The 144,179-nt window shown below is 46.3% G+C and overlaps 1 protein-coding gene across 2 annotated transcripts; it reads left to right on the top strand.

Annotated features, from left to right (window-relative positions):
• Nucleotides 1-58,741: 58,741 nt before the first annotated feature.
• On the top strand, nucleotides 58,742-140,410 carry LOC139233861 (anion exchange protein 2-like). Of its 2 annotated transcripts, XM_070864459.1 has the most exons (23): nucleotides 58,742-58,987; nucleotides 70,368-70,481; nucleotides 74,625-74,808; nucleotides 76,563-76,642; nucleotides 82,055-82,134; nucleotides 83,699-83,781; nucleotides 86,182-86,243; nucleotides 89,694-89,874; nucleotides 90,048-90,183; nucleotides 92,701-92,779; nucleotides 97,342-97,420; nucleotides 99,917-100,101; nucleotides 103,903-104,116; nucleotides 108,655-108,861; nucleotides 114,989-115,137; nucleotides 115,834-116,028; nucleotides 118,918-119,088; nucleotides 120,149-120,238; nucleotides 120,845-121,002; nucleotides 129,292-129,545; nucleotides 131,450-131,619; nucleotides 133,518-133,691; nucleotides 137,916-140,410. In XM_070864459.1, exons 2-23 carry the CDS (start codon nucleotides 70,449-70,451, stop codon nucleotides 137,994-137,996), a joined length of 3,045 nt encoding a protein of 1,014 aa, XP_070720560.1. In that variant the 5' UTR covers nucleotides 58,742-58,987; nucleotides 70,368-70,448; the 3' UTR covers nucleotides 137,997-140,410. The 2 variants fall into 2 exon arrangements, with proteins under 2 accessions (XP_070720560.1, XP_070720561.1); XM_070864460.1 differs by lacking the exons at nucleotides 74,625-74,808; nucleotides 76,563-76,642 and having other exon boundaries at nucleotides 58,744-58,987.
• The last annotated feature ends 3,769 nt before the right edge of the window (nucleotides 140,411-144,179 follow it).

Here is a 144,179-nt window from a genome sequence, read left to right as displayed (position 1 = left end):
ACGGGAACCTATGCAGGGAGGCAGAGGGAAATAAAAGGGAAACAGAGGCAAAAGATAGAAAGGAGAATAGTAAAAGTGGAGGGCAGGGAATCCCAAGGCAAAAAACAAAAAGGGCCACATTACAGCAAAATTCTAAAGGGGCAAGGTATGTTAAAAAGACAAGCCTGAAGGCTCTGTGTCTCAGTGCGAGGAATTTTCGGAATAAGGTGGACGAATTAACTGCGCAGATAGCAGTTAATGGATATGATGTAATTGGCATCACAGAGACATGGCTCCAGGGTGACCAAGGCTGGGAACTCAATGTCCTAGGGTATTCAACATTTAGGAAGGATAGATAGCGAGGAAAAGGAGGCGGGGTGGCGTTGCTGGTTAAAGAGGAAATTAATGCAATAGTAAGGAAGGACATTAGCCTGGTTGATGTGGAATCTGTATGGGTGGAGCTGCGGAATACCAAAGGGCAGAAAATGCTGGTGGGAGTTGTGTACAGGCCACCAAACAGTAGTAGTGAGGTTGGGGACAGCATCAAACAAGAAATAAGGGATGTGTGCAATAAAGGTACAGCAGTTATCATGGGCGACTTTAATTTACATATAGATTGGGCTAACCAAACTGGAAGCAATGCAGTAGAGGAGGATTTCCTGGAGTGTATTAGGGATGGTTTTCTAGACCAATAAGTCGAGGAACCAACTAGAGAGCTGGCCATCCTAGACTGGGTGATGTGTAATGAGAAGGGACTAATTATCAATCTTGTTGTGCGAGGCCCCTTGGGGAAGAGGGACCATAATATAGTAGAATTCTTTATTAAGATGGAGAGTGACACAGTTAATTCAGAAATTAGGGTCCTAAACTTAAGGAAAGCTAACTTCGACGACATGAGCCTTGAATTGGCTAGAATAGACTGGCGAGTGATATTTAAAGGGTTGACGGTGGATAGGCAATGGCAAACATTTATAGATCACATGGATGAACTTCAACAGTTGTACATCCCTGTCTGGAGTAAAAATAAAACAGGGAAGGTGGCTCAACCGTGGCTAACAAGGGAAATTAAGGATAGTGTTAGATCCAAGGAAGAGGCATATAAATTGGCCAGAAAAAGCAGCAAACCTGAGGACTGGGAGAAATTTAGAATTCAGCAGAGGAGGACAAAGGGTTTAATTAAGAGGGGGAAAATAGAGTACGAGAGGAAACTTGCCGGGAACATAAAAACTGACTGCAAAAGCTTCTATAGATATGTGAAGAGAAAAAGATTAGTGAAGACAAACGTAGGTCCCTTGCAGTCGGACTCAGATGAATTTATAATGGGGAACAAAGAAATGGCAGACCAATTGAACAAATACTTTGGTTCTGTCTTCACGAAGGAAGACACAAATGACCTTCCGGATGTACTAGGGGACCGAGGATCTAGTGAGAAGGAGGAACTGAAGGATATCCTTATTAGGCAGGAAATTGTGTTAGGGAAATTGATGGGATTGAAGGCCGACAAATCCCCGGGGCCTGATTGTCTGCATCCCAGAGTACTTAAGGAAGTGGCCCTAGAAATAGTGGATGCATTGGTGATCATTTTCCAACAGTCTATCGACTCTGGATCAGTTCCTATGGACTGGAGGGTAGCTAATGTAACACCACTTTTTAAAAAAGAAGGGAGAGAGAAAACGGGAAATTATAGACCAGTTAGACTGACATCAGTAGTGGGGAAAATGTTGGAATCAATTATTAAGGATGAAATAGCAGCACATTTGGAAAGCAGTGACAAGATCGGTCCAAGTCAGCATGGATTTATGAAAGGGAAATCATGCTTGACAAATCTGGAATTTTTTGAGGATGTAACTAATAGAGTGGACAAGGGAGAACCAGTGGATGTGGTGTATTTGGACTTTCAAACGGCCTTTGACAAGGTCCCACACAAGAGATTGGTGTGCAAAATCAAAGCACATGGTATTGGGGGTAATGTCCTGGCGTGGATAGAGAATTGGTTGGCAGACAGGAAGCAAAGAGTCGGAATAAACGGGTCCTTTTCAGAATGGGAGGCAGTGACTAGTGGAGTGCCACAGGGCTCAGTGCTGGGACCCCAGCTCTTTACAATATACATTAATGAGTTGGATGCAGGAATTAAGGGTAATATCTCCAAGTTTGCAGATGACACTAAACTGGGTGGCGGTGTGAGCTGTGAGGAGGATGCTAAGAGGCTGCAGAGTGATTTGGACAGGTTAGGTGAGTGAGCAAATACATGGCAGATGCAGTATAATGTGGATAAATGTGAGGTTATCCACTTTGGTGGCAAAAACACGAAGGCAGAATATTATCTGAATGGCGGCTGATTAGGAAAAGGGGAGGTGCAACGAGGCCTGGGTGTCATGGTTCATCAGTCATTGAAAGTTGGCATGCAGGTACAGCAGGCGGTGAAGAAGGCAAATGGTATGTTGGCCTTCATAGCTAGGGGTTTTGCGTATAGGAGCAGGGAGGTCTTACTGCAGTTGTTCAGGGCCTTGGTGAGGCCTCACCTGGAATATTGTGTTCAGTTTTGGTCTCCTAATCTGAGGAAGGACGTGCTTGCTATTGAGGGAGTGCAGCGAAGGTTCACCAGACTGATTCCAGGGATGGCTGGACTGACATATGAGGAGAGACTGGATCAACTGGGCCTTTATACACTGGAGTTTCGAAGGATGAGAGGGGATCTCATAGAAACGTATAAGATTCTGACGGGACGCGGTGCGGGAAGAATGTTCCCGATGTTGGGGAAGTCCAGAACCAGGGGACACAGTCTTAGGATAAGGGGTAGGCATTTAGGACTGAGATGAGGAGAAACTTCTTCACTCAGAGAGTTGTTAACCTGTGTAATTCCCTGCCGCAGAGAGTTGTTGATGCCAGTTCATTGGATATATTCAAGAGGGAGTTAGATATGGCCCTTACGGCTAAAGGGGTCAAGGGGTATGGAGAGAAAGCGGGAAAGGGGTACTGAGGTGAATGATCAGCCATGATCTTATTGAATGGTGGTGCAGGCTCGAAGGGCCGAATGGCCTACTCCTGCACCTATTTTCTATGTTTCTATGTTTCTATTTTAAAGTGCACCCCTTTCTGCCTGTGTCGTCTGTGCATCTAAATGGCAGCTGCATCTGGGTTGCGTTTGTGTCACAAGAGCTTGAACATTTTGCCCAGCAGAAACTGGCCAACAAGCCCCAACCTGCATTGACAGTCATTTTTGCACTTCTCTAACGGTTAATGAGCTGGTTAGTTGTCATTTTTTTTTCTGAACAAGCCATAAAGACAGCAATGCCATGAGGAAATTGGAATGTTCAAACAATGGCTGGGAAGGAAGGGGAGGGAAGGGAAGGGGTGGGGAGTGGGAGGGGAAGGGAAGGGGAGGGGAGGGAAGAAGAGGGAATGGAAGGGAGGGAAGGGGAGGGGAAGTGGAGGGGAGGGGAGGAAGGGAGAGGAGGGAAGGGGAGGGAGAGGAGGGAAGGGAGGAAGGGGTGGGGGAGGGGAGGGAAGGAGAGGGAATGGAAGGGAACGGGAGGGGAGGGAAGGAAAGAGGAGGTCAGGAGAGGGGAGGGGAGGAAAGAAAAAGAAAAAGAGAGAGAAAGAAAGTAAAGAAAGGAAGGAAGGAAGGAAGGCATGGAGGAAGGGAGGGAGGAAGGGAGGGAGGAAGGGCAGGAGGCAGGGACCGACCCGCGGATGACCAAGATCAAGTTCAGGCTCCCTGGATGTGGGCCTTGGGAACGGAGAGGCCTGGAGGGAAGTTAGGAAGAGATACCATGGGCTGTAATTTCCACATCCTGCTGCCCATTTACCGCCCGGAAACAGTTTACCGCCCAAATTTGAAAACTACTGCCCATTTGCCGACCAAGTATCGCCAGTGGCAGTTTCGGCACTCAATTACCGCCGGCGATGAACGAAACCGCCCGCTTCACATGTACCGCCCAAATACCATCCAAAATTAGTGCCGGCGGTAAATTCAGCAAACCGCCCATTTTTACCGCCGGCAAAAATTACTGCCCAGAAATCACATCACTTACCTGATCTTATCCCAGTGGTATGGACGCCATTCTTAAAATCGGTGATTCTTAAAGAAAAGGCTGTGTGAAGTTGCTAGCAGCCGAAAAGTGATTTGTGAATGGTTTATATGGGTTTTGAATATATTGGAGATTATAAGAGCATCGAGTTAAATTCAAACTAAATGTTTGAATGTTTTGTGAACATCTGAATATTATTGAGGACATTTTAGGACATAAAAAGGAATAGTGCCTGTACTTTCAGTCTCAATATTGCTAACTACTTTCATGCTGCAGAATAGAGCTGGAAGAAGATTTGCTGAAGAGCATTATGTTCCCAATCAAAGAGATTGCAGACTCTTGAGGAGGAGGAGGCCTTACCCCCAAAGAACTGACAGGGAGCAGCACTCGTACCTGTACCTGACCAATACACAGTGCGTTAGAAGGTTGCGCTTCCGAAAAGAGGTCATCACTGAGATATACCAGCTCATTAAGGCAGACGTGCAACCTACTAGCACAATCAGGACTGCACTGCCTGTCGAGGTGGAGGTGACTGCTGCACTTTCCTTCTATGTATCCGGCTCATTTCAGGCATCAACTGCAACATGCGGAATCACTCAGCACGCCACACATCGCTGCATTCATCAGGTAACTGAAGTGCTTTACGCACACAGGATGGACTTTATTAACTTTCCAATGACCAGGGAGGCACAGAGTGAGAGGGCTTTGGGTTTTTCGAGAATAGCAAACTTCCTCAAGGTCTAGGGTGCCATAGACTGTACGCACATCACCCTGCGAGCACCTTTAGAGGAACCGGAGGTTTACCAAACCGAAAGGGATTCCACTCCTTGAACGTGCCGCTTGTCATCGACAACACGCAACACATCATGGCAGTGAATGCCAATTTTCCAGGGAGCATTATTCCCTTATCATTCAAGAAACTGACTATTTCTGTCTTAAATTTATTCAGTGTCCCAGCTTCCACAGCTCTCTGAGGCAGCAAATTCCACAGATCCACAACCCTCTGAGAGAAGAAATTTCTCCTCATCTCTGTTTTAAATGGGCGGCCCCTTATTCTAAGATTATGCCCCCTAGTTCTAGTCTCCACTATCAGCGGATACATCCTCTCTGCATCCACCTTGTCAAGCCCCCTCATAATCTTATATGTTTCGATAAGATCGCATCTCATTCTTCTGAATTCCAATGAGTAGAGGCCCAACCTACTCAACCTTTCCTCATAAGTCAACCCCTCATCTCTGGAATCAACCTTGTGAACCTTCTCTGAACTGCCTCCAAAGCAAGTATATCCTTTCGTAAATATGGAAACCAAAACTGTACGCAGTATTCCAGTTGTGGCCTCATCAATACTCTGTACAACTGTAGCAAGACTTTCCTGCTTTTATACTCCATCCCCTTTGCAATGAAGGCCAAGATTCCATTGGCTTTCCTGATCAATTGCTGTATCTGCATACTAACCTTTTGTGTTTCATGCACAAGTACCCCCAGGTCCCGTTGTACTGCAGCACTTTGCATCCATGATGAATATTATATATGTATACTTGTACTTACTCTGTACAGCCACCAGTGGGCTCATCCCCTGGAGTCCCAAGGGATCCCATAATCCCTTGGGAGCACAGGTATTTAAGGAGGCTTCACAGGTTGGAGAGGCACTCTGGAGACCTGCAATAAAAGACTAAGGTCACACTGTACTCTGAGCTCACAGTGTTCAGTCTGACTCTTTCTCCATACACAACAACTGGCGACGAGATACAGATAGCGAACCCAAAGATGCAGAGAACAGTGGGCATCCTGGTGAAATTCTCGGAGGGAGAAGATTGGGAAACTTTTGTGGAGCAACTCGACCAATACTTCGTGGCCAACGAGCTAGATGGGGAAGAGAGCGCTGCCAAACGAAGGGCGATCCTCCTCACCGTCTGTGGGGCACCAACGTATGGCCTCATGAAGAATCTGCTCACTCCAGCGAAACCCACGGAGAAATCATACGATGATTTGTGCACACTGCTCCGAGAGCATTTGAACCCGAAGGAAAGCGTTCTGATGGCGAGGTACCAGTTCTACACCTACAAAAGCTCTGAAGGCCAGGAAGTGGCGAGTTATGTCGCCGAGCTAAGACGCCTTGCAGGAGATTGTGAATTTGAAGGACAGTTGGACCACATGCTCAGAGACTTTTTCGTACTTAGCATTGACTACAAAACCATACACCGCAAACTTTTGACTATAGAGACCCCAACCTTGATTAAGGCCATAGTGATAGCCCAGGCGTTCATTGCCACCAGTGACAATACAAAGCAAATCTCGCAGCACACAAGTGCTGCTACAAGTACTGTGAACAAACTGATGTTGTTTTCGAATCATAACGTACAGGGCAGGTCACACATACCTGCAGCTACACGTCCGCAGATGTCTCAGAGTCCATCATCAAGGGTGATGAATGCAAGGCCATTAACACCTTGTTGGTGCTGCAGGGGTGATCATCGTTTCCATTCATGCTGATACAAAGAGTACGTTTGCAAGGGCTGTGGAACAATGGGACAACTCCAACAAGTGTGCAGGCAATCTGCAAAGCCTGTTAAACCTGTAAACCACCATGTTGCAGAGGAGGACAGATCCACGGATGAACCAGAGCCTCAGATCGAGGAGGCAGAGGTACATTGGGTGCACACATTCACCACGAATTGTCCCCCGATAATGCTGAATGTTGAACTAAATGTACACCTGGTGTCAATGGAGCTGGACACTGGCGTGAGCCAGTCCATCATGGGCAAAAAGACTTTCGAAAGGTTGTGGTGCAACAAGGTCTCAAAGCCAGTCTTAACTCCAGTTTGCACGAAACTAAGAACTTACACGAAAGAACTGATTCCTGTAATCGGCAGTGCTACCATAAAGGTCTCCTATGATGGAGCGGTGCACAAGCTACCACTATGGGTGGTACCGGGCGATGGTCCCACGCTGCTCGGCAGGAGCTGGCTGGGAAAGATACGCTGGAACTGGGACGACGTCCGAGCTCTATCGCCCGCTGACGACACTTCGTGTGCCCAGGTCTTAAACAAATTTCCTTCTCTGATCGAACCATCGGGAAATTCCAAGGAGCAAATGTGCAGATCCACCTAATTACGGGGCGCAACCCATCCTTCACAAGGTGAGAGCAGTACCGTACATAATGAGAGAAAGGGTAGAGATCGAGCTAGACCGGCTGCAAAGAGAGGGCATCATTTCCCCAATCGAGTTCAACGAGCGGGCCAGTCCTATCATCCCAGTCCTCAAGGGAGACAGCACCGTCAGAATCTGTGGCGATTACAAAGTAACTATCAATCGTTTCTCCCTGCAGGACCAATATCCACTACCAAAGGCCGAAGACCTCTTTGCAATGGTGGCGGGAGGAAAGATGCTCACGAAGCTGGATCTGACTTCAGCCTACATAACGCAGGAACTGGAGGAATCATCGAAGGCTCTCACCTGCATCAACACGCACAAAGGTCTTTTTGTTTATAACAGATGCCCGTTTGGAATCCGATCGACGGCGGCGATATTCCAGAGAAACATGGAAAGTTTACTGAAATCGGTCCCGCTCACCGTGGTCTTCCAGCACGACATCTTGGTCACAGGTCGGAACACAGTCGAGCATCTGCAGAACCTGGAGGAGGTTCTTAGTCGACTCAACCGCGTGGGGCTCAGGTTAAAATGCTTGAAGTGTGTTTTCCTGGTGCCTGAAGTGGAGCTCCTGGGTAGGAGGATTGCGGCGGACGGCATCAGGCCCACCAATGCAAAGACGGAGGCAATCGAGAATGCACCGAGTCCATACGAAGCTGCGGTCGTTTCTGGGACTCCTGAACTACTTTGGTAACTTCTTACCAGGTCTCAGCAAACTGTTAGAACTACTGCATGTTCTTAGTACGAAAAGGGGACGAATGGGGTTTGGGGCAAAAGCCAAGAAAATGCCTTTGTAAAGTGAGAAAATTGTTATGCTCAAACAAATTGCTTGTGTTGTATGATCTTTTTAAGCATTTGGTAGTAGTATGTGATGCGTTGTCATATGGCGTCGAATGTGTATTGCAACAAGCTAATGATTTCAGGAAAGTGCAACCAGTTGCTTATGCATCCAGGAGTCTGTCTAAGGCTGAGAGAGCCTACAACATGATTGAGAAAGAAGCGTTAGCGTGTGTCTATGGGGTAAAGAAAATGCATCAAAACCTGTTTAGGCTAAAATTCGAATTGCAAACTGACTTATATCCCTGTTCTCCGAGAGTAAAGGGATCAATACCAATGCATTGGCCCGCATCCAGAGATGGGCACTCACATTGTCCGCATACAACTACGCCATCCACCACAGGTCAGGCACAGAAAACTGCACCGATGCTCTCAATAGGCTGCCATTGACCACCAGGGGGTTGGAAATAGCACAGCCCGCAGATCTAGCCATGCTTATTTACGCATTTGAGAGTGAGCAATCACCTGTCACTGCCCGGCAGATCAAAACCTGGACAAGCCAGGAACCCTTATTATCTCTAGTCAAAAGCTGTGTGCTTCACAGGTCCAGTGTCCCAGTGGAAATGCAGGAAGAGATAAAGCCGTTCCAGCGGCACAAAGATGAAATGCCTATACAGGCAGACTGCCTTCTGTGGGACAATTGAGTAGTGGTCCCCAAGAAGGGCAGAGATACCTTCATCAATGACCTCCACAGTACTCACCCAGGCATCGTAATACTGAAAGCGATAGCCAGATCCCACGTGTGGTGGCCCGTTATCGATGCGATCTTAGAGTCCTGCATTCACAGATGTAATACATGCTCGCAGTTAAGCAATGTACCCAGGGAGGTGCTGCTAAGTTTATGGTGTTGGCTCTCCAAACCGTGGTCTAGGGTACATGTCGACTATGCAGGCCCGTTCTTGGGTAAAATGTTCCTTGTGGTTGTAGACGCGTACTCCAAGTGGATTGAATGTGAGATAATGTCGGCTAGCACGTCCGCTGCCACTACTGAAAGCCTGTGGGCCATGTTTGCCACACACATCCTACCCGATGTCCTGGTGAGCGACAACGGGCCATGTTTTACCAGTGTTGAGTTCAAAGAATTCATGACCTGTAACGGGATCAAACATGTCACATCTGCCCCGTTTAAACCAGAGTCCAATGGTCAGGCAGAGAGAGCAATGCAAACCATCAAGCAAGGCTTGAAGAGGTTAACTGAAGGCTCACTGCAGACTCACCTATCCCGAGTCCTGCTTAGCTACTGCACGAGACCCCACTCACTCACTGGGATCCCACCTACTGAACTGCTCATGAAAAGAGCAATTAAGACAAGGCTCTCGTTAGTTCACCCTGACCTACATGAACAGGTAGAAAGCAGGTAGCTTCAACAAAGTGCATATCATGACCACGCAAATGTGTCACGCGAGATTGAAATCATGATCCTGTATTTGTATTAAATTATAGACAAGATCCCAAGTGGCTTCCCGGCACTGTCATGGCCAAAGAGGGGAGCAGGGTGTTTCGGGTCAAACTTTCAAATGGACTCATTCACCGGAAACACTTGGACCAAATCAAACTCAGATTCACGGACTATCCTGAGCAACCCACCTTGGACCCTACCTTTTTTGATCCCCCAACATACACACCAGTGGCAACCGGCACCACGGTTGACCACGAAACGGAACCCATCATCCACAGCAGTCCAGCAGGGCCCAACACAACAGGCAGCCCAGCAAGGCCAGCTGCACAGCAGCCCAGCGAGGGCCCAACAAATGATTCAACAACACCAGCTTTCACACCGAGACGATCAACCAGGGCAAGAAGGGCCCCAGATTGACTCACATTGTAATAGTTATACTATTGACTTTGGGCGGGGGAGTGTTGTTATATATGTATACTTGCATTTACTCTGTACAGCCACCAGAGTGCTCATTCCCCGGAGTCCCAAGGTATTTAAGAAGGCTTCACAGGTTGGAGAGGCACTCTGGAGACCTTTACTAAGGTCACACTTTACTTTGAGCTCACAGTGTTCAATCTGACTCTTTTTCCATACATAACAATGCATACATACATCTTGCATGAGAGCACTGTCTCTGACCTGTTTAAGAGTCAGTCACAAGGTTGCTGGGGGATAAAGGATACAGCCTTGCCACATGGTTCATGACCGCCCTGCAAAAGACTCAGTCAGAAGCCGAGAAGCGCTACAACGAAAACCATATAGTGTAACGGGGGGGGGCGGCGGAGGGTACGGTGTTTGGGGGTGTGTTGTGGTCTCTATGAGGGGGTCAGGTTCCATTCTGACCAAATTGAGTGGTTTCGAATCGCTCCCCCTCCCTTGAGTTCTGTACTCTGGATTTATTTGGGGGTGTGACAAAAGTGCAGAGGACACTGGTTTGATGCAAAGAACTTGGTTTTATTACAGTCAAAGTAATACAGGCTTATTACTCTCGTAAGAAAATACACGGCCAAACTTACAATCACTCTAATAAAGAACAAGACAACGAAAGGTACAAGGTCAATCTTATAATCACTCTAATAAAGTACCATACACTACACATTCAAAGGGGGTTGCAGTAAAATGATACCTCCCATCTCCTAATACTTAATTCTAGCTACGTTAGACTCCAGGGCGGCAGAGATTTATGCTTACCAATCCTTTGTATAATTTTGGCGGGCTTGGTTCTTCTTTGTAATATTTTGTCGGGCTTGTTAAAGTTGATATGTCTTGGGTGGGTTGATCTTCGAAAAACTGTTTCCTGATGGAAAAATTGGTTTGGTAATTGCAATGTCCTTTTGTGCTTAGTCTTTCGCATTCAGGCTGCATTGGGCCTCTTTGTGATGTATATGCTGAAAATGGTTTATCCAGACCCATGTTAATGGGGAGCTATCTCTGGGTGATACTGTGATGGTAATGTCTCTTGTGGAGGAAGATTTCCAAAGACTCATTCTTCCAGACAGGTTAAGTCCGTCCTCACACCCAGACAGTTCCAATAATCAAGTGGGATTCTTTTGTTCCCTAGGTCCGCCCACAGGCTTGAATTTGTCTTGTAAAAGACCATAATTCTATTAAAGTTTGTAGTTTCTTCCATAAGCACTTCAGAGTTCCAAACTTTTTGGTAGATAGCCCCAAATTAAATTTCCTTTCGAATGAGCCCAAACACAGGGGTGCTTCTGGTGAATTTTGCTCTCTGCAGTCCCCGCTGTTGACACTCTACACTCCTTGAGTGTCAAACAAAGTAAGCAAAATTCCTGCTCCCAAGAGTCAACCTTCCCTGCATTTATACTCGCTAAACATTACCCTGCATCTCCCGTTGAAATGCAATGCAAACCCAGGCGAACACAGTCATTACAATTCGGTTATAGCATAGAGGGGGTATGATGGCCCTCTTTTACTCGGTTTCCACAGTAAAATGACGCTATACAGTCATACACAAGTTTAAGTAAAGTCAAATAAAAACACATAGTAACACATTCTCAAAAAGATCCATAGTCAAACACGTTTTAAGTTCAGTAAAATAAAGGTACATGGTCAAAACATTTAAGTAACACTCTTACAACGCTCGCGATGTTGCGGTTTACAGCAGTAAAATCAAACACAAATTAAACATGGTAGTATCCTGTCACACCTCCCTGCGCGATTCCCAAGTTCGGTCAAGGAGCCTGACCTGACGGCCTCTGCGTTTCACTCAGCAAGTGAGACACCATAATTAAAGTATAATTGCGAGTTGACAAATAACTAAAGTGTGGGAAGCGATTCGGATCCAGACTGGGACCTCTATATTTCTGAAAAGGTCCCACCAAGGCAGAATGGTGATCTCAAGAATCATTTTCCCTATCTCAATGGTTTTCTGTTCTAGAGTATAGAAGTGTTTTTGTGCGATAATTACGGCTTTTAGCAGAGCGGTAAGATGTTCGGGTACAGAGGGAATTGCATAGCCAAAATGTACAACATAATCCTGCAGGTTTGTAATGTTTTCCTTCACAGTGAGATGGACAGTGGAGGGTTCCGGAATGGGGACAATCTGTTCCTGGGCCACTTGAGCTGATGCCTCAGGTTTGAAGCAAAGACTGCTGTCACTTACCGGACACCAGAGGTGTCCATGTTGGTAGTGGGGCGCACTGGTGGTGACACAATATGTCCCACCCCCTATGTATGCTCCCTGTGGAGGGACATGGTCTTGTGTCATTACTTCCATGGTGCAGTTAATGGGCTGTGCGCCAGCAGCTTTAAACCCACACTGTGACTTAGAATGGGCACTCAAGTACTGGGGACACAGTATTACGTGTGCACCCCGGCTCCGGCACCGGGAGAGGTCAGTACCCGTTACAGCGTGCTCCCACTTTATGACATAGGGTGGGACCGCTGCGAAACGAATTGTGTGCACCTCCCTGAATAACTCCAAAGTTCTCCACCCGGTATACCGGTGCGGGTCGGGCTGTCCCACCCATGACCGGTATCCTTAATACTATTCCCATAATAGTGTGGTTAGATTTCCCACAGTCTACTGGGACAGGGTAGGCTTCAGAGGCTAGCCAGAGCTGGCACGGGCTTAGTGAATTGCTGTACGGGTGGAGGGCTGCGAGGTGCTTGTTCCTGATCCAAGAGGGGACTACAACTTGTTTTAAATCCTCCAGGCTGTTGTGGCCCTCGCCCAACAACCATGCCCCATATAGTACGCACACCTCATTCTGTGCAGCCTGGTCAGAAGTGTTTCTATCCTCCCGTATAAGTGCATTCACTGTCTGTGCATGTTTTTCCAGCTCAGCCACTATTTCTTTTACATGGACAGTCATAGCCTGGTCCTCGTGTCGTTCTGATCCTACTACGGTGTTCTCCTGTTTCAGGATTTTTCTCAATTGGGTCTTTAAACTGTTTATCTGTGTTTGCAGTTCCATGTCATCTCGGCTATTTATTACAGAGGATGCTGTATTGTAGGTAGTGAAAACGTCGTTTATGATTCCCCTTCTAGGTCTCCCTGAGCCCATGGTGTCCCTAGCGTTTAGGGTGTATAGGTCTGCTTTGTCTACATTTCCAAAGTCTAACTCATAAAATTTCTTGAACATGTCTCTAAGTAGGGTCTGGTATAGCAGCTCTGTTTCCTTCGGACACCATGCAGGCAGGTGTACCTCGGTAAGGTTTAATATTACTGAAGCTACTGCATAATGTACCCCCTGATATAACACCTTTTCGGTCAGTACCAATACTAATCCGTTCCCAGGTCCCTTGCTGGTGGTAGGACACCTTTCTATTACTGTGCGTATTGGCGGGGTTGTGGGCAGGGTTTCTTAATGTGTGCTCTTAGTTCAGTGGCGTTAATTGGGAGTGGGGCGTGTGGGACCGCATACCCGTGTAGGCTAGAATCCCACCCCATCCCTTCCCCTTCATCTTGCCATTGCCGGCGAAGGCGATCGATATGCCTGCGGGACAAATACTCTCTGATCCCCACATGCAAACATAAATTCCTTGTTCGGATTCCCACCATTTGTCCCAACACACTTTTACTCCTCCCCGTGTCCCCGTGATGGTGCGGTACGTATCATTACCGAGTCTTTCCCAGTCCGATTCCTGATCCCGTGCGTCCTTGCTGAGTTTTCTGAGCCACCACCATCTTCCCAGGGGAATATTTCCTTTGCAAGTCAAACACACAGGCTTTCCCTCTGTAACACTGACTCGGGCAGCGATGATCCGCATCCGGGGGCCTGGAAGTGAGGCCTCCCCATAGGTAAAACCTTCCTGGCTGGAGTAGCGGGCAGAATTAGATCCCAGCCACCCTGGCCATCTTCCCTCGTGGGCGTAAACGGCGAGTTCTTTCACATCTCGGGGGCCACTCCCGGCGGTTACGATCGGTGCTCTTCCTCATGAACACCCGTAGATGAGGGATTCTTCCACGTCTCCTCGGTCGCTGCTGTTCATCCTTATCAGGGCAAGCAGGAACAGGATCCTTCTCATTCTGCTCTCTTTCCTGTAGGGGCACATGAAACAGAATGTCTAGCCCTGAGGAAGCTCTCTGGCTTGACAAAAGTGACTGAGTTCCAAGTTGGGCTCATAGTCTTTAATTGACTGGCTGTCTTATTCAGTTTCTTGTGGACTGATTGCTTTTAACTTTATCTCACAGTCGTTCTGCTTGTTATCTTACCGGTGCTTCCTTAATAGCCATACCGGTAGATTCTTCTTACTCCCGGGTATTACTCGGCCTGTGCTGCGTTTAACAGTTGCACAGGTAGATTCTTTGCCTTACCCCAGTTAACTAATACATATGTACTTATCATTACACAGATAAATCTTATACTATTCTAAACGTAATCACTAAACACACTTAAATTCATATTGCTAAACATCCTTAAATTCACATAGCTATATATGTACATCTGCCACCCGTCTCCAGGTGGCCAGGTTAATTCCTGCCATCTCTTTTTCTTCTTCTCCTGCTGGGTATCTAGCGAGGTAGGTGATAGATCAGTCTACACCATCTAACCCTAAGTACCCTGACCGGATGTGGGCTTGAGTCCCACACTATCGGGGGAATGTCCCCTCCGGTGCTGCAGCACACCGCTATCTCTTCTGGGGGTCCCTTGTTGCCCGAGGCTACCGGCTGGGTGTCCCTGCTCGCGGGCTGGTCTCTGACCTTAGGTGCCCTTTTGCGGCTGGTCCCTCTCCCGGGGCTGAACCATTTAAATTGGGGCGCTGGTGACCACGGTGTCTTTGGCCGTGGTGTGCAGGGAGTCCTTCTTAAGGCTCTGGCTGCTGGGGGTGTGTCCGAGTCCCAAATGATTGGGGGGACAGCTCCTCCAGTAACACAGTCCACCGCCCCTCTAGGTACAGTCTGTGGGTCTGCCACGTCCCCTGTGGGATCTTCACAGTCGGGGGCCGCTGGCTAGGGGTCCCTGTTTTTAGTACGGTTCACAGTTTTTGGCTGTCCCTTATGTTTAGCTGCTGCCCCTGGGTTGAAAAGTTTGCACTGATTTATGTGGAACCACTTTGTTCGGCGGGGCAATTTTATGGCATAGACCATGGGGCTTGCCTTGTCGACAATGTGGTACGGTCCCATGTACAGTGCCTCAAAGACCCCTACTCTAGCGTAGCTTCTCACCATAACCTGGTCCCCTATCTCCCACTCATGGTGTTTGCGGGGCTCTAGCAGCAGTCGGTTGCTCTGATGCTGTTTTCCCATGTTGTTAGCGGCCTGCCAGTGAATCTGTTTAAGGTGTTCAAACAGATTCTTGACAAAGCTGCCCGGCTCGCTTCCCTAAATTGACCTTCCGTGAGTACCGGGGCTAACACATGGGTGGGGGTTCGCATGGCTCTGCCGGTTATGAGCTCGTATGGGGAGTACCCCGTGCTCTTTGACTGGCTGGCCCGGATCCCCATGAGGACTAGTGTTAGGACCTCTACACACCCTTTGGGTGAGTCCCCTGTCTCTTTGCGCAGCCTTTCTTTGATGGTACGGTTTAAACGCTCCACAGGCCCGGATGACTGCGGGTTGTGGGCGACACGCCATTTCCCTTTGATGCCGAGTACCTTAAGGGTCTCCTGCATCACCTGCCCGGTGAAGTGACTCCCTTGGTCGGACTGCACATATTGTGGTAGTTCCCATCGAGAGAACACTTCTCTGACCAGGATCCTAGCTGTTCCCAGGGCAGTGGCTGTTCGGCATGGGAAGGCTTCCACCCATTTGGTGAATACATCCACTAATACTAGGCAGTACTTGGAGCCTTCCTGGGCAGTGGGTAGGGGCCCGATGTAGTCGATTTACCCTCCTGATATGTCCCATAGACACCTTTCTTTTCTGGGGGTCGGGGTTGTTGGTCGCGTACACCAGACAGCTAGCACAGAACTCGCGGACATCTTCCCTGAGTCCTGGCCACAACTCTGCCTGTTCCACTCGTTGCCAAGTGATCTCAGGTCCGGGGTGTCTTGCTCCTGGACCCTCGTGGGCCAGCTGAAGGAATTCTTTCCGGTGCTGTTGCGGTACTACCCATTGCTCCCCCTGAACAGCATGCCTTCTTTAATGGCAGTTGCTGCGGTGCCGTACGGGCTGTCTATCCTTTCCCCTTTCGCTAGCGTGTTCAGGACAGTTTTGAGGACAGGGTCTTGGGTCTGAACCGTTTTTAGGTCTGGAGGCAAAGCTATCCCTGCCTTCCCTGCCGTCCCTATCCTGCCCCTGACTGCTGCTATGGGTCCTGAGTTGTACGGATCCCAGAGCTTGCCCGTGCGGGCCCCCTGCTTGGCTAAAATGTTAGCCTGCTGGTTTCCCTTGCTACGGGGTTCAGTGGTGGAATGTGCCTTCATTTTATGTATGTAGATATTCCCTTCCTCCCCTACGGTTGTCATGATCTTTTCCAGTAAGGGCTTAATTGCCAGGGGTCTCCCATCTGTGGATGTGTATCTGCGGCAGGACCAGATAGCCAGGTACTCCATACACAAATTGCAGGTGAACATACTGTCCAAGCAAATCATGTATGGGGTGGGGAATTCTTCAGGGTGTGTGACTACATACACCACCGCAGACAGTTCAGCGTGCTGAGCCTCATAGCACTGGGGAGTTTAATCGCGAGAGCAATGCCTGCCTCAGGGTCATAAACTCCACAGCCTGTGAGTCGTTCACCTGCAGATACCGTGCTTGAACCGTCCACATAGATCTATCGGCCTGTGGGGTGTAACCCAGCCCGAAAGCCTATGTTAATTTCCCATACCCCTTCTATGGAACACCGGTGGGCTGCGCCTGGATAAATCATGTTGGCTGCGAGTCTTGGCTCGCAGAGACCCTTTACCCTTCGGTCCATTTGAGAGAGGAGCAGGGTCCAGCGAGCAATGCGGGCACTGCTCACTGTCCCGTCCTTAATTCTCCCGTCCAGAAACATTTGGGTGGGTGTATGGTGGGTGATAGGGGACTCCTGTGAAGATCAGTGATCTTTTCACAGCCCAGTGAGTGGCTAGGAGGTGCCACTCACAATTGGAGTATCCCTTCTCCACATCCGTGAGTATCCTGGAGGAGTAGACCACTGGTCTAAGCCGGCCGTGCCGCTCTTGGAGCAGTACTGCACTCAGGCTGTCCCCACTGGCTGCTACCTCCAGGAAAAACTCTTTAACCCCATCGATGGCCCCTAGAGCTGGCGTGGTCTGCAAGTCTTTCTTGAATTGGATAAATGCTGCCTCGCAACCTTCGTCCCATTCCCACTCCACTCCCTTGTGTAGGAGTCGAAGCAGAGGGGCTGCTGTGGCTGCATAACCCTCAATGAAGTCTCTGCAGTACCCGGTTAGCCCTAGAAAAGATCTTACTCCTGTTACTGTGTTGGGGGCGGGTAACTTCTGCACTGCTTCCCTTCTAGCTTTGTCAATGGCTCTCTCCCCAACACGCACAGCCAGGCCCAGGAATTTTACTTCCTTCAGGCCGATCTGTGCCTTCTTGGGATTTACTTTAAATCCTTCTTCTTTCAGCAGTTCCAGCAGCTCAGCCAGCAGTGGGCCATGCTCCTCCCCCTCATCGGTGAACAGGAGCAGGTCATCCGCATACTGTACTAATTGTTGGGGTCTGCTGAAACTCTTTAAACAGTTGGCCATACACTGGTGGAAAATACTGGGGCTGTTGTTGAAGCCCTGAGGGAGACAGTTCCAAGTATATTGCTGTCCTTTAAAGGTAAACGCAAACTTCTTAAAGGTATGGACCAGAACCCGTTGGAAATATCCAGCACTGTGAAGGTGTCACGGAGGCTGGGATACTTCCAATGAGGTCGACAACAGCAGCAACAGTGGGTGCACAGGCGGGGATGTTACCGTTGAGTACGCGATAGTCCACCGTGGCTCTCCAGGAGTTGTCCTGTTTCTTAACCAGCCACAATGGAGAGTTCACATGGGTAGCTATTGGTCTCAATACCCTCTGTTTAACCAGCGAACCCAAGGCTGTTTCCATGTCTACCTCTACCTCCCTGGGGAAGTTGTACTGTTTCTGTGGTCGGGTCATGGGGTCCCCAACTATGCTAACCTCGACCCCATTTATTCTCCCACTGTCGTGTTTGTGAGTGGCAAAAGCTGCAAGGTTTTTCCTCACATACTCTTGATATTCTACAGGGGTGTTACTGACCAGTGATTCAAGGTCGTTACCCTCCTTTGCTTTCATGGTGCACACCGTCCCTTTTCCCTGTTTTCCCGGGATAACCATCACCTCACTCTCCTGTCCCATACAGACTGACCCCTAAAGTGATTTCTTAAATCCACTAGGATCCCGTGGCTTGGGATGAAGTCAGCCCCCAGGATCCCTCTCCCTTCCTGCTCCCACTTCATCAGGACACGTCCACTAAGTGTGGAATGTACCTAAATGAATGGAGAGTGGAACGGAGAATGAGCCAGTCTGTTCAGTGCCTGTTAAACCCACCAAGCTGTAGGGGACCCCATTAGAAAGAGGTGAGGCGGCAGGGTTAGCTGCATAGACAAGGGTGCTTGAGGCACCGGTGTCCAGCAGGTAAGTCCCTTTCACCTTTTCCACTTCCATCTGTACGGTCAGTCTCCCCCACGTGTCATACTTGAGGGCACACAGGTGGACAGGCTGTGTCTGTCCTAGTCACGGTTTTGGTTGGGTTAGGGCAGATGGGATTTCGGTACTGGTAGCGGTGGCTACCTTTCCAGGGCCATCTAACATGGCTCGGAGCGCAGTTAAAAAGATCTCAAATGATTGGGGAGGGACTGGCTTATCTGTCTCGGTCTTTTGGGCAGGGGCTGGAGAATTCTTTCCTGCGCTATTCTTCCAAGGATTTTTACAATCCTTTCTCCAGTGCCACTCTTTCCGCACCCGAAGCAGGTACGTTTTGTATCGGAGGGGTTGCCCCCCTCGTGGAACCATTTCCTCTTGTTTTGGTTAGGTCGGATTTCGTGAACCCTTCCCTTTGGTGGGTGCTCTTCTGTCCCTCTGCCGTTTCTGTAAACTAGGGTCAGTTGCCTAAGCACTCCCTGTTCTGTGACTTGGGGATCTCTGGGGTCGAACCAGACCTCAGCCTTGGTTCTTATTCTGGGTAAACTGTTAGCTACTAGGCTTCGGAGCCAGTGTGCTAATTCGTCCGGGTTTAAGTGATCTCTGTCTATGTCCCCACTACAGGCGCTTTTGTACACCGGCCACAGTCGGTCTGCGAAAGCCTGTGGGGTTTCACCTGTGAGCTGCACCGTTTTCTCTAAAATGTCTTTCTGGATGGCAGCAAGTGTTTTCTGTCCTCTTTTGCTCTCAGTAGAGAGGGACTGGTACAGTTTGCTGTCTGGAGATAGGAGAAGCATCTTTGCCATTTCTGCATCATCGCACCCATTAATATCCCCTGCCTGTTCCACTTCCACAAAGTGAACCGAGGGGTCTCCCTTTGGAGTTAGCTTTCCCAGGTGGCTTATCATAGCCCTAAGCTGGTGGGGAGTGTGGGGGACCACAAACTGACTTTCCAGGGGCCCTGGACCCCCGCTAAGGGTGGGCGGGCCAAACTTCTGTTGCCGGACCGGGCACAATGGCCCTGGTTCTGGCTCTCCCTGTTCTGGCTCGCCTCCCTCTCTTCACTGCGGCCAAGCCGAGCTGAAACTCGGTGCTACAGGTGGTGGTGGTTCACTATCCCTGTCCGCCCCACAACTGATTTGCCCCTCCTGCTGCTGCACCAGTGTAGTCTTTTGCCTTTTGCCTTGGACAGAGCAAGTTTTAAACTTTTAATTTGTTGCTGGCAGGGACCGTGGTCTCCCAATTCAAACCCATTAGTGCTAGCTACTTTATACGCTGCTTGCACATCTTTTAATCTTTCCTGGAGCTCTTTCACTTGCAGGGTGAGGTGAGTGCTTTCCTCCCTCAGTGACTTTTCATTACTTTTGGCCTCGGTAACCTGACATCGAAAATAGTCCTGACTGTTTTTAAACCTTTCCATTATTTGGGTCCTTTCCTGTTTTAGCTTACGGAGTTCTCCTGATAATCTTTCTTCTGACATAAACCCTTTCCTGGTCGTCCTCTGCGCATTCCCATAACTCTGCCTGTAATGTTTCATTCATTCTGTCTAACAGTTGGACCTGTCGCTGTAGACAGACCAACCAAATTGCTTTCTCTGCTGCTTCTTTGTGATCTTTACTTGCTGTCCACTGGGCTGCAGCATTAGCCGGACGCACAGCGCGCAATAGACTAAGCACCCATTCCTTAGTTACATTCACTTTCTTATACACATAGGAGGAAATCCTCTCTTCTATTTTGGTTCTTTGCCCCAAACCAGCACTCTCTACGTCACACCCCATGTGCGAGAGTCCTGCCGCGGTCACCATTTTGCAAGGGGGGGTTGTTTGGGGTGTGTTGTGGTCTCTATGAGGGGGTCAGGTTCCCTTCTGACCAACTTGAGTGGTTTCGAATCGCTCCCCCTCCCTTGGGTTCTATACTCTGGATTTATTTGGGGGGGGGGGTGTGACAAAAGTGCAAAGGACACTGGTTTGATGCAAAGAACATTGATTTTATTACAGTCAAAGTAATACAGGCTTATTACTCTAGTGAGAAAATACACGGCCAAACTTACAATCACTCTAATAAAGAACAAGACAATGAAAGGTACAAGGTCAAACTTATAATCATTCTAATAAAGTACAATACAAGGAAAGGTACAAGGTCAAACTTCTAATCACTCTAATAAAGTACAATACAAGGAAAGGTACAAGGTCAAACTTATAATCATTCTAATAAAGTACAATACAAGGAAAGGTACAAGGTCAAACTTATAATCATTCTAATAAAGAACAAGACAATGAAAGGTACAAGGTCAAACTTATAATCATTCTAATAAAGTACAATACAAGGAAAGGTACAAGGTCAAACTTATAATCATTCTAATAAAGTACAATACAAGGAAAGGTACAAGGTCAAACTTCTAATCACTCTAATAAAGTACCATACACTACACATTCAAAGGGGGTTGCAGTAAAATGATACCTCCCACCTCCCAATACCTAATTCTAGCAGGGATTTATGCTTACCAATCCTTTGTATAATTTTGGCGGCTTGGTTCTTCTTTGTAATATTTTGTCGGGCTCATTAAAGTTGATATGTCTTGGGTGGGTTGATCTTCGAAAAACTGTTTCCTGATGGAAAAATTGGTTTGGTAATTGCAAAGTCCTTTTGTGCTTAGTCTTTCGCATACAGACTGGATTGGGCCTCTTTGTGATGTATATGCTGAAAATGGTTTGTCCAGACCCATGTTGATGGGGAGCTATCTCTGGGTGATACTGTGATGGTAATGTCTCTTGTGGAGGAAGATTTCCAAATACTCATTCTTCCAGACAGGTTAACTCCGTCCTCACACCCAGACAGTTCCAATAATCAAGTGGGCTTCTTTTGTTCCCTAGGTCCGCCCACAGGCTTGAATTTGTCTTGTAAAAGATCATAATTCCATTAAAGTTCGTAGTTTCTTCCATAAGCACTTTAGAGTTTCAAACTTTTCTGTAGATAGTCCCAAATTAAATTTACTTTCGAATGAGCCCAAACACAGGAGGGGGGTTCTGGTGAATTTTGCTCTCTGCAATAGCCACATGCAAAATCGTCGAAAAGACAATTAGAGTGCTGAAGCTACGCTTCCGATGTCTGGACCATTCCGGAGGCATACAATACCACCCTGACCAGGTCGCTGAGTTAATTGTGGTGTGCTGCATGTTGCACAGCTTAGCCATCATGAGAGGACAGGAATTGCCACATGGGACTGCAGGACCACCTCAAGAGAGAGGGTTGGAGGAAGAAGAGGAGGAGGAGGAGGTGGACAAGGACATCATGGAGGACGGGGAGCCTGACGATGAACTCAAGCCGCCAACCCCCACGACAGCACAGGGGAAGCCTCGTGGTGCTTTAGCAACTGCATAACTGATACGTCAGCAGCTCATAAATGAATGCTTTGCTTGAATGGTGAGAGTTAGGTTTCATCCTTGCCTGGCCATTGTATGCAAACCTTATAATGATCGTTAGCCCTCATTTGTAAAAGTGAGTGAGACACTGCACAAGAATGGTTTACTTGAATAAAACAATTTTATAAAATATTAAATTTGTCAAAATGTCAAATTAAATACAAAAATTCAAACATTAAAAACATTACAAATGGCAACACAATAAACAAACCATATAAAACTGCAAACACCCCCCAACAATCAACAAATCTTTAATAAAATATACAAAATCAATCCCCCCTCCCCCACTATCCAAGGATTCTACCCGCGACCACCTTTCCCAACGCCTCCCTCCCCTCCCCCACAGCCCCCCCACCCTTGGCCCTGCCCTCGTCCTCTCGTTATCACTACCCCTGGCCCTGCCCGCGTTGATACGAAGATGTCGTGCAGTGGGGCACCTCGAGCGCAGCTGCTGATGGGGGGGGGGGGTGCGACAATGGCAGTGCTGTGTGTGGGGGCTCTGGAGAAGCTGAGCGTGTTGAGGACCCATCTTCAGAGCCGGAAGAAATTACTTCCTCCCGCGATCAAGTGCTGTCGCCAATGGGCGTATGCCACCTTGGGATGCAGTGCCATATCCTAAAACCATCAATTGCCGCACCGCATTGACGGGCTTGGTGTTTTCCCTCACCGTTGCAATCAGCCCCACCGTGTCCTCCGATTGACGGACTGATCATGCGGCGATGTTGTCGGACCACCCACCAATGGCCTGGAAGAGCTCTGTCCAGGTCAACGTCTGCCTGTCGTGGAGCGTACATGCCTTGCCGGATCAGCCGCCGCGGATTCAGCACGGAGGCTGGAACACTCGATGTGCACCACTGCACACCGCTTGGTCCCACCTCTTCGGATCGGAATCCGGGGAAATTGGATTCTGACGAGGAAGCGGTGGCCACAGGTAGAGTGGACCTTCAAAATCCCCCTCCTCCTCCCCACCCCCCCCCCCCCCCCCGCAGCCCTCCTCCACCGCCACCGCCGGTGTCAACATGATGAATGTCCTCCTCCTCCATCTGCTTCTCCTCCTCTGTGAATTCCACTACTGCAGCTCTCATGGGAGGGGTAGCTGGTGCAGACTCCTGCTGCTGCTCCTGCTCCTGTGCAACTGTAAAAATAATATTAGTGGTTAGCAGCAGGTGGCGGGGAGAGGCAGTGGGGGGATCAGGGGTGACACGAGTCCGCTCACGATGCGCGGGCTTACGTAGAGCAGTAACACCGCTGCATCATATATTGCCGAGAATCATTACAGAGTAGACAGAAACTGCGAGACATAACATTTCGTGTTCCCAGCATTACATTGCAATTTCGACATGATATTGACACAACATTGGATTACATGGCCCCAGCACAGCCCGGGGATTATGCAGGATTTGCCCTCCCCGAGCACCGGTTCAGCACCACCACGCGTGGCGAACGATCACACGGGCCCACCAGGGCTGCAGCGCGCTCCGCCAGGGCGGTCAGGTCAACAGTCTGCGGTGGACCTCCGCCCGTCCCGCGGAGCTCCGCCCGTCCCGTGGAGCTCCACCCTATTGCTGACTGATTTTCTCTGCAAAGGTGACAAAATCAATCTGTAAACTAATTTCACAGCTACTATTACGGAACACATGGATAGACATTCCCAATTCACCATCAATGGACCATTTAAACATTATGACGCAAGTGATGCATAATGAACACATCTAGGTACAAAACCAGCGCAATGAGATCGTTGATGGGAAACATAAGAACATAAGAAATAGGAACAGGAGTAGGCCATATGGCCCCTCAAACCTGCTCCACCATTCAATAAGATCATGGCTGATCTGATCATGAACTCAGTTCCACTTCCCCACCCACTCCCCATAACCCCTTATTCCCTTATTGTTTAAGATACTGTTTATTTCTGTCTTACATTTATTCAATGTCCCAGCTTCCACAGCTCTCTGAGGCAGCGAATTCCTCAGATTTACAACCCTCTGAGAGAAGAAATTTCTCCTCATCTCTGTTTCAAATGGGCGGCCCCTTATTCTAAGACCATGCCCTCTAGTTCTAGTCTCCCCCGTCAGTGGAAACACCTTGTCAAGCCCCCTCATTGTAAAGTCCTTACGCTACAGCATGAAACCACACGAGGCACATTCCAGGGACAAGGCCACTCAGTGACCTTAACTCTTTATTACCGCACTCCAGACGTGATGACCCTGCGTGGGACCTCCCTTTATATACCTGAGTGATCAGGTAAGGAGTGTCTCCCACAAATTCACCCCCATGTGGTCAAGGTATGCATCTGTGTTGAGTGTATACAGTAATACAGTGGTGTTACATTGTGGTTACAAACATGACATCACCTTCCCCCCCCGAAAATCTTATTGGGATCATCGGTTTAGTCTTTCAGGTGGTCTACGCTCCCTCATGGAGCGCTGCAGTTGGGGTTCTGGTTGTTGGACACTGACGTGAGTGTCTGTCACCTGTGGTGATTCCGGCCTGTCCGGGATGACCTCAGGAACTGTGCATTCCTCTGATTGCTTTTGTTGCACTTTCACTGGCGGTAGTGTGAGCTCCATCTCATGGTCTTCTTCAGGTTCCTCCGTGTCATTGCTGAACCTTTTTTTTACTTGGTCCAGAGGCTTACGGGCATATCTGGCCATTGTTGAGTTTTACCACAATGACCCTATTCCCTTCTTTGTCAATTACAGTACCCTCGAGCCATTTGGACCCCATGGCATGATTGAGGATGAATACAGGATCATTTATTTCTATACATCTCCCCTTCGAGTTACGGTCATGGTACTCGTTTTGTGACTTGCGCTTGCCCTCAACTATGTCGGTCAGGACTGGGTGGATGAGGGACAACCGAGTTTTGAGCATCCATTTCATGAGTAGTTCTGCGGGCGGGACCCCCGTAAGCGAGGGCAGGCGGGATCTATAAGCCAGCAGGAGGCGCGATAGGCAGCATTGTAGGAAGGGTCCTTGAATCCTGAGCATCGCTTGCTTAACGATTTGGACTGCACATTCTGCCTGGCCATTGGAGACCGGCTGGAACGGTGCAGTCCTGACGTGGTTGATGCCATTGCCTGACATAAACTCCCGGAATTCATAGCTCGTGAAACACGGGCCATTATCACTAACCAGGATGTCTGGCAAGCCATGGATTGCGAAGATCGCACGTAGGCTTTCCACGGTGGTGGATGACGTGCATGAATTCAGGATGATGCACTCGATCCATTTCGAGTACACATCTACAACGATAAGGAACATCTTCCCCATGAACGGGCCCGCATAGTCAACATGAATGCGTGACCATGGCTTCGTGGGTCAGGGCCATGGGCTGAGCAGGGCCTCCCTGGGGGCATTGCCCAGCTGGGCACATGTCGTGCACCTGCGAACACAGTGTTCCAGGTCTGAGTCAATTCTGGGTCACCAAACGTGTGACCGGGCAATGGCCTTCATCATCACAGTGCCTGGGTGCTCGCTGTGGAGTTCCCTGATGAACGCCTCCCTGCCTTTCTGGGGCATGACTACCCGGCTGTCCCATAGTAGGCAGTCAGCTTGGATGGAGAGCTCATCCATCCGTCTGTGGAATAGTCTGACCTCTTCAGGTCATGTTCCGTATGCGGGCACCCAATCCCCAATCAGGACACAATTCTTAATCAGGGATAGGAGGGGATCCCTGTTTGTCCAGATTTTGATCTGGCAGGCTGTGATAGGGGAGCCTGCGCTAACGAAGGCATCGACAGCCATGACCATCTCAGCGCTTTGCTCAGCTGCCCCCTCAGTGGTGGCCAGTGGGAGCCTGCTGAGCGCGTCAGCGCAATTTTCAGTGCCGGGCCGGTGCCGGAGGGAGTAGTCATAAGCCGCTAGCATGAGAGCCCATCGCTGTATGCGAGCTGATGCGCTGGCATTGACAGCCTTGCTGTCTGACAACAGGGATGTGAGTGGCGTATGGTCCGTCTCTAATTCAAACTTCCTACCAAAGAGGTACTGGTGTATTTTCTTTACACCATCGACACATGCAAGCGCTTCTTTCTCAACCATCCCATAGCCCCGTTCTGCTTGAAAGAGCGACCTGGAGGCATAAGCTACAGGTTGTAGCTGACTCTCAGCATGACCCTGCACCGAACCCCATAGGACGATTTGCATCACATGTTAGAACTAAACTTTTGCAAGGGTCGTACAGGGTCAACAGCTTGTTTGAACACAGTAGGTTTCGCGCCTGATCAAAAGCCCATTCCTGACAGTCCCCCCAAAACCAATCACAACCCTTACGCAGGAGCACATGTAGCGGCTCCAATAACGTGCTCAAGTTCGGCAGAAAGTTCCCGAAATAGTTCAACAGTCCCAGGAATGAACGCAGCTCCGATGTGTTGCGGGGCCTGCGTGCTCGTCGAATTGCCTCTGTTGGGATTCGGTGGGCCGAATCCCATCTGCAGCAACCCTCCTGCCCAGAAACTCAACCTCGGGAGCTAAGAACATGCATTTAGACATCTTGAGTCGCAGGCCTACCCGTCCAGTTGGCGTAGCACCTCCTCCAGGTTGTGGAGATGTTCCTCGGTGTCTCGACCCGTGATGAGGATGTCGTCCTGGAATACGATCGTTCCAGGGATGGATTTAAGCAGGCTTTCCATGTTGCGTTGAAAAATCACGGCTGCTGATCGAATGCCAAACAGGCACCTGTTATACACAAACAGTCCCTTGTGCGTGGTGATGGTGGTCAATAGTTTGGATACGTCGGCCAGTTCCTGGGTCATATAGGCTGAAGTGAGGTCCAACTTGGTGAACAGCTTGCCGCCTGCCAGCGTGGCGAAGAGGTCCTCCGCTCTTGGGAGCGGGTATTGGTCTTGTAGGGACACCTGATTGATGGTGGCCTTGTAGTCGCCACAGATCCTGACAGAGCCATCCGCTTTAAGAACAGGAACGATGGGGCTCGCCCAGTTGCTGAATTCAACAGGTGAGATAATGCCCTCTCGCAATAGCCGGTCCAATTCGCTCTCGATTTTCTCCCGCATCACATACGGCACCGCTCTGGCTTTGTGGTGCATTGGCCTGGCGTCCGGGGTGATGTGTATCACTACTTTAGTGCCTTTGAAAGTCCCGACGCCCAGTTGGAAAAGTGACTCGAATTATTGTAGGACTTGTGAGCACGAACTTCGCTCCACCGAGGACATTGCGTGAACGTTCCCCCATTTCCGGTTCATCTCGGCTAACCAGCTCCTCCCCAACAGTGCGGGACTATTGCCCGGGACAATACAGAGCAGCAGCCGATTCACTAAGCCATCGTGCGTGGCAGCCATCATTGCACTGCCTAGCACCGGAATGATTTCTTTGGTGTAAGTCCTTAATTGTGGCTTGATACGTTCTAATTTGGGTCTACTGGCTTTGAGTGGCCATAGCTTCTCGAATTGTTGAACGCCAATGAGTGACTGGCTGGCTCCCGTGTCCAGCTCCATGCGTACTGGGATACCATTCAATAAAACCTTCATCATCATTGGTGGCGTTTTGGTGTATGAACTGTGAATATTCGCCGCATGGACCCGCTGAACCTCGGCGTCCATCGATTTGCCCCAAAATTCATCCTGCCTCACAGAACCCTCTTCTGGTCCATCTGCCTCATATATTAATCTGGTTGCATTCTTTCTGCACACACGAGCTAAATGGCCACTGAGGTTGCAGTTTCTGCAGACAAACTGTTGGAATCCGCAAGATCTGGCTGAGTGTTTTCCCCCACACCTCCAGCACGAGTTAAAGTTTCCATTGTTGGGGACAAAAGGGCTGTGGCCAGGAATTCCACGGTGACTGTCCCTCTGACTGCTCTTAAGTACCCTATTAGTGGGAGTCAATGGCCCCATCCCGGGCCGCATTGTCCACTGTGATGGCGTGAATGTCCGTTCAGCCTGCCATTGTCTCTGTTGAGGTCCTACTCTGGGGTCTATTACTGCCTGCTGAATGTTGGACTGCCCCTGCCTGCCCGCGGGGCTCTGAGTAGCATTGAGGACATTGACTCCCTGATCCATCGCCGCGTTGGAGGCAGAATTGCGCGCATAAATCATTTTCGTCTCTTCCTCCCCCGCCATGAAAGTCTGAGCCAACAACGCCGCCGCTTCCAAGGTCAAGTCCTTGGTCTCAATTAACTTGCGAAAAATTCCCGCATGACCGATACCCTTGATAAAGAAGTCCCTTAGCATCTCTCCCCTGCAGGCGTCTGTGAACTTACAGAGGCTGGCCAAGCGCCTGAGGTCCGCTACAAAGTCCGGTATGCTCTGTCCTTCACGACGTCGGTGGGTATAGAATCTGTGTCGAGCCATGTTTATGCTGCTCGCCGGCTTGAGGTGCTCCCCAATCAACTTGCTAAGCTCTTCAAAGGTTTTGTCCGGTGACTTTTTGGGTGCCAGTAAGTCCTTCATGAGCGCATAAGTCTTTGGCCTGCAGCTGGTCAAAAGCTGATCCCGACGCTTGTCGGCCGCTGCATCCCCCAACCAGTCTTTCGTGACAAAGTTTTGCTGAAACCTCTCAACAAAATCATCCCAGTCTTCCTCAACACAGTACCGTTCATCTGTGCTACCGGTGGCCATTCTCGTGGGTCGTGAATTCCCATTTCTCGTCACCAATGTAAAGTCCTTACTCTACAGCATGAAACCACACGAGGCACATTCCAGGGACAAGGCCACTCAGTGACCTTAACTCTTTATTACCGCACTCCAGAAGTGATGACCCTGCATGGGACCTCCCTTTATATACCTGAGTGATCAGGTAAGGAGTGTCTCCCACAAGGTCACCCCCTGTGGTCAAGGTGTGCATCTGAGTTGAGTGTATACAGTAATACAGTGGTGTTACATTGTAGTTACAAACATGACACTCATAATCTTATACGTTTCGATAAGATCACCTGAATTCCAATGAGTAGAGGCCCAACCTACTCAACCTTTGCTCATGTCAACCCCTTCATCCCCGGAATCAACCTAGTGAACCTTCTCTGAACTGCCTCCAAAGCAAGTATATCCTTTCGTAAATATGGAAACCAAAACTGCACACAGTACTCCAGTTGTGGCCTCACCAATACCTTATATAGCTGTAGCAAGACTTCCCTGCTTTTATACTCCATCCCCTTTGCAATAAAGGCCAAGAATCCATTGGCCTTCCTGATCACTTGCTGTACCAGCATATTATCCTTTTGTGTTTCATGCACAAGTACCCCCAGGTCCCGCTGCACTGCAGCACTTTGCAATCTTTCTCCATTTAAATAATAACTTGCATGACGCCACACTTTACAAGATCTACATTCAGAGTAATTAGTCAGTGAATGATAAAAGTTATTACTCTCGCTGAATCTACCATTTCGTTCCACTGCTTGCAGTACTGATTTGCCCCCCGCAGTACTAGCGCCACAGATGACACTGCCTCCGCGATCTCACTCCAAATTCGCTGCTATGTAGCAGGGTCAGGTTTTCCGCGCCCACCCCAGGTCAATTGTCCCCATCGAGCCTTGACCTCATGGAGTATGCTTCCAGGGCCTCCTCCGAGAAGCGCACAGCCCTCCTCGTCCCCCATCTCTTTCTCCGACTGCACCTCATCTTCTCCTCCTTGCATCTTCCTCGGTAGAGAGGTTCTGTTATTTTCTTATATAAACATATTACATATTATATATATATATATATATATATATAAATTAATTTTATTCTTTATAATATTATTATATTTTATTATATTATATATATATATGATATTGGCTCCTCTCTTCTGTCTTGAAACAAAATGACTTCTCCTGTCTGTCTCTCCCTCTCACTCTGCACAGGTGACCCCTGACCCCCAAAATCGCAGGAAAAAATATCTCGAAGAAAAAAAAAATTGCGCATGCACATCAGCCCATTACAAGGGACGCCCAGCCTTACTCCACTATGAGAACCGCCACCACCCACTGAATACCGTCCCGTGAATACCACCACCGCCCAGTGAATATCGTCACCGTCCCGTGAATACCGTCCCATGAATACCACCACCGCCCAGTGAATATCATCACCGCTCAGTGAATATCGTCACCGTCCCGTGAATATCATCCCATGAATACCACCACCGCCCAGTGAATATCGTCACCGCCCAGTGAATATCGTCACCGTCCCGTGAATATCGTCCCGTGAATACCACCACCGCCCAGTGAATATCGTCACCGCCCAGTGAATATCGTCCAGTGAATACCACCACCGCCCAGTGAATATCGTCACCGCCCAGTGAATATCATCCCGTGAATACCACCACCGCCCAGTGAATATCGTCACCGCCCAGTGAATATCATCCCGTGAATACCACCACCGCCCAGTGAATATCGTCACCGCCCAGTGAATATCATCCCGTGAATACCACCACCGCCCAGTGAATATCGTCACCGCCCAGTGAATATCATCCCGTGAATACCACCACCGCTCAGTGAATATCGTCACCGCTCAGTGAATATCGTCACCGTCCCGTGAATATCGTCCCGTGAATACCACCACCGCCCAGTGAATATCGTCACCGTCCCGTGAATATCGTCCCATGAATACCGTCCCGTGAATACCACCACCGCCCAGTGAATATCGTCACCGTCCCGTGAATATCGTCCCATGAATACCATCCCGTGAATATCGTCACCGCCCAGTGAATATCGTCACCGCCCAGTGAATATCGTCACCGCCCTGTGAATATTGTCACCATCCCGTGAATACCGCCCCGTGAATATCGTCCCGTGAATACCACCACCGCCCAGTGAATATCGTCACCGTCCCGTGAATATCGTCCCGTGAATACCGTCCCGTGAATACCAGCACCGCCCAGTGAATATCGTCACCACCCAGTGAATATCATCCCATGAATACCGTCCCGTGAATATCGTCACCGCCTTGTGAATATCGTCACCGCCCTGTGAATATCGTCACCGCCCTGTGAATATTGTCACCATCCCGTGAATACCGCCCCGTGAATATCGCCACCACCCAATGAATACCGTCACTGCTCACTGAATACCAATACAGCCCAGTGAGTATCGTCACCGCCCTGTGAATACCGCCCAGTGAATATCGCCCCGTGAATATCATCACCGCCCAGTGAATATCATCACCGCCCAGTGAATACCGCCCCGTGAATATCGCCGCGTGAATATCATCACCGTCCAGTGAATATCATCACCGCCCAGTGAATACCGCTACCACCACCGCTGAAACTAGCGGCTTCGGGTCTTAGCAGTATTCTGGTGGTTCGAAAAAGCTGAACAGCAATTACCGCAGGAATACCGCAGAGATATGGGCGGTGGCGGTAAAAATGGAAATTTTAGCCCCATGACTTGAGGATAGCCACCAATGTAATGCAGGAATGGAAATGCTACAGCCTTTCCTACGTATTATATATATATTTAAATGTGGCAGCTTGTATTTCAGATTTTGTCATTGAAAGCCATGCTTAATCTTGTATCAGTCGGTGTGCTTCTTCAGGTGGGAAGCTGGGCACAATAGGTGGTATGTACCAAGCTGATTCCATCTTTTCTTGATTTCCATAACAATAACATGCACTGACCTAAACTCTCGCACTGAGAACAAAGATTTTGTAGCTCATTACATTTAAGTGTAATAGTGAATTGGAGAATTATGCTAGCCACTTGTATATAGAACATAAGAAATAGGAGCAGGAATAGGTCATTCGGCCCCTCGATCCTGATCTGCCATTCAATAGGATCAAGGCTGATCTTCGACCTCAACTCCACTTCCCTGCACTATCCCCATATCCTTTGATTCCCTTAAAGTTCAAAACTCTTTCAATCTCTGTCTTGAATACAGCCCTCTGGGATAGAGAATTCCAAAGATTCACCACCATCTCAGTCCTAAATGACCGACCCCTTATCCTGAGACTGGTTCTAGACTCCCCAGCCAGAGGAAACATCCTCGCTGCATCTACCCTGTCAAGACCTGTAAGAATTGAATATGTTCCAGTGAGATCACCTCTCGTTCTTTTAAAATCTAGATTACCTTCTGCTCTCTTTCAAGATGGCAGTGCAGGAACTAATAGCTCATACAGACACCAGGACTGCCCTTACACAACAGCACCCGGAATCACCATGTATATTGACATGATGTGCCAGCTCAGACACTAGAATGTCAGGCTTCACAGAGAGTGCGAGGCAGCTCTCGGTGTTGCACAGCAATGAAGGGAAAGGAACAAAAGATCGGAAGGTTGATCGGGGCCCAGCAGATGTACGATGGGGAGCCATCAGTCCTGCTGTCCCTTCAATCCGGGGAGTTAAGCAATGCCTCCATTTAAAAATTCACATCCTGTTTTCAGATCCCTCCATGGCCTCGACCCTCCCTATCTCTGTAATCTCCTTCAGCCCCATTGTCATGTATCTTACATTATTATATATAACTGTATCCTAACATGCTATACATGACTGTAATAAGATATGACCTGTAACCACCAGCATACCTTACCACCAGGGGTGCACTTGCAAGAGACAGGTATATAAGGACAGGTCTCAGGCAAGTGTGGCATTCCAAAGCTGTGAAATAAAGGTGCAGGTCCAGAGTGACCTTGACTTCACTACATGCCTCGTGTGAATCTGCACTGAGGGGACAGGACTTTACACCCACAACCACCTGAGATAACTTTGCTCCTCTAATTCTGCCTTCTTAAGCATTTCTGATTATAATCGCTCAACCATTGGTGGCCGTGCTTTCTGTTGCCTTGGCCCCAAGCTCTGGAATTCCCTGCTAAACCTCTCCACCTCTCTACCTCTCTCTCCTCCTTTTAGACGCTCATTAAAACCTACCTCTTTGACCAAGCTTTTGGTCATCTGCCCTAATTTCTCCTTCTGTGGCACGGTGTCAAATTTTTTGTCTTATAACACTCCTGTGAAGCGCCTCGGGACATTTTACAACATTAAAAGTGCTATATAAATACATTGTTGTTGTTGTTGTTATTCAGCACATATTACAAAATATTGAAGTGAGGTGTTTATTTAGATTGCATGCTCATGTCTCTGGAGTGGGAGTTGAATCCACACCCTTGGACTCCGAGGCGAGAGTGCTACCCACTGAGCCAGGTCTGAAGGAAACATAGAAAGAGAGACGTAATAATATTCTGAAAACAATATCCCTTGGTTTACATTGCATCTTGCAGCCTAGGGGTTAGCCACAATATTCAGATAACTTTTGAAATTGCATCAAAGCCTGCTAAGGTATTCAGCATTGTGATCCAAACCTGTTTGAATTGGAGCCATCAGCTCCAGATCATCAGCATGGCTTTTTGTACAAGTTTTGAATCTAAGTATCAGACTTTAGTGTCATGAGTGGCAAACAGAACCTATTTAATTAGCATGTCAAAAATGATCTATTGTCCTTTCTACTTGACAGGCACCTTGATGTTAAAGCTTGATCATTCACAACTTTAAAAAGTCTCTCAGAAAGCAAAGCACGATTTAAAAAAAAGATAAAGTTCAGGATTAAGATAATTAGATTTTAAGTTACAGCCCAAAAGGTACACGGCGTGAGAGAAGCAAGTTTGTTACTGACCGATGGCAGGTTGTTAAGCAACATGTTATAATGTCCTTTGTTTTACTAGGATTGTCAGCGGGCTGGAGGAATTAAGAGATGTCCTTCCGAACATCCGAACAATGATGGACAGGTAAAGACCCTCTGGTCCATCGAGCCTGTCCCACACAATTGCAAAACCTTGTGCACCACAACACATACACTCCACCCCACCCAAATCATGTGATCTCCTGGGAGAGGCAAAAACACAGATAAAAAACCCAGACCAATTTGGGAAAAAAAATATGGGAAATTCCTCTCCGACCCATCTAGGCGATCGAAACTTGTCCAAGAGATTTCTCCGGCCTTGAATTCCCTGCAGTAACTACTGTCATGTATCTCACACTACTGTACATAACTGTATCTTACCATGCTGTACATGACTGTAACCAGATATGACCTGTAACCACAAGCTTACCTTACCACCAGGGGTGCATTTGCAGGAGACACTGGATATACCTGTTCCACACAGGTATATAAAGACAGGTCTCAGGCAAGTGTGCCATTCGAGAGCTGTGTAATAAAGGTGCAGGTCCTGAGTGACCTTGACTTCAGCATGTGCCTTGTGTGAGTTTGTACTGCAGGGACAGGACTTTACAGTGGCAACGAGTTACGGGATTACAGAATCCACAGAATGGCGACCAACAGCTCAGATGAAAAATACAATGCTGGAGATAATTGGAAAGGCTCCAGCAAAGCTTCGTAACCAAAGACTGGTTAGGCGACGATAAGCAGACAAGAGAAGAGCCCATCGCTTGACCAGCTGTGGCTCGAAAATATACGCCTTAATGAAGGACCTGCTGGCACCCGAGAAATAAGCAAGCAAGTCATTTGAAGAGTTGAGCACACTAGTAAGAGACCACCTGAAGCCAGCGAGCAGCCTACACATGGCCAGACACAGGTTCTACAGACGCTGTGTGGGCCAGAGCATACCCGACTTCGTGGCGGAACTTCGGAGGTTGGCCAGCTTATGTGAGTTCTCCGATGAACTAAGGAGAGAAGTACTGAGAGACTTTTTTATTGAGGGAATAGGCCACGCAGGCATATTCCAAAAGCTCATAGAGACCAAGAACTTGACGCTAGAGGCAGCAGCACTGGTTGCACAGGCATTCTTGGCAGGAGAAGAAGAAACGAGGTTGATCTACACTGCGGGTACGACAACTAACGAAACATCGGAACAAGAGGTTCACAGCGTGAAACAAGCCGCTACCCCCACACACAGACAAAGGCAGGTGGGCAGGCCCTCAACAGCAGGCAGTGGCGCCAGAAGACATCAAGGGCCACAGGAACGGCCATTCACACCTTATCAACCCACAATGCGAGCAATCAACTACAGACTGAGAGAAGCTCAAGAGAGATCAGCCAGACACAGCTCATCCTTTGGAAACAATGGAAGCGGTCTGTGCTGGAGATGTGGAGGAAGGCACTCATCAAGACAGTGTCGATTTCAACATGCCGTTTGCAGAAACTGCAACTATACAGGGCATCTGGCCCGCATGTGCAGAAAAACGGCAACTTGGCTGGTATACGAATCGGAGGGGTCGGAAAGCGGACCAGAAGACAGTGGGGACAGTACCCGGGACACCGAGGTACAGCAGGTCAACACGATCAAAGGCCACTGCTCTTACAACAAGATGCCTCCAATAATGATGAGGGTCCTACTCAACGGGATACCCGTCAACATGGAGCTGGATACAGGAGCGAGTCAATCTCTCATGAGCGCTCAACAATTTGAACAGCTGTGGCCGCACAAAAGAGACAGACTAAAGCTCACAAGGGTCGACACCAAACTAAGGACCTACACCAAAGAAACCGTCCCAGTCCTTGGCAGCGCCATGCTCTCAGTCACACACAAAGGGACAGTGAACCGACTTCCCCTGTGGATTGTCCCCGGAGATCTCCCAGCACTGCTGGGGAGAAGCTGGCTGGCAAAACTAAATTGGAAATGGGATGATGTTCACGCCATGTCGTCAGAGGAACGGATCTCCTGCTCAACAGTTCTAAGTCGATTTGAACATCTCTTTCAGCCAGGTGTGGGCACCTTCAAAGGGGCTAAAGTCAAAATCTACATCACACAGGATGCTAGACCGGTCCATCACAAGGCTAGAACTGTGCCCTATGTGATTAGAGAAAAGATTGAACAAGAACTGGACAGGCTTCTGCGGGAAGGCATTATCTCACCCGTGGAATTTAGCTACTGGGCAAGTCCCATCGTCCCAGTCATGAAGCCTGATGGATCCGTACGAATCTCCCTACAGGACCAATACCCGCTACCCAGAGCGGAAAACCTATTTGCCACATTGGCTGGAGGAAAACGTTTCTCAAAACTAGATCTCACATCTGCGTATAGAAACATAGAAACACAGAAACATAGAAAATAGGTGCAGGAGCAGGCCATTCAGCCCTTCTAGCCTGCACCGCCATTCAATGAGTTCATGGCTGAACATGAAACTTCAGTACCCCCTTCCTGCTTTCTCGCCATAACCCTTGATCCCCCGAGTAGTAAGGACTTCATCTAACTCCCTTTTGAATATATTTAGTGAATTGGCCTCAACTACTTTCTGTGGTAGAGAATTCCACAGGTTCACCACTCTCTGGGTGAAGAAGTTTCTCCTCATCTCGGTCCTAAATGGCTTACTCCTTATCCTCAGACTGTGACCCCTGGTTCTGGACTTCCCCAACATTGGGAACATTCTTTCTGCATCTAACCTGTCTAAACCCGTCAGAATTTTAAACGTTTCTATGAGGTCCCCTCTCATTCTTCTGAACTCCAGTGAATATATGACGCAAGAACTGACCGAAGAGTCTAAGCTACTCACTACCATCAACACACATCGAGGCCTTTTCATGTATAATCATTGCCCATTCGGTATCAGGTCGGCAGCTGCTATATTCCAGCGCAACATGGAGAGTCTGCTCAAGTCCATCCCGGGGACGGTTGTATTTCAAGACGACATACTTATCACAGGCAGGGACACCGACTCCCATCTCCGCAATTTGGAGGAAGGCCTAAGAGTTAAGAAATCCAAGTGCCTGTTTCTCGCACCTGAGGTTGAATTTTTGGGCAGAAGGATTGCCGCTGATGGAATCCGCCCAACAGAGTCCAAAACCGAAGCAATTCGTCTGGCACCCAGGCCCCGGAATATCTCAGAACTGCGCGCCTTTCTCGGGCTACTCAATTACTTTGGGAACTTTATGCAGAACTTAAGCACACTGCTGAAGCTTCTCCACGTGCTACTCAGAAAGGGGTGCAATTGGTTTTGGGGGGACGCCCAGGAACGCGCCTTCAATAAGGCACGCAACCTTCTGTGTTCCAACAGTGTTTTGACTTTCTTTGATCCAGGTAAAAAGCTAGTTCTCACATGTGATGGGTCAGCGTATGGGGTCGGGTGCGTTTTACAACATGTCAATGGTGTCCGTAAATTACAACATATAGCTAATGCCTCCAGGTCACTTTCGCGGGTGGAGCGCGGGCACGGAATGGTGGAGAAGGAGGTGCTCGCGTGCGTGTACGGTGTCAAAAAGATGCACCAATACCTTTTCGGGGCCAAGTTCACGTTAGAAACCGACCACAAGCCCCTCACATCCCTACTATCTGAGAGCAAGGCAATAAACGGCAACGCCTCGGCACGCATTCAGTGGTGGGCACTCATGCTGGCGTCTTACGACTATACCATAAGGCACAGACCAGGCATAGACAACTGTGCCGACGTGCTTAGCAGGCTACCCCTGGCGACCATGGAAGGGTCTGACGAACAGGACTGTGAGATGGCCATGGCAATCAATGCCTTTGAGTCCACAGGTTCGCCCATGACGGCTCGCCAAATCAGAGCCTGGACGACCAGCGACCCCACGTTATCTTTAGTAAAAAGATGTGTCTTAACTGGTGAACGGGCAGAGGCTTGCGATGCCTGCCCCGAGGAGATCAAACCTTTCCATAGGAGCATGCATGAGCTATCCCTACAAGCAGACTGCCTGATGTGAGGCAGCCGAGTAGTCATGCCTCTGCGAGGCAGAGAGGCATTTGTCCGGGAGCTCCACTGCGAGCACCCGGGGATCATTCTCATGAAGGCCATAGCCAGATCCCATGTCTGGTGGCCTGGTATTAATGCGGACTTGGAGCTCTGCGTCCGACAGTGCACCATTTGTGCCCAACTCAGTAATGTCCCAGGGAGGCCCCACTGAGCCCCTGGCCCTGGCCCACGAAACCGTGGTCGCGGATGCACGTAGACTATGCAGGCCCATTCATGGGCAAAATGTTCCTCGTAGTTGTAGATGCATTTTCAAAGTGGATCAAATGCACCATTTTAAACTCGAGCACCACCTTCACCAATGTGGAGAGCCTTGGAGCTATTTTTGCAACGCACGGAATTCCTGACATATTGGTCAGTGATACTGGTCCATGCTTCACCAGTGCAGAATTCCAAGATTTCATAAGTGACCACAGCATAAATCACGTCAAGACGGCACCGTTCAAGCCGGCCTCCAATGGCCAGGCGGAGAGAGCAGTGCAAATCATTAAACAAGGCATGCTCAAAGTCAAAGGTCCCACGCTGCTGCTGGCATACAGATCTCGTCCACATTCGTTGACTGGAGACCCCCCCGTGCAACTATTGATGAAACGGACGTTAAAGAGAAGTCTCTCATTAATCCTCCCAGACATGCATGAAATCGTTGAGGCAAAACGCCGTAAGCAAACTGAGTACCATGACTGAAATTCGAGGGGGAGGGGGAATGAGATAGGGGACAAAGTGTTTGTGCTAAACTACAGCAGGGGTCCCAAATGGCTTGCAGGGGCAGTAATAGGAAAGGAAGGAAACAGGCTACTGATGGTACAAATAAACAATGGCCAAACCTGCCGGAGGCATGTAGACCAAGTCAAAAGTAGATTCACCAACAACACTGCTGAACCAGAAGCAGACTACAATGTGGAACTCACACCACATCTGGTGGACAGACAGAAGGAACAACCTGAGGAAAGGGCAATCCCAATAGACAGCCCAGGCGAGACACCAACAATCATATTGAACGAAACAGACAGCCCAGGCGAGACACCAACAATCATATTGAACGAAACAGACAGCCCAGGTGAGATACCAGCAATCACACCAAGGAAAAACAGGCACCAAGGCAAACAACTGAACCACAACCAAGACGCTCCACACAAGAGCGTAGACCACCTGAGAGACTGAACCTATAAAGACAATAATACCTTGGGGGTGGGTGATGTCATGTATCTCACACTACTGTATATAACTGTATCTTACCATGTTATACATGACTGTAACCAGATATGACCTGTAACCACAAGCTTACCTTACCACCAGGGGTGCACTTGCAGGAGACACTGGATATACCTGTTCCACACAGGTATAGAAAGACAGGTCTCAGACAAGTGTGCCATTCGAGAGCTGTGTAATAATGGTGCAGGTCCTGAGTGACCTTGACTTCAGCATGTGCCTCGTGTGAGTTTGTACTGCAGGGACAGGACTTTACACCTACCTTCTGTAAGAGATGATCTCGCCGCAGACAGAAACAAATCCAGCTTTCGTTTGAAGGAATTCAGCGAGTCTGCATCCACCACATGAAATGGCAGCTTGTTCCAGAGGTCTACTATTCTCTGGGAAAAGAACCACCTCCTGACATCTAACCTAGATCTAGCCCTGTACAACTTAAATTTGTGTCCTTGTGAAATATCCTGCCCCAGGTGTGAAGTTCTCCCAGAATACCTGCCTGTCTCTGAGGTTTGGATGTGCTTACCTGCAAGCAATTGCTTCATTATCTGGTGAATGGCTGCCAGATTGTGACTGTGGATGAATTATCAGTAGCAAACTGGAAAGATGGATTTCATTAAATGATTTTGGACTATCTACGAACTGGAGATATTTTTACAGCTAGTCTTTCAAGAAGTAAACACTCAAGTCCTTCATGTACAGCAAATGATTAGGGGCACAGAACATTATGCATTGGATTTGCAAACATTTACTACCAAAAATAAAATAAATAATTGTAATGTATGCACCGGTGAGTATACTCACGGGTTTGTGGAGCTGTTGAGTTGGGAGTGGCTTAGCCAGTCATGTGATGTTCACAAGACTCAATAAAACCCCAGCCAGTTGGGTTCAGGGGATCCACGATGAGGCAGGTGGTTGTGAGCCTGGTGGATGAACTGATAATGTGCAGTGTGATTGTTAAACCTTTGCGGATAAACCAATTAGTTCTTATTAACAATATGTTGCCATGAATTCTTAAGCAAAGAACCCATGAAGCAAATACATTACAATTATGAAAGTTGCTATGATTATTCTTACTTATTAATAAACATCTACCAGAATCTGAAAAGTTGGAAGTGTTTGCCCAGAATATTATGCAAACTGGTGACCTTTTTTCTGCCAGTTAGCCTTTTCGTTTGAGGGGAGCTGAGGAACAGCAACATGTCACCATCGTTAGTCATTTTTTTTATCGTGTTAATTTTGTTTAATACATTCATAATCTTGGCTCTTTTATTCTGAAGTTCTCTACATTATGTTTTTTGTTCATTTATTTTTGGGATGTGGATAGCACTGAAACGGCAGCATCGATTGTCCATTCCTAGTTGCCCTGCGGACGTTAACAATCAAACATGTGCTGTGGGACTGGAGTGTGTAGGGCAGACCCAGTAGGGGTGGCAGGATTCCCTTCCCTTAGTGAACCAGTTGGGTTTTTAACCACATTCTTCCTGGCACTAACCCATTATATTGCCAGATTTCTAGAATTCAATTTCATTCTTTTTATGTGGCTGATCGATATAGCCATTTTCCTTTTGAGCAAAAATATATATCCTTATTCAATATATCCTTTGCCTAGAATGTGTCCCTAAGATGTGTTCTAAGAAGTCTATTGATCTTAGTAGATAGATTTTTGGACTCTAGGACAATTAAGGGATATGAAGATCGGGTGGGAAAGTGGAATTGAGGTCGAAGATCAGCCATGATCTTATTGAATGGTGGAGCAGGCTCGAGGAGCCATGTGGTTCATTCTTGCTCCTAATTCTTATGTTCTAAGTAGCTATTTTATGTCTTATTGTCCAAGTGTGATATGTGAGAGTCATTTGCAAAGGTCAAGTGGTTCTTTTCTCATTGTTTTCTTTCCCAGTTTCCCCTCTTTTCTATCCCCCTCTCTTGATGTACTAACCCATGGTTCCACAAGGAGAAGCAGGCCTCTAGTACTACTGAATTTGCTACCTCCATCCTTTCGCAGTGCATTCCAGATTGTAATTGTTATGTATGCAACACCTTGTAACCAGCATTCTACCGCCACCAGAGGGTGCATCTGTTGGAGTCCCAAGGGATCCCAGCATCCCTTGGGAGCACTGCATCTAAGCAGGTCTCCCATGCTGTGCCGGCACTCTGGAGTCAGAATAAAGAGACTAAGGTCACACTTACTCAAGTCTACAGTACTCAGTCACATTGCTTTATTTGAGACATAACAGCAATAACTCGTTACATTTTTGCCAGCAGCTATTCAATTGTGGAAGGTAATAAAATTGCATCCAATATGGTTCTCAGCCAGCACACGGCCAGTTTCCAGCAGGGGTTAGTGACGAGCAATGAGGATTGGGACCCTGGCTGATTTTTGCCCTCTCTAGCGTAGGGACACCGAGGCCATTTGTATCGCCCGAAGCTGTTCCGGGTGATTATAGGCCAACTCAGCAGGGAACTTTAGATCGTCTGCTGCCTGTGGCTAAGTGCTCCACCAAATGGGGGCTTTACTGGCTAGGGTGTTGAGAAGGTCTCTGTTCTGGTTACTGAAGCGATAATGTGGAATAGTTCCAAATGCTCATGGAGAAGCTTAATTTACAGCTGGCAGTAGGTTAAGAAGCACAAATTTGGAAAATATTGGGGTAGATTTTTAACTTGCCACATGGGCCTAAAACTGGCTTTGTGGATTGGTCACCAATTATAGCAATTACCCGATGCTCCTTTCTTTTCCGTTCAATGGTGCTAGGTTGAAAACCTACCCAAATATCTTCCACTTTATTGCTTCTTAAGCTACACCAATATATTAGTGGTTCATCAGTTATACCACATTCCATTCCTAAGCTGAACCCAAAGAGTGGGGAACAGCATAACTAGAGGCCATCAATATGAGATAGTCACCAAGAAATCCAATAGGGAATTTAGAAAATTCTTTACCCAGAGAGTGGTGAGAATGTGGAACTCGCTAACACAGGGAGTGAATGAAGCAAATAGTATCGATGCATTTAAGGGGAGACTAGACAAGCATATGAGGGAGAAGGGAATAGAGGGTTATGCTGATAGAGTTAGATGAGGAAAGACGGGAGCAGGCTCGAGTGGTGCATAAACACCGGCATGGACTGGTTGGGCAGAATGGCCTGTTTCTGTGGTGTATATCCTGTGTAATTCTCTGTAGTATTTGCTTCACCTCTGAGTATGTTGCCCTCACTTGCGAACTACATCTCCAGGGAATACACTGGGGATACTTGGTATCGGAACACACTTAATAGAATATTTTGTGTAAGCACATTCAGGATTCAAGATTCAGGATTATCAACACTGCACATGTGGATGCTTGGGATGGATTCTCCTCCCATTGGTAGGTTTGTCACAGGATGGTGCTAACAACTACATAAGAACATAAGAAACATAAGACATAGGAGCAGGGGTAGGCCGTTTGGCCCCTCGAGCCTGATCCGCCATTCAATAAGATCATGGCTGATCTCATCTTGGCCTCAGCGTCACTTCCCTGCCCACTTCCCATAACCCTTGACTCCCTTATCGTTCAAAGATCTTTCTATCTCCACCTTAAATATATTCAATGACCCAGCCTCCACAGCTCTCCAGAGAATTCCAAAGGTTCACAACCCTCTGAGAGAAGAAATTCCTCCTCCTTTCTGTTTTAAATGGGCGACCCCTTATTCTGAAACTATGCCCCCCCCTAGTTCTAGATTCCCCCACGAGGGGAAACATCCTCTCTGCACCTACCCTGTCAAGCCCCCTCAGGATCTTATACATTTCAATAAGATCACCTCTCATTCTTCTAAACTCCATTGAGTATAAGAACATAAGAACATAAGAAATAGGAACGGGAGTAGGCCATATGGCCCCTCGAGCCTGCTCCGCCATTCAATAAGATCATGGCTGATCCAATCATGGACTCAGCTCCACTTCCCTGCCCGCTCCCCATAACCCCTTATCCACTTATCGGTTAAGAAACTGTCTATTTCTGTCTTAAATTTATTCAATGTCCCAGCTTCCACAGCTCTCTGAGGCAGCGAATTCCACAGATTCATAATCCTCTGAGAGAAGAAATTTCTCCTCATCTCTGTTTTAAATGGGCGGCCTCTTATTCTAAGACCGTGCCCTCTGGTTCTAGTCTCCCCCATCAGCGGAAACATCCTCTCTGCATGCACCCTGTCAAGCCCCAACCTGCTCAACCTTTCTTTATATGACAACCCCTTCCTTCTTTGTACTGCTTCCAATGCAAGAATATCCCTCCTTAAATAAGGAGACCAAAACTGTACGCAGTACTCCAGGTGTGGTCTCACCCCTACTGTTATACTCCATACCCCTTGCCATAAAGGCTAGGAATTACTTAGTGAATCAGAAGAGTTGTTGTCACTGGGTAAGACATTAATGAGACTGAGGACCTGGGAGTGGAGGAAAAGGAGAGAGATGGAGGAGAGACGGAGGAGCCAAGGGACCTAGATATCAGGGACCCAGACTTCAAAAAAACAATGATTAGCGAGCAGAGCTATCCTGTGGAGGCAGTGAAGACAATTTCCAGACATACGATCGAGATGATGGTTAAGTGGGAAGGGTATACTTCCTGCATCCTCAATCCATTGCAGGAAGTATCTCCTGACCTGTGGAATGTCCTGGAGACAGTGCCAGCCTGGGAGATAGCTGTTGACATATTTCCCCAATAGCCTCTGGGGGATTGCACAGCTCTCTGAGCTGTGAAGGCTCAGTCGTTGAGTATATACAAGACAAAGAGCGATAGATTTTTGAATATTAAGGGAATCAAGGAATATGGGGATAGTGCAGGAAAGTGGAGTTGAGGTAGAAGATCAGCCATTGATTAGCCAATAAGATCTTATTGCATGGCGGAGCAGGCTCGAGGGACCAAATGGCCTACTCCTGCTCCTAATGCTTATGCTCATATGTTATTTGAGGCACTGACACTCCCAGAAGTCTAAGTAAGACCTTATTGGTCTCTAAACACTGGTGAATGTGTGTAGGGAGGAGGCACATTGGGTCGGATTTTGCTGGAGTGGGGTAACTCTCACCATGCCCCGTTGGTTAGACCTGTTCGTGCATGTTTAGGTTTTAACATGTTTTACCAAAAAGTTGCTGGAAATGCGCGCTGATAACGGTGCAGCGAGGGCAACAGGGCCTCCGGGACCCTGGTGCACAATGGGACAAACCATGTAACTCCTGAACCAATGAGATTCAAAGATTGAGAAATAAACAGAGAAGGACTGAAAAGGAGGGTGAATTAGAGAGGGTGAATTCAATGTCAAATCAGGTACAGATAAAGAAATAAAGCGAGGGAAAGAAAGATTGGATTGAGAGAGAGAGAGAGAGAAAGAGACAAAGCAAAAGTAAAAAAAATTTAAAAGATATAAAATTTGACATTTTTAAAATCTCCGAAAACAATTCACAACCTGAAGGAATGAGACTCCACACTTAAAAGTGTTTACTTTCTGGGCAAGTGAAGCTGATTGACAATTATCACATCATTAACAATCATCACATCATTAAAAGGGTACTTAAACTATTAATTACTAGACATAACTTTCTGTGGCGAGCTTAATGGGCAAATAATGTGCAAATGCAGCAACTACAGGCAACTCTCGATTATCCGGGTCGCTCGGGGATCGGAACATTCCGGGTAAACAATTTTGCCGCTAGGGCGAGAGCACGTCTCAGAGCTGAAATTTGACATTGATAGAACCAACCACGAAGACTTAGTTTGTGTTATCACGGCGTGAAGTTAATGACAATGGATTCATTTTGTCTCGAAATTATTTTATTATGTTAAAAGAGTTAAAAATGTTAAAACTTAGCTTGATTTTTAAAAAAGCGATCTTATATCTGCTCGTTTAAATGAATTCATTTTCTTCTTTATTAAAGTGTTGTGGATGATATGAGTTTGCAGAACCTCGTGAGAAGTGAAATGAGAATTCTCCTCAAAGAAACCTACGCCATATTTCATTGCCTCTTCAGCACGTGCCCAAGTTTTCCTTTCTTTTACTTCAATCTCAGTGTCTGAATCGCTCATCTCTTCATCAGATTTGTCTTTATTGGTGACTATGCCGATAAGCTGCTCGTCGATATAAGATTATGCTACAGCTGTGTCGATGTTGTAAGGGGTTTTCTCAGGGGGAGTGTTGTTGTGCCTTGGGTGTCTCTCTCTGGGCTTCTGTCCTCACAGCTTATGCCTGGCCTGTGAGGTACCCTGAGTGCTGCAAGAGCACCCCTGGAGAGACTGTGTCCACAGCTTATGAAGGGGGTTTTGAGACTCGTGCGTCCCCACAGCTTATGCCTAGCCTGTGAGGCACCTGTGAGTGTCAAACACTCCTAACCCCTTCTTCCCTAGCCTGTGACACACAGTTGAGCATTTTCGAGGCGCTCCTAGCTTCCCTTACAATGTTCTGACATAAGATTCACGATCAGCAGATGTAATACAATAGAACTGAGACAAGGTGATTCCAAGAGGAGCTTAGGCTTCTAATTTATTTGACAAGGTGTATCTCAACAAACAGCAATACACCAACAAAACAATCCCCCTAAATCCCACTAAACGGACACAACGAAAATCTTTACACAAATTTAGCAGTACAATGTCCAACCTCCCACCTTTCCTGGCCTAACTGAGTTGGGAGTTCTGGGGACCAGAGGTTATACTCACTACTGTGCCTTCTGCAGTCTAGTGGTTTGTTTCTTCTATCTTCGGTGTCTTCGGACACTGATTTTCCTTCAGTGTCGAGAGTCTTGTGGTTGTTGGATGACGAGGGCAGGGAACCACCCACACTACGTCAGAAACCCCTTTGTACAGCCAGATTATCCAGTCTGCCTCTCCTGCTGAAGTCGATTCTTCTCATTGGTGGACTTTGTGATTTTGAAAAATGCAGCAGTTTTAGATTATTGCGGGTTTTTTTTTACATTGATGTTAACCTACTCAAGGTTTGAGTGGGTGTTGATTGCATTGGCCTCCTGTAGCCATTGTGTAGGCCCTTGGATTGTTTTGGGTTCCCTCGTTTCTAAAGGTCTGCATAATTTTCCTTCAATTCAGTTTTTCTAACCTACTCAAGGCTTGAATAGGTGCTAGTTGGGTTGGCCTCCTGTAGCCATTGTGTAGGTCCTTGGTTTGTTTTGGGTTCCCTAGTTTTCTGAAGATCTGCATAATTTCCTTCCATAGTGTAAACATGGGGAAGACAATAGTCCGATAATGGCGATGAGTCAGTCCCAGTTTTCGAGCAAGTGCTCTCCCATTGGCTTGAAAGCCCCATGCTTCGGGCTGACTCTGTCTCACCATTGGCCCTCCGGTGTCCTCCCCCCGTCCAATCACTGCTCTGCCAAGGTCAAACCGTCTCAGTTTCAATTCACAGCACAGACTGATCCCACAGCCCTTTTCCTTCTGGGTAAAATGAGGGGGTTTTCGTCCTCCCCTACATAATCCCCCATCTGACGCAGTCAGACACCACTCGAGTGTGTCAAAGTTCAGGGTGCTGAGAAAACCCTCGGTCTCCCAAATTGCTCAACTTTCCCCAGTTTAACTCTAAACTGATCCCGTCGATATATATCGTAATTCCTTTTTAACGCGGTACAAAACACAGAATCCAACCGGTTACAATATACGACAGCAATATACATATATGTACTTAAGGTTACAGCAGCAATTGTGCATTGAGTCTCATTTCAGTCTTAACCGTAAAACAAAGAAACCTGCCCTGCAAACTCCCCAGGGGCCATGTATGAAAACACAGTCATCCCTGGGAATAACAAAGCTGCCTAAGTGTCACGGTCAAGCTTTGTTTACACGCCTTGAGTGTTTAGCAATGGCTCTCCTGTCTGTGTAGTAGCCTGAGGAACTGCTTTCTTTTTCTTTTTCTCCTGACCTTACAGCTTGTAACTAGCAGATAAGCTACAATCAGGAGTTGGCCGATTACTAAGGCATGCGATCCCACCCGGATCCATGCAGGTATATCTGCCCGTATTCCCAAATCCCACCATGCTGGGGGTTTAATCTGGGCAATCTCCCCTGCTAGAATTTCAGTTTTCTGCTCCATGGTGTAAAAATGTTTTTGAGACAAATCCACTGCCTGGAGGAGGGCTGTAAGTTTCTCAGGTAGTGGGGCAATGGGATAGCCAAACTGGTCAACATATTGTTGTAGATGGCTGAGGTTGTTTTGTACCGTGAGGTGAATCGTGGAAGGTTCAGGGATGGGTGTGATTCTGGTGTGTGCCACTTGAACCTCTGCCCTGGGTTTAAAGCAAAAGCTGCTGTACGGCATTGGACACCACCTTCCAGGTCCGTGTTCATACCGTTGGGCACTTGTGGTGACACAATATGTCCCACCGCCTACATATGCTACCTGTGGAGACATGTGGTTAGGGGCCATTACCTCCATTGTGCAATTGATAGGCTCTGCCCCAGCAGTGCTGAACCCGCATTGTGGCCTTGCAAAAACGTTCAAATGCTGGGGGCACAGGATTACCTGTGCTCACCTGCTCCGACAACCCGAGAGGTCTGTACCTGTCACGGTGTGCTCCCACATTGTGACATAAGGTGGGACCTCTTGGAATCGAACATGCACCCCTCCACGAATGACTCCCACATTCTCCACTCGGTACAGGGGTGCTGGTCGTAGGGTCGCCCCCATCACGGGCATCCTGACCACCACACCCATGATGGTATGATTTGACTTTCCACAGTCCACCGGTACCGGGTAGGCTTCCGACGCTACACGAAGTTGGCAAGGACTCAATACATTATCATAAGGGTGTAGTGCTGCTAAGTGCTGGTTGCTGATCCAGGAGGGGACCTGTCCCTGTCTCAGATCCTCGAGGTTACTCCGTCCCTCTCCCAGCAACCAGGCCCCATAGAGCACGCACACCTCATTTTGGGCGGCTTGATCGGAGGCATTTCTATCCTCCTGAATCAAGGCGTTTACAGCCCTGGCCTGTGCCTCCAATTGAGAGATAACTTCCTTTGTGTGAATCATCATTCCCACCTCTTCGTGGAGCGCGGATCCCACTACGGTATTCTCGTCCCCCAGGATTTTGCGCAGCTGATTCTTTAACCCATTTATCTGGAGGGCCAGCTGCATGTTATCGAAACTGTTTATGGCGGACGCCCCGGTGTTAAACCCCGTGAAAATGTCATTTAAAGTGCCACGCCTCTGCCTGCCCGGTTCGGCCCTATCCCACTGTTTATACAAGTCTGCCACTCTCACTCTGGAAGTGGCCACAGTGATCTCCGGACAGGGGATGGAGGCCTCTCCATAGGTAAAGTCCTTATGGTTGGAGTACTTGGTGGAGTTCGATCCCAACCACCCAGGCCATCTCCCCTCGTGGGAATAGGTGCCCCGGCCATCTCCCCGCCAGAGTCCCTTCTCCTGTGGTCACTGTTGGTGCTCTGCCCCCGAAGCATCCGAAAACCAGGGAGTCCTCGATGTCCCCTCGGTGCCCGGTGCAGATCCTTAGCGATACCAGCATCACTAACGTCCAGTAGGGAGGTGTTGACATCTGAAAGGCAAGAAGAACATGGCCTTGCCTTATGAGACCTCTCCAGGCTCGGCCCACTTAACATGTTCCAAACACAAAAATGCTGTACCCAACCGTCACTGCCTTACCTAAACATATATACACACAACACAAAGTAACAAAACAGAAAGGGAAAATATATACACCGCCACCCGTCCCCGGGTGGCCAGACTATATCCTGTCACTGTACAGGCGTCGTCGACCACTCGGCTGACCGTACCCTGGGGACCAGGATGCCCTCCGCTGAGGAGCTCGTATAGTCCCCCTTAATGAGTCTGGTGCTGCCCTCTAAGGCCCTCCCGAGCCCCGGATAATCGGTGGGAGACCCTTGCTAGCGCAACAGAGCACCCTTCCTGTTGTCTTTCGCCTTCTCGGTCTGGGGCGGGGAGCTAAGTAAACAGGGGACCACGGCGCCCTGGGCTGTGGCACTCTGTTACGCCTCCTTACTGTCGGTGCAGAGTCCCAAGTTATGGGTTGCAATGCTATCTCCTCCACCTCTTGGGCTAGCCCCAGCTGATCCACCATGGGAGGTTCAGCTTCCCCTTGGACCTTGCTAATGGTAGAGCCTTTCTCCCTATTTCTGTTAGTGGGCTGGGAACCTCTACCCAGTGGTGGGATAGCCTTACAGGAGCAGTGAACCAGCCCTGGCTGTAGAGCTTCAGGGCCCGCTGCCTCCTCCGGAGCCTCCAAATCTACCGGGGCCTGTTCTTCCCCCAGTGCCTGATTCCCTTCCCTTGCTCGTCCCCTCTGTTTTTTTACCTCTTTTGGGGTCAAACAATTCACACTGATTAATGTGATACCACTTCACCCGGCGAGGCAGTCGAACCGCATAGACCATAGGGCTAGCCTTGTCGACTATGCTGTATGGTCCCATATACAGTGGTTCAAATACCCCGACCCGGGTGAAGCTTCTCACCATCACCTGGTAGCCCACCTCCCAATCATGGTGACTACGGGGTTCCAGCAACAGCCGATTGGCACACTGCTGTTTACCCATGTTGTTGGCCGTCTGCCAGTGAATCTGTTCAAACAAATTCCTGACGAAGCGGTCCCGGTTCACCTCTCGAAGCTGCCCTTCGGTGAGAACCGGCGCCAACACATGCACTGGGGTTCTCATGATCCGGCCCGTCATCAGCTCATGGGGTGAGTACCCTGTGCTCTTTGACTGACTGGCCTGGATTCCCATGAGGACCAATGGTAAGACCTCCACCCATTTGTTCGGTGAGTCTCCCGTCTCCTTGCGCAGCCTTTCCTTTAGGGTCCGGTTCAGGCGTTCTACGGGGTCTGAGGACTGAGGGTTGTAGGCGACATGCCATTTGGCTCTTATCCCCAGCACCTTTAGGGTGGCCTGCATCACCTGGCCGGTGAAGTGGCTTCCCCGGTCGGACTCCACGATTTGAGGTAGACCCCACCGAGAGAACACCTCCCTCACCAGGATTTTTGCAGTCCCCACCGTGGTAGCTGTTCGGCAAGGGAAAGCTTCCACCCACTTGGAAAACACATCCACCAGGACGAGGCAGTATTTATAACCTCCCTGGGCAGCCGATAGGGGTCCGATGTAGTCGATCTGGATCGACTGCCATGGTCCCTCTACCCGCCTGACGTGTCCCATAGACACCTTCCTTTTCTGAGGGTCTGGATTGTTTGCAGCACAAACCAGACAGCCTGCACAGAAGTCGCGGACGTCTTCCCGGAGGCCTGGCCACCACCCTGCCTTTTCTACCCGTTGCCAGGTAGATTCCGGCCCAGGGTGTCCCGCACCTGGACCCTCATGGGCCAGCTGAAGGAATTCCCTCCGGTGTTATGGTGGCACTACCCATTTGTCCCCTTTAAACAACATGCCTTCCCGCACAGCAATATCTGCAGCACTGTATGGGCCCTCCGCCTTTTCCCCCCTTTTGATAGCAGCCAAGGCAGCCTTCAGGATCGGATCCTGCATCTGGACTACTTTAAGGTCCAGAGCTGCAGCCGCCCCTACTCTCCCTTGTGCCCCTGACTTGCATCTTGCTGCTGCTATCCTGCCTGCCTCGTATGGGTCCCATGGGCGACCTGTACGAGCACCTTCCCTTGCCAGCAGGTCTGCCTGCTGGTTACCTTCCCCCCGTGGCTCAGTTTTGGAGTGGGCCTTTACCTTATGGATATATACATCCCCAGTTTCTCCCACTGCAGCCACGATCTTTCCTAGCAGGGGTTTGGTCACAAGGGGCTTCCCATCCGCAGAGGTGTACCCCCGGCGTGACCAAATCGCCAAATACTCTGTACACGAATTGCAAGTGAACATGCTGTCTGAGCAAATCGTGTATGGGGTAGGGAATTCCTCGGGGTGTGTGACCATATACATCACCGCCGAGAGTTCCACCTGCTGGGCGCTCAGGGTGCATGGGAGTTTAAGAGCCAAGGCAATTCCTGCCTTGGGATCCCAAACTCCACAGCCCGTGAGTCTTGTACCCGCGAACACTGAACTGGAGCCATCAACGTAGATCTCGCGGCCTGTGGGGTGTATCCCTGCCCGAAATCCAAAGTTAATGTCCCATACTCCCTCCACAGAGCATCGATGCGGCTGCCCTGGATAGATTAAATTTGCTGCGCGCCTGGGCTCGCAGAGGCCCTTGACCTTTAAAGTCATTTGGGAGAGGAGGAGGGTCCAGCGAGTGATTTTAGCACTGCTCACTGTCCAGTCCTTAATCCTCCCGTCCAACAGCATCTGTGTCGGGGTATGATGGGTGAGGAGTGTAATGGGGAATATTCCAGTAAAGATCTGAGCTCTCTTTACTGCCCAGTGGATGGCAAGCAAGTGCCTCTCACAATTGGAGTATCCCTTTTCTACCTCCGTGAGGACCCTGGAGGAGTACACCACTGGTCTCAGCTGACCGTTTCGCCCCTGGAGCAACACTGCACTTAAGCTGTCGCCACTGGCTGCCACCTCCAGGAAGAATTCCTCCCCCCCATCAATTGCCCCTGGGGCTGGTGCTACCTGCAGGTCTCTCTTAAGACGGACAAATGCTGCCTCACAGCCCTCGTCCCATTCCCACTCGACCCCCTTATGTAGGAGTCTGAGCAGAGGGGCGGCAGTGGCTGCATAGTCCTCGATGAAGTCCCTACAGTAGCCAGTGATTCCCAGGAAAGACCTCACCCCTGACACATCCCTAGGGTCAGGGAGTTCCTGCACTGCCTTTCTTCTAGTCTCATCAATGGCCCTTTCTCCTGCCCTTATCATCAGGCCCAGGAATTTTACCTCTCCTAGACCTATCTGGGCTTTCTTGGGGTTAACTTTAAAACCCCTTCCTTCAGTAAGATCAGCAGTTCGGCCAGCAGTGGACCGTGTTCCTCACTGCTTTCTGTAAACAACAACAGGTCGTCCACATACTGGACCAGCTGGTGTAGTTGGCTGAAGCCTTTTAAGCAGTTCGCCATGCATTGGTGAAAGATGCTGGGACTATTATGAAAGCCCTGTGGGAGGCAGCTCCATGTATACTGCTGTTCCCGGAAGGTGAAGGCAAACTTGTACTGGTCTTCCCTCCGTACAGGGATAGACCAGAACCCGTTGGATATGTCCAACACTGTGAACGTGGTTGCGGATGCAGGGATTTCCCCTATCAGATCCGCAACCACCGCTACTGTGGGGGCACAAGCTGGGATGTTTTTATTGAGCACCCTATAATCCACCGTAGCCCTCCAAGAATTGTCCGGTTTCCTAACCGGCCAAAGCGGGGAGTTGACATGGGTGGCTATGGGTCTCAAAACACCCTGCTCGACAAGCGAGCTTAAAGCTGTCTCCAAGTCTGCTTCTGCCTCTCAGGGAAAGCCATACTGCTTTTGCGGGCGGGACATGGGATCCCCATCTATTCTAACCTCCACTCCTGTGACTCTCCTACAATCGTGTTTATGGGTGGCAAATGCTGCAAGATTTGCTTGCACATAGGCCCGGTACTCGGCCGGGGTGTTACCGATCAGAACCTCCAGGTCGTAACCCACTTTTGGCTTCATTGTACACAGAGTCCCTTTTCCCTGTTTCTTATCAATAACCATGACTTCTCCCTCTGCTCCCGTGCCCACTGTGCCCCATAGACAGTGATTCCTCAAGTCTACTAGGATCTGGAGAGCGATGATGAAATCAGCCCCCAAGATCCCTTTTCTCACCTGCTCCCAGTTCATCAGGACGCACTTCCATTGTGTTTGGAGTGCTCCTAAACAAACTGCGAGTGGGACTGAGAAAAACCCAGCCTTCTCATTACCTGTGAACCCAACTAGTTGATACGGCACCCCGTTTGATAGAGGTGAGGTTGCGGGGTCCTCCGAATGGACTATCGTGCTGGAAGCACCAGTGTCCAAAAGGTAAGTACCCAATACACCCTCAACCTCCATCTTGACCCAGGGTTGTCCCCAGGGGTCGTATTCTAGTGGGCACAGGTATGCAGGCTGGGTCTGGGCTAGTCACGGCCTCTGTACGGCAGGGTTGCTGGTGCTTCCCTGCCTGTTGCTGTGGCTAGCTTCCCAGTCCCCTCCAGCGCTGTCCTCACTGCAGCTACTATCTCATCAAGGGATGGTGAGGAGCTCCCTCTACTTCCCCCACTCTGGGCGGCTCCTAAAGAACTTCTCCCCCCATATCTCTTTACTGGGCTCCTGCAATCCCTTTTAAAATGCCCAGCTTTCCCGCACCCGTAGCACACTCCCTCCTTATCAGACGAGCGGCCACCCTCCTGGTGCCATTCCCTTTTGGGAATCGAGTTGGGTTTTACTGCATTTACCCGACCTTTGGAGGTTTTCTCCTCCTCCCCTCCTCCATTCCGTTGGACCAGTGCCAGTTGCCTGACCACTGCTTCCTCGGTGAGGTTGGGGTCCCGGGAATCGAACCACAGTTCTGCCCTGGCCTTGAGCCGGGGCAAGCAGTTTGCCACCAGCATCCTCAGCCAGCGGCCAGTCTGTACCGCGGCCAGTCTGTACGCCCGGTCGAGGAGCTCCCCACAGGCTGCGTGGTATACCACCCACAGCCTGTCCGCAAACGCCTGCGGGGTTTCCCCTGCGAGCTGCCTTGTCCTTTCGACCCGTTCGAAAGGAATGCCGTCATCGAAGCCCATAGCCTCAAGGACGGCCCTCTGGACCTCAGTAAATGTACACTGTCCCCTCCGGCATTCTGCCGGTAGGGCCTGGTACAATTTGCTGTCCAGAGAGAAGAGCAGCAGCTTGGCTGTCTCTTCCTCGTCGCACCCATCAATTTCCCCTGCCTGCATCACCTCCATGAAGTGGATAGACGGGTCCCCGCTGCGAGTGAGTTTGGCCAAATGGGCCACCATGGCCCTGAGTGATTGAACTCCATGGAGAATAATAAAGTCGCTCTCCAGCGCTCCCCGACTTTGGCCACCTCCCTGTGGAGGACCGTACTTGCGCTGCTTGACCGGGCACATCCGCCCTGGTCCAGGATCTTTCTGCGCTGGTCCCTCTAACTCCGGCTGTCCCACCATACCCGGTGCAGCAGACAGTGCCTGGTCGCCTGATCCAGCCCTTAACTGACCCTCGGCTGGAGTCTCACATCCCTGCTGCCGAGCGGGACACATTGGTCCTGCCCCCAGCCCTGGGTATGCTACTACCTGCGTGCCCCGCTCCTCCTGGTACCCCACCAGACAAACCACCGGTGTCTCAGGAGGTGGTCGGGCGTCTCTTGCCTTTGGATTCTCCTCTACCCACCAATACTCTCCTTTGTCCCCTATGGACCCTCCGGGTCCTATCAGGGCAACCATCCCCTTTGCCTGGGATAGAGCGTGGGTGAGAGTTTTAATCCTCCCCTGGCAGGGACCGTTATCTGCAAACTCACTGCTACTGGCCACTTTATAGGCTGCCTGTACATCTTTTAATTTATTCTCTAGTTCCCAAATTTTCTGGGTGTACCGAGAGTTCTGTTCCCGGAGGGACCCCTCACTACCCTTGGCCTCAGTGACCTGACACTGAAGATAGTCCCGGCTATTTCGAAAGGTCTCCTCCAACTGTCGGTTCCCTTGCTGCTCCCCAGCTAATTCGGCCAGCAGGTTGTCACCAACCACAGCCCGGGTAGCAGAGAGCTCCTCTGATTTCTGAAGACTCTGTTCCAAGTCCTTCACCCGCTGGTCGAGCTTTCGGACTTGGCGGGTGAGGCAGATAAGCCAGATGGCCTTTTCCACCCTGTGATTGTGGTCTTTCCCTGCTGTCCACTGGGCAGCAGCATCCACTGGGCGCTCTGCCCGAGTGAGGTCTTGCACCCAAGGTTTGGTGAGGTTCACCTTGCCAAAAATGTATGAGGAAATTCTCTCCTCCATTTTAGTTTCCTCTCTTATCACCTCATCTGTTATATTAACATCTCCTGTTTGCTTATGTCCTGCCGCGGTCACCATGTTCTGTAAGGGGTTTTCTCAGGGGGAGTGTTGTTGTGCCTTGGGTGTCTCTCTCTGGGCTTCTGTCCTCACAGCTTATGCCTGGCCTGTGAGGTACCCTGAGTGCTGCAAGAGCACCCCTGGAGAGACTGTGTCCACAGCTTATGAAGGGGGTTTTGAGACTCGTGCGTCCCCACAGCTTATGCCTAGCCTGTGAGGCACCTGTGAGTGTCAAACACTCCTAACCCCTTCTTCCCTAGCCTGTGACACACAGTTGAGCATTTTCGAGGCACTCCTAGCTTCCCTTACAATGTTCTGACATAAGACTCACGATCAGGAGATGTAATACAATAGAACTGAGACAAGGTGATTCCAAGAGGAACTTAGGCTTCTAATTTATTTGACAAGGTGTAACTCAACAAACAGCAATATACCAAGAAAACAATCCCCCTAAATCCCACTAAAATGGACACAACGAAAATCTTTACACAAATTTAGCAGTACAATGTCCAACCTCCCACCTTTCCTGGCCTAACTGAGTTGGGAGTTCCGGGGACCAGAGGTTATACTCACTACTGTGCCTTCTGCAGTCTAGTGGTTTGTTTCTTCTATCTTCGGTGTCTTCGGATACTGGTTTTCCTTCAGTGTCGAGAGTCTTGCTGGTTGTGGTCGTTGGATGACGAGGGCAGGGAACCACCCACACTACGTCAGAAACCCCTTTGTATAGCCAGATTATCCAGTCCGCCTCTCCTGCTGAAGTCGATTCTTCTCATTGGTGGACTTTGTGATTTTGAAAAATGCAGCAGTTTTAGATTATTGTGGGGGGTTTTTTTTACACTGATGTTAACCTACTCAAGGTTTGAGTGGGTGTTGATTGCATTGGCCTCCTGTCGCCATTGTGTAGGCCCTTGGGTTGTTTTGCGTTTCCTAGTTTTCTGAAGATCTGCATAATTTCCTTCCATAGTGTAAACATGGGGAAGACAATAGTCCGAAAATGGCGATGAGTCAGTCCCAGTTTTCGAGCAAGTGCTCTCCCATTGGCTTGAAAGCCCCATGCTTCGGGCTGACTCTGTCTCACCATTGGCCCTCCGGTGTCCTCCCCCGTCCAATCACTGCTCTGCCAAGGTCAAACTGTTATCGGTTTCAATTCACAGCACAGACTGATCCCACAGCCCTTTTCCTTCTGGGTAAAATGAGGGCGTTTTCGTCCTCCCCTACAGTGTCAATATGTATCCACTCAGCAATCTCCTCCTCTGCTGGAGATTTAAATGCGTTTGTATCGTGAGCACTGTTGACAATCTCCACAATTTCTTTGACAGCCTCTTCTGTATAGCCCCAGCGTAGAAACCTTCGAATTCTTCGTCTTCAGAAGCACTGTCTCCAATTATGACATTGGGCCACAACTTGCGCCAACATCTCATCAGTGTAACGTTTTTTTACTTCTCTCCATGCCAGAGAGCATGCATAGATGGATTATTTAATAATGTACGCTCTCTGGAATTCAATGATTGATAGATCGCTATTAATCAACCTGCGTATGAAGTTGTTCCCATAGTGGCACTTGAAATCTTGTATGACACCCTGATCCATAGGTTGAATGAGCGAGGTCACATTGGGGGGCAGACAGCAGGCAAAGATGTTGCCACAACTGGACACTAATTTTGACTTATGCGGGTGTGCTCTGCAATTGTCCAGAAGCAGGACACACTTCCCATTGGGTTTGCCTATTTCCTTCATGTTTTCTCGAGCTTGAGGGACGAATTCTGTTGAGAACCATTCGATGAATATGCCCTTGTCCATCCACACACTTTTCTAAGCCTTATAGCTAACTGGTAAATGAGCAATTCCCTTTAAAGCACGTGGTCTTCTTGATTTGCCAATCACTAACAGTGGAAGTCGGTGTTCACCAGAGGCATTGGCACAATTTAAGATTGTTAACCTGTCCTTATTCATCTTAAAGCCTGCAGCTTCCTTCTCCCCTGCTGCAGCCAATGTAGCAGTCGGCAAACACCTCCACAGTAAGCCAGTCTCATTGGCGTTGTACAGTTGATCTGCGGTCAATTTCATTTCCTGTACCATTCCAGCAAATGTTCTTGAATAATTCTGTGCGGCCTCATTGTCTGCCGATCTTTTCTCGCCCGACACATCCAGCTGCCGATCGCCATGGTGCTGCTTAAATCGTGTGAGCCACCCCTCTGAGAAAATGCACTCTTCATCTGGATTCATTCTCGCCTTGAAGTCCTTGGCCTTTGCTGAAATCATTGGCCCTGAAATTGCCACACCTTCAGACCGCTTCAAAGCAAACCGTTCATAAAGCACCTGGTCGAGTGTGTCAAGCTTCAGCTTTCGCAAATGCTTGCAGGCCATTACCTTCACGGGAGATTCAGACGCATCGGTGAATCTTTCACGATCTTTCTTTTGCTTCTTGATATCGTAAATTGTTGATGATCCAACTTCGTATTCCTCCATCAAGTCACGCACACTTCTGCCAGCTTCATACTTCTTTATAATTTCTAACTTCAGCTGGGTGCACAATACCTTTCCTTTCTTTTAGTGCCACCGCAAGGCATTTTAAATTCTGCACCCGACGGCTTGAACTGCTCTCAATGCGTGTGGCAGTTGCAGAGTGAGAAAGAAGTCCATGCCTGCTTCAATTTATGTGTGCTTGCTGGTTGAAGTGATCGAGATTTTCACGTGTGAAACAATTATTTAATGCCTGTGTTAGTTGCGAAGTGAGAAAGGAATGTACGCCTGAGTCAATTTATGTGTGATTGACACTTGAGCTGATCGCGATATTCACGTGTACGACAGTTTTCAAAAGCGCCGTTGCAGCGGGTTCTCCGTTAGATCCGTGTACGGATAATCGAGAGTTGCCTGTACGTGAAAATCACCAGGAGGCCAGACACGAGATGCCATTTTTGCAAGGCTAACGGGGGAGCGCGCAAATCGGCCAGCAACTTGTGCCTCAAAGAGAAGTTGGGGAGAGGGATGGAGTCGGGGGCTAGGGAACCGAGTTTGTGGTGGGCCTGAAAACAATGGCTTCGGTCTTCCCAATATTCAATTGGAGAAAATTTCTGCTCATCCAGAACTGGATGTTGGACAATCAGTCTGACAATTTAGAGACAATTTAGTACTCTGTCCTGGTATTCCCAGTCCTTGCACACTGCAGTATCACCAAGCTCATGTTCTACAGGGCTGTAGTAATACCCACCCTCCTGTATGGCTCAGAGACATGGACCATGTACAGTAGACACCTCAAGTCGCTGGAGAAATACCACCAACGATGTCTCCGCAAGATCCTACAAATCCCCTGGGAAGACAGACGCACCAACATTAGCGTTCTCGATCAGGCCAACATCCCCAGCATTGAAGCACTGACCACACTTGATCAGCTCCGCTGGGCGGGCCACATTGTCCGCATGCCAGATACAGCAAGCGCTCTACTCGGAGCTCCTTCATGGCAAACGAGCCAAAGGTGGGCAGCGTAAACGTTACAAGGACACCCTCAAAGCCTCCCTGATAAAGTTCAACGTCCCCACTGACACCTGGGAGTCCTTGGCCAAAGACCGCCCTAAGTGGAGGAAGTGCATCTGGGATGGCGCTGAGCACCCCAAGTCTCATCGCCGAGAGCGTGCAGAAATCAAGCGCAGGCAGCGGAAGGAGCGTGCGGCAAACCAGGCTCCCTGCCCACCCTTTCCCTCAACGACTATCTGTCCCACCTGTGACAGAGACTATGATTTTCATATTGGACTGTTCAGCCACCTAAGGACTCATTCTAAGAGTGGAAGCAAGTCTTCCTCGATTCCGAGGGACTGCCTATGATGATGATGACACTGCAGTACTGTATGGAAACACACGGAGATATAAACAGAACACTTGGGGATGTCCTAAGTTGGCCAATGCAATGAGTAAATGTCCTCTTTAACAGGAGTGCAGCTGTTGTGTTTTTCGGAGAAGAATGGGGATTCCCACTGCGATCATGAGGCAAGTTTGTTTTCTTTTAAATAGCTTTATGTGTTTGCCTGCTTGCATCGTGCAATGACAGTGCAGGTCTCTCAAGAGGAGAGCTGAGCAAAGGTGGGGAGCAGTTGATGACGGAAAAGTCCACAGTCCTGAAATGTTTGACGCAGATAATGACATTTCTAGGTTACTGCAGGGGGGGCCAGGCTCTTAATCTCGCCCAGTCAGAGTGTGGGGAGCACTTGAGACGCGATGAGAAGTCGAGATTGTGGATATCACAGTGACTCAGATACTTGGTGCAGAATGCCTGTGAGGTAGTTTCCTGCTGCCCCACGTTACTTGTTGAAGGGTCTCACCCACACACCACACCAAAGACGCTGGGCTCGAAACAGCGACAAGTTCCACAACTGACAGATCTCATTGCCGCTGCAGTCTAATCTTGGAGGGCTGAAGGTGCCATTGGACACCTGGAGGGTTACATTCCTTCCAAAAGGTAAGCATTATTTCAACTAGGCTGAATAGTTCATTTTCAATCGTTGGGGTTTAATGATTGATGAAAATGAAGTGTATCACAGAGATGATAATGTTTTTTTTCTAAGACAATGCAAGGTGTCCACCCAAATCTATCGGGTGTGCAGGACTCTGCTTGAAGCAGCACAAATTCCAAGGGTGGGAACAGGTTGCAAACCAGCCCCGCTACTTCTACACGGGAACAGGTGAATGCAGCTCTTCCTGTTGACTTGGAATTCAGAAGGCCAGACACTTTCCTCTGTGGTCTTGGTGTTTCAGAGTCAAAAACCCATCTTGCCCATGTTTTGAACATGGTGTCGATTGAAAGAAATTCTGTAATATGCAGCAAATGTCCAGCCACTGTCCTGGAAAACATCACATATCCAAATGGCATCGGTCTGTGTACTCAATAATTTTATATTGGATGCCTCCGTGTATTGGATAGTTCTATGTACGGGATTACTTTGCACTGTACGGTGCTGCATACTTGGATAAATGTGTGCGCTGGATCGTTTTGTGTCCGACTATTCTGTGCTTCCTCTCAATTAACTTGTGGGGTTTGAGTTACGGCTTTGAGCTATGCAACTTGCTCAGGTCCAGGTCTGTTACTTGCTCAGATCTGTTCTGTTTCTTCTAGCATCACTAATTATTTTGACTTGTCTCCATTAACTCTGTATGAAGACACATAGACCCAACAATGACTGGTATGCTGGAAGATTTAAACCTTTAACGTTCTCAATAGAAAACCCAACGACTAGCTAATTATTCATTGGAGCAACATGATCAATAAGTTAATAAATAATAATTAGCGTTGAGCATACTGATTCTGGTTATATCAGGATGGGGATCTGTAAATGGTTGAAGACGCTTTCTGTTTGTTCTCCTATTGTCTGGGTGTTAATGATCCATTCCTTGGGAAACTTTCTTGGAGCCTTCTTTCCAACCCCTCACACAATCTCCATGTCAATCAGATCAGTACCCTAGATATTTTTGGTCTTCACACCATAGGTTACTTTATAGAACAGAGATCCCAAATGGAAAACTGTACGATTAAGGCATACTTTATTCCTGTGTACTATTTTCAGCGGACGTTAACATGTTCCAAATGAATGGTAAATATAATTTCACATTTAAAATCAGGATAGTGTCAACAGGAATATAATGCAAGTGCGCTGAGTGTTTGTGCATGAAATTCTGAATTTGTATCACTATAAGTCCTGTTACACTCTGATAAGATATAACGCCCGCCTGGATAAAAAAGGTCTCTGCCAATAGCTGATCCCTCCCCGCCCTACTAACTCACGTATTGACAAAATAAATAAGGACTAACTGGATTTTAATAAATACATTGCTTAATAAAAAAAAGAAAGAATTGCATTTATTTAGCGCCGTTCACGACCTCGGGATGCCTCAAAGCACTTTGCCGCTATTTAAGTACTTTTTTGTAGTCACTGTTGTAATGTAGGAAACACAGCAGCCAACTTTTGCACAGCAAGGTCCCACAAACAGCGGTGTGATAATGACCAGATCATCTGTTTTTAGGTGTTGGTTGAGAGATAAGTGGTGGCCAGGAAACTGGGCATGCTGATTATCCAGCAGTAAATAAGTAAGTTATTATTGTTCGTATTTAAAACCTTTCAGACTACTGAGTTCTAATCGACCATTGAATCGGTTTTGTTTATATAAGTAATTGGGACTTGGCAAAAATACAATTAGTGACATTATACATAACTATAAACTAGAGTTTAATGATAAATGAATATTAAAATAATTTTAATTTGAAAGCATAATCATTTTGATAAATACTTAACTGGATATAAGAAACAAATAATCACTTGAATTTGTTTAACTAAAATGATCATGAAATCTGCTTGATTAGTTCACGAATGTCCTTCAGAGAGGGACCTGCTACCCCTACCCAGTGTTGGCTCTTAATTCTCTCGGGACAACTAGGGATTGTCAATAAGTACTGCCTCGTCAGTGTTACCCACACCCCAGGACAAATAAATTAAACATATTTCATTTTTATCCTTGGAAACTTCAGTCACTTGCTTCATGCCTTCAGCCTTATGGTAAGGGTGTAATGTATGCACCGGTGAGTATGCTCACAGGTTTGTGGAGCTGTTGAGTTGAGAGTGGCTTAGCCAGTCACGTGATGTTCACAAGGCTCAATAAAACCCCAGCCAGTTGGTTTCGGGGGATCCACGATGAGGCAGTGGTTGTGAGCCTGGTGGATGAACTGGTAATGCGTCGTGTGATTGTTAAATCTTTGCTAATAAACAAACTAGTTTTTAATAACGATGTGGTGCTATGAATTCTTAAGCAAAGAACCCATGAAGCAAATACATTACAAAGAGGAAACATAATTTGCTAAATTGCCCCATAATCTGTGATTACTAGAGATTGTTATTAAAAGGAGATAGCTGTACACTAAGTGGCTCCTGTCGAATGCCTTTCATTGCCATGCTGTATGCTTTGGAGTTGCTGGTTAGAGATTGCCTTGGAAGCACATGCTTTTATTTAGAACTCCCTCTGATGTGATGTCTTAAACAGGTAGGGCTGCCCACAAGTGATGTCACAGGCGCATGTCTTTGTGTGATCACCTTTTCTGCAAACATGCCTGCCTCAGGGGTGGTTCTCCAAAGTGTAAAGCACATTATCTGAAGCAATACTACAGTATGGGCACACCCCCCCCTCAGGACTCCACTCACACCTTTCTATCCTCTGAGTGATGAGGGAGCGCAGCACTGTCGGAGGTGCCGTCTTTCGGATGAGATGTTAAACCAAGATGTCTGCCCTCTCAGGTTGGTGTAAAAGATCCCGCGGCACTATTTCGAAGAAGAGCAGGGGAGTTATCCCCGGTGTCCTGGGCCAATATTTATCCCTCAATCAACATAACAAAAACAGATTATCTGGTCATTATCACATTGCTGTTTGTGGGAGCTTGCTGCATGCAAATTAGCTGCCGAGTTTCCCATATTACAACAGTGACTACACTTCAAAATTACTTCATTGGCTGTAAAGCGCTTTGAAACGTATTGTTGACTGGCACAGACACGATGGGCCGAAATGGCCTCCTTCCGTGCTGTAAACTTCTATGATTCTATGATACATCCGGTAGCCATGAAAGGCTCCATATAAATGCAATTATTTCTTTCTTTCTCTGTATGACTCTTGCATGCCTATACATATCCTGATACTACTTCTCCTATATTATGCTGTCTGTTACCTGGTACTAGGAAATGAGCCCCCAGCCCCCAAGTTTCTACATTTGATAGCTTTGTAGACAATCTTTGTAGACAATAAAAGGCAGTTTGACCCATCAAGCTCATTCCTTCCACAGACTCTCTATAAGTTATGGACTCAAACTATTACATCTCCTGCAAAAATGGTTCTGCAAAATAACTCCTTGCTTCTCAAGATAGATCACATAAAACAGAACATCCATCCTACATTATTCAATCCTGACCAGTTGCCTTTCTCAACTTGAAACCTCCATGGTCCCAGCAGTTTAGAAATCGTTATGTTGCACCAGCTCTATCTATACTTTTCCTCATAAATGTTTCTATCGCATTCCTGACCAGCTATTTATGAAATAAAAAAACAAAAATGCTGGAAATACTCAGCAGGTCAGGCAGCATCTGTGGCACGAGAAACAGAGTTAACGTTTCAGGTCGATGACCTTTAGTCAGAATGTAATTATGAAACTCTTTTTAAAAGGTGCAGTTCAACACAGTGAAATCTATTCCAAGGGGGTGCAGCTGCGATGGGGGGGGAGCGGGGAAGGGGGCTTGGTGATGTTAGATCCATATCCTCTAGTGACTTCCACCCTAGTGTATTTTCTCAGTATTTAAAAACCTGGGTCATCTCTTCTCAGTCTCTTTTCTCTAATGAAAGCAGAGTTAATTTTGGGAGCCTTTCTTCTTCATTTAAAAAGAAAAAGAAAGACTTGCATTTATATAGCACCTTTCACGACCACCAGACGTCTCAAAGCGCTTTACAGCTAATGAAGTACTTTTGGAGTGTAGTCACTGTTGTAATGTGGGAAACGCAGCAACCAATTTGAGCACAGCAAGCTCCCAGTAACAGCAATGTGATAATGACCAGATAAACTGTTATTGTTATGTTGATTGAGGGATAAATATTGGCCAGGACATTGGGGATAACTCCCCTGCTCTTGTTTGAAATATTGCAGCGGGATCTTTTACCTCCACCCGAGAGAGCAGACGGGGCCTTGGTTTAACGTCTCATCTGCAAGACGACACCTCCGACAGTGCAGTGCTCCCTCAGCACTGCACTGGAGTGTCAGCCTAGATTTATGTTCTCAAGTCCCTGGAGCGGGACTTGAATCCACAACCTTCTGACCCAGCCACAGCTGACATTTGAGAGTTTCTCAAAACATAGATTTTGATGTTCTGGTATCTCCCTTGTTGTTCTTCTCAAACCCCTTTTCAACCTATCTATGTCCTTTTGAAGCAGAGTACCCAAAAATCTGCTCACTGCATTCCAAATGTGGTGCCATCCAGTACCCGGCAGCTCCGTGCACCGGCAGCTCCGTGCACTGGATAGAGTTCTAGGTGTCCTTTTATACAGGATGACTCTGTGGATCCAGGCTGTAACGTACAGGGTAGCAAGGAAAATAATGTGGGTTATGCAGCTAATCCACACTGGAACAGAAAAGTGAAACGCAGACGCCTAATGATCGGGCGTCCATTCACAATGGTGGAAAGGTTGGACCCGCTTGTGATTACTGATCAGTCACTGAAATTATCCAGTCAATGTAAAGTGGTTGCCAACAAAGTGAATTCAGTGGTGGAATGTGTGGTGTATGTAGCACACAAATCACTGACTCCACACGGTCTGGTGTAAGTCTAACTGCTGTGACCTTCGTCCTTTATTGTTCAGCTCCAGAGTGCCTCTCAGGTGTGGTGGTCAGCCTTATATAGTGCCTGTTGCAGGTACTTCCAGGTTTCCCACCACAGCGCCCTCTGTGGTGTAGCATTGTGCTTACATTACATTTAAGGTACCAGGACGATACACACATCAATACATAACATCACACTTCCTCCCCACCAGGACGCAGGACGACGATACACACATCAATACATAACAGAATGCGTCTTGACGGCACCTGATTCTGAAACATGTTGCAACTTATTGCACTGAGGATGCAGAGAACAGCAGCAAGCATTTAGTTACAAAGAGAGCGAGACATGTGTTTTCATTGGAGGAAGGATGATTGACTGGGAACATAGCGTGGGTACTTAACATTCTGAAAGGCAGGGATAATATATACACACGGAGCTAATTATAATTCAAAACTGTGGGCTCCTTAGGGGCAATACAAAATGAACAAGGCTTTATTTAAGAGGGACTGGAGATTGCAAGAATGTTGTTTTTCTCGCACAGCAGCGGATATTTCTAGTTAGATTTCTATCAAAAACCAATTAATACTGTGCTGATTAATTACTCCCAACAAGAGCTGGAGCAACATGTAGATGAGAATGGGCTGAAGATTGACTGCATCCACGGAAATGCCCAACTCTGTGTTGCTGAGCCCAGAGGTAGAAAGCAAGCGGGCAGAAGTGAAGAATTCACCTTGTGTTGCCGGATTGAAATCCTGGAGATTAAAGCTCCTCCACTTTTGGAGGTCGAGGAGGAAAGTTAGAGCAGTATCTTGGAAGTTTAACCTTCATTTTTTCCCCATCTCTCTCTGGAAATTAAATAAATTAGGGGTAGAGTCCACAACAGTGAACATTACAGTCCAGAAATGACTGGTTGCAATATTAACTTAGCATGTTCTCATGATGCCCCTTTGCAAACTATTTCCGCCGATGCATTGACACAATGAAAATAAACAAGATCATTTTCGCAGCGAGTTGTTGTGATCTGGAACGCACTGCCTGAAAGGGCGGTAGAAGCAGATTCAATAGTAACTTTCAAAAGGGAATTGGATACATACTTGAAAGGGGAACAAGAGCAGGGGAGTGGGAGTATTTGGATAGCTGTATCAAAGAGCCAGAACAGGAACGATGGGTCGAAGGGCCTCCTCCTGTGCTGTGATACCTGATTTAAAATAACAGCCATAGGAATGTCATGTAAACATATAATGTATCTGACCACTAATATTGCTAATGGTAATTTCTCGGCTTATACCTGGTTTGTTGGAAGAGGCAGTCTCAATGAGCCAGTGGCCTTTTTGGTCCCATAATTTGTGCTCTTGATTTGAAGTCCTGTTTCCCACTTCAGTTCCCTACTCATGGGCCTTTCTCAATTAAAAAAAGACATAAGTTTACTGAATAATGAGAGCAATTTAAATTAAAGTTCATTACGTGTTGAAGTGCTGCTGTATGTGGCTCACCATTATCTCAACAACAAGCACCCATCCTGGTGCCACACTGCCCTCCAGTGGCCACGCTTTGCTACAAACGCAAAACGACTGAAGCATTTAAGATCTGGAAATCCAGCACCGTCACTGGAATTCTGTTAACATTGGACAAGTGTTAGGAGCGACAGATACGATCAGGATTGTCATAGCTTGCAAAGCAATTTAAATGCCGGATGGGTTAAAGATTTGGCACTTCAGGAAGCATTATCAGCAATTTGGGTTGGGGGACTCTGCAGGAATTATTTATCCTTTAATTTTAATTCATAACTACAATGTCTGAAATCTACCCTGCGGAGCTGTGTTTATTGATGAGAGTGGCACGTGTCAAAACAGGCTTCGTTTTTGGTGGCAATTTTTCATTTTTTGCTTCCTTCTGGTTCCGAAGGCAGTGGTGGGTGCTGCGATACAGGTCTGTGGCCTTGCCAGCAACCCTGGGGTGTTACACAAGAAGCCATGTGTCAGTTTAGGCGACATGTGTTGGCAGGCTATTTGACCTTCCAGGTCTGGGTGGTTCGAAGCCACAGCACATGGAGCATTTGTCCGCAGAGCCACCACAGGTCACAATTTAAAAATCAAAATGAGTCACTTCCAACAAAGCAGGGGTGCGTCCATCCTCCATCCCTGCACGTGACTTGCACAATAGTATTCGTGCGATCTAACGAAATGTAGGCACGGTGGGAATTTCACCCTCTAAGTTTCCTGAGGGCATTTGGCACTGATTGAATCATTGAAACTGTAATGTTTGGAGTGCTGTATTGTCAACCTGACAGCTGTGGTTAAAGTGCAACCCTGGGGACGAAGGATTCTGAAAAGGCAACCTGCTGACTGTTTATTAGAGAAATGATAATGATCCTTATCAGTCAATTCAAGCAGTTTTCCAAATTTGGTTTAAAGGCACACAGCATTACATAGGGTTGCACAGGATATACGGCACAGAAACAGGCCAATCGGCCCAACCAGTCCATGCCACCGTTTATGCTCCACTCGAGCCTCCTCCCGTCTTTCCTCATCTAAATCTATCAGCATAACCCGCTATTCCCTTCTGCCTCATATGCTTGTCTGGCCTCCCCTTAAATGCATCGATACTATTCGCCTCAACCACTCCCTGTGGCAGCGAGTTCCATATTTTCACCACTCTCTGGGTAAAGAAATTTCTTCTGAATTCCCTATTGAATATCTTGGTGACTATAGTATACTGATGGTCTCTAATTATGTTCTTCCCCACAAGTGGAAACATTCTCTCTGTTTCCACTCTATCAAAACCTTCCATAATTTTAAAGACCCCTACTAGGTCACCCCTCAGACTTCCTTTTTCAGGAGAAAAGAGACCCAGCTGTTCCTCATTTCCTGATATGAATACCCTCGCATTTCTGGTATCATCCTTGTAAATCTTCTCTGTACCCTCTCCAGTGCCTCTATATCCTTTCTATAACATGGCGACCAGTACTGTATGCAGTACTCGAAGTGTGGTCTAACCACGGTTCGATACAGGTTTAGCTTCCCTATGAGGATGTTTGAACGAGGAGCACACTCTTTCAAGACATTCGCCATCAAGGCATTCTGTATTAGGACAAATAGACCTGGGGTACTGTCCACCAGAAAACTTGGCATAAAGACACACACCCAGGAACAGCACAGTGGGACACTGCAAATGAATACAGAGTATCAGGATATTAAGCACTGGGATCCAGTACATTTGGACACCTGACATTGGGACACTGTGCACCAGCATTGGAAACACTTGGAGCATGTGGTAGGGTCACACTATGCATCAGGATCATATATCAGAGCACCACACATCAGGGGCTCTGTAGGGGGACACCCAGTATCTACACACCGTAAGAAAGAAAGATTTGCATTTATATAGTGCCTTTCATGACCACCGGACATCGCAAAGTGCTTTACAGCCAATAAAGTACTTTTTGAAGTGTAAGTCACTGTTGTAATATAGGAAATGTGGCAACCAATTTTTGCACAGCAAGCTCCCACAAACAACAATGTGATAATGGCCAGATAATCTGTTTTTGTTATGTTGGTTAAGGGATAGATATTGGCCCAGGACACCGGGGAGAACTCCCCCTGCTCTTCTTCAAAATAGTGCCATGGGATCTTTTACATTCACCTGAGAGAACAAATGGTTTAACGTCTCATCCAAAAGACAGCACCTCCGACACTCGGCACTCCCTCGGCACAGCACTGGAGTATCAGCCGAGATTTTTGTGCTCAAGTCTCTGGAGTGGGGCTTGAACCCACAACCTTCTGACTCAGAGACGAGGGAGCTTGCGACTGACCCACAGCTGACACTATACTCCACCACTATCTGCTATTATCAGGAAAATCTGACACAAGGTACCTGATGGAGGACACACCATCTCAGAACACTTGTTATCAAGGCACTTGTAACAATGCACTCTAGATCAGGGCAATCTGTCTCAGGGCAGTTGGTGATGTGATACTTGTTCTTAGGACATTCAGTGTAAAGACCCTGCCTCAGGAAACGAATTATCAGCAATCGGTATTAGAAGAATTCGAATAAAGACACTTGCTTTCAGAATACCTCATCAACATTCAGAATATGCTCCAAGAAACTTGGTATCAGGATACCTCATTGCAAGACACTCCGTCTCAGGACACTTGTTAAAAATGGGATGAGCATGGCTGGAGTGACTGCTTTTTGATGAGGTCTAGCTCAAGTGAACATAGTTGAGGTGACGAGATAGTTAACTCTATTTTGGCGGACTCCACAGAGATGAATCTATTTGCTTTGATACTTGCTGAGATGACATTATGAGGGGTGGCTCCAGTTAGGTTTACTCTAGCTGAAACGAGTCAAGCTGGGTTGCCTTGAGCTCGGGCGACCTGAGTTGAGTTGATTCTTTCAGAGGCATTGCAGCAAATCATCAAGGTTTCTTCGACAGCACCTCTCAAACCCATGACATCCACCACCTAGGCGGACAATGACAGCAAGGGAATGGTAGCATAGTGGTTATGTTACTGGACTAGTAATCCCCACCAACACCTGGGAGTCCCTGGCCAAAGATCGCCCTAAGTGGAGGAAGAGCATCCGGGAGCGCGCTGAGCACCTCGAGTCTCATCGCCGAGAGCATGCAGAAATCAAGCGCAGGGAGCGGAAAGAGAGTGCGGCAAACCAGTCCCACCCACCCTTTCCCTCAATGACTGTCTGTCCCACCTGTGACAGGGACTGTGGCTCTCTTATTGGACTGTTCAGTCACCTAAGGACTCATATTAAGAGTGGAAGCAAGTCTTCCTCGATTCCGAGGGACTGCCGATGATGATGAGGTTATCCAAAAGCCTGGACTAATGATTCAAATCCCGCCACGGCAGCTGGTGAATTTAAATCCAGTTAATTAAATAAATTTGGAATAAAAAGCTGGTATCAGTAATGGTGACCATAAAACGTGTTGTAAAAATCCATCTATTTCACTAGTGTCCATTTTTCTAATACCTCATAATACTCCTGTGAAGCACCTTGGGACGTTTCACTACGTTAAAGGTGCTATATAAATACAAGTTGTTGTTGTTTAAAGAAGGAAATTTGCTGTCCTTACCTGGTCTGGCCTATGTGTGATTCCAGACCCACAGCAATGGGGTGGACTCTTTAACTGCCCTCGACTACTCACCTCTTCTCGAGGGCAATTAGGGATGGACAATAAATGCCGGAGACGCCCACATCACGTGAATGAATAAAACAAAAGGCACACGGGGTCATTTCCGAGTTCCCTAGCTACATCACTCACCATCTTGAATTTGAGATATATAGCTGTTGCTTCATCATCACTGGGTCGAGGTCCTGGAACTACCTGTCGAACAGCACTGTGGGATAACCTTCAACACACCGACTGCATAGATCGCCACCACTTTCTCAAGGGCAACTCAATGCCGACCTTGCCTGTGATTCCCCACATCCCGAGAATGAATATTTTTTTAAGAAGTGTATTACATGGAATAATTCTGATTGGGGCCGTATGAGGATTGACTGCAGCTGGGTTGACTCTCAGTGGGATGACTTAGGATCAATTCTGGCTTACTTGGTCTATCTTTGGGTCACTCCAGTTAGAACAATACCAACTGGTTGGGTAAGTGTGCCTGAGGTGACCCTAACTGGGATGGGTGCAGTTATGTAACCATCAGCTGGGTTAACTCTAACTAGGATCACCTCGAGCTTGGATGGGTTGACATTAGATGGGGGGGCTATAACAGGACTAACTTTGGGGACGCATGACTCCAGCTGGGTTATTTACAACCTTCTTTTACAACCGTTCTCCCTGAAGCGAAATTGTTATGTTCAGAATAAATTCACAAGCCTGCATCGCAAGCTCAAACTGTTGTGACCTTGGTCTCTTTATTCAGACTCCAGAGTGGAGAAGCAGCATGGTGAATCACCTTTTATACCTGCTTGCCCAGGGTGCACAGGTGACCCTTCGGTCTCCCACAGGTGTGCCCCCTAGTGGCAAGTCTTACATTTGGGTACGGTCTACATACATACATAACAGAAACGATGATAAGGGAAACACGTAAATCTGTTTGCTAGATTCTGATGTCAATGGTCAAGACCTCAGTGGTTACAGGGTGCTCCATTTCTGCTTGCCTGTGTCGTGTTGGGGAAAGTCAATTGTTGGACGTTTGGTGTTTGGATTGCCTTTGCTCTGATACAGACACATTACTGCAAACCTCTGCTCGGTTAGTTACATCAATTGATGTAGCATAAGCTTCAGAACTCCCTTCATTTTTCTACCTCTCTCTCCTCCTGTAAGTCACTCCTTAAAACCTACTTCTGTGACCACATGTCCTGATATCTCCTGATGTAGCTTGGTATCAGCTTTTGTTTGATAACGCTCCTGTGAAGCACGTTTTACTACGGAAGAGGTTTTATATAAATGCAAGGGTTGTTGTTGCAGTCTGCGTATTTTAATTTTTGATTTAATCTAATTCAATACATTTTTTGTGCTTTTAGGACATGCTGTCACCGAGCTCTGTCTAAGAGAGGAGAAGGATAACAGTAATCAGCTGAGATAGCGCTTAGAAAGTGAGAGACATGGCAAACAAAGGATCCTACAATCTCCAAAGGGTAAGTGATTATCGGGGTAAGCTGTGTAATACAAGGCACATTCAAGATATTAACAGGATCACAACTTTAAAGGGAGTCAATGGTTATGGGGAGCGGGCAGGGAAGTGGAGTTGAGGCCAAGATCAGATCAGCCATGATCTTATTGACTGGCAGAGCAGGCTCAAGGGGCCAAATGGCCTACTCCTGCTCCTATTTCTTATGTTCTTAAATAATGATGAATGGCTCACCGACAATAGGAGTATGCTGCATTTGAAATGCAAAAGGAGATGGACACATGTCTTTGAAGAGACCACCGAAAAGTTCTTCTATGTATTTCGGATCCTTTTATGGAACAGTGCCTGAGGTGGTATTGTGTGCATATCTCTCTGCAACATCACAGAGCGAGTCTATAGTCCAGGGTATGGATTGCTTTAAGGTAATGCAGACATCAAGGACTGGATTTTCGGCTGGAGGCTTTTTCGGGCACTAATGGCGGCAGGGCAGCAAACTTTGCGCCGGGAAATGGTTTGCATCGGCAGCCACAGAATTCAGCAGCTGTGCCCTGAGTGTGGAGCGGAGCGCTAAGGGGAGGTGTTCTCTCGGGGCGCTAGGCCGGCTGAACAAGTGGAAATCCGTTGCTAAAGACCCGGCTTCGGAGCGCCCTGAGAGAGGCCTCGCTGCAAAAAACAAAAACCGGCACACAAAACACAGAAAACCCTCCCAATATGTTACTGACCCCAAATAAAGATAAATCACAAAAAAGCAACAAAAATAACCAATCACACTTCCTTCCCTCGCCGCCGCTGGGACAGCTCGGACCGCCTGCTGTCCCTGGCGGTCTCACTAGATGGCGCCACGGATGCTGTCAAAGCCGAGGGCGTTGCACACCGGCGCAACGCTCCCCGTCGGTACTGCTCAGCGCCACCGCAAAACCGGCAGCAAATTTCCTGACGGGCGCTGGAAGCTGGACGCCTGGGCGGAAAACATTTCCAGACCCATTCCCTCCCTCCGGGGCGCTAACAGTGGCGCAAGAAAAACAAAAATATAGCCCTATTCCTTATGTTTCCTACAGCAACCTCCCAGCTTGAGGACGACAGTGTGCTTTTGCCTGAGGACCAAATGTAAACACCTTGGAGTGGTAAAGTGTTCTGGTTTCTGAGGGAGAGGGAAAGAAAGATCCCAAGGAAGCAAGTGCAAGCACTTTAGTGTCACAGTTTATGGAGGAGAATAACACGACACGTCACAGCTCATGTGAGGACAATGTGTCAAAAGAACAGCAGGAGTCAGTAAAATATGGGATGAGCACCACAAGTGTGAGCATGATGGAACGTGGGCAGAGTGTGCCGCATGCATAGCTGTGAATGACTCCACGAGGCAATGTGTTGTACTCAAACTGTAGTGACCTTGGTCCTTTATTCGTAACTCCAGAGTGAGGCACAAGCATGGTGGGCAGCCTTTTATACTGGGCCCTGCACACTTATTCAGGTGACCCTCAGGTCTCCCACCACAATGCCCTCTGGTGGACAGCCTCTGCCACAGGGCAGGAAACCCCAGTCTCCACCAGTTGCACCCTCTGGTGGTGCCAGCATAGTAATATACACAGTGTAAATCTTATTGATAGTACATCAGGTAACAAGTCTCCATCTTATGCAACTATACAGTGACTACACAGAAAGTATATCTATAGTCTGCATATATAACAGTGGAGGCATAAATGCGCGAATGATGTGGTCACATGTGAGCATGGTGTGATACCGGCCGAAGTGTCAGCATGGTGTGGCACAAGAGACATTTGTCACATCCATTGAGGTTTGGTTTAGTTTAGTTCAGTGAAACAGTCCCACCAGCCTAACTGAAAATAGGATCCATTCTTTTGTGTAAAAAGACATACTTGGATTTACATAGCGCCTTTCACAACCACTGGACATCTCGAAGCACTTTGCAGCCAATGAAGTATCGTCACTGTTGTTTTGTGGGAAACACGGCAGTCAATTTGCACACACCAGCTCCCACAAACAGCAATGCAATAATGACCAGATAATCTGTTTTTTGTGATGTTAATTGAGGGATAAATATTTGGCAGGTCACCAAAGTTAACTCCCCTGCTTTTCTTTGAAATAGTGTTGGGGGTATTTTACGTCCACTTGCGAGAGCAGATAGGGCTTTGGTTTAACATCTCGTCTGAAAGACGGCACCTCTGACAGTGCAGTGCTCCCTCAGCACTGCACTAGAGTGTCAGCTGAGATTTATGTGCTCAAGTCCCTGGAGTGGTACGTGAACCCACAACCTTCTGCCTCAGAGGCGAGGGTGCTGCCCATTGAGCCATAGCTGACACTGTACTCAAGTTTCATGTACCAATATATATTTACCTGTATTTATTCATATTAAATCCAACTGCCTCTAGTTGGCCCATCACTTAATTTGACCAGATCCCTATGATTAGTGTCAATCTCCCTTATACTATTCAGCTAGCCACATGGCTTGTTATCATTAGCAAATATAACAGCAGATATTTATTACCTTAATAACTTCAGTTACGTAGCTAGACTAGAGAAGCTGGGGTTGTTCTCATTGGAGCAGAGAAGGTTGAGAGGAGATTTGATAGAGGTGTTCAAAATCATGAGGGGTCTGGACAGAGTAGATAGAAAGAAACTGTTCCCATTGGCGGAAGGGTCGAGAAATAGAGGAGACTGATTTAAGGTGATTGACAAAAGAATCAAGGGCGACATGAGGAAAAACATTTTTACGCAGCGAGTGGTTAGGATCTGGAATGCACAGCCTGAAATGGTGGTGGAGGCTAACTCAATCGTGGCTTTCAAAAGGGAATTAGATAAGTACCTGAAAGAAAAAAAAGTTGCAGGGCTACAGGGAAAGGGCGGGGGAGTGGGACTAGCTGAAGTGCTCTTCGAGAGAGCCGGCACGGGCTCGACGGGCCGAATGGCCTCCTTCTGTGCTGTAACCATTCTATGATTTTATAATTCTATTTACAAATAGTGTAAATATGGGGGAGGGGGCAGCAAGACCAGACCTCTGAGAGACGGTAAGATATGGACCCCATGATCCTTATTGATATATATCATCTGATTCGCCAGATTATTTGCAGTGCATGTAGTGTACATACTCAGGCATAGCTACTGTACAATACTCAGAAACACTGACTGTTTGGCTCATCAATATAGACTGTACAATTCTCCCAGCACTGAGAAACATAGAAACATAGAAAATAGGTGCAGCAGTAGGCCATTCGGCCCTTCGAGCCTGCACCACCATTCAATATGATCATGGCTGATCATGCACTTCAGTACCCCATTCCTGCTTTCTCTCCATATCTCTTGATCTCTTTAGCCGTAAGGGCCACATCTAACTCATTTTTGAACATATCTAATGAACTGGCCTCAACAACTTTCTGTGGTAGAGAATTCCACAGGTTCACAATTCTCTGAGTGAAGAAGTTTCTCCTCATCTCGATCCTAGATGGCTTTATAAGCAGTGACAGTCTATTGCTGTTATGTTTAAGGTGACATACCCAGTAGATAGAAAACAGTCAGAACATTCACCTCACACAATCTGCAGTGACATATATCATTCACTAGACTAGAATGAAGCTGACAATCACAATATTTGGTCTCTTTAATGTTTTGAGTGTTGGAATCTGGAGGATTGTAGGAAATCAACTTAAAAAAAAATCTTTAACTAAGATTGCATTATCATCTGATAATAATTTGGCAAAATTCAACCTCATGTGATGGCATAGAATTGGTATCTAGTTTGGAAATTTCAACTGAACACCAAGGGTTGAGTTTCGAGGTGTGGAAAGTTACCTCCAATCTGATCAGCACGAGCAAGGATTATGAAATAATTGACCCAGTGATCTGATTGCTAATTGTCTGAAAAAAGCAGGCTAACCTCAATTTGTTTTCAAGATTATTGAACTGAAGCTACAACAATAGAAAAGTGACCCTGGTCAGAGGCGGTGTCACTGCCAATTTCCTGGCTCCATTTCATTCTCCCTGAGCTTGCCAGTAAGACCCAAACGAGAATATTAAAAATGGCTCAGAATGTCTGCGGTTCAACTGAGGAAACAAATGTATTATTTTGGGGCTGGGGGGAAAACTTCTTCACATTCAAATCCTAATGTCTCTCCACCTGTGCCTCCCTGTACAGGAAGAGATGTTCATTGTTCTGCTTAAGGCCAAACAGGACCCTTATTCACCCAGAGCCATTAAAAGGTACTTCAGTGATGAAGAGGCAGATGACTTGAACAGAACTTTGAAAGTGTCGAGTTTTGAGGACGTTGACTTTGACTCTGCAGAGGCTAGATGGGAAGATGATGATAGTGATATTGATTGTGAGTAGACTATACATATACTAACGCTCTCAAAGTAAGTTCAACTAGTGACCACATTGCAGATAACTGCTAATTAACATTTAACACAAAAATACAATTTTACAATTAATTGTAACAGAAAAAGAAAAACCTGCTTTAATATTGAAGTGAAACATTAGCAAATAGCATACACTGTGTAAGAAGGAAGGGGACAATCAAAGAGACAGAATTTCTTCTCTCAGAGGGTCGGGAATCTTTGGAATTCTCTACCTCGGAGAGCTGTGGAGGCTGGGTCAGTGAATGTATTTAAGGTGGAGATAGATAGATTTTTGAACGATAAGGGAGTCAAGGGTTATGGGGAGAGGCAGAAAAGTGGAGTTGAGGCCAGGATCAGATCAGCCATGATCTTATTGAATGGCGGAGCAGGCTTGAGGGGCCCTATGGCCTACTCCTGCTTCTATTTTTTATGTTTTTATGTTCTGAAACCTCTCCCCATTTCCATTAGGAGAAAAATTAAGATGTTGGGCAAAAAAAAAGTTTCTTAATTGAAGTCCTTGCCCATGTCCAGTAATTTAGTCAATTATTATGAGGCAGATGTAGCCAAATGAAAAATCAGATAAATTATCATCCACTGCAACCTGGACGAACTTTCAAAATTTTAAACCACTTAATTTTTAATGCTAAAAGGAGTTAGCAACTTCAGACTCCAGGACTGAGGGTTCACTGAGTTCAGACGTCACAATTATTGTAAGGCGATTGGAGTATAAGAGTAAGGAAGTCTTGCAGCAATTATATCGGGCTTTGGTGAGAGCACACCTGGGATACTGTGCACAGTTTTGGTCCCCGTACCAAAGGACGGATATACTTGCCTTAGAAGTGGGTGTGACAAAGCTTGATTCCTGGGATGAGAGAGTTGTCCGATGAGAAGAGATTGAGTAGAATTGGCCTCTATACACTGCAGATTATAAGACTGAGAGGTGATCTCATTGAAACATATAAAATTCTTAAAGGGCTTGATAGGGAAGATGCTGAGAGGTTGTTTCCCCTGGCTGGAGAGTCTAGAACTAGGGGGCATAGTCTCAGGATAAGGGATCAGTCATTTAGGATTGAGATGAGAAGAAATTTCCTCACTCAGAGGGTTACGAATCTTTGGAATTCGCTACCCCAGAGGGCTGTGGGTACTCAGACATTGAGTAGATTCAAGGCTGAATTGATAGACTTTTGGACATTAAGGGAATCAAGGGATATGGAGATTGGGCGGGATAGTGGAGTTGAGGTCGAAGATCAGCCATGATCTTATTGAATGGCGGAGACAAATGCTCCTAATTCTTATGTTCTTAACAGAGGGTACAACGAGTTCAGACTCCAGGATTGAGGGTACAGTATATTCAGGAGAGAGGGTCAGTAACATTGAACTCTAGGATAGAGGAGTGAGTAACATTAAACTCCAGGATAGAGGAGTGAGTAACATTAAACTGGAGAATAGAGGAGTGAGTAACTTTAAACTCCAGGATCAGTAACATCAGGCTTAAGGAATGGATTGGCATTATTTTGATCACATTGTACGTAAGAGCTAATTGTAGTTTTACAATTGTTGCCCCCATTTCTATTCATCTAAGTTTGTAAAATATTCTCAATGAGTCAATTAAAATGGGGTTGCTCAGAGTGTACAACGTTATTTAGGGTAATAGAGCAAATACTAGTACTGAGCAAAGCAATTTCACAGAGTCGAAATACATTCTTGTTAATGTTCCTTTTAAAAAAATCTCTCACAGACCTTCGCGAGTCATTCTCCCGCAGCCCCCAACTACTCTCCACTGATAGTCAGGAAAAGAAGACAGCACCTGGGGTTCAGGTAAAGTGCTCTGTTGCTGTGTGTACCACAGTGTGTTCCTGATCAGTGAGTAACCTATCTGCCACGACATTGCTTTGACTTACCATCCATATACCCTGGTGTCTATATGCCGGACTCATGAGGTACGTGGAGTGTAGCCAGTGCATCGGTTTTTCAACATATAACGTGTTGTATGTATGATTCAGCAAAAACAGATCTAAGCTTCTGTCTAGCTCAGACTGATGTTGGAAAGTGACTGAAGGTGCTGGTGTGGTGTGTGTTGCCAATTTAGAGAGAGCCATGCATCTGTTCACAAAGCACAATCATCTCCATCCTTCATTGAGGCCAGTGTCGAGCAACAGTTGAGGGCACTTAGCTCCCAGGTTTCTCTATTCGTCTGCAGTCGTACCTCACTAGAACCCCAAGTCTTGCCTTATATTTAACATATTTTATTAAATAACTGGTTCAGAACAAGATTAAAGGTTCTAGACTGAGGTGATTAAATATCCCATCAGGGTGATGTGCGGCTTGGGCTGGATGAATGGGGAAAAAATGCAATCTATGGAGGCCAGGATTGAATTGTGGAGATGCATGGAAAGATGGTTCGATTAGACTGGGATTTCACTTGATTAACATTGGGGAGTATTTACACAGAACTTTATCTGGAGGGGATAAATAAGTGAAGTAAAGTCTACAATAAGATAGAAAGATTGTATGTGAGCTGTAGAAAGAGTAGGTCTGATGGGCAAATAGCATTTTATTATTATCATGTTCTTATTCCAATGTCCAGAAGTTTGACTTGTTCCTTAAAGGACCCATTCCTTTTAAATTTACTTCTTGACTATCTGTTTGTTTGTTTTTTGCAATGTGTGAGGTAGTTCATTTGAAATTGTTACGTCTCATGTATTAAAATAGTCACTGCCATTTCAGCACATTTCGAATAATTCATTTTTTAAAGTAAGGTTGTAAATTTCTGGGGTCACCAGACCAGGATTAGCTCCTTCTCCTCACACAGGTCAGGGAGGCTGATATAAAACCGGCAAAACTCTCCGAGCGTCTGTGTCAACACTGATGTAATACGAGCAGGGAGGAAAGGTTGGGTGGCCTGTGGTGGGACATAAAGCGAACAATATTGGGTATGGTCAACCAGACAGGGCCAATTGTGCAGCCATTACTGATGGTGCCAAGGTTATCTTTGCATTCTTGACAGAGTTGCAGCAATAAGCATTTACTGAGCCTGTAGTTCATGGGAACCTGCAGAAACCTATGAGACTGGTAAGATGAACTTAATGAACTTTGGTGTTTGTTATCAATAACTTATAAGTAGTCCATCAAAAGATGGATCAGTAGGTTACAATAAGGGTATAGCAATGTACAAGGAGTATATTAATATATTGTAGTAAGAATGTTGTATCAGTATATTATAATTGGGCAGTTAAAATAAGATATACGTCAGTGTGCTTCGTCAAAGTGCATTGTGTGATGTGTTACAGTGAGAGGCATCGACGGGAATAAGATGTACAGTACGTAGAGAGAGGGTGGGGTATATCAGTGTGCAACAGTAAAGTATGTATAACTAGCTCGGTCAGAAGCAAGGGGTCAGTGCATTGCAGTAAGGGGTGAGCAATATATAGCGTGCTTAAGTGGGGGTGGGCATTCTGTATCAGTGTTACAATAACTAACTCGATGGATTGTGATGGTTTTCAAATGTTGCTGTGCAAGGGACCCCCCCCCTCCACCGTCCACCCCTCCCACCCCAACAAAAAAATATTAAAATATTAAAAGACTGCCGGAGATCCCTGCAAGTACAGATACATTCCCAGTCACTCCCTGCCCTGACTTTCTCAAGATGGTAACTGGAAAAAATACAGATATAACATAGAATTATATAGAATATACAGCACAGAAAGAGGCCATTCGGGCCAACTAGTCTGTGCTGGTGTTTATATTCCACATGGGCCTCCTCACATTCCATCTGCCTCATCTTAACCTTTCAACATATCTCTCTATTCCCTTTTCTCCCATGTACTCACCCAGTTTCTTTTTGAAAGCATTGAAGCTATTTGCCTCGACGACTTGTGGTAGTGAATTCCACATTCTAACCACTCTCTGGGTAAAGACCTTTCTCCTTATTTGCCTATTGGATTTATTAGTCACTATTTTGTAGTTTTGGATTCTCCTACAAGTGCAAACATTCTCTCCACATCTACCTTGTCCAACCCACTCATAATTTTAACGACCTCGATCAGGTCACCTCGATGTCTTCTCCTTTCTAAAGACAAAAGCCCCAACCTGTTCGATCTTTCCCAATATTGCTGTAAATCTCTCAGTTCGGGAGCCATCTTTGTAAACCTTTTTTGCACTTTCTCCCGTGCTTCTATGTCCTTTGTCTGGTACTGCTATCGAGGAGGAGTATAAAATTCTGGATGAAATAAACATAGTGAAAGAGGAGGTATTAAGGGGTTTAGCAGCTTTGAAAGTAGATAAGTCCCCAGGCCTGGATGATATGCATCCCAGGCTGTTGAGCGAAGCAAAAGAGGAAATAGCAGAGGCCTTGACCATCATTTTCCAGTCCTTTTTGGATACAGGCAGGGTGCCAGAGGACTGGAGGACTGATAATGTGGTATCCTTGCAAAAGAAGGGAGAAAGGGATAGGCCAAGTAATTACAGACCTGTCAGCCTAACCTCAATGGTGGGAAAATTATTGGAAAAAATCCTGAAAGACAGGATAAATCTACATTTAGAAAGACAAGGATTAATGAGGGACAGTCAGCACGGATTTGCTAAGGGAAGATCGTGTTTGACTAACCTGATTGAATTTTTCGAGGAGGTAACCAGGAGGGTCGATGAGGGCAGTGCGTACGATGTAATGTATATGGACTTTAGCAAAGCTTTTGATAAGGTCCCACATGGTAGACTTGTTACGAATGTTAAAGCCCATGGAATCCAGGCCAAAGTGGCAAGTTGGATCCAAAATTGGCTTAGAAATAGGAAGCAAAGGATAATGGTTGATGAATGTTTTTGGACTGGAAGGATGTTTCCAGTGGGGTTCCCCAGGGCTCAGTACTGGGTCCCTTGCTTTTTGTGGTATACATCAATGATCAAAATTTGAATATAGGGAGTATAATTAAGAAGTTTGCAGATGACGCAAAAATTGGCTGTGTGATTGATAATGAAGAGGAAAGTCATGGACCGCAGGAGGATATTAATCTACTGGTCAGGTGGGCAGAACAGTGGCAAATGGAATTTAATTCAGAGAATTGTGAGGTAATGCACTTGGGGAGGGCTAATAAGGAAAGGGTATACACATTAAACGGTAGGCCACTTAAAAGTGTAGATGAACAAAGGGACCTTGGAGTACTTGTTCTCATCCCTGAAAGTAGCAGGCCAGGTGGATAAGGTAGTTAAGAAGGCATACGGAATGCTTGCTTTTATTGGCCGAGGCATGGAATACAAGAGCAGGGAGGTTATGCTTAAATTGTATAATACTCTGATTAGGTCACAGCTGGAGAACTGCGTGCAGTTCTGGTCACAGTATTATAGGGAGAATGTGATTGCACTAGAGAGGGTGCAGAGGAGATTTACTAGGATGCTGCCTAGAATGGAGAATCTTAGCTATGAGGACAGGTTGGATAGGCTGGGTTTGTTCTCATTGGAACAGAGGAGGCTGATAGGAGACCTCATTGAAATGTATAACATTTTGAGGGACCTGGATATAGTGGATAGCAAGGGCCTATTTCCCTTGATGGAGGGGTCAATTGCAAGGGGACATAGTTTTAAGGGTGGTTGGTAGAAGGTTTCGAGGGGATTTGAGGGGACGCTTCTTCACGCAGAGGGTTGTGAGGGTCTGGAACTCACTGCCTGGAAGGGTGGTGGATGCAGAAACCCTCACCACATTTAAAAGGTGCTTGGATGGGCACTTGAAGTGCCGTAACCTGCAGGGTTGCGGATCTAGAGTTGGTAAGCGGGATTAGACTGGATAACCTCGCACAGATACGATGTAAGTACTGCAGGGAATCGAATACGACCAGGGGTGATCGCCTGGACTAGTTTCGATCGCCTGGATGTGTTGGAGAGCAATTTTCCCGGATTTTTTCCCCCGATTGGCCTGTTTTTTCTCTGTTTCTTTGCCTCTCCCAGGAGATCCCATGGCTCTGGCTGGGGTGGAGTGTAGATGTTGCGGTGCAGAGGGTGTCGCAGTTGTGTGGGGTGGACTGGTTGAGCCAGATGCTCTTTACCTTTCTGCCATTGTTCATTGTTCATATATATGTAACCTGCTGCTGACCGAGGGCCGTCTGGTTCTTTGTCGGCTGGCGCGGACACAATGGGAGAAATGGACTCCTTCTGCGCTGTAAATTTCTATGTTTCTGTTGTTTCTATATCAGGGTCGTATACAAGTTTAACATAACTTCACTACTTTCTTTACCCTTGGAAATAAATCCAAGTGCTTTGTTAGCATTTTTAATTGCTTTGCTGACATGCTGTTAATGATTTGTTCACCTGTATCCCGAGATCCCTTTCCTGTTCTACTCCATTCAGTTTCTTATTTTCTAAGGTGTAGCGATGTTTCTATTTTTCTTACCAAAGTGCAACATCTCACATTTATCTACATTAAAGTTCTTATATTGTGTTGCATTCTTCCTCAGTGTTTGCTGCACCTCCCAGTTTGGTAACAGCTGCAAATTTTGCTATTGAGTTACTTGTTCCTAAATCCAAATCGTTAATGTAAATTATGAATAACAGCGATCCCAGCACTGATCCTTGTGGAACATCGCTTTCAACCTTCTTCCAATCTGAATAACTACCGTTTACCCCTACTCTCTGCTTTCCACTTTTTAGCCAATTTGCTATCCTTTCAGCTATTTGTCCCCTAACTCCACATGCCCTAACCTCATGAGCCTACTGGGAGGTATCTAATCAAAAGCCTTTTCAAAGTATTATAATTCAGCAACGGAAATAGCAGACTAGTAAATCAAGAAATGTAGAAAAATACAGAAATATGACAATGGACAGAGAGAAATCTGATGACTTGCAGACGCGATAAGGTATAGGGTCCCAAGTTTGAAATTCTACAACTTATAGTGAGTGGTATATTATTGGGTTACTGTGTTACAGTGTGGTGTATACTGGTGTGCTATAGTGGGAGAAGGATTTATTTGTGCGTTTACAGTGCGGTATATATCAGTGTGTACTTCGAGGGGCAAGGTGTATGTCAATGGGTTTCAAGGGGTTAATATGTCTTTTTTTGTCGAAAACATTTATGATTAAGAGATGAAAACATATTGTGAAACCACGGGAGTAGGCATGCTCTCGATGTCTTTGACTGCTGGCTTCATGGCATTTTGATGTATGTAACTGATTGATAGCTTTTTATCAACTTTGTGGAAACGAGTAATTACTCACTTTTCTCTGCTGTTTCCTTTCTCCCTTCAGCTACCCGAAGGTGAAGAAAGTCCGAAGCCTCATTCCAAGTTCAAACATAGCCCACCAGCAAAGGGAGCTGCTGTCTTTGAGTAAGCGACACCTCAGCATGCAATACAACTGTACATCATCTCACCCCATCACCATATCCTTCTATTCCTTTCTCACTCGTGTGCTTATCTAACCTTCCATTAAATGTAGCAATGCTGTTCGCTTCAACTATTCCCTGTGGTAGCGAGTTCCACATTCTAACTTCTCTCTGGGTAAAGGCGTTCCTCCTGAATTCCCTATTAGATTTATTGGTGACTATCTTATATTTGTGTGTGAAAGCTGTTGACTCACACCAGCATGGGACTTTCTTATACCTGGCTTTGACCCCAGTCCCTCCCTCTCATTTTTTTCCGCTCATCCTTCTTGCCTAAAGTGGTGACTCTAAATGGGTTATGGTGGCACTGGGGTCAGTACTTCATCCATTCAGTCCATGATACTGGACACACCAGGCCATATTTAGTTGGTGACATTACAGTCCCTAGACCCTATCAGGCCACAGTCTTAATCCAATGGGCTACTCGCATCCACATCAGTTATGCCCCTCAGGATTTGAAAAATCTGAATGCTGTCTCCCATTAGTCTTCTGAGCCTGTGATGTTTCCCACCCACGTCCAGCCCATTAGGTTACAATCGCCAGACCACAGAAAATAAAAATTCTCTTTGTTATCAAACTCAGGTTCAAACCTGATAGAGGTCTTTTAAAATAATGAAAGAGCTGGATAGCATGCCGATTAGATTATTCCAGTTTGACAGGTTGGGGCAGCACCAGGGGACGTGTCTTTATACGACGCTACAGTAGGAATAGACAGGATGTTAGGCATTTCTTCTTATCCCAGAGAGTAGTGAGCCTCTGGAATGCATTGCCGCCTGCTGCAGACTCTCTGCCTTCAAGAGGGAACTGGACCAGTTCTTGACTGAGGCAGAGATTGCATGATATAGAAGGCATGCGGCTTTACAGATAACACATGGTCATGTGAGCTCCTGGTCTGGTTTCAAACGGCTGACGGGATTGGAGAGAAATCTTCCAGAGTATTTTTTTCCTTATTGGCCCTGGGTTTTTCTCTGTTTTTTTTGCCTCTCCCAGTAGATTATTTGGCTGCGGGGACTGGGGTAGGGACGGGGGTGGGGAGGTGGGGGGTGGGGGAGCGGTGTGGGGGATGGGGGGGGTGGGGGGGGGAAGGCTGGGAATGTCTAGCCATGATGCTCCAGTCTATACAAGTGTGGGGCAGGCTTGATGGAGTAGCTGGCCTTTTGCTGCCCGTCATTTCCGTCTGTTCATATGTTCAGGAGTGCTTTATGCATGCAGATATGGCTTGGGTGGAACCCATTACTCTGTAGTTTTTAAGGCCAGAATCTAATCTGCTGCACAACTATGTCCGCATTTTCCTTAATATAAATCTTGCATTTCAACATGTTGTTTTTGATTTATGGATACAAATTCAGGAATCCAAAAGTTTGGAAGGGGAAGAGAACCAAATAACATATCCAGTGAAGAATTGTAAAAGTTCTGCACGGATGAAATTCCAACCTGTCCATCGGTACCACTGACTGCCCATCATTACCCTGAGCTGGATTCTAATGCTGCTTTTGTCCTTTACTTTGTAGCAAAGACATAAAGCTTTCCAAAGTTCAGGCAGCTCCCCAAAAACCCTCCGCAGATGATGAAGCTGGGGACAGGCACACAGTGGGTGAGTGACATCATACCGTTGCGTCTATCGTTTTCCACGAGCCAGTCATTTCAAATAAACTGGCTATGAAGACACGGAAGCACAACTTTCCACATTCATGGCAAGACATACTTTTTGGAATAGAAATGTTTAGCAATGTCAGCTGCAGGTTTGTCAGGGAGAGTTGGTAAGATAACAGCCAATGTAACAGTGGGTTAGCAATATAATTGTGTTGGAGTTAACAACATAGTACAGTGTGTAAGTAAGTTTATGAAGTATATCTAGGTTCTTAATAACAGCTTACATAAGAATGTGTTAGTAACATACTGCATTGTATAACCGTGGATTGGTAATAATGCCCTGTGTGATTGAAGGTTAGTAAAATACTGACACTACATGCAGATTGCCTACTTTGATTGCATGATGTCGGTTATTAAGGTTTCGTATAACAACACACATGTATTATATAAATCTCAGTACATGGCTATAACTGGAAAAATAGCTGTACATAATTGTACCATATACACGTGTAACTGGGTAATGTTGCATATAACATCTGTACCTGTAATTAGGAAATGCTATATAATGGCCTCAAGTGTACCTCCCTTGTATAGACTAATCCAAAACTGATAAGCACTTAGCTTACTGACACTTGGGGACTTGGCTGAGCTAACAGAGAGAACTCCCTGTCTAAACCTCTCCGCCTTTCTCCCTCTCTTTCCTCCTTCAAGATGCTCCTTAAAACCTACTCCTTTGACCAAGCCTTTGACCACCTGTGCTAATTTCCCCTTATGTGGCTCGGTGTCAAATTTTTATCTCATAATATTCTTGTGAAGTACCTTGGGATGGTTCACTCTGTTAAAGGAGCTATATAAATACAAGTTGTTGTTGTTGTTATATTTAATGATACAGTATGAATCCACTTTTTCTGATGTTTTGAACAATAATGAAGCTGTTTAGCAAGCTGTTCTTATGGAAACATAGAACCTATTTACAGGAAACTCTTATGGGGGCAAATTTCTTCTGTGCAGGAATATGCGGCAAAATCATAAATGTGTTTGTAATGAACACGTTTACGATTTCACTCCACAGAGCTAACCTCCCCCCTTTATCACTGCCTGTTTGTCTGAAGAGTTGCCAGTATTAACCAAAATACCCTAATCTAGTTACAGACTGCAACATGACACGCAGTAAGTTGCCTCCCTATAGAGAGTTTATTCTCGATTTTGGACTACTTCATGTGGAGAGACCACGGTTAATGCATACTAACACCATACACAGTAATGGTCTGTCCCATACAGTTTTATCACATTCAGTAACTTTCTAATCCAAATACGGATGCCAGCAGTCCTGGGACACTTGGCTGGATGAAAGTCCACTCACTATAGAGAGAGCAGTCAGTAACGGTGAGCTCCATTAAGATACACTGCACTCAGTAATGCTCTATGGGGAGATGTCACTCAGTAACGCTTAACTAACGATCAGCCATCAGCAACTTCAGCTGACAAAAACTTACACGTTCATGTGAAATTCAACTGCCCGTTATTTTAGGAGAGGCATTAAAATAAATGGGCTAACACCTGTATTAAAATAGTGCACAAAAGGAACGACAGATGACTGAGTTAATCTATCATCTGCTAATATCGGCTACAATTATTTCTAGGCTGCAGAAAGTCCTTGCTCAATAATATTCTGGTTAATGCGGAGAGGGACAATGATTAATAAGGAAAACGAGCAGAGAATTTAAGGGAAATTATCCAAGATGGCAACTGAAGTATTTAAGATATATCCGGTACTTAACATTTGCTCAATTAACTATAAGGAAAGACATACACTGGAATAACAAAAACATTACAGAAAGAAGCGTTTGAGATCGAGGAGAATGTCTGATGTTCACAAAAACATATGCAAGAGACGCCATAATTAGGGCAGAGGTCAGGAGTTTGTGTTCCAAATACCTGTACAACCTATGGGAATATTTCAATTCGATAATGACTGACCTGGAAACAGAATGGAAAATGGAATAACTAAACATGTTCAGAATAGAAGAATTATCGGAACAGAAACCAATCATTGGGCCCACCAAGCCCATTCATTTTAATAAACGTTGTTTAGCAGAAGTGAAACCTCTCTATAATTTACACTGATTATACACTAGTTTAATTCCTACTAATTTTGTTAACCTGACTGATGGTGTCCAGAATTGCCTGGCGCTAACCTGGAAGAGTGGTGTGTGGAGATGTGGAATGGCTCGTGAACTGGGAGAAACCTCTTTTGGTACTGGGACCATGATATGGGGGGGACGCTATGGTTTGAGAGCTGGCTAATAAAACAGGAAAAGAATGGAAATTAAAAACTGTAAAAGCATTTTGCCAATTAAAAAAAAATTGTTCTCCTGATATCAATTCTGTTTGTCAATAGATCCTAGAGAGCATCCATCTGGCAAATATCACAATGGACAAGGAGAAGCCAATTTCGACAAGGTACAGTTTTATGGGAAAATTAAGCAATGTAACTATGTTAGAATTGGGGGGTGGGGAGGAGACTAATTTCCGAGTGATTGTCGACTGTGTGATAACAGTGACTGCATCATTTCAGAGTAATTCATTGTGCGTGGGAGGTTCCTGAAAAATGTGGTATGGGTTATATAAAATGTGGTATATAAATGTAAGTTGTTTCTTGACCATGACCATTGGTTTACATGGATTGAATAAGTAAAATTCCATTTTTATCAAATGGGACTCCAGGATGTTGGCTGGTGTTTTGTGGAATGTAATATATTCTCTATTTAATGTCTGGGATTTTGGGCGAGGGAATTCTTAGCCTTAGTGAGGAGGGCCTATACCTCCTACCTACCTCTTTATTCACTCATCAGCTCTATTTCTCGGCTGTCATGATATAGTTTTACATCTTATTATTGTATAGTTCCTGGCAATTGTATTTTTGTAACCTGCATATTTTAATGCTAAAACACGCAGATTATGTTGTCCTCCCCCATTGCTCTTCATCAAGGATACTCACTTTGCAGGGTTTGTTAATTGCATTTTAATTATTAAGCAAAAAAGTGACAGGCAGTTTTGTCTATTCAGAAAACTTCTTGTCACTATCTGACTTTAAAGGAAACAGTCGACAGTCCAGTCAAAATTAGATTTTTTTGTTTCAGCATTTATACAGTTCTGGCTGATGATGTTCTACTGTTCTTCCATTGCAATAATTCCATTATCTCCTAATTAGCAAGATTCCTCTGATTCTCCGCTCATTGTTCCCTTTTTCACCAGAAATCGTGGTTAGGAACAGGAGAAGAGGAGTAGGCCATTCAGCCTCTCGAGCCTGCTCCGCCATTCAATGAGATCATGGCTGATCTGCAACCTAACGCCTTTGGCCTATATCCCTTAATACCTTTGGTTAACAGAAAGCTATAAATCTCCGATTTAAAATTAACAATGGATCTAGCATCAATTGCCGTTTGTGGAAGAGAGTTCCAAACTCTTTGTGTGTAGAAGTGTTTCCTAATTTCACTCCTGACAGGTCTAGCTCTAGTTTTTAGACTATGCCCCTAGTCATAGAACCCCAGCCAGTGGAAATAGTTTATCTCTACCCTATCTGTTCCCCTTAAAATCTTGAAAATTTCAATCAGATCACGGCTTAACTTTCAAAATTCTAGAGAATACAACCCTAATTTGTGTAATCGCTCCTCGTAACTTAACAATTGAAGTCCTCCAAAAAGCAGGGTCTCTGTTTCTTCATTAATTGTTTCCCTCATTGGTGGTATAACCTTGTATCACTCTGTCTCCCCCTTATCAGAATTCCTGTATCCTCCGTTATCATGGATCCTTTATTTTCCCATTTATAGGGTTCTTCCAGGGTATATTAATGGAATGAGATAGTGTACTCTGGTGTATACATAACATGCCTGTGCTTCTGCAAATTGAGCACTGTGATTATTGTCAATAAAAGGCCAATTTTTAGGCATTTATTTCAATGAGATTGGTAGAGGGGAATCAAACAATACCGTTACCATCTCATTTTTGCCCTTCTACCCTTTTGTCTCTTAAATCACTCCTGTCTTCCACCCTATCACAAACCTTCTCTTTTGTCTTTCCTCCTCTCCCCCTTTCACTGCCTCTGCACTTCCTTAAGAATCTGTTTCATCTCGAGCTTATCCAGTTGTGATGAAGGGTCACAGACGCGAGACGTTAACTCTGTTTCTCTCCACAGATGTTGCCTGACCTGCTGAGATTTCTGTTTTTAACACTCTCCTCACCTCCACCCATGGAAATTCCTATATTTTAGGGTCATAATCTATCTGTCTTGATGTCTTATTATCCCTGCTGTAAAATTGCCCAATTTCTGCACTCTTAATAATAGGAAAATTATATCAGTGCTTGGACCTCAACTATTTACAGTCTATCTTAATGACTTAGTTGAAGGGACCGAGAGCAATGTATACAAGTTTGCTGATAATATAAAGCTGGGTGGGACAGTGAGGAGGATACAAAGAGCCTGCAATGGGATCTAGACAGATTAAATGAGTGGGCAGTAAGGTGGCAGGTGGAATATAATGTGGGGAAATGTGAGGTTATTCACTTTGGTAGGAAGAATAGAAAAACAGAATATTTTTTAAATGGTGAGAAACTTTTAAATGTTGGTGTTCAGAAAGATTTAGGTGTCCTCGTACAGGAAACACAGAGAGGTAGCATGCAGGTACAGTAAGCAATTAGGAAGATAAATGGCATGTTGGCCTTTATTGCTAGGGGGTTGGAGTACAAGAATGAGGAAGTCTTGCTACAATTGTACAGGGCTTTGGTGAGACCACACCTGGAGAACTGTGCACAATTTTGGTCTCCTTATCTGAGAAAGGACATACGTGCCTTCGAGATGGATCGCTGGGATGAGACTGTTGTCCTGTGAGGAGAGATTGAGTAGATTGGGCCTATACTCTGGAGTTTAGAAGAATGAGAGGTGAAGTCCAGAACCAGGGGACACAGTCTAAGGATAAGGGGGAAGCCATTTAGGACCGAGATGAGGAGGAATTTCTTCACCCAGAGAGTGGTGAACCTGTGGAATTCTCTACCACAGAAAGTTGTTGAGGCCAATTCACTAAATATATTCAAAAAGGAGTTAGATGAAGTCCTTACTACTAGGGGAATCAAGGGGTATGCTGAGAAAGCAGGAATGGGGTACTGAAGTTGCATGTTCAGCCATGAACTCATTGAATGGCGGTGCAGGCTGGAAGGGCCGAATGGCCTACTCCTGCACCTATTTTCTATGTTTCTATGTTTCTATCTAATTGAAACATACAAGATTCTGAGGGGGACTGAGGGTAGATGCTGAGAGGTTGTTTCCTCTGGCTGAAGAATCTAGAACTAGGGGGCATAGTCTCAGGATAAGAGGTCGGCCATTTTAGACTGAGATAAGAAATGTCTTCACTCAGAAGGTTGTGAATCTTTTGAATTCTCTATCCCAAAGGGCTGTGGATGCTGAGTTATTGAGTATATTCAAGACTGAGATAGATAGATTTTTGGACTCTTGGGGAATCAAGGGTGATAGGGCGGGAAAGTAGAGTTGAGGTTGAAGATCAGCCATGATCTTATTGAATGGCGGAGCAGGCTCAAAGGGCGGTTTGGCCTACGCCTGGTCATAATTTTTTTGTTCTTATCTTATGTTCTCAAAATCATAAAACACATCCATGTAGCACAGCATTTGTCGCACAGACTAGAGCATCACTTGGAGATGTTAAAATAACAGAGCAATTTGGAATATTTTCAATCAAATTATGAGAATCAACCCAAAAGGGGTGAGAGTTGGTATAACTATAAGCGTCTGTGTGCATTCATAGGATTAATGTGACTTCAGGAAAAAAAAATGCCAGGAACTGATGACGTTAGCCATTGTACAGTCACTTCAACCCTTCTTGCTGGGTCTGTCCTCAGATATTTGTTGAACTGAATGAGCTGAAAATGGACGAAGATAAACATTATTACTGGAAGGAAGCCGGACGATGGATAAAGTATGAAGAGGATCTGGACAAGGAGACAAACCGCTGGAGTAAACCACGTGTCCCTTCTCTCACCTTCAAGAGTCTCGTGGAACTCAGACAGGCTATCCGTAAAGGTGAGCATCGTGCCTATCTTTCAATCTTTCAAAAATACCGAAGATCAGGGATTGTACTGCCAATGTAATCCCTGAGTCTAATACTAATGTTGCCAAACTGATGTATTCCTGATGCAGTTACCAGACTTGTTTTCAAAAGCCAGTAAAAAAACTGATTTTGTTTCCTCTATCAGGTGCTATCTTACTTGACCTGGATGAAAACACATTGGCTGGCATTAGTATTCAGGTAGTCGAACAGATGGTAGCCAATGATCAGATCAGGGCAGAAAATAGAGCCAGTGTGTTGAATGCCTTGCTCCAGAAACACAGGTAAAATGACTATGTGCCCTTCCATCTCTTCATATACAGTATAATATTCCTTCAGGCTTGTTACAGAAAGTTGCTGGAGAATCCAGTATTGTGAAAGCTGAAAAAGTAACTGCAACGATGAAAAGATTTGTTTTAAGCTCTCCTATCTATTGGGTAACATGTCTGACTGACCAAGCAGACATGTTTGTTAAAACTAAAGAACTGTATTGTGTGCAAGCTGGATCTCCTCATCAGCATGCTTCACCGACATTATTTGAGTTATTTGCGAGAAACATTAGGAAAGAAGTTTTGTTTTTAAGGGTATATTATCTGCTGATGTTCCCTCCATCTTTTGTGCCTTTCTGCCCTCTCTAAGCCATGGGTCTCTTCAAGCCATCAGAATTAGCAAGCAACCCACTCATTGACCTTTATCGGTGACACTTCTGAATAGGATAATGGCAGGTGCATGCAGTTAGCCTGTTGGTAATTTTCTCCATGATTCCTCATTCCCTTGAACCAGTGTTTGACTCCAGTCAGTTCCTCCCCACAGCAGCATGGCCGAGATCTTTAACTCATTGGGGTGCGTAATTAAACCTCGGTTCTCCCACTCCATAGCACTGTCCTGATGCTCCAGCATGCTGCACCAGCACATACTTTGGAAATATGGTTTCATAATGGGCCCTGTTAACAACTTAGCGATTCTGCCCCCCACCCCCGTGCCCCCACTGACCCCGTTTACCAGTAACTCCCCCTCCCCCTCTGGTACCACCCCCACCCTCCAGAAAAACCCCACCATGAGCTGGTTAACTAAAATGGCCAAAACTGCATGGAGGTGGAAAGATCTGACACGCCACTGAACGTTCCCATCTAACTTCTGATTGTGTGCCATTCAGACGCCACAAAAACATTGCATTTTTGGTTATTTTAGTTAAACAGGTGGGGTGGCGGTTTTTCTGGCGGTTAGGGGGGAGTTAATATCTAAATACTATTACATCCATTAAAAAATTATAACAGTTACATCTTCTTTTCACAATGTAGATTAACTCTTGCAGCATCCTTTGGTATTTCTGGCTATATGACTCCAATATAGCTCTGGTAAATGCTCGTTGGTACATATCTGGTACATATTTCCCATTATGTCTCCATTATAAATTTGTTAAATTTCAATGGAACATGTATGGGACAATGTGATCCCACCTCACATAATATAGAGCTACAAGGTGAAAATAAAATATCAGAATCAAGGAATGAGCACAAGCCATCCTTATTGGAGTAAAGTTATAAAGACAGATGTTCTTATTAAATAAATCAAAACTTTGAAAAAGGAAGATTATAAAGGAACATCAGCAGGGAGACAGACAATTTATAATATATTAGAAATTTTTTAAAGCAATAATGTTCATGTGGAAGGTGCAAGTAGATTAGATGTGTCATTTGTAAATCAACTTCTACCAAGTGTTATGTTGCACCTCTCATCATCATCATAGACAGTCCCTCAGAATCGAGGAAGACTTGCTTCCACTCTTAACATGAGTTCTTAGGTGGCTGAACAGTCCAATACGAGAACCACAGACCCTGTCACAGATAGTCGTTGAGGGAAAGGGTGGGTGGGACTGGTTTGCCGCACGCTCTTTCCGCTGCCTGTGCTTGGTTTCTGCATGCTCTCGGCGATGAGACTCGAGGTGATCAGCGTCCTCCCGGATGCGCTTCCTCCACTTAGGGCGGTCTTTGGCCAGGGTCTCCCAGGTGTCAGTGGGGATGTTGCACTTTAGCAAGGAGGCTTTGAGGGTGTCCTTGTAACGTTTCCTCTGTCCACCTTTGGCTCGTTTGACGTAAAGGAGTTCCGAGTAGAGCGCTTGCTTTGGGAGTCTCGTGCCTGACATGTAAACTATGTGGCCTGCCCAGCGGAGCTGATTAAATGTGGTCAGTGCTTCAATGCTGGGGATGTTGGCCTGATCAAGGATGCTAATGTTGCACCTCTCACTGTTTAAGTGGATTGTAGGTGGACTGTCTACATTGTGACCCACACTGGGGAAAGGGCGAAATGGAGTAACAGGGACTATGCTCCAAAAACATGGAGCAATCAGTGTACAGGATCTGGAGATTCTTACTGTAATGTATACACCTGTGAGCATGCTCACAGGTTTGTAGAGCTTTGCACTGTGAGTGGCTTAGCAAGTCACATGATGTTCGCAAGACTCAATAAAACCCCAGCCAGTTGAGTCCAGGTCATCCACAATGAGGTATGCAGTTGTGAGTCTGGATGAACTGGTAATGTGTAATTTGATTGTCAAACCTTTGTTAATAAACCAACTAGTTCTTAATAGCAATGTGTGGCTATGAATTCTTAAGCAAAGAGCCCATGAAGCAAATACATAATGCTGACCAGGGGCTAATGAAATTCTCCATCTGAAAGTGTGGCAAATAGCAAACAACGGCTTTGCAAATATAAATGTGACTGCCAGTTGCGCTGGAGGTGTTCTGTTCAACGCCATACATCAATGTAAACAAAATGATTTGAATTTTTTATCGTCACAGACATGATGAAGACGTTGGAACTCAGCATTTAATGGGTGACAAAGATGTTGAAATACAGTTCCCCTCCTTAACCAAAAAGGCAAGTCAACATTTTATCAAGTGCATTGGAAATGTTCACTGCTCACCCAAGGAGTTAATTCCAAAGGACCTTATCAATAAATAGCAACAGAACATGTTATTATGCTAATTGAAATGGTGGATTCCATTTTGGTGTCACAGCCATTGGTCAATAACATCAGAGCTATTAACAATGGGTGAAAGAATGGACCAATAGGTTCATCATTGAGGTATGGGTCAAATCTCAACCAAGACTCAGAGATGAAGGTTGTATGCAGAATGAGGTTGGACAACCTCAATCTAGGTCCTAGTGGCATGGTACAATTGGGAAAGCTTGGTGGGGCAGTATAGAGAAAGGAATAACTTGATGCTTACGTATTTTATACTTGATCTGGAAATGCAACCGACCTCCACCCTCTGACCCCTGATCGCCTTCACAACCTCCGCTCTCTGGCCCCGATTCTCCTCCAGCTCCTGCCCACCGACCCCCCCTCAATCCCCTTCCAGCCACGATTCAACCCCACCACCCCCCCCCCCCCATCCCTCCCCCCCGCTGATGCCCAATCCTCCTCTGGTCATGCTTCACACCCTTCGATGTTCCTCCGGCCTCCCCCCTCCAGCCTTGATTCATCCTCCAGCTCCCTGACCATTCCCACCCCGATGCTCCTCCGCCCCCAATTGTCCTGTCCCAATCATCCTCCAGCCCCCGACCACCTCCCCGATCCTTCCCTCCCTCCCTCCTCTCTGCGGCCTGGTGCTGCAGGCTTACCTGCCCGCAGCCAGCCAGCCTCTCCATCTGGCTGACTGCTGGTGGGGAACAGAGCTTTGAAATATTAATCAAGCCCTGCCGTTAAATTTGGCAGGGCCAGCGGGAAACCTGCTCTCCTGGGTTTCCTGACCACTTTCGATCCTGCCCCACAACTTCCCGACCCTTCTCCAGATTAAAATTCCAGCCTATATTGCTGGAGATGAAAAAGCATGTATATAACACAACCAGAATATCATGGTAATCGTCACAGAAACCCATTCAAAAACTTGTAAATCTAAGAAGTGAGAGAACGGAATTCGATCTCAATTGCGAATGCACGCTTAAGGTCAATCTAAAAACGTCTGGTCCCAGTTCACTCCAGAATGTACCTTTGCCGAGATGTAACTTCATTTTATAGTATGACAGTAGTAAATGTTACTATGAGTGGGAATTTCAAATTTTGGTTGCTTTCTGTTAAAATTTCATATTGTGAATGTTTTCTATCGGAAGTGATTTCTGTTCTATTCACAATCCTGTACTAGGAGTAATAAAACTTGCAGAGTAAATGGATATTGTGACTAAACAGTTTGTACGTTTTTTTTTCCATTAGCTTAATGCCTGATCTGAAAAATACCTGAAATATATTATGGAAGGTGATCTGTCTGATCATTGTGCTGATGTACACTGTCTTATACGAGTTTTGCAGAACTAATGTACATTACTGAACATGAGTACTGTATTGTGATCATGCAGCTATCATACGTAACCTACACAATGACAGTGCCAATGTATAGGATCTGTATGGTCAGGATGTTGATGCACACTATTGAATGTGGCAGTCCAGGATTGATGTATACAACCATACAAGGATCCATTTATGATCACACTGGTGGGAGTAGTTTATAGGCTCCCTAACAGTTGTAGTGTCGGGCACAGTATAAATCAGGAAATTAGAAGTGTATATAATGCAGTAATCATGGAGACTTTAATCTTCATATAGACTGGGCAAATCATATTTGCAGTAATCGTGTGGAGGATAAGTTCATGGAATGCACTCAAGATAGTTTTCTAGATCGGTATGTTGAGGAACCAAATAGGGAACAGGCCATTTTAGATCTAATATTGTGCAATGAGACATGGTTAATTAATAACCTTGTAGTAAAGGAGCCTCTTGGGAAGAGTGATCATAATATGATAGACTTTTATATTGCGTTTGAGAGTGATTTAGTTAAAATCAAACCTGGGATCTTAAATCTGTACAAAGCAAACTACGTAGATATGAGAAGCGAATTGACTAAGGTAGTTTGGGAAACTAGATTAAAAGATATGACGGTAGATAAGCAATGGCGAACATTTAAAAGAATAAATCATAATTCGGAATGAATATACATTCCCTTAAGGAATTAAAAACCCCACAGGAAAAGTAGGCCCACTGTGGCTAACAAGATAAATTAAAGATCATATTAGATTAAAGGAAGAGGCTTATAATGTTGCCAAAATTAGTAGTTAACCTGAGGATTGGAAGGATTTTAGAAATCAGCAAAGGAGGACCAAGAAATTGATAAAGAGTGAGAAAATAGAATATGAGAGTAAACTAGCAAGAGATATAAAACAGATTATAAAAGCTTCTATAAGTATGTAAAAAGAGAGATTAGTGCAAGTAAATGTGGACCCATTAGAGGCAGAGACAGGAGAAATTATAATGGCGAATAAGGAAATGGCAGAGATATTAAATAAATACTTTGTATCTGTCTTCACAGAATATGACACAAAAAACATTCTGGAAATAGTGGGGAACCAAGAGTCTAGTGAGAATGAGGAACTTAAAGAAATTAGTATTAGTAAATAACTAGTATTGAGCAATTAATGGGATTAAAAGATGTCAAATCCCCTGGACCTGTGGATTTGGATTTCCAAAAGGCATTCAATAAGGTGCCATGCAAGAGGTTATTACACAAAATTAGGGCTCATGTGATTGGGAGTAATACAATAGCTTGGATTGAGGATTGGTTAGAAAACAGAGAGTAGGAATAAACGGGTCATTTTTGGGTTGGCCGGCTGTAACTAATGGAGTACCGTAAGCATCATTGCTTGTGCCTTATCTATTTCCAATCATTAACAATGACTTAGATGAGGGGACCGAGTGTAATGTATCCAGGTTTGCTGACAATACAAAGCTCGGTGGGAAAGTGAGTTGTGAGGAGGACACAAAGAGACTGCAAAGGGATATAGACAGGTTAAGTGATCAGGCAAAAAGGTGACAGATGGATTATAATGTGGGGAAATGTGAAGTTGTCCACTTTGGTAGGAAAAATAGAAAAGCAGAATATTTTTTAAATGCTGAGAGATTGGGAAATGTTGGGATTCAGAGAGATCTGGGTGTCCTTGTATATAGATCACAGAAAGTTATGCAGATACAGCAAGCAATTAAGAAAGAAAATGGTATGTTGCCCTTTATTACAAAAGGATTGGAGAACAAGAGTAAAGATACCTTACTGCAATTATATCATCATCATCATAGGCGGTCTCTCGAACGAGAATTCACAGATGTTTCAATGAAGGACTCGATGTTCCAGTCCTGAACTCCAGTTGAAGGGGTGGAAGATGCCTGTGTGTGGATTTTTTTAACGTGTGGTGACCGTTGCACATCAGCCACCACACAGGCTTGACAGAGCTAGGTCTTTGTCCAGTGGCAAGGGTTAACCAGGACGACTGGAGACCTGCTCTGCTGCACGGACCTAGTGCGCACACATATCACAGTGTGGGCTGGCCTGTGCTGCCCCTGGGCCCTCGGCTCTTCTGGGTCCTATACCCTCATTTGCCGCACCTCCATCACGATCTCTCAGCGCTCCTCCGCCACAAACATTCGCCGCACCTCTGTCATGATCTCTCAGCGCTCCTCCGCACCAAACATTCGCCGGACCTCCTTCACGATCACCCACCAAATCTCAGCCACGATCCCTCATCACTCCTCCACCTCAATCACTCACCGCACCTCCGCCACGTCCCTCCCGCTCCTTCGCTGTATGAGGGCCCGGCTGATGTTCCTGCCCACCCTCCAAATGGCAACCTGAATCCTGATGACGTCACCCAGTCGCCCACCTTGAAGCCGTCGCACACTTGGGGCAGCTCGCACTGGAAGTTGCAATGGCTGCGCTCTAGCTCTTTTTGTAGCCCCAATCTGCAATTACATAGGGCCTTGGTGAGTACAGTGTATAGTTTTGGTCTCCTTTCCTAAGGAAGGATATACTTGCCTTAGAGGGAGTGCACCGAAAGTTCACTGGACTGATTCCTGGGATGGGGGATTGTCCTATGAGGACAGATTGAGTAGACCAGGCCTACATTCTCTAAAGTTTAGAAGAATGAGAGGTGATCTCATTAAAACATACAACATTTTTACACGGCTTGACTGGATAGATGCAGGAAGGTTGTTTCCCCTGCCTGGAGAGTCAAGAACTAGGGGCTGCACAGGTCTCAGTCAACCATTGAGGGCTGAGATGAGGAGAAATTTCTTCACCCAGAGGGTGGTGAATCTTTGGAATTCTCTATCCCAGAGGGCTGTGGAGGCTCAATCGTTGAATACATTGAAGACAGAGATCGATAGATTTTTGGATACTAAAGGATATGGGAATAGTGCGGGAAGGTGGGGTTGAGGTAAGAGATCTTATTGAATGGTGGGGCAGGGTGGAGGGGCTGAATGTCCTACTCCTACTCCTAATTCTTATGAGGATTTCTCTCTAGATTTTTTTTGTAAGGGGATTGGGTTTCTTTTTGCAAGAAAGTTGGAAAAAGGTTTGCCCCTAAGTAAATTAAAATGCTTTATGATTGTGACACAGGAACATCACTGGAAGAAGCATCACTCAGAAATAATGGATAAAATCCCAGAAAACACAGAAGCCACCATAACTCTTGTTGGTAAGTGTGGTGTTTTCTTGCAGTCTTTTCTAATGCAGGTAGCAACAAAGAAAATTGGCTGAATTAGAATCACAAAGCCTCAGAATTGAGTGTCACCTCCGTCCTTCTGGGAGCGGGGCGGGGCGGGGCAGGGTGGAGCGGGGCGGGGCGGGTTGACAAGTTGCGCCATCACACGCTACCATAAGTAGAAATGTTTTGACCTGCTCTGCTGCACGGACCTAGTGCGCACACATATTGCAGTGTGGGCTGGGCCCGTGCTGCCCCTGTGCCCTCGGCTCTTCTGGGCCCAGTACCCTCAGTCGGTGCACCTCCGCCCACAATGTTCCAGGATCCGGCGCTCCAGCTCTATTTATAGCCCCGATCTGCGGTGCTGTTTTCACACAGGTCGGGACGGCCCACAATGTTCCAGAGCCCAGCGCTCCAGCTCTATTTATAGCTCCGACATGAGGTGGTGTTCTCACACAGGTCGGGGTGGCCCACTGCCTGGGCAGTGTGCAGGTCAGTCTCATGATGCACCACGGAGTGGAGCTGGGCGCATCGGGAGTGCATTGCCAGTTATGTGTTGCCCAATTTCTACCCAATCTATTCCTGCAATCTCCTTTCCTGCCACCATGTCCTCTATTTTTGACGGCCATTATGTCGCACCCTTGCCACCCCTTGGACAATTTGATAGGTCTATCTCTGCAAACCATTCTCTAACACTGGAGTACATAATCTAGGCCGACACCCCAGTGAAATATCGAGCGAGTGTTGGATTGTTGGAGAAGCCATCCTTTGGAAGAGAGGTTAAGCCACGGTTCCATCCGTTGGCACTGTTCAAAGGAAAGCAGAGAGTTTTCTGTGTCTTGGCCAATATTCAACACTTCACTAAAACTATCAAAACAAATGAACTTGACATTCATCTCATTGCTATTTGTGTGATGTTGCTGGTGCAGAATAGCTGCTGCATTTGATAACATAAATGTAAATATTTTTCTCTTTTATTCATCTCCTGTTTAGAGCTATGTTTCTGCAATATCATTATATTTGCCAATTGTGCATGCCCTGATTCCAGTCCCTTATTTTTAACACTCAGTCTGTTACATTGAAAGTCTTTAATCATGCACTTCAACTCCTTGGGCTGGAAATTCGGTTGACGTATTTTTGAGGCATTAATGTCGGGCGGTGGATAAATGGTTTGCGTCGGCAGCCAAAAAATTCAACCCTGCGCCCTGAGAGTGGAGCGGAGCACTAAGGGAAGTGGTCCACACTTCTCTCAGGGCGCTAGGCTGGGTGAGCAACTGGATATCCCGTGCTAAAGAGCCCTAAGAGAGGCTGCCCTGCAAAAATAAATCGACACAAAAGCACAAAAAAATCCCCTGCACATTACTCACCCCAAATAAACTTAAATTGCAAAAAGGAAAAAAATAGCAATCACATTTCCCTCACGCAGTCATTCCTTCGCTCACCGCCATCAGGACATCTCTGCACGCCAGCTTTCTTTGGCGGTGTCACTAGGGGACGCTGTGGGTTCAGCGCAAAACAAATTTTTTAAGCGGGTTCAATACCGGGGGACGTTGTACACCGGCGCGACGTTCCCGGGTGATATTCCTCGGTGTGGCCGGTACCAGCACACCGAAATTGCCGAGCGGCGCGAATGCCGACGCTCCTGGCTACAAACAGTTTACCGCTCCTGTTCCGAGCCTCGCAAGCAGCGATATCGCAGCAAATTTCTAGCCCTTTATATTTGGGCTTTTGTTACTTTTAAACATTTCTCTTAACTCTTTAGCACCATTATCTCCTCCAGCCTCACTGTCATCAGTACCTCTGTGATCATTTATGTTCACCAAACTGATTTAATGTGTTTCAAGTTTTATGTTTCGTACCTTCACCTTTGCGATCGATTGATGTCTGTCGATGGCCCAAACGCCACTGGATTCAACCCACAAGAAATTGCAGGAAACTGTTTTAAATGGAATTACTTGCAACTAAAAGATATGCCATGAAGTCACGCTGGCCCAGTAGTGTGGATTAATGAGCTGACCAATGTTGAGGCTTGATCCACTGACCTAGCTTGTTGGCAAGATTTAGTTTAGATATGAATTTTTAAATAGAGATCTTTAAAATGATGAAAGATTTTGATAGAGTGGATACAGAGAGAATGTTTCCACTTGTGGGGAAGAGCATAACTAGAGGCCATCAATATAAAAAATCAATTAGGGAATTCAGAAGAGTGGTGAGAATGTGGAACTCGCTGTCACAGGGAAGGGTTGAAGTGAATAGTATCGATGCATTTAAGGGGGGGGTTAGATAAGCATATGAGGGAGAAAGGAATAGAGGGTTATGCTGATAGGTTTAGATGAGGAAAGACGGGAGGAGGCTCGAGTGGAGCATAAACGCCGGCATGGACTGGTTGGGCCGAATGGTCTGTTTCGGTGCTGTATATCCGATGTAATGAATTGAAATGTATCTGAGTGAGATACCGAAAATACTCTAAGAATGCTTTCCCTTTGACAGGTTGTGTGGAGTCTCTGCATTGGCCAAGTATGGCCTTTGTGCGACTGAAGAAGGCTGTTCAACTGGAGTCAGTCCTGGAAATTCCCATCCCTATCCGATTTATTTTTTTGCTCCTGGGTCCCAGCACTTCGAGCCTGGACTACTATGAAATTGGACGTTCCATTTCAACTTTAATGTCAGACAAGGTATGAAAAATTTCTCAAGTTTTGAGACTTCTAGCACATGCAATTCACACCTCATTGTTGCAAGCTCATGGAAACCAACTTCTTACCAAGACTGAAGCTCAATTATTGGCCATCATGGAACTTGCATCAGAATTTGTTGCACTTTGAAGTGTGTAATATCAGGGTTTGTTATAATGACGCTATAATGCTTATCTGGGTGACGGATGACCCTGCCACAAATAACCATTTCTTATCCTAGGTCAGCTTAGCAGGGATCAAGGCAGTGTGATGAACTGTTCGATTCATTAACAGTTTTAACCATCTTACAGAGCCAGGTATTACATTGTTTTGTATTCATTTCAGTAATAGAATATCTGAACAGTCAGGATGATGTCTTGCTTTCCACTACTAGTGGTAGATAGTAAACAAGATAAAGGGGTTAGCAGACTACAGTGAGAGAAGTCAAGTATGAAACACAGAAACATAGAAAATAGATGCAGGAGTAGGCCATTCAGCCCTTCGAGCCTGCACCACCATTCAATATGATCATGGCTGATCATGCAACTTCAGTACCCCATTCCTGCTTTCTCTCCATACCCTTTGATCCCTTTAGCCATAAGGACCACATCTAACTCCCTTTTGAATATATCTAACGAACTGGCCTCAACAACCTTCTGTGATAGAGAATTCCACAGGTTCATAATTCTCTGAGTGAAGAAGTTTCTCCTCATCTCGGTCCTAAATGGCTTACCCCTTATCCTTAGACTGTGACCCCTGGTTCTGGACTTCCCCAACATCGGGAACATTCTTCCTTCATCTAACCTGTCCAATCCCATCAGAATTTTATATGTTTCTATGAGGTTCCCTCTCATTCTTCTAAATTCCAGTGAATATAAGCTTAGTCGATTTCTTCATATGTCAGCCCTGCCATCCCGGGAATCAGTCTGGTGAACCTTCGCTGCAGTCCTTCAATAGCAAGAATGTCCTTCTCAGATTAGTAGACCAAAACTGTATACAATATTCAAGGTGTGGCCTCATCAAGGCCCTGTACAACTGCAGTAAGACCTCCCTGCTCCTACACTCAAATCCTCTTGCTATGAAGGCTAACATGCCATTTGCCTTCTTCACCGCCTGCTGTACCTGCATGCCAACTTTCAATGACTGATGTACCATGACACCCAGGTTTCATTGCACCTCCCCTTTTCCTAATCTGTCACCATTCAGATAATATTCTGCCTTCCTGTTTTTGCCCCCAAAGTGGATAACCTCACATTTATCCACATTATACTGCACCTGCCATGCATTTGCTCACTCACCTAACCTGTCCAAGTCACCCTGCAGCCTCTTAGCATCTTCCTCACAGCTCACGCTGCCGCCCAGCTTCGAGTCATCTGCAAACTTGAAGATATTATATTCAATTCCTTCATCCAAATCATTAATGTGTATTGTAAATAGCTGGGGTCCCAGCACTGAACCTTGCGGTACCACACTAGTCACTGCCTGTCATTCTGAAAAGGACCCGTTTATTCCTACTCTTTGCTTCCTGTCTCTATCCACGTCAGTGCATTACCCCCAATCCTTAATTTTGCGCACTAATTTCTTGTGTGGAACCTTGTCAAAAGCCTTTTGAAAGTCCAAATACACCACATCCACTGATTCTCCTTTGTCCATTCTACCAGTTACGTCCTCAAAAAATTCTAGAAGATTTGTCAAGCATGATTTCCTTTTCATAAATCCATGCTGACTTGGACCGATCCTGCCACTGCTTTCCAAATGCGCTGCTATTTCATCTTTAATAATTGATTCCAACATTTTCCCCACTACCGATGTCAGGCTAACTGGTCTATAATGGCTATGCTACAATGTGCTACTAATTTGCCACCGGCTGGAATAGCTTTTAGCTGAATCATTCCGTTAGGTCCGCACCTCATATCAATGGAATTTTCAGTCTCTAAAAGAATCGTGTGGTTCATTTTCCTTTTGATTTACCTTGCCACCTACATTCACGTTGGACAAGATTCGCTCCGTGTAAGTTTAGAAGTGTCGGCAGCAACTCTATAGCTGCAGATCCAATGTAAATCTGGAATATTGGCCCAATGTGTAGGGATTCAGGTTGTACCTGAATTCAGTCAGTTTCAACCACTGACGGTGATTAACTGATTTTTTTTATGGCCAGCAGAAACTGCCTCTGTGTTAATCCAACTAACATCATTGGGATGCAACTTCAGGTGTGAGGTACCGAAACAACATGCTGAATAACATCATGTATCGATGTTGCAATTGAAAGTCGGTCCTCAGCATTTCTGTGTTCATGTTCGTACTATCATCAAACACATGTGGAGCTAGCTCATTGCAATTACCATCACTGAAAAATCTGTGCGAGAAGGGTAAAGGTTTCCACATACACTTTAACCATTGGCAGATTCTTTTAGAGACTGAAAATTCCATTGATATGAGGTGCGGACCTAATGGAATGATTCAGCTAAAAGCTATTCCAGCCGGTGGCAAATTAGTAGCATATTGTAGCTTAGCCATGCTTGACTTCTCTCACTATGGTCTGCTAACCCCTTTATCTTGTTTACCACCTCCCACTAGTAGCAGAAAGCAAGACGTCATCCTGACTGTTCAGATCTTCTAATTAATACAAAACAATGTAGTACCTGGCTCTGTAAGATGGTTAAAACTGTTAATGAATAGAACAGTCCTCACTCTGCCTTGATCCCTGCTAAGCTGACCTAGAATAAGAAATGTTCATTTGCGACATTCTTGTAACTCCCTGCGTGCTCCGGGAAATTGTCAAACATGATTGCCAGTCATTCAATGGAATACTGAATACACAAATCGTGAAGTGCGTGTCAAAATTATAGTATCCAGGTTCAACCACCAGCAGTGTCTCCCAATGGAAATGAATAGTGACTTGGTTACCACTAGGTATAAACCCCGATATTAAACAGTCTAGAAATACTAATAAACCCTTAGAACGGAAATAGGGGGAAATTGCGTACCGTCCCGGTTGGGGGCTGTGAGGTGGGGCTTTTTGCGCAGGCGCGGAGTTCATGCTCCGCGAGCTAAATTGGGTTTGCCTCCCCCGAGAGGAGGTGGGACCAGGGCACTAACCAGCATGAATTTTCCAGTGCTATGCAGGGGGGGGGGGGGAGTGGAGGGGGCTTGTAGCGCTGGCGGGAAGACAGGACCCTCCCCTTTCCAGTAAAGGGGAGGGCCACGCTGCCGACTCTACAGGAGGGAGACTACCAGGGAGCGCGGTGCCGTGCCAGCAGCCCAGCACACAAGCAGAGCGCCAGGCTGCAACATCGCAGCACGGACCCCCGCGTTCTGCGCTGAAGAAGGCCGCACCTCCCCTTTCATTCTCACCTCGCAAGCGGCTAACAGCCCGGTGCGCGCCCCACGAAGCCGGCACGAGCATTGCCCGTGGCAGTCTCACAGACCGCTGTCGAATATTTGATCCGGGGCGAAAACAGGTCGCTGCGCACAGTGATGACGTCGTCGCCAGTACAGCGAGCCGAGGCGCTACCGGTGGAAGGGAGGCGCTATTGGTTAGCGCCACCGCTAAACTCCCACGTGTCGATAGCAACGCCGTGCCTGGGCGAGGAAGTTATTTACGCCCTGTTAGCACCCCTGGGCCAGTAACGGGAGGCGCAAACCACGCAAATTCTTCCCCCAAAGAGTCTAGAGTCCCAGTGCCTAGTAGGATCTTTTGTTGTTCATTGTTAAGGGTGCCTGGAGAAAGATACTTCCCTGGTAGTGGAAAATCTTCATGAGGTGCTTTAATTACTTTCTGGATCAATTCTCGTGTTTCTCCAGATATTCCACAAAATGGCATATGAAGCAGGGAGTCGGTACGATTTGCTGAATGGTATCAGTGAGTTCCTAGACTGCAGTATTGTCATTCCCCCATCAGAGGTTCAGGATGAGGAACTGCTAAGATCTCTGATGCCCTTTCAGCATGAAATGTTGATGAAGAGGCAGAAACAGCAGAAAGAGAAGTTGGCAAAAGAACAAGACTATCCCCAGACAGGTAAGCCAACGTCTCTTTACAGTCGTACACGAAGCTAATACGAGCAGTCGAGCAGAGAAAGGAATTTCAGGGGCCAAAATTGTCCCTTCCCTTTAAGGCCTGTTACCGCCGGACATCGGCGGCTACGCTGATTTTTCGTGTAATGGCCGCCATTTTGAAAATCCGTTCCTGCGATATCCCGGTGGTCACCCGCTCCCCACCACCAACACCCCCCCCACCCCCCACCCCACCGCTCCACTGCTGCCGATCTGTCCTAAGTGCATCATCAGAGCGCACGCCGCTGATGTTCCCCCACCCCCCCCCACCCCCGATGGCAAAATTCCGCCGAAAAAATCTTGCTCCCGCCGCGCGGTGCCAAAAGCTGCTTTTTTTTCTGCTGGTGTACTGAAGTTGTAGTGCTTGTAAAATGGCAGGGCGGCTCCCATTAAAGGGGAATACCTATTGCCGCTGCCGCCATGTTTTCTTTTGTCGGCTGACTGCCATGTCGGGCTGACAATTATGTCCCCGGGTTTGGCAGGGCCGCCAACAGGCAGCCTGGCCCCTCCTCTTGGGTGCCAGGTCACTGGCTCGGCCGAAACCCTGCCTGGTGGCCTCGTGGACTGAACTTAAAAAATCCCGCAGGCTTTCCCCTTTAAGTGAAGGGGAGAGTTGTGGTGACGCGGTGCCTTGATGATGTCATCAGCGCTCCACTGATGATTGACAGTGGCGGCCACTCCGCCCGCCCCTAAGTACCGCATCTCTAGACTGCGAACTTCCGCTTATCGTCGTACATCCGCCCCATTATGAACGACCTCCGGTCCGTCGAAAAACCCCGCCAAAGAGCAGAACTTCGCTCCAGAAGCCAACGCATCCATCGCGCCAGTAAAAACCACTTAAACAGGGTAGATACGCCCCCTTTCCAACGGTGTGCTATTTCGGTTCCTCAGTCTCTGCCATGAAACATATCCTATATATCCTGCTAATTCCAGGAACACAGTCCTAGCCACATACCCCACAACCGCACCTATGGTCCCAGGAGCACCATAGAAATCATAGAATCTTACAGCATATAAGGAGGCCATTCAGCCCATTGTGCCTGTGCCAGCTCTTTAATTGAGCTGCCCAATTAGTCCCACTCCCCGCTCTTTCCCCATTGACCTGAAAATGTTTTACTTTTCAGTTTTTTAATGCAATTCCCTTTTGATAGTAATATTGAATCCATTGTGTTCCTAACACAGATGAGACTGCACATAGGGAGGTTAAAGTAACAGTGACCTCAGTCTTTATTAAGACACTCCAGAGTGAGGAGCAGGCCTTAGGATGCTGGGATCCCTTGGGACTTCAGGGGATGCGCTCCCTGGTGGCGGAACATGGGAGTGCATGCTTTACAGATACACAACAGAATCTGCTTCTACCGCCCTTTCAGGCAGTGTATTCCAGATCATAACAATTTGTTGTGTAAAAAAAATTCTCCTCATCTCACCTCTGGTTCTTTTGCCAATTAACTTACATTTAGGTCCTCTAGTTATCGACCTTCCTGCTGTGGAAACAGTTTCTCCTTATTTACTCTCTAAAAACCTTCATGATTTTGAACACCTTTATTAAGTCTCCCCGTAACCTTCTCTGCTATATGGAGAGATGTCCCAGCTCAACTAGAGTTTCCACATAACTAAAGTCTCTCATCTCTGGTATAGTACACTGTTATGTAGTATAACTGCATTTTCCAAAGATCCCTAAACCACAACTCATGCCATATACCATACAAGTATAAGCCAAGAATAACTTGGGTGCAAGGTGTCTCACTAGTAGGAAACCCTTCTGAAATCAAAAACATCCATGTTTTGTCCTCTCCATTTCTGTAGATTGGTTTGAATGTTGTTTAAACGCAGAGCGTTTGGAATATCAACAAGCAGATTGTCTGGAAAGAATTGCGGGTACTGACAGCGTAGACTGAGATCAGCGGAGATAAACAGCGTATTTTACAGTGGCCAGATGCAAAATGGAATCTGGAGGCAGTACCTTTCATTTGGGCAAATTTAGCGTTGTTTGCATTTCGCGTTGCGAATCACAGGTGGAAATATCCCACACGAGCAGATCAGAAATAAACCAGTAATTGAGAGGCTGGATGTCCTCACTGGCATCTGGTTATATTCGGATGCACAAGGAGCCGCAGTTGTGTGGAACAGGCTGGATGGTCCTTTCCTGTCTGTCGTTGTCCGTATTGTTCTATATGATTGTATAATGTTGCAGAATTCCAGTTTTACGTTTGGCTAAGATTGTGACCAATATTCGCTCAGTTTGGATAGCACTGCTTTAGTAAGCAGCTTCACCACTCTGATTACAGATAAGCTTGCTCAAGATGGATTGATTACTTTGGCAACAGACATTGTGGTGATTAATCCCGATATTACCAGCTGCTTCCAGACATCTTTAGGATTTATACAGTAATCCAAAATGACCACGGGAGGTCACAACAATTCGGTTTCTCGGTAGAAAACGTCCTTGAAACTGTGCTTTAGCGACTGGAGACATAGCCACAGTATTATGCCATTGTATGAGCGGTGTAGATGAAAGGCAGCATGAGTTAGTGCAGACAGGGAAGAAAGTATAAGGGAGTTTGATCAGCAGTCATTGGGGAGAGCAGACAATGTGGGCAACAGTCAGTGTACCACACAGCAAGGACATCAGGCGACATGGATGCTGGGCAACATGGATAGTGAACTGTGTAAATAGTGGTGTGCAGAATGTAGAAGAAATATGAGATTATATGGATTGTGCTCAACGTGAGACGGGCAGGAAACGGTCGGCACAAGGAGGTGTAGATAGCAGGATGGTGCGGTAGCAGTCAGTGCCAGAAGCTGCGGACAGCGAAATAGTGGGCAAAGCAGTCAGTATTGGAGAGGTATGTGTAGCAAATAGTGTGAGATATTACTGAGGAGTGAACTCTGAGGTAATGTTGAAAACAATGTGTTGTGGGTAGTGGACAGCATGAAGTGATGTAGACAGATTTAATTGTGAGATAGTGTGGGTGTATTGTATTTGCTTCATGGGCTCTTCACTTAAGAATCATATGCAACACATTGCTATTAAGAACTAGTTTGTTTATTAACAAAGGTTTAACAATCACACTACTCGTTACCAGCTCATCCACGAGGCTCACAATGGCATACCTCATCGTGGATGACCTAGACTCAACTGACTGGGGTTTTATTGAGTCTTGTGAACATCACATGACTGGCTAAGCCACTCACAATGCAACAGCTCTGCAAACCTGTGAGCATGCTCATTGGTGCATACATTATGTGGGTAAGGATTAGAATCATATTGAATCTAATCCAGGACAGCAAGGACAGTTACTGATGAAACATAGGAACATAGGAACAGGAGTAGGCTATTCAGCCTCTCGAGCCTGTTCTGCCATTCAATGAGATTGTGGCTGATCTGTGATCTAACTCCATACATCTGTCTTTGGCCAATATCCCTTAATACCTTTGATTAACAAAAAGCTATCAATCTCCAAATTAAAATGAACAATTGATCTAGCATCAATTGCTGTTTGCAGAAGAGAGTTCCAGACTTCTACCACCCTTTGTGTGCAGAAGTGTTTCCTCATTTCACTCCTTTTAGACTGTGCCCCCTTGTCCTAGAATCTCCAACCAGCAGAAATAGTTTCTCTCTATCTACCCCAGCTGTCCCCCTTAATATCCTGAAAAAATTGATCAAATTACCCCTTAACCGTCTAAATTCTAGGGAATACAACCATAATTTGTGTAATCTCTCCTCATAACTTAACTCTTGATGTCGGTGTTTCATTCTGGTAAACCTATGCTGCACTCCCTCCAAGGCCAATATATCCTTCCTCAGGTCTGGTGCCCAGAACTGCTCACAGTACTCCACGTGTGATCTAACCAGGGTTTTGAACAGCTGCAGCATAACGTCTACCCTCTTGTACTCTAGTCCTTTAGATATAAAGGCCATCATTCCATTCACCTTTTTGGTTATTTTCATGACATGTTAATGATCTATGTATCTGAACCCCCAAGTCTCCTTGGACACCCACTGTTTTTAGCTTTTCCCCATTTAGAAAGTACCCTGTTCTATCCTCACATTTGCCTACATTGAAATCCATTTGCCATAGTTTTGCCCATTCACATAGTCTAGCAATATTCCTTTGTAATTTTATGCTTTCATCTACACTGCCTACAATGCCACCTATCTTTGTGTCATCGGCAAATTTGGATACGACTTTCTATGCCATCATCTAAGTCGTTAATAAATACTGCGAATATTTGAGGCCCCGACACAGATCCTTACGGGACACCACTAGTCGTATCCTGCCAATTTGAGTACCTACCCATTATCCCTACTCTCTGTCTCCTGCCACTCAGCCAATTTACTAACTAAGTCAATAATCTGCCCTCAATTCCATTAGATAACAGTCTCTTACGTGGGACTTTATCCCACGTAGTCCCCAAAAGCTCGTGAAAATGGTCTTGGGAAGTGGGTTGGTTTAGATATTGGGTCCAACTCTGCTGATGTCAATGTGTCTATCATTCCAGCTGCAGAACAACCGTCACCAGCTGACGAGGATGATCCTCTCAAAAGAACGGGGAAACCATTTGGAGGTTTAATCCGGGATATCAAGCGTCGCTATCCCAAATACCTGAGTGACATCAAAGACGCCCTGAATGCTCAGTGTCTGGCGGCAATTATTTTCATTTATTTTGCTGCCTTGTCTCCTGCCATCACCTTTGGAGGCCTCCTTGGTATGAAGTTATCATGAGAATTACTTTTCATCCCTTTAGGAATTCAAAAAACAAATATATAATCACGGAAGCAAATGTATTTTCATTGAAAGCGCTTTATCTAAAGCATCTGGTGGTGATGTAATCAACCGATAACTCCCTCAATAATGTTGGAATGAGTAACTATACATACCTCCCCCAAAATAACTGTGTGATTGTAGAATACGGCCTAGGTTGAAACCATCATCATAGGCAGTCCCTCGAAATCGAGGAAGATTTGTTTCCACTCTAAAAGTGAGTTCTCAGGTGGCTGTACAGTTCAATGCAGGAATTACAGTTTCTGTCACAGGTGGGACAGACAGTGGTTGAAGGAAAGGGTGGGTGGGGAGTCTGGTTTGCCGCACGCTCCATCCGCTGCCTGCGCTTGTTTTCTGCATGCTCTCGACGACGAAACTCAAGGTGCTCAGCGCCCTCCTGGATGCTCTTCCTCCACTTAGGGCGGTCTTTCGCCAGGGACTCCCAAGTGTCGGTGGGGATGTTGCACTTTATCAAGGAGGCTTTAGAAACATAGAAACATAGAAACATGGAAAATAGGTGCAGGAGTAGGCCATTCAGCCCTTCTAGCCTGCACCGCCATTCAATGAGTTCATGGCTGAACATGAAACTTCAGTACCCCCTTCCTGCTTTCTCGCCATACCCCTTGATCCCCCGAGTAGTAAGGACTTCATCTAACTCCCTTTTGAATATATTTAGTGAATTGGCCTCAACTACTTTCTGTGGTAGAGAATTCCACAGGTTCACCACTCTCTGGGTGAAGAAGTTTCTCCTCATCTCGGTCCTAAATGGCTTACCCATTATCCTTAGACTGTGACCCCTGGTTCTGGACTTCCCTAACATTGGGAACATTCTTCCTGCATCTAACCTGTCTAAACCCGTCAGAATTTTAAACGTTTCTATGAGGTCCCCTCTCATTCTTCTGAACTCCAGTGAATACAAGCCCAGTTGATCCAGTCTTTCTTGATAGGTCAGTCCCACCATCCCAGGAATCAGTCTGGTGAATCTTCGCTGCACTCCCTCAATAGCAAGAATGTCCTTCCTCAAGTTAGGAGACCAAAACTGTACACAATACTCCAGGTGTGGCCTCACCAAGGCCCTGTACAACTGTAGCAACACCTCCCTGCCCCTGTACTCAAATCCCCTCGCTATGAAGGCCAACATGCCATTTGCTTTCTTAACCGCCTGCTGTACCTGCATGCCAACCTTCAATGACTGATGTACCATGACACCCAGGTCTCGTTGCACCTTCCCTTTTCCTAATCTGTCACCATTCAGATAATAGTCTATCTCTCTGTTTTTACCACCAAAGTGGATAACCTCACATTTATCCACATTATACTTCATCTGCCATTCATTTGCCCACTCACCTAACCTATCCAAGTCACTCTGCAGCCTCATAGCATCCTCCTCGCAGCTCACACTGCCACCCAACTTAGTGTCATCCGCAAATTTGGAGATACTACATTTAATCCCCTCGTCTAAATCATTAATGTACAATGTAAACAGCTGGGGCCCCAGCACAGAACCTTGCGGCACCCCACTAGTCACTGCCTGCCATTCTTAAAAGTACCCATTTACTCCTACTCTTTGCTTCCTATCTGACAACCAGTTCTCAATCCACGTCAGCACACTACCCCCAATCCCATGTGCTTTAACTTTGCACATTAATCTCTTGTGTGGGACCTTGTCGAAAGCCTTCTGAAAGTCCAAATATACCACATCAACTGGTTCTCCTTTGTCCACTTTACTGGAAACATCCTCAAAAAATTCCAGAAGATTTGTCAAGCATGATTTCCCTTTCACAAATCCATGCTGACTTGGACCTATCATGTCACCATTTTCCAAATGCGCTGCTATGACATCCTTAATGATTGATTCCATCATTTTACCCACTACTGAGGTCAGGCTGACCGGTCTATAATTCTCTGTTTTCTCTCTCCCTCCTTTTTTAAAAAGTGGGGTTACATTGGCTCCCTCCACTAGATAGGAACTGATCCAGAGTCAATGGAATGTTGGAAAATGACTGTCAATGCATCCGCTATTTCCAAGGCCACCTCCTTAAGTACTCTGGGATGCAGTCCATCAGGCCCTGGGGATTTATCGGCCTTCAATCCCATCAATTTCCCCAACACAATTTCCCGACTAATAAAGATTTCCCTCAGTTCCTCCTCCTTACTAGACCCTTTGACCCCTTTTATATCCAGAAGGTTGTTTGTGTCCTCCTTAGTGAATACCGAACCAAAGTACTTGTTCAATTGGTCTGCCATTTCTTTGTTCCCCTTTATGACTTCCCCTGATTCTGACTGCAGGGGACCTACGTTTGTCTTTACTAACCTTTTTCTCTTTTCATACCTATAGAAACTTTTGCAATCCGCCTTAATGTTCCCTGCAAGCTTCTTCTCGTACTCCATTTTCCCTGCCCTAATCAAACCCTTTGTCCTCCTCTGCTGAGTTCTAAATTTCTCCCAGTCCCCAGGTTCGCTGCTATTTCTGGCCAATTTGTATGCCACTTCCTTGGCTTTAATACTATACCTGATTTCCCTTGATAGCCACGGTTGAGCCACCTTCCCTTTTTTATTTTTATGCCAGACAGGAATGTACAATTGTTGTAAATCATCCATGCGGCCTCTAAATGTCTGCCATTGCCCATCCACAGTCAACCCCTTAAGTATCATTCGCCAATCTATCTTAGCCAATTCACGCCTCATACCTTCAAAGTTACCCTTCTTTAAGTTCTGGACCATGGTCTCTAAATTAACTGTTTCATTCTCCATCCTAATGCAGAATTCCACCATATTATGGTCACTCTTCCCCAGGGGGCCTCGCACAATGAGATTGCTAATTAATTCTCTTTCATTACACAACACCCAGTCTAAGATGGCTTCCCCCCTAGTTGGTTCCTCGACATATTGGTCTAAAAAACCATCCCTTATGCACTCCAGGAAATCCTCCTCCACTGTATTGCTTCCAGTTTGGCTAGCCCAATCTATGTGCATATTAAAGTCACCCATTATAACTGCTGCACCTTTATTGCATGCACCCCTAATTTCCTGTTTGATGCCCTCCCCAACATCACTACTACTGTTTGGAGGTCTGTACACAACTCCCACTAACGTTTTTTGCCCTTTGGTGTTCTGCAGCTCGACCCATATAGATTCCACATCATCCAAGCTAATGTCTTTCCTAACTATTGCATTAATCTCCTCTTTAACCAGCAATGCTACCCCACCTCCTTTTCCTTTTATTCTATCCTTCCTGAATGTTGAATACCCCTGGATGTTGAGTTCCCAGCCCTGATCATCCTGGAGCCACGTCTCCGTAATCCCAATCACATCATATTTGTTAACATCTATTTGCACAGTTAATTCATCCACTTTATTGCGGATACTCCTTGCATTAAGACACAAAGCCTTCAGGCTTGTTTTTTTAACACCCTTTGTCCTTTTAGAATTTTGCTGTACAGTGGCCCTTTTTGTTCTTTGCCTTGGGTTTCTCTGCCCTCCACTTTTCCTCATCTCCTTTCTGTCTTTTGCTTTTGCCTCCTTTTTGTCTCCCTCTGTCTCCCTACGACATTGGTTCCGGTCCTGGCCAGGTGCAGACCGTCCGGTTTGTACTGGTCCCACCTCCCCCAGAACCGGTTCCAATGCCCCAGGAATTTGAATCCCTCCCTTCTGCACCACTGCTCAAGCCACGTATTCATCTGCGCTATCCTGCGATTCCTACTCTGACTAGCACGTGGCAGTGGTAGCAATCCCGAGATTACTACTTTTGAGGTCCTACTTTTTAATTTAGCTCCTAGCTCCTTAAATTCGTTTCATAGGACCTCATCCCTTTTTTTACCTATATTGTTGGTACCAATGTGCACCACGACAACTGGCTGTTCTCCCTCCCATTTCAGAATGTCCTGCACCCGCTCCGAGACATCCTTGACCCTTGCACCAGGGAGGCAACATACCATCCTGGAGTCTCGGTTGCGGCCGCAGAAACGCCTATCTATTCCCCTCACCATTGAATCCCCTATCACTATCGCGCTCCCACTCTTTTTCCTGCCCTCCTGTGCAGCAGAGCCCCTCTGCTGGTGTCCTTGAAACGTTTCCTCTACCCACCTGGGGCTCACTTGCCGTATAGGAGTTCCGAGTAGAGCGCTTGCTTTGGGAGTCTTGTGTTAGGCATGCGAACAATGTGGCCCACCCAACGGAGCTGGTCGAGTGTGGTCAGTGCTTCGATGCTAGGGATGTTGGCCAGTTCAAGAATTCAGTGTCTGAAACAGAACAGAGGGGCTCAATGTTTCAGAGAGCTGAACGTCAAAAGTGTTAACGAGAAAGGAAGTCTCCGGAAGCAAATTGGCCGAGCGTATCAGAGTTGAACGCAATGTAGAGTATCGCTAAAGATCGGCAAGTAGTAACGTATGGACTGTCTCAGGGCAGAGTGACACAGGGTACCTCTAAGCAGAATAACTCTGATCCCAAGTGGAACTCCAGCATTTCCTCGTGCTTCTAAGAACTTAATTTCACCTTTTTTGACCAACTGGTTCCCCCACCTCAATGTCAAGCTCTTGAATACTGCTTCCATATCTGTGGAGCTGCCTCTAACGCCTCTCTCACATTCCTGCACCTGAAGAGGCTTGCACAATAAGCTATCCATTTCTTTAGCTTTAGCCTCTATCTTCTCTGATTGCGTTACAAGCTTGGCTTATACAGTTTTTAATCTGTATGTGTAGTTTTTTTGTGTGTCCTCTCCTGTTTGTGGCACCTCTGACCTACATAACTATTTCTCATGATAGTCCATTACCAACACACCTTTCCCCAGTAGCCTAACTATATCAAGAGTATGCACCATAACAGAGACTAGGCTGTAGTATTGTTGCAGTATCTGCTGCAGTATGACCTAGCTGATTAATGTAACCTCATTATTACTTCTTGATTTGCCTTGTCTTCCCTCTACTGTTTTTCCCCATGTCGCTGGTTCCCTGTTCTGTGGGCTTGGCCCATTACCTTGCTTTCTCAATTTAAAAAAGCATAGATCGCAAACTACCATAGCCTAAAGTGACACATGTGGCCTGTCTATATCACCCAGAGGCGCAGATTCTCATAAAGTAGTGTATGTCCTTAGCTTTGTTACATGAATCATAGAATTAGAATCATAGAATCATAGAATGGTTACAGCACGGAAGAAGGCCATTCGGCCCGTCGAGCCCGTGCCGGCTCTCTGCAAGAGCACCTCAGCTAGTCCCACTCCCCGCCATTTTCCCGGAGCTCTGCAAATATTTTTCTTTCAGGCACGTATCCAACTCCCTTTTGAAAGCCATGATTGAGTCTGCCTCCACCACCCTTTCAGGCAGTGCATTCCAGATCCTAGCCACTCTCTGTGTAAAAAAAGTGTTTTCTTATGTTACCTTTGGTTCTTTTGCCAATCACCTTAAATCTGTGTCCTCTGGTTCTCGACCCTTCCGCCAATGGGAACAGTTTATCTCCGTCTACTCTGCCCAGACCCTTCATGATTTTGAACACCTCTATCAAAGCTCCTCTCAATCATCTCTGCTCTAAGGAGAACAACCCCAGTTTCTCCAATCTATCCACGTAATTGAAGTCTCTCATCCCTGGAATCATTCTCGTAAATCTTTTCTGCACCCTCTCTAAGGCCTTCACATCCTTCCTAAAGTGCGGTGCTCAGAATTGGACACAATACTCCAGCTGAGGCCGAGCCAGTGTTTTATAAAGGTTCATCATAACATCTTTTATACCCTATACCTCTATTCATGAAGCCCAGGATCCCATGAACTAGTGTTATTGGAGTTCACTAATTATTTATTCCAGTTGTATGATGAGCAATGCTAAAATTAGACTTACCACCTTAAATGCGAATGGGATCAATTTTCTTATAAAAAGAGTAAGAATTGTTTCCCAAACTCTATAATTTGAAGTCTGAGTAGAAGGAATTAAACTAGGTATTGCACCTAGATGGCCTTGATTCCGCCGTGCATACTATTGATGTCAAACACTTGATCCTTGCTCGGCTCCTGGGTGGTTCTATCTGTATTTTCTATGTTCTCAGTGTTATGATGCCTAACTGCTGTCATTTTTGTTTCCAGAGGAGAAGACTGAGGGTTCCATGGGTGTTTCTGAGCTGATTATTTCTACGGCAATTCAAGGAGTCATCTTCTGCCTAATCGGTGCTCAGCCCCTCCTCATATTGGGTTTCTCAGGTCCTCTATTAGTGTTTGAAGAAGCTTATTTTAGAGTAAGTCTCAAGACTTCTTTTTGTTGTGACATTAGGCCCCAATTTTCAGAAGAGTTGAAAAAGGTCACAACCATGTTGAACCCACAATACCATGCCACCTTATTGTGCAGTGGCTGCTGCGAACCTTGCACATTAACTATTTATAAACTGATTTGATTGGATAATGTTGATAAAGAAAAACATAAATAGCTTAAACAGTATTAGAAATGTAGATGGACAAAAAAAACATTCCCATTGGCACTGCTAAGAGGATAACCTGTGCAAAGGTCCCACTGTTTATGTGGTGGGGTCTGGGCACACAATCTAGGAATGTATACTTTGGAAACTCCAACTGCTAACATTGAGCTCTAAGCCTCACTATTGCTTACGTGTTGTATACCGTGGATATGTAAATACTTCCAGCCCCTGAAAGGGTGCAATGGATACCAGCTACCTGTCATATAATGTTGCTATATTCTCACCAAGGACCAGCTGTGCAGAGTGAGCACTTAAATATCAAGCCATCGCCACATGGGCAAATATGTACACACCTATACATGGACTGTTAAAATGAGTGAATGCTACTAGCACGTTACTTAGACAGTGTCTGTGTTACACTGAATGACGCTTAATCACAAAGTGCCTGTATTGAACAGTTGTTACTCTGACAGTGAACATGTTACTCTGAAATCGTCACTCTACACCCTTCTCTTCCAGTTCTGTAAAAGCTTCGATCTGAATTACCTGACAGGCCGGGTTTGGATCGGATTCTGGTTGATTATCATCGTCATCCTTCTCGTTGCCTTCGAAGGCAGCTTCTTGGTTCGGTTCATTTCCCGATTCACCCAGGAGATTTTCTCCATCTTAATCTCCCTCATTTTCATCTTTGAAACCTTCTTCAAGCTGATCAAGGTGCGTACAAACAAACTCAACCATGTGAGGCTAACTGAATAAATGAGCCTGGCACTAACAGAGTGATTCTGAGAGGGACAATAAGGATGGTGTAATGTATGCACCTGTGAGTATGTAGAGCTGTTGACCATTATTTGTAGGGGCTGCTCCTCGATTTCTGGCTGCACTTCAGTCCCACACTCCTGATCTTTGGGCACCCTGTGCGGAGGGGAGCGGGCAGGTCGGAAGATCTCCTCGTAGGACTGCTCCCGGGCATGGCCAAGGGGGCCATCAGCTGGTCCAGGCAGCGGGCGGTCGAGGAGGTCATTCGGCCCGACTGCCTGCCTCTCTTCCGCGGTTACATCCGAGCCAGGGTGTCCCTGGAGATGGAAGATGCGGTGTCCATTGGTACGCTTGCTGCCTTGGGGGACTGGAGTGCATCAAATTTTAATTTGATTGGTTAAAGTTCCATTTTAAGTTTTATTTGTTAATTTGTGTGTTCTAGTGTCCCTTTAATAAGGGAGCACTCGGCTTTATCCATTTCTTTTAAAATAGTTGTAGAGCTGTTGAGTTGTGAGTGGCTTAGCCAATCACATGACGTTCACAAGATTCAATAAAACCCCAGCCAGTTGGGTTCAGGTGATCCACGATGAGGCAGGTGATTGTGAGCCTGGTGGATGAACTGGTAATGTGTAACGTGATTGATAAACCTTTGCTAATAAACCACTAGTTCTTAATAGCAATCTGTTGCTATGAATTCTTAAGCAAAGAACCCATGACACAAATACATTACAGAGGGAGTCCGCCGAAAAAGAACATAACAGAGAATGAGCTTATGAACAAAATTGAAAGAGTGTGTGAGAATGACATTGATAGAGTGTGTTGGACTGACACGAGCAGAGGCTCCATGAGAGGGACACTAATGGAAAGCATGCAAGAAACTCCAATAGAGAGTGCTTGTAGTGGGATTGTTGATCCTATTAGAGTCTGAACATCACCAATCCTATTGTCACAGATACATAAGAACATAAGAAAAAGGAGAAGGAGTTGGCCATACAGCCCCTCGAGCCTGCTCCGCCATTTAATAAGATCATGGCTGATCCGATCATGGACTCAGCTCCACTTCCCTGCCCGCTCCCCATAACCCCTTATCTCCTTATCGTTTAAGAAACTGTCTATTTCTGTCTTAAATTTATTCAATGTCCCATCTTCCACAGCTCTCTGAGGCAGTGAATTCCACAGATTAATAACCCTCTCATCTCAGTTTTAAATGGGCGGGCCCTTATTCTAAGATCATGCCCTCTAGTTCTAGTCTCCCCTATCAGTGGAAACATCCTCCCTGCATTCACCTTGTCAAAACCCTCATAATCATATACATTTCGATAAGATCACCTCTCATTCTTCTGAATTCCAATGAGTAGAGGCCCAACCTACTCAACCTTTCCTCAAAAGTCAACCCCCTCATCCCCAGAATCAACCTAGTGAACCTTCTCTGAACTGCCTCCAAAGCAAGTATATCCTTTCATAAATATGGAAACCAAAACTGCACGCAGTATTCCAGGTGTGGCCTCACCAATACCCTGTATAGCTGTAGCAAGACTTCCCTGCTTTTATGCTCCATCCCCTTTGAAATAAAGGCCAAGATACCATTGGCCTTCCTGATCACTTGCTGTACCTGCATACTATCCTTTTGTGTTTCTTGCACAAGGCCCCGCTGTACTGCGGCACTTTGCAATCATTCTCCATTTAAATAATGGAAACTGAACAATGAACAAGAGTTTTGGAGGGGGCTGAGGTGATGAACCTACTCAGAAATGATTGAAGATACTTTGAGGATCTGAAATCATAACTGGCTTGTGATCCTTGTATAGTGATAGCAGTAAGGAACTAAAGATGAGACACTTTAACGATTAAGGATAACCTGAGCAAATAAGAATGAAGATATGGCAATAATTGAAGAATACTGAGTAATTTATCATTTTAATAACTGTTCATAATGTTCTATGAAATATTTCAGGGTTATTTTAACCTTGGCCAGTCCGGCAGAAACTGGGCTAGCGGGCAGTTATAATCACCCATGTCGACTTACCCAGCGACATCCCCCACCAATCCCATAGGCTACGATTTTAACCTGCTCTTCTGAATGGGGTCCTGCTTTAAATATGCAGATTGGGCACCATCAAGGCCCACTGTTCATTTAATTTTGGCTTCCCCGCCAGGCCAACCAAACGGGAAGAGAAGCCTGGGCTGGGAGAGGGTCTAAAATGTACATTATTTTAATTTATTTTACTTTCCTCGTAGGGCCAGCTACTGCTTCCCATCAATTTTGGGCATGCAAATAAGACTCGGGTGGTAATATCTCCCGGGACTCGTGTTGCAAAGGTCATGACGGTTTGCCCTCCTCGGCTCCCACCCACCCCTAATTGAAATCGTGACCGAGTTTCTAATTGCCAAATCATTGAGATTAGTTCACCAAGCCTGTACAGAGCATTTTTCATCTTTGGATTGGCCAGCCGCAAGCATCACTGAAGAAGGTCGATAATAGATGCTTGGTCCCATCTTTTCTTTTTCACGTCGTCTTGTTCTACACAGAATGTGATCGCATTGGTGTGCAGGCCGTGAGCAGATTACAGATTATTCCCAGTAACACTTGGTTTCGATTAACTCTGCTGGTGTCCGCAAAGGCACTCAGTTGAAAAAATCAGGAGTAAGTTTCAACAATCGTCAGCATTCTCCCTTCTGACTGACTCGCCCATCCTCTTCTCCAGTGGTTGGTCGGAAAAATTATTGAAAAGATGTCATATTATTGGAAATTATTGAAAAGATGTCATTTTTTCCATTCAGCAAAGAAAAGATACATTTAATGGAAGGAAGTTTTGTTTTCATTCATTGTTGCTTTTTTTTAAACAGATTTTTAAGGCCCACCCCTTGCTTGGTACTTACAACACGACTGAGAATGTCATAGATGTGAAGGAAGCACAGCCCAACACCGCCCTGCTGTCCCTTGTGCTGATGTTCGGAACTTTCTTTATTGCCTTTTTCTTGAGAAAATTGAAAAACAGTCAATTCCTTCCAGGATCCGTGAGTAATGCTACTAATAATTAACCTTTCGCAATTTGAACAAACTTTCCATTTCTGAGGATAAATGTTTCTAGTCAACTCCATTTATATGGTCAAGGTGTGCTGCTGAACAATCAGGAAAACTTGATAAACTGTGTCTGTCCAAATGAAACATGTTAACATTCAAACAAAATTCATTTGTTTGACCAGGCAAACCAACAAATCTTTTATATATGTTAATGTCTTAGGTACCTCATAATGCAATCAAGTTTCTCCAGGCTTCCTGACCTGACCCGACCCTTCTCTCCAGACCATGTCACCCAACCCAACCCTTCAGGCCTCCCATATAAACCCAATTCTTCAAACCCGCCTGATCCCAACTGATCTCTCAGGTCTCCATGATCCATCCCAACCCAATCCCATCCAAATTTTCCTGACCTCGTCAACTTTCCAGGCCACCCCAATTCAGCCTGGGCTCTCCAATGACCTCCCCACCGCCCCCACCCCCGCACCAATGCAACTAAAATTCATTCTTCAGGCTCCTGTAGTACATCTATTGAATTAGAGAACATGCATTTTATTCGTGTCACCATATGGTATCTGCAGTCCGTCAGACCAGATTTGTACAACATCCATACTGGACAAATCAGAAGTGCATGACTATCTTCATTATAGTTTCAGGAAGGATTGGTCACACTGGATTGTTATGAATGTTTTGTATCCTCTCAGTCAAGGGTTTGACTCACATGACTGTGTAATTATTGGATATATCACGTGCTCCAGTAGCAGTTGCTCAGAACTTTGTTACATGGCAACTCTAACTCCCAATGACAGAATTAAGATCTATTATGTAACTATTCCCCCCACCACCACACACCCTCTGTCACTTAGTAAGCATGCCCCCGCACCACCCCCCTCCCCGCCCCATAACAGTACATAGAAAAAACTCTCACTGCGAAATCTCCCCTCCACACCCAGAGGCAGTGCTATTGCTCCACTTAGACAACGACATGCTTAGCTGGGCATTCTATCACTTGTTGTGAACCTTATGGTGAAAGCTGCCCCCTTTTCCTCCTTTTAGATCCGGCGTGTGATTGGCGACTTTGGTGTTCCCATTGCCATCCTGATCATGGTGCTGGTAGATTTCTTCATTAAAGACACCTACACGCAGGTTAGTGGGTTCACGGATTACCATCTGGTAAATAACGGCTCTCTGCTTTGGATGGGGAAGTAAGCAAGATTTCTCTAGCGTCAAGTTGGCTCTCAGAAGAGGCGTCTGGCAGTCAGTGATTGAAACTGAGCTTGGCTCTGTGGCAGACTCGGTAATCTGATTCCACATAGCAGGATGGTCTGCAATACTCCATGATGTTATTGACGATTGATCAGATCTCCTGGCTTATTGATGGGACTGGGAAGGGTTGGTCTGTTACAGTCAGTTGGTGTTCTTTCCACTGGACTCTAGATACCGTCAAAAATTAATGTCCTAAAGATAGAACTAACAGCTAGAAGATTACCAGTGCTGTATGATGGTAAATTGTATGATCTTGGCTGGTTGCACTCCAGCAGTACCCTCCGGGGGCGTTAATGAGAGGTACAAATGACCCGAATTTCTACTCCATAGAATCATACTGGTCTCTTAAACATGGTGTTGCTTTTTGCACAGGTCAGACACCCAGCTGACCAAAATAAAATGTAGTCAATAATGTTGGTTATTATGTGTATGGCTGTTTATTTTACACAAAGCTATTTAACCTCAATCTAATTCTTTTCATTGTAGAAACTCTTTGTTCCAGACGGTCTTCAAGTGACAAGCCCCAAAAAGAGAGGCTGGTTTATCCACCCTCTTAAAGACCTCCCCTATTGGATGATGGCTGCCTCATTTGTTCCAGCCATCCTGGTTTTTATCTTGGTCTTCATGGAATCTCAAATCACAACGTAAGTGCTTTGAAGACAATATCTGAGGCCAAAGGTGCAGGTAAAGCTATATTCATGTTGAATGATCTATTGTTTAAAACACTGTTCTAAAGTTCTTTGGGGAACCTTCTAGGGTGGTACTATCCAGTACATATATTTTTATTTCAAATGTCTTTGTGCTGTGAGGGTTGTTTCCTGAGACCTGAAGACTGGCTATCCTCCTCACTAACTACAGAGGTACACAGGGCAAGTCAGAATTACAAAAGTATTGAGCCTGAAATTCTGATGTCCCGGGCCCATACAAAGTGTCTACGCAAAATGTGCATGCGCTGAAAACCGGCTTTTCCGACAGGTCTTCCCCATGCGCTAGAGAACTATGAGTTCTCGAGCAAAATTCCGACTTTTAGAGATCTTCTGCCCAGGATTAGGGCACGAAAGTTCTGCGCGAGATAAAGCAGGTGTACAGCCTGCGTTCTGTGTGCAGAGGCGCTGGTGAGGTACCGTGTTATAGTTTATTATAGTCTATTGCAGCTTGACTTGTAAAATATGATCGACTTTAAGCAAGTGTACACGAGTGTCAACAGTAAATTGGGTGAAATCGATACTCTAGACTAAACTATTTCAACTCTATTTATGCGGATCAACTAGTTTTTTAAAATATAGAGATGGGAAACCTATGGATAGCACAATGTTTACTATTGGTCTTCAAGTTAGTCGATTTAGCAGTGATAATAAAGAGTAAAGTCTTAAAAATGAAGTGCAATACAGCAGCAATAACACGTGTAATAGTGAGCCAAGAGAATGAGCCTGGAAATGAAAGGGTGTAGATTCAGCAAGAGAGGACAGAGCTACGGAAAAATAAATGAGAATTGTTATGTCTTAAATAAAGAGTCAGACTAGATACTGCAAACTCAAAGTAAGTGTGACCGTAGTCCTTTATTGCAGATCTCAGAGTGTCTCTCCAGCCTGCGAGGCCTCCTTATATACAGGTGCTCCCAAAGGATTGTGGGATCCCTTGGGACTCTAGGGGATATGCCCTCTGATGGTTAGATATGGTAATTACAGGCTAACATACATAATAGCACTCCCCCCGCCAAAGTCAATAGTGTAACTATTTACAATGTGAGTCGATCTGGGGCCTTCCTTTTCCTGGTTGATCGTCTCGGTGCAAATGCTGGTGTTGGTGAGTCGTTTGTTGGGCCTTCGCTGACTGCTGTGCCGCTGGCCTTGCTGGACTGCTGGGCATGGTGAATGCTGCTGGGCTGCTGCGGGTGATGGGTTCTGCTTCGACGCCAACCGCTGGGTCGGTTGCCACTTGTGTTGGAGGGTCGAAAAAGGTAGAGTTTAATGTGGGTTGTTCTGGATAGTCTGTAAATCTGAGTTTGGTTTGGTCCAAGTGTTTCCTGCAGGTGAGTCCATTTGCGAATTTGATCACAAACACCCTACTCCCCTCTTTGGCCAAAACAGTGCCAGCAATCCATTTGGGACCTTGTCCATAGTTCAACACAAATATAGGATCATTTACTTCAATTTCACGTGACACATTTGCGCGATTATGATATGTATTCTGTTGAAGCCGCCTGCTCTCTACCTGTTTGTGTAGATCAGGGTGGACTAACGAGAGCCTTGTCTTTTGTGCCCTTTTCATGAGCAGTTCAGCAGGAGGAACCCCGGTGAGCGAGTGGGGTCTTGTGCGGTAACTAAGCAGTACTCGAGATAAGCGAGTCTGCAGTGAGCCTTCAGTTACCCTTTTCAAGCTCTGCTTGATTGTTTGAACTGCTCGTTCTGACCACTGGACATTGGCTTAGACGTGACATGTTTGACCCCATTGCAGGTCATGAATTCCATGAATTCGGCACTGGTAAAGCACGGCCCATTGTCACTCACAAGGACATCAGGCTGGCCATGCGTGGCAAACATGGCCCGTAGGCTTTCAATGGTGGCAGCAGATGTGCTTGCCGACATTATTACACATTCAATCCATTTGGAGTACGCATCTACAACCACTAAAAACATTTTTCCCAAGAATGGGCCTGCATAGTCGACCTGAACCCTAGACCATGGTTTGGAGGGCCAAGACCATAAACTTAGTGGCGTCTCCCTGGGTGCATTGCTTAACTGGCAACATGTATTACATTTGTGCACACAGAACTCTAAGTCTGCATCGATACCAGGCCACCACACGTGGGATCTGGCTATCGCTTTCATCATTACAATGCCTGGGTGGGTACTGTGGAGATTACTAATGAAAGTGTCCCTGCCCTTTTTTGGCACAACTACTTGATTACCCCCTAGGAGGCAGTCTGCCTGTATAGACATTTCATCTCTGCGCCGCTGGTACGGCTTTATTTCTTCCTGCATCTCTAACGGGACACTAGACCAACTCCCGTGGAGCACACAGTTTTTTACTAAGGACAGTCAGGGGTCCTGGCTTGTCCAGGTTCTAATCTGTCGGGCGGTAACAGGTGATTGTTCACTCTCGAATGCTTCCATTACCATAAATAAATCTGCGGGCTGTGCCATCTCCACCCCGGTGGTGGGCAATGGTAGCCTACCGAGAGCATTGGCACAGTTTTCTGTGCCTGGCCTGTGGCGGATGGCGTAGTTGTGCGCAGACAACGTGAGCGGGAGGTGGGTGGGGTGGCTTGACCCATCCACCTCCACGGAGGTGTGTGGGGGACCTGACCCATCCACCTCCATGGCACGAACCTGGTATTGCAGTACTTCCAGGAACGGTGCAGGGCTCTAGGCCTTTTGGCTAAGAGCATTGGCGCAGAGTGATCCTTGGCGTGTGCAAGGTGACCTCTGGCGTTTGTGATTTGACAAAGAATTGGAACGATTGGCTACGAATTTCAAAAAAAAAAAAAAACGTGAGCACCCATCTCTGGATGCGGGCCGATGCATTTTATTTATCCCCTTATTTTCAGAAAAGAGGGATATAAGTGGCTTATGGTCGGTTTCCAATTCAAATTTGAGCCCGAATAGATATTGATGCATTTTCTTTACCCCATAAACACATGCCAACGCTTCTTTTTCGATCATAGTGTAGGCCCTCTCGGCCTTAGACAGACTTCTGGATGCATAAGCAACCGATTGCAATTTCCCAAATTCATTAGCTTGTTGCAATACACACCCAACCCCATACGACGACGCATCGCATGCTAGTACCAAACATTTATATGGATCGTACAATACAAGCAATTTGTTTGAGCATAACAGCTTCCTAGCTTTCTCAAAGGCATTTTCTTGGCTTTTACCCCATACCCATTCATCTCCTTTACTCAGTAAAGAGTGCAGGGGTTCTAACAATGTGCTAAGACCCAGTAAGAAGTTACTAAAATAGTTCAGGGGTCCTAGAAACGATCGCAGCTCCATCACGTTCTGTGGTCTCAGTGCGTTCTTGATTGCCACCGTCTTCGAATCGGTGGGCCTGATGTCATCCGCCGCGATTCTTCTCCCCAGGAACTCTACTTCAGACGTCAGGAAAACACACTTCGAGCATTTTAGCCTGAGCCCCACATGATTAAGCCGACTAAGAAACTCCTCCAGGTTCTGCAGATGCTCTATGGTGTCCCAACCAGTAACCAAGATGTCGTCCTGAAAGACCACGGTGCGTGGAACCGACTTCAGCAAGCTTTCCATGTTCCTCTGGAATATCGCCGTGGCCGATCGAATCCCAAACGGGCATCTGTTGTAAACTAAAAGACCTTTGTGCGTGTTGATGCAGGTGAGGCCTTTCGAAGATTTCTCCAGCTCCTGCGTCATGTAGGCTGAGGTCAAGTCCAGCTTCGTGAACATTTTCCCTCCCGCCAGCTTCGCAAATAGGTCGTCTGCCTTTGGTAGCGGGTATTGATCCTACAGCGAGAAACAATTGATAGTTACTTTGTAATCACCACAGATTCTGACGGTGCCGTCTCCCTTGAGGACTGGAATGATCGCACTGGCCCACTCATTTAATTCGATCAACGAAATGATGCCCTCTCGTTGCAGCTTGTCCAGCTCGATCTCTACCTTCTTTCTCATCATGTAAGGTACCACTCTCGCCTTATGAATGATGGGTCGCTCCCCCGGAATCAAATGGATCTGCACTTTTGCTCCTTGGAACTTCCCGATGCCTGGTTCGAACAGCAAGGAGAACTTGCTTAGGACCTGGGCACATGAAGTGTCATCGACGGACGAAAGCGCTCGGACATCGTCCCAGTTCCAGCGTATCTTTCCCAGCCAGCTCCTGCCGAACAGCGTGGGGCCATCGCCCGGTACCACTGAGTGGTAAATCGTACACCGCTCCATCGTAGGAGACCTTTACGGTAGCACTGCCAATTACGGGAATCAGTTCCTTTGTGTACGTTCTGAGTTTGGTACGAATAGGAGTAAAGGATTGGCCTTGAAGCCTTGTTGCACTACAACTTATCGAAAGTCTTTTTACTCATTATGAACTGGCTTGCGCCAGTGTCCAGCTCCATGGACATCGGGAGTCCATTTAATTCAACCTTCAGCATTGTGGTAAATGTGTGCACCCCATATACCTCTGCCTCCTCGGTCTCTGCTACATGGTGGTTTACAGGATTAGCAGGGTTTTCAGCTCGCCTGCACATGTGTTGGAGGTGTCCCATTGTTCCACAGCCCTTGCAAACATATCCTTTGAAGCGGCATGAATGGAAACGATGATCACCCCCGCAGCGCCAGCAAGGTGTTAATGGCCTTGTATTCACCACCCTTGGTGGTGCACTCTGAGTCAGCTGCGGACATGCAGCTGTAGACGTGCAAGTCCTGCCCTGTACATTTTGATTCGAAAACAACATTACTTTGTTCACAGTACTTGCAGCAGCACTAGTGTGCTGGGAAATTTGTTTGGTATTGTCACTGGTGGAGATAAATGCCTGGGCTATCGTTATGGCTTTACCCAAGCTTGGGGTCTCGACAGTCAAAAGTTTTTGAAGTATTACTTCACGGCCAATGCCAAGTACAAAGAAGTCCCTGAGCATGTGCTCCAAGTGTCCTTCAAATTCGCAATGTCCTGCAAGGCGCCATAGCTCGGCGACGTAGCTCGCCACTTCCTGGCCTACAGACATCTTGTACGGGTAGAACTGATACCTCGCCATCAGAATGCTTTCCTTCGGATTTAGATGCGCCCGGACCAGTGTGCACACTCATCGTCCGACTTGTCTGTGGGTTTTGCTGGAGCGAGCAGATTTTTCATGAGGCCATACGTTGGTGCCCCACAAACAGTGAGGAGGGTCACCCTTCGTTTGGCATTGTTCACTTCTCCTTCCAGCTCGTTGGCCACGAAGTATTGTCGAGTCGCTCCACGAAGGTTTCCCAATCATCTCCCTCTGAAAATTTCTCCAGGATGCCCACAGTTCTCTGCATTGTTGCGTTGGGGTTCGTTATTGTATCTCATCGCCAGTTGTTATGTCTTGAATAAAGAGTCAGACTAGATACTGCAAGCTCAAAGTAAGTGTGACCATGGTCCTTTATTGCAGATCTCAGAGTACCTCTCCAGCCTGTGAGGTCTCCTTTGTATACAGGTGCTCCCAAGGGATTGTGGGATCCCTTCGGACTCCAGGAAATAAGCCCTCTGGTGGTTAGGCACGGTAATTACAGGTTTACATACATAACAAGAATATTCCAGGAAATGTTTCCCTTCTTGCATTGAAGAAAGATGACACAGAGACACATAGAAAATAGGTGCAGGAGTAGGCCATTCGGCCCTTCGAGTCTGCACCACCATTTAATGTGATCATGGCTGATCATGCCATGAAGCGGCACTCGTTCAAATGCTCAGAAGTTAAAATGCCCAGGTTAACATCCACAATTTATGAATGTGCCCTCAACAGTATATTTTAAGCCAAATTCAAAAATCAATAGATATGTGTTGTTTGAAAACCCATACAACAAAAGCTGCCACCCACCTATTAATGTAGGTGGCTCGACAATTTTGCGCTTTATACTTTTTCATCTCCACAGCCTTTGATCAGCGTTTCTGAACAATATTCTCAGAAAGCAGTTTATTACCCACTCCATCAAGTGATCAATGATTTCATTAATATGACAGAACTCAAAACTGTTGGATCATTGATACAGGCTTGAAAGATGATTCCTGTTTCCTGCCACATTTCCACAGTCTGGGATACCTACTGGCAGCTCGACGCCATTCAATATTTTCACAGATAGAAAACTAAAAATCCATTTTCAAACCAATTTCAATTAGAATCGCAGAGTTGTTATCACAGGTGCAGCAGAATGGGTCTGTAGGTGGAAAAGTCATCGGTCCGTTCTGAAATTAAACCTTACCTGTAGCCACAAAGATGGCTGAGGAAAGCCTATCTGTAATTTACTTTTTATCCTGTGTTAACTTAAGCTTATTTCTGTCACATGGAATTCCTACTGTTTGCTGTTAGTGGGTAATCTAAAGGCTTAAGGAGTGCATGTGAGCGTTGATCTTTTCTGCATGAACTTTCCTTTGAACATATGCCCTCACCCCACAAATTTTAAATAACTCAAAATTACACTCAGGGGTAAAGATCTGTGTTTTTTATTTTACAAAGTTTGCGTTAGTTTAAGCTTCATAAATCTCTAAAGCAGCTGCAGCACTGAAGGGGAATAAAAGTCAGGGGCAGGGCTTATTTAAATGAGCTCCTTATGACAGCTCCTGTGGGCGGGGACAGACTCGGAAAGAAGCCACAGGCTTCGCGCGCGCTGTGTTCCCGGGCGGTGTGACGTCATACGCTGCCCGGGAATCTTCATCACAGAATCGGAAGTTCAAGACGGCGCAGGAGAGAATGGTAAGTGCGCATTTTTTTTCTTTATTTTACCAGATTGCCCGCGGGAATGGTATTACAGGAATTTCTGGGCCAATATTTATTAGGCACTACTAGTTTTATTGATTGACAATTTAAATCAAAGTTTGTAACCAATGAAACATCTGGTATTCCCCTCGCTTCTGTCACACATCCAATTTACATCCACGCCTCTGTCACCACCAAACCCATCTATTCCAATGCTCTCCTGGCTGGCCTCCCATCCTCTATCCTCCATAACCTTAAGCTCATCCAAAACTCTTCTGCTCTTACACTATTCTCCAACAATTCCCACTCACTCATCACCCCTGTCATTGCTGACCTACATCGGCTCACAGGCCCCTAATGCCTCAACTTTAAAATTCTTATCCTTGTTTTTAAATTCCTTCATGGCCCTGTACCTTCCTATCATCGTAAACTCTGATGGCTGCAAATTGCGCGGGGCGCTAACTTTTTGAGAGAGCTCCAAAGTATCGCTTGGCGCTACCCAACTCCAGTGGACGCGAACCTCCGGTTTAGCGCTCCAGGAGGGAGGTGGACCGCTAAATCAAGCGCTGCCACTTCCCTTGGAGCGCTAAACCAGGCAAGAGGGACGGTAACAGCAGAGCGCCGCACAATGTCCCGTGCAGCGCTGCCAGAATCACAGCCTCCTTCCCTCCCTTAAAGGGAAGGGCCATTGCTGAGGGCCTTTGTGATAATTCCACTGGTCAGCGTCAGCACGTGCCATCTCTCATGATCAGCCCCAAGCATTCTAACCAAGCGCAGGGCTGATCACTTGCGGCAGTGGAAAAATTCAAAAAACCAGCAGAGAGGAGTGAGACATTTTTCTTGGCCCACCTGACCACCAATCCCTTCAACTACCATTCCTCACGCGGACGGCCGACCTCACAACGCCTCCTGCAGCTGCTCGTTGTTGACGCCTGGCGATGCTGCAGGGGACAGAAGGGAATTTAGGGTCCGGGGCGATTACGGGGAGCTGCGCACCGGATGACGTCATGATCTCCGGGGCACAAGCGGGAACCAGCGAGGGACGTTCGCGGGTGTCGGTACCTCTGCCGCACCTGGTCAGAAAGCTGTTAGCACCCGTTACCGCCCCCCGGTGATGTTAATGGGAGGTTCAAAGGAGGCCAATTTCTCCCCCTTAGAGCCTTACAACCGTCCACCCCAGAACTCTCAGTTCCTTGATTCTCTACGTTTGCACATTCCCCCCTCTCTTCACCTCGCCATTGATAGCTACGACTTCAGCTATCTAGGCCACATGCTCTGGAATTCTCTCTCTAAACCCCTCCACCTCTTCCCCTTCCTCAAAGGACCTCTCTAAAACTGACCTCTTTTGAGCAAGCTTGGGGTCCATTTTTGTCCCATCACATAGACCTCTGGTAAGCATCTTGGGATGTCTTTCTATGTTAAAGTCACTATATAAATAAAACAAAGGAGTGAACAACGACCCCAAATTGCTGTTAAGAAAGAGCAACTGTTATTAGTCTAACCTGTTCTTTGTTTCTGTCAGGCTTATTGTCAGTAAGGCAGACCGGAAGATGGTGAAAGGCTCTGGATTCCACTTGGACTTGCTGCTGATCGTGGTAATGGGTGGGATTAGTGCCCTTTTCGGAGTGCCTTGGCTCAGTGCGACCACGGTGAGGACTGTCACCCATTGCAACGCCCTGACCGTGATGAGCAAATCGGTTGCACCGGGCGATAAGCCCCAGATTCAACAAGTAAAGGAGCAGAGAATAACTGGACTAGCAGTCGCTATTCTCGTAGGTGAGCAAGGACAGAATAGCTAGTGTATCACATTTTCTTTTCTCAGTTATTCGTTTAAAGGATGTGTACGTCACTGGCAAGGCTGGCATTTATTGCGCATCCTTAATTGCTCTTTGATATGATGGTGGTGAGCCGCCTTCTTGAACTGCTGCAGTCATGACTTTTTCGCTAGGCTATTCCATTTCCGAGGGCAGTTAAGAGTCAACCATATTGATGTAGGTCTGGAGTCACATAGTGGCCAGACTGTGTTTCCTTCCCTAAAGAAAGAAAGATTTGCATTTATATAGCATCTTTCATGACCACCAGCATCTCAAAGCGCTTTACAGCCAATGAAGTACTTTTGAAGTGTAGTCACTCTTGTAACATGGGAAACGCTACAACCAACTTGCACACAGCAAGCTCCCACAAACAGCAATGTGATAATGACCAGATTATCTGTTTTTATTATGTTGATTGAGGTAAGGGACATGAGTGAACCAGATGGGATTTTATGACAATCCAGATACTGATGCTAGCTTTATTTAATTAACTGAATTTAAATTCCCCAGCTGCCTGTGGTGGGATTTGAACTCATGCAGTTAGTCCAGGCTTTTAAATTACTAGTTCAGTAACATAACCACTATGCAACGGTAGACCAGGTGTATTTATCCTTCCAGGTGGTGGATGTCATGGGTTTGGGAGGTGCTGTTGAAGAAGCCTTGAAAACTTGCTTTTGAATTCCAGATTTTTTTTTAAAGTAACCAAATTTAAATTCCCCAGCTGCCGTGGTGGGGATTTGAACTCACGTCTCCAGATTATTACTTCAGGCCTCTACTAGTCCAATAACAGAACCACCATGCTACCATACTGCCATGCTTGATATTTTGGTAAAGAATATACTTTAGATGAAGAATATTTAGTACAGTAGGCCTGTCGCACAGGCGCATTCTTCAGTAAGTTGTATATCAGACTGACAGTCATGGAAGCACTCTCAGCCATATATGCCCTGGGAGGTCAGGCACTGGCTCATTCATAATAATTTGATTAATACATGACTAATAACACAACAGTATATGGTTAATAACCAGTGGAATACTTGCATCACATTTGTTGTACGTTTTTACATTTATTTTCCCAAATGCGTTCCTCATAAGGTTTGTCATTTGTTTGTGACCCACTGCATCTCTGAATGTGACAGCACAAAAATCTAAGCTGACACTCCAGTGCAGTGCTGAGAGAGCACTGCATTGTTGGAGGTGCGTCGTTAAACCGAGGCCCATGGTACTATTTCGAGGAAGAGCAGGGGAGTTATCCCCGGTGTCCCGGCCAATATTTATCCCTCAATCAATATAACAAAAGCAGATTATCCGGTCATTATCACATTGCTGCTTGTGGGAGCTTGCTGTGCACAAATAGGCTGCCATGCTTCCTACATTACAACAGTGACTGCACTCCAAAAGTACTTAATTGGCTGTAAAGCACTTTGAGACGTCCAGTGATCATGAAAGGCGCTATATAAATGCAAGTCTTTCTTCCTCTCTTTTAAGACTAACATTTAACAAAGTTAGGAAACTAATAATAGACCAGACAGTCTACTGAACCTCCTTTAAGCTTCTAATCTTAGAATAAAGTCAACAGTAGCTCTTTTCTAATATTAGAAAGGTTGTCAGAATTCAGACACCAACAAGCAGGGAACAAGTACCCCATCACAAAGACTACTTTCCTGTACTTGGCCAGAGTTGTGACTATGCACCATAGCTCAATGCTACCCTTCACATTGCACCTGTAGTATAAGTCCATCATCTGACCATTCATTGTGAATACAGTCTCAGGTTTGACCTGTGCAGACAAACAAGAGTATATCTTGGTTGTAATTACATCTGAATTACCAGCCTCTAAATATTTTGCATGGATTAATTTTCCAGGCCTGTCTATTGTGATTGGAAAAGTTTTGCGTATGATCCCACTTGCTGTCTTGTTTGGAATCTTCTTGTACATGGGAGTGACATCTTTGAATGGAATCCAGCTGTTTGATCGCCTGCTCCTAATGCTGATCCCAGCCAAGTACCACCCAGACTGTGCCTACGTCCGCAAGGTAAGAACTTGCATTGAAACAGTATGATCTACTGAAGAGGCAAGTGATTAATCACAATGGGCCAGATTTGGCTGTAGAAATAACGGTGAGGCTAACAGCGCTCACTGTTATTAAAGTACAAATCGGACAGCAACTTCCAGCGACCGCGCATGAGCAGTTAAACGCGGAAATCAGGACGTTGCAGTCTGAGTTGCCCTGCTCCTTCAGAAGCTGCACTATAACAGTATCTCACCAAGAGACTCGGTATTGAAATAGATGGAATGGTGTGAAGCTGCAGTATTTATGTGATAGATACCCACTAAATTCGCCAGAAAAATTTAGGGCTTGTCCATTCCAGTGTAAGTAAATTTTTAATGGCATGGTAAGTCTTAATTACTGCTAAACAAGCTCTCTGACACTGAAAACTAACTTTTACAATTGTAGTCTCATTCCATTTTAAAACTTTTTTTTAAGTAAATAAATCTGTTTTTACTTTTTCTTTCTGTCTCTTTTATCTCTCTCTCTTAATTCCATCTTTCTTTCCCTCTCTATTTCGCTTTCTGCACAAGATTTGTCATTGAATTAAATATTCTAACTTACACTTCCTGGTTCAAACTCTGCGTGGCTCAGAGAGGTTTCTTCAATCTGAACTGGTTAAGGAGATACACAGTTGCTTGCCCTGTTCACACAAGTGCCAGAACTTGTGTAAAGGGCGCTGTGCTAAAATGGCTCTGTAATTACAGTAAGTTCTGGTGCAAAATCCTACCGAAGGTCTAAGGGGAAGTGTACGTGTAATGAACAGCTGGCACCATTTGTTCGCTACTGAGAGCAAAACCCAGCCCGATGAATATTGCTTCGCTTTTTGAGGTGCAGTAGGTCACCAGCAGGGACGATTTTCTGATCGGCAAATCCGATAGAGCAGAACTGAGAAACATAAAACGTAACGAAAAGAAGATACAGGGGAGAAGTTCAGTTGATTAGCGCCACCATTAGTGCCAGAGAGGGGGCGCTAAGGTGCCGTTAAACACCTCCCGCCTGAGTGCCGCACTGTCAGCTCCTGCCGCGAACTTCCGTGAAGGTTTAGCGGTGGCGCTGACAGATTGCGCTGCGCTCGCTAGCGCCACCCAGTTGGTGATGTCACCGAGTGTGTCATCATCATCATAGGCAGTCCCTCGGAATCGAGGAAGACTTGCTTCCACTCCTGAAGTGAGTTCTCAGGTGGCTGAACAGTCCAATACGAGAGCCACAGACTCTGTCACAGGTGGGACAGACAGTCGTTGAGGGAAGGGGTGGGTGGGACTGGTTTGCCGCGTGCTCCTTCCGCTATCTGCGCTTGATTTCTGCATGCTCTCGGCGTTGAGACTCGAGGTGCTCAGCGAGTGTGTAATGCCCCCGTAGCCCCACGTTTGCAAAATGTACTCTTTTGCCTGCGGTAGCGCCTGGCGCCGAGACTGGCCGGGGAAAGCAGTAGGTATAGCGACGATCTCGTCCTGAGTGCAAGGTAAGTGATGACGTACATTCCAAGTTTTAAACTTCCATTTATTTGTTGCAGGAGTGGGGAAGTGTGATGAAGTTTATAGAAATTTTCACCAGGATTTTTTTTTCCATCTTCAAGCCTAACACCAAATAATTGAGTTGGCCTCCTGCGCAATCGCTCCATTAGTGCCCGAGGAGGAGTGTGGAACGCTTCTCTTAGCGTTCCACTCTCCGCTGGGGGCGATACAACTGAATATCCCACTTTGAGGCGGTAGACATTGTCCAGTGCTAAAGGTAGTGTCCCGGCGCCATTACCGCCTCAAAGCGGGCCATATCGAATTTCTTGCCCTTCATTTGTGTGTCCTCCCAAGACCAAATGTAGAGTGTTTGGATCCTTCTAGAAATTAACTTTTGAATGTTTCTGTGGTTTTTTTTCCCTCTAGGTCCGCACCCAACGTATGCACATCTTTACGCTCATTCAGCTTATCTGCATTGTGATCCTGTGGGTGGTCAACATGTCCATTGCATCCTTGGCTTTCCCCTTTGTGCTCCTTCTTACTATTCCCCTCAGAATGTTTGTGCTCGGCAGGCTCTTCTCAGCACTGGAGATGAAAAGTGTAAGTATCACAGAGTAAGAAATCTTTCTGAACGTTTCTTCCATAAGAAATGATAAATTAAGCCTAACTCCATAATAACGGCACTTTGGTATCTGTTTCCATGGAGACACGGAGGGTTAGCAAACCTCCAGGATTGCTCTAGAGTATCCAGTGCACCATTTCGAGCAACCAGGGTCAAAGATCATTGGGGCATTAAAAGAAATTGAGTTTTTAAAACAATTTCCTTGAACACTTTTGTTTGTTAGTTATAAAAATATTGGAGATGGGGAAAAACGGCTGTTTGACTGAGAGATAAGAATCATCCAATCAGATAACGAAGAGTCTGTTTGCTTTCCAATTAGCGTGGGCAGGCGTTGCACCATGAGGATAGACATGTCAGTCGACCAATGTCGGGAAAGTAGGGGTGGGGCGATTGGAGATGGGAGGTCATGTGATGAAAGTTCCAATAGCCCATCCAACCAGGGTTGGCAGTCTTAGGAGACAGGTCTCTCCTGTCCATTCTTTATGAGGCAGGCTTCCACTGGCTTTTGTTGTCTGCTCTTAAGGAGATGGGCCTTCTTTTTCTTTTTTTCTGAAAGAAAGAAAGACTTGCATTTATATAGCGCCTTTCATGACCACCGGACGTCTCAATGCACTTTACAGCCAATTAAGTTCTTTTGGAGTGTAGCCACTGTCGTAATGTGGGAAATGCGGCACAGTAAGCTCCCACAAACAGCAATGTGCTAATGACCAGATAATCTGTTTTAGTAATGTTGATTGAGGGATAAATATTGGCCAGGACACTGGGGATAACCCCCCTGCTCTTCTTCGAAATAGTGCCGTGGGATTTTTTACGTCCACCTGAGAGAGCAGACGGGGCCTCGGTTTAACGTCTCATCCAAAAAACGGCATCTCCAGCAGTACAGCACTCCCTCGAGTGTCAGCCTAGATTTTTGTGCTCAAGTCCCTGGAGTGAGACTTGAACCCACAACCTTTTAGCTCAGAAGCAAGTGTGCTACCCACTGAGCCACAGCTGACGCAACATGGAGAAAGAACTTCAATCTTCTTCTATTTGTTCTCGGCGAGATAGCTGTTCAATGTAATGGTTCCATAATTAAAAAATAACAATTTTATGGCCTGAAAATATTGTTTGCTTGTTGATAAAACCCTTGTTACATCATCCCAGAATCCATGAATTTGCTGAAGCCAACTGTATTTTTCACATTTCTGGATTATCCACTTCTTCTCCTATGAGGTCCATTCAGGTTTTTGACACAATGGGGGAGAAATATGCCTGCTTTGTGTCTCCTGTTAGCGCCTGCGGGGGGCGGTAACGGGGCACTAAGGGGTTACCGACCAGGCGCGGCGAATTCACCGGTGCCCACGAACTTCCTTGGTGGTTTTGCATTGGCGCTAACGCTTTCTGCCTCACTCTCTTGCGCCCCCGGAGATCTTGACGTCATCCGGTGCGCAGTGCCCCATTGGCACCCCGGATGCGATAGTCGCTCTCGCCCCCTGCATCATCGCCGGGTGTCAACAATGGCAGCTGCAGGAGGCGTTGCCACCTCGACTGGCCACTTGGGGAGCGACATTTAAATTCAGCGGTGGTCAGGTAGGGCAAAATTTATTTCTCTCCCCCTCAGTCTGGTGCCTCTAGATTTCTTATGCTCCCGCGAGCGCTCAGCCCTGCGCTCTCTCACAGAGCTTGGGGCCTGCTCTGTAGATAGCGCAGGTGCCGTGGCCCATCGTTGGCCCTTCCCTTTAAGGGAGGGAAGGGGGCAGTAAAGACAGCAGCGCTGCACTGAACATTGCTCAGTGTCTGGCGCTACCAGCTCTCTCCCTCACTTTAGCGCTCTAAGGGAAGCGGTAGCGCTTGATTTAACGCCCCTACGCAATGTCTAGCCCAATTTGTCAACTTGTCACTGTACTGTCAGAGAATCAGAAAGTCAACGTAGCAGTATTTTGGTGATGGCTGTCAAATATGTTGATTCATAAAATTTATTTTCAGCATTGGCAATCTGTTGGGGTGCGTGGAAAACAATTTGCCGCTGACATTAATAAAACTGAAACAGCGACGTTTTGGAAATGCAGGAAGTGTTAAAGTATCAGGACGTTGTCATGTAAATATTCAGTCATCTCCACACTGACATCCCACTCGATTATCAGAAATATGAATTGAATTGGATTCAGATCAGCTATTTGCAATGTCTTTGGTCACAGCCATATTGCCACTTTTGTTTCAATGTGAAATGGTTTTGGGTCCACTTTCACACAAAAGTGTTAATGTAACTTGGGAGACTTGAAGTATGCAAAAGCTGTGAGCTTGAGGCTGTCGCTCACCAATTACTGTGTGTACATAGTGCTCCTGCTTCTCCCAGCTCCACATTCACATAAGTATTTTTAACAAACGTACATTTTTGGTGGCAGCCTGCAATGGTCTCTTAAGAACTGTCTGTTAGGCCCCTAGGTAGATATCTTTTTCCTGAATACACCCAGCACTGGCTGCATCAGAGCAAACAAAAATTGTGGATGGGGCCTCAGGCAGCCACTTGGCCCCTTTGTATCTGCAAAGATCCAAATGTGGTCCATCTCTGAATCTTTGCTTCCCTTCTTAAACTTCTCTATCTCTATCTCTGGGGATAAGCTATCCACTGATGTCTATTACAAGTCCACTGAGTGCCGATTATATTTCTTCCCACCCTGCTTCCTGTAAGGACTCCATTCCCATCTCCAGTTTCTCTGCCTGCACCGCATCTGCTCCAATGATGCCGTCTGATACACCAGAATTTCCAAAATGCTCTAATTTTTCTTCAACTGAGGATACTCGACCAAGTTGGCTCCACTTCTTGTGCTTCTGACCCCTCCCTCTCTCTTTCCTCTCTCCGCTTCTCTCCGCTCTCTCCCCTTCTCTTTCCTCTCTCTCCCATTCTCTCCCCTTCTCTTTCCTCTCTCCCCTTCTCTCCCCTCTCTCTCCCATTCTCTCCCCTCTCTCCCATTCTCTCCCCTCTCTCCCCTCTCTCCCCTTCTCTCCCCTCTCTCCCCTCCTCTCCCCTTCTCTCCCCTCTTGCCCCTTCTCTCCCCTCTCTCCCTTTCTTTGTCCCTTGTCCTTGCCTTCCACTCACCGGTTTCTGCAATAGGCAGATCATCTTCTACCATTTCCGTCACCTCCCTCACGATGTTACCACCAAACACAGCTTCCCTTCCCTGCCCCTCTGAGCATTCCGAAGGGACTGTTCCCTCCGAGACACCCGGGTTCACTTTTCCATCACCCTTACCACGTGCTCTCCTTCTACATCGGGGATACCAAAGGCAGCTTAGCTTATTGCTTTGTTGAACATCTCCATTCTATCCACGGGGTGTTGCCCCTCCCCACGCTCCCTGTTCATTTCCCACTGCAATTCACCATCCCACTCTGACCCCTCTAACCCTTGCCCTTTGCACTGTTCCAAAGGAGCTCAATGCAAGTTCAAGGAACAGCACCTCATCCTTCTAGCCTCTTTCCTTAACATTGACTTTTACAAGTTTGGACATTAATTATAGCTCCCATTGTCTCTCTGGCAGTTGGTGCTGACAATGAGAGATAGATGTGCCAGTGTTTCAAGGGATGGGGGAGAGAGCAGGTGATACTTGGGGCAGGGGCCTCCTGTTGCAACATTATTGGTGCGGTGGTCTGCATCCTTGGTGTCAATCTGCTTATTTTCATCCACCAGTTTTTCATTCTTCCCTTTCTACCTATTCCGCTTTCACTATTCACACTTTGTGTGTGTCGTATATGTCTTTTATTTCTTTGATCTCCCTCATTATGCCTCCTTTGTCTGTTGCTAATATCACTTCTGCCATTTAAACATCGCCTGTTCTTCACACAAGTTCTTGACAGACCATTATATTTCCTTTTGCTGTGCATGTATTTTTCTTCTCTTTTGCCTTCCGCTTTTCCCTTGTTCTGTTCCTTTCTAAAGACTGTTCATCTGTAATATCTTCCAGTCCTGACATTGGGTTCTCCAGAGATGCTGCCTGCTGAGTATCTCCAGAGTTTCTTCTTTTTAGATTATTTTGCTTGTTGTTTAGAATGGCATCAATGTTTGTCAAAATCCACCCTTGATATTTTTTAATGTAAAAAAATAAGTCAATACTGAGTCTTTCAATCAAATGGAATAGACTCACAAGTCCCATCATCAAGATGGTGACATTTATAGCTGTCCAGGAATTCAGTGAAGTAACAATGCTGTGATTTGTTTTATAAAGCTGGATGGTGATGAAGTGGAGCCAACCTTTGAGGAGAAGGAAGGTCGGGATGTTTATGATGAGACGCCATTGACATCCTAAGGTCCTCAGATCCATATAGGACATAACTGTTTGCAAGCAGCAGCTGAAGAGACAACAGAAACATTCGCCTTTATCCTACTTATTTGTCTTTGTTAATTAATGAAAATCTGCGCAAAAGCCCAAAGGGAGGATGAGTGACTTTCTATCTAATATATGTCATTATGTAATCGTTGCTTAGTTATAGCTTTAGTTTTGGAGATGTACGATTGTCAAAATACAATGCAGCCCAATAGTTGGGGCTAAATGAAATCACATTGTGGTTGTGGTAACCTGATTCAGAAATTTGATCTGACTTCCCCATGTTTAAAAGGGGAAAGTAAGAGACGAATTGACAAGCAGTACAACTTTATGTTCTTTACCCAAAGATCCCAGAGTTGTCTATCTTTAGACAAGGCTGCAAGTGGAATGTTAACTTACAAGGGATCCATTGCTGGCTCCATTTGCATCAAGCTAATAATTCCATTGCCCATTTTGATTCCAGTTCCGTAGTAAGTAATGTTACTGCAGCTCCAGGTACTAAAGAGATATCGCTATCATATTACTAACCCCTTCTTCTCAAACTAACTACATTACATTCCAATGTACAATCGGAAATCTTGCAGAATGTTCATTTTTTTTACATCATCCCAATATAATTTTATAGAGCAAGTTCAAAACGTTCTCTCCATTACAAGCTTTGGGTTACTGTGTTTCCACAATGAAATCAAATATACCTTGCAAAATAATTTTATTTTGTTCATAATTATTTTACAAATTTGGCTTTAGAGAAATCAGGTGAAATTTATAGTTTGAGATTGGTGGTGCCTGAGTGCATGATAAACCCCTTCAAGGGTTTCTTAAGCCCCCCCATATTTGCGGGCAGCAAGGAGGGAGCAGGGGCGCGGGTTTGCAGGGGGGTTGGGGGGCAAGCCGGATATGCCAGGAACGTGGAGGTCCTGCCGGAACTTAATGGCACAGTCTCATTATTTCTTTGCTCCGTTTCCCGTCTGGCAGCTGGGCAGATTGACAGTGGGGAAGCCACCAGTGCTAGGCCGCAGCTGGGGGCCCTTGGTGACGGTCCCTAGCAACCGGGAACATCGCGGGTTGGTGAGGTGGGAGGGGTCATGGGGGAGAAGAGGGGCGGGGGGTAGCGGTGGGGGGAGTGGGGGAATAGTCGGCCTGGCCATCAGGAGGGGAGGGGAGAGAACCAGAAATATCGAGGGTTGGTGCGGGGAGTCAGGAAACAATGTGGGTTTTGGGGGTGCATGTGGGGGCGGCCGATCGGGGCAGAAGATTGGCTTGAGGGGCCAAGTGGAAGCGCTCCTGCTCCTGCTCCTCCTGCCCACAAGCAGTGCACCGAAAAGCACCTACTTGCTGCAGCCAACCACTCCCGCCTCAGGGAATCCCGGCCGACCAGCATTAAATTTAAATGACTGCCAAAATATCAGGAATGGTGCCTCATTTACATATTATAATCACAGAGCCGCCTCTTCAGGGCGGCCCCAAAACACGCCGCAGTCAAAACAAAAGCAGGCGTGTTGACAGCAGATTGGGGTCGGATTTTGCAAAGTTCCTGCCCATCATGGCGAGGGCAGGGGCATGGTTAAAATTCCCCCTTCGTTTCTCTGGATATCAACATGTATTGTTCTGGGTAATTTAGTGACTGATTTATTTCTAGACTCTATCCTTCCTTGCTTTGAAAGACTTCCATTAACAGAATGAAATGCTGAATAATGTTTTAAATGAGTGGCTAGACTCAAAAGAAAAGCACTTTCCTTCTTCTGTCAAATATTTTAACCAAGTGAGATGTTTTTAAAAAAAATAGTTGCTTCAGTCGAGATCCAGTTAAGCTGCCTGATTTCCCTTGTGTGTGTTTTTAATACTTTGTAGTATACTTACTGACGCCTATCCATTTTACTACTGACCCCATTCAACAAATTTGCTTTGATGATTCATCCCACATTTCTGATTAGTCAATGCTACTTCACACTTCAAAATATCACCATCAAAATAACACAATTTCATTCTTCCAGTTATTGGACTATATACAAGATGGAAACACCTCTTCTATATCGAGACTTTGTTTCTGATTCGATCCATGATACTTACTTTCAGGCGTTGCACAATGGCATCACGGAGAAAGATAAACACAGGCCACAAAAACCAAAGAAAAGTTGTATCACTCTTTAAAAAGTTCAATTTAGAATTGTTCAACTTGTGTACAGGCATTGTTGAAATGGTACTCTTAAGGATTCCCCCCATCATGTTGCATAGTGAATATTGTGAAAAATATTGTGGTGCTGAGAGATGATGAGATGGAGATGAAGACATCTTTTTGATGATAAATTGATAATCCTGCGATTACTTAATGATGCGATTATTTTTTTCCAGTTTGCATTGTTTTTTTTAAATAAAGATTTAAATAAATGTTCAAACAGTCTGTAACTGCCATTTTTTTGCCAGCACAGAGAAGCCCAGTAATCCAATGGGCCGTGAATTTTCAGCTTCATAGGCAGTCCCTCGGAATCAAGGAAGACTTGCTTCCACTCTAAAAATGAGTCCTTAGGTGGCTGAACAGTCCAATACGAGAGCCACAGACCCTGTCACAGGTGGGACAGATAGTCTTTAAGGGAAAGGGACTGGTTTGCCGCACGCTCTTTCCGATGCCTGCACTTGTTTTCTGCATGCTCTCGGCGACGAGATTCAAGGTGCTCGGCGCCCTCCCGGATGTACTTCCTCCACTTAGGGCGGTCTTGGGCCAGGGACTCCCAGGTGTCGGTGGGGATGTTGCACTTTATCAGGAAGGCTTTGAGGGTGTCCTTGAAACGTTTCCTCTGCCCACCTTGGGCTCGTTTGCCGTGAAGGAGTTCCGAGTAGAGCACTTGCTTTGGGAGCCTCGTGTCTGGCATGCGAACAATGTGGCCGGCCCAGCGGAGCAGTTCAAGTGTGCTCAGTGCATACGATGTGTGCACGCGCCCAAAGAGGCCTCGCAAATGCCGATTTTCACCGCACAACGCGCCGAGAACCGCCGTTTGCGATCTGAGATCGCCGCATCCCCGGTAGAAGGATTTGGGCTATTTGCTCAACTCTTGCCCAGCGAATGTCCTTCAAACTCTTACACCTGGTAAAAGCAGGTGATCCCAGGTTGCACTTATGTTCCTGGGATGTGTGAGCCCATACGCTGGGCTGCAAGAGGATGCTTCGGACTGCAAGTATACGTTCCTCCGGAACCATCAGGTACTTTTGTAAAAAAAAATTCAATTGGAGGTCCGCCTATAGGAACCCTCTGACCGCATTTTTTGTCCATTATCTCTGAAAACATCAAACATTCCTCCAGTTCATGGTCTACTTTCTTCAGCCTGAAAACGTTTCCAAACTATTTACTACTTGCGCTAATAGATTTATTCAATGCAACAATATATATATATATATATATATAATTTGACAGTTTCTGTGCTTTTTATAGTTCTCTACTTATGGGCTTCCAACACAGATTGCATGAAGTATCCTGTTTTTTTTGTCATGGAGGTGAGCAACACCACAGCAGTTGCCCAAACCAAGTACTTACCACACGAGGGCGCTGTTGACTTATTCCTCATTCGAATGGCTTCCTTCCTCTTTCTTCCCTTCTCCCTCTTCCTTTCGCCAGAACTGGAAAAGGTTAGAGAGGGTAACGCTCTAACATCTCAAAACTTTTCCAGTTCTGACATAGGGTCATCGACCTGAAACATTAACTCTATTTCTCTCTCCCCAGTTGCTGCCTGACCTGCTGAGTATTCCCACCATTTTCTTTTTTTTAAATTTCAGATTTCCAACATCCGCAGTATTTTGCTTTGGTGTTTGGATCATTTATCTGCACCTCCCAACTATTTAAGGTTACGTTGGTCATGAGGTCAATGTGTGGTGTGGGATTTTATTTGCACGTGCTCCTTGTTGGAGAAGAGATTCCTTCCTTGGGTTCTTTCTGGTTTCCATGGTGACCGTTGGGAAAGGATTATCTTGAGTGAGATATATGCAAGACAATGTAACAGTGAACCGCCTGGATCATTTTGGAGTATAGCAGAGTAGGAAAGGAGGTACGGGAACCAACGGGGCCTTTGTTTTGTTTTAATTCTACCTCTAGGGAATGGCCAGGGAAGGCAAGGGGATTAGTCACAAGCTGTCATACACCATCCAAGAATGTGGCTGGATCAATTGCTCGCCACTGATCAAATCTGGGATTGCTCAATGTCTGGTGAAAGTGTAAACAAACAGCTTCGCATTTCACTTTCTCGCGTTCAGATAACCAAGCAATGGTATTTGATTTTTCACCTTTTCATTTCCTCGATAGTTGATCCCTGCAGTCTAAGACTGCTGCAGGTTTGATTCTCTGATCTGAGACAGTCACAGTGGTTCCTGGGGCTTGCTTGGCTGCCTCCAACCCAATGGTCCTCTCAATGGGACCTGAGAAGACTCCCTTCTGTTGGGACCTGGATACATAACTAGCTGCCAGGTATCATCTGTGTTTTTCTTTGGGAAAGTGTCGATAATGTGTTCGATGAATTTAATGCAAGAAGGAAATAGCACAGGTTTGTCAAAACTTACAGAAGACAAAATCAAATAGCTAAACTTCCCAATAGCAGCTCAATTGATGATCCAAAGCAAAAGGGATAGATGACTGGGACAGACTGTGAGATTCCCACAGGGCCCCGAACCTTCTCCTTGGTCCTCGGAATAGATGTGGAACGTGACTTCTCAAGTGCTTTAGTTTTGTTTGTTTCTTACAAAGGCCACAATGTCTTGAATTTGATTCTTATATTCTCTGGAGCTCTTGCTTTTTATTTTATCTTCAAGGAAAAGTCAGACCCCAGAACTGTTGACATGTTTGTTATCTAGAAATGCTGTGATATCTTCAAGGATCGGCTTCTGCCATTTTAAATAAGACCAGTGGGACTGTGCACTTTTGAAAACGGTGCAGCGCTGGGCAGCCTTGGGGGATTGGTCTTGAGAATAAGATTCTGGATAGAGTGGGAAATTGCGCCGTTTAGGGGCGGTAACAGCCGTGATATGGGAGTCCCACCCCGCCTGCGATATTGGGGTCACTGCCCCGAGAACAAGTGGAGCGCAAAATAACATGCTCCGCACGTGTTCTGTGGAGCGCGAGCGGGGCGGAAGCGCTGGGAGAGGGGCGCAGCGCTACGCGTTCCGTATAGAAGATGCCCACCTCTTCATTAAAGGAGAGGGCCAAGCTGCCGACTCTGCAGGTCCCTAGCTGCACCGCCGGGGGGCGGGGTGCCATAGCATCAGCCCGGCACTCATGCGGAGTGCCGAGTTGCCAGACAGTTCCACGGTGCAATGGGCCACGAACGGGAAGTCAGACGATTTTTTTTTTTTTTTTGCAAGCGCCACCTCCCCTTTAACTGGCGCCCCGCGAGCGGCCTACAGCCCGGTACGCGCCCCATGAAGCCGTCGCTGGCATCGCCCGGCCCAGCTTCAGTAGGCGCTCCTGAATTTTCGATCTGGGGCGAAATCGGGGCGCTTCGCATGGTGTGATGTCACCGGCACAGCAGAGCGCGTGCTCCCGGTACCGCTGCTGCTAAACTGCCGCGGAATTCAGCGGGAGTCGTAGTGGCGCCACACCCAAACGAAAAGTCATTTGCGCCCCATGGGGGCACTAATGGGAGGCGCAAGTGACCCCAATTTCTCCCACTAAGTCTTGAGGTCAAATGCCAGCAGAAGATGAGCCAAGCAAATCACAGCCAACTTACTTTAAGATAATGTTCCAAAGTTAGAAGCCAACTCAATAACAAAGGCCTGGATATACTGTCTCCCCTGCCACAGAGTCCCACCACCAACACAGCAGAAGGATTTAAACAAAGGCAGAATGAGGGAGTGACATCATCCATTTAATTCTTTTTTAATCCAAACTTAAAATTATCTACTCAGCTTCCTCCAGCGCCCCCCTGCCATTCCTGACCTTCCCATGTCACCCGTTACCCAAGCTCCAACCATACAGCACTCTATAGAATCTCTGCTATCTCCACCCGAATCCTCATCAGACTCATCTCTTCCACAAGACCTATCTCCTGTTCCCTTAACTCCCTCCCAACTCATACCCTCTTCATTCAACCCCGCCTGTCCTCAGCTCAATGCTCACTGACATTGTTAATTTTTCACTTTCCTCAGGCACACCTCGTGTCGCCATTCCTAAACATTCCTTGATCC

Source organism: Pristiophorus japonicus, chromosome 21 (genome assembly GCF_044704955.1).
Source record: "Pristiophorus japonicus isolate sPriJap1 chromosome 21, sPriJap1.hap1, whole genome shotgun sequence".
Taxonomy (NCBI): Eukaryota; Metazoa; Chordata; class Chondrichthyes; family Pristiophoridae; genus Pristiophorus; species Pristiophorus japonicus.
Note: the sequence above shows the minus strand (reverse complement) of the source record. Positions and strands in the feature narration are given on the sequence as shown.

Bases quoted from the DNA above. Each gene is read 5' to 3' on its own strand.
- LOC139233861 (XM_070864459.1), top strand. From the start codon at position 70,449: ATGGCAAACAAAGGATCCTACAATCTCCAAAGG. The intron at 82,135-83,698 runs GTAAGCGACACC...TTTACTTTGTAG, and splicing joins AAGGGAGCTGCTGTCTTTGA to CAAAGACATAAAGCTTTCCA. The intron at 121,003-129,291 runs GTAAGTGCTTTG...TGTTTCTGTCAG, and splicing joins ATGGAATCTCAAATCACAAC to GCTTATTGTCAGTAAGGCAG.